The following is a 144179-nucleotide window of genomic DNA, read 5'->3' on the forward strand; positions in this document are numbered from 1 at the left end:
CCACCTGATCCTGTTTTAGGTTAACTGACTTGAGACTTTAATGACATCTGCAAAATTCCTTCACAGTCCCTAGATGAACATTTGAGTTAATAACCAAGGGTCAGGATCTTGGGGGTGTCATTTTTAGAATTCTACCCACTGCAGCTACCTTCTTCTGAAATGACGACATCTTTCTGGTCATACGTGGTCAGCCTAGGGATAAACACCTGACTCAAATCTGGGCCAATTTGTTTTTTTCCTGAAAGATTTAAAAGTAAGTCACTCTGGGCCGGATGCAGTGACTCACACCTGTAATCCCAGGCCTTTGGGAGGCTGAGGCGGGCGGATCACGAGGTTGGGAGATTGAGACCATCCTGGCTAACACAGTGAAACCCCGTCTCTACTAAAAATACAAAAAAAAAAAAAAAAAAAAAAAATTAGCCGGGCGTGGTAGTGGGCGCCTGTAGTCCCAGCTACTCGGGAGGCTGAGGCAGGAGAATAGCGTGAGTCCAGGAGGCGGAGCTTGCAGTGAGCCGAGATCCCACCACTGCGCTGCTCCAATCTTGCGACACAGCGAGACTCTGTCTCAAAAAAAAAAAAAAAAAAAAAAAAAGGCAAGTCACTCTAGCCGGGTGTGGTGGCTCATGCCTGTAATCCCAGCACTTTGGGAATTTGAGGTGGGTGGATCACGAGGTCAAGAGATTGAGACCAGCCTGGTCAACATGGTGAAACCCTGTCTCCACTAAAAATACAAAAATTATCTGGGCGTGGTGGTGGGCGCTTGTCATCCCAGCTACTTGGGAGGCTGAGGCAGGAGAATGGCTTGAACCTGAGAGGCAGAGGTTGCAGTGAGCCGAGATCGCACCACTGTACTCCAGCCCGGTGACAGAGCAAGACTCTGTTTCAAAAAAAATAAAATAACATTTAAAAAAAAGTAAGTCACTCTGCCTTAGGAACTTGTGAGAGGTTCCCCATCTTCCCTTCCTTTCCCTTCCCTTCCCTTCCCTTCCCTTCCCTTCCCTTCCCTTCCCTTCCCTTCCCTTCCCTTCCCTCCCCTCCCCTCCCCTCCCCTCCCCTGCCCTCCCTCCCATCTAAGTATGTTCTTAGATATCTTCAAATATGAGACTTAGGGTAATATCTGCTTGATAATCCTGTTCACAAATTTTCCCTAGAACTTACTGTTTCTTCTTTCAGAAGGTTCTTTAAGAGGCAAGATATATTTGGGGAGAGCATGAGTTCCTCATGGGACATGTAGGGGCAAGTTTCCACGGGACAGGTGAAAAATGGGTCTGACACTTAGGGGAAAGGAGGAATCTGGACATCTGCTTTGGGGCTTCCTAGGAACTAGGGAATGGTGGACAAATTTGTCATCTTGGTGACAAATGACATTCAAGGTGGGGGAGGGGATTAGAGCAGACATCACCTGAGCTCTGGAGGACCCCAGCATGATGTCTGCATGCCTGGAGTGAGCAGGGTAGAGGGAGGAAGGAAGGGACTGAGAAAGCAGAGGGAAGAAAAGAGAAGATACTTCTGTACTGAGGTCTGAAAAATAGTTGCGTAATGTATTTTGCCTTGACCAGTCCTTTGCCTCTTTTCTGCAGACCCATAGATGCATTTTTTTTTCTCCTTTAAATTTGGTAAAATACACATAAAACTTACCATCTTTTATTTTTATTTGTTTTAGAGACAGGGTCTGGTGCTGTTGCCCAGACTGCAGTGCAGTGGCGTGATCATGGCTCGCTGCATCCTCAAACTCTGGGGCTCAAGTGATCCTTCCACCTCAGCCTCCTGAAGCACTGGGACTATAGGCAAAGGCCACTACACCTGGCTAATTTAATTTTTTGTTGTAGGGATGGAGTCTTGCTATGTTGCCCAGGCTAGTCTTGAACTCCTGGCCTCAGGAGGATCCCAAAGCACTGGGATTACAGACATGAGCCACCACTACCTGGCTAAAATATGCCATCTTAATTTTTTTTTGGTTTTGGAGGTGGAGTCTCGCTCTGTCACCCAGACTGGAGTGCAGTGGCATGATCTCGGCTCACTGCAACCTCTGCCTCCCGGTTCAAGCTATCCTCCTGCTTCAGCCTCTTGAGTAGCTGGGATTACAGGCACTCACCACCGCACCTGGCTAATTTTTGTATTTTTAGTAGAGTCGAGATTTCACCATGTTGGCCAGGTTGGTTTTGAACTTCTGACCTCAGGTGATCTGCCGGCTTCGGCCTCCCAAAGTGCTGGGATTGCAGACATGAGCCACTGTGCTCCCCCGCCATCTTAATTTTTAAGCATGCAGTGCAGAGATGTTAAGTACATTTACATTGTTGTGCATCCATCCCCACCATCCATCTCTAGAAGTGCTTGCATCATGCAAAGCTAAACTACTCATTAAATAATAACTCCCCATTCCATTTTCTCCCCCGTCCCTGGCAGTCACCATTCCACTTTCTGTTTCTGTGTACCCTATGAACTCTGTGTACTCTGGGTACTCTATGTACTACTCTAAGAACCCCATATTAGTGGAATCATATAGTTAAGATTTACATTTTTCTCATAACTGGCTTATTCCAGTTAGTATAATATCTTCGAGGCTCACACATGTCTCAGAATTTCCCTCATTGTTAAGACTAACAATATTCCATTGTCTGTTACATTTTGTTTAATCCATTCATCCATTGATGGACCCTTGAGTGCTTCTACCTTTTCCACCTTGGCTCTCGTGAATCATGCTGCTGCAAACGTGGTCATGTAAATGGGTATATAAAGGTCTCTTTGGCCCGGCGCCGTGGCTCACGCTTGTAATCCCAGCACTGTGGGAGGCCGAGGTGGGTGGATCACTTGAGGTCAGGAGTTCGAGACCAGCCTGGCTAACATGGTGAAACCCCGTCTCCACTAAAAATACAAAGATTAGCCAGGTGCAGTCATGGGTGCCTATAATCTCAGCTACTCGGGAGACTGAGGCAGGAGAATTGCTTGAACCCAGGAGGCAGTGGTTGCAGTGAACTGAGATAGGCCACTGCTCCAGCCTGGGCGATAGAGTGAGACTTAGTCCCAAAACAAAACAAAACAAAACAAAAAAAACAGCCCGGGCGCGGTGGCTCATACCTGTAATCCCAGCACTATGGGAGGCCAAGGCGGGCGGATCACGAGGTCAGCAGATTAAGACCATCCTGGCTAACACGGTGAAACCTCATCCCTATTAAAAATACAAAAAATTAGCTGGCGTGGTGGTGGGCACCGGTAGTCCCAGCTACTCGGGAGGCTGAGGCAGGAGAAGGTTCACGCTGAGGCGTGAACCCGGGAGGCGGAGGTTGCAGTGAGCCGAGATCGCGCCATTGCATTCCAGCCTGGGCGACAAAGCAAGACTCCATCTCCAAAAAAAAAAGAAAAAAATTCTCTTTGACCCCCTGCTCTCAGTTCTTTTGGGTAAATACCCAGAAGTGGAATAATTGCTGGATCACATGATAATTCTATTTTTAAGTTTTGGAGGATCCACCATATTGTTTTCCATAGCAGCTGCACTGTTTTACATTCCCATCAACAGTGCACAAGTGTTGCAATTTCTCCAAATCCTTGTTATTTTACTTATTGTTTTGTTAGAAGCCATCCTAATGGGTGTGAGGTGGTTCGGAGATGCTTTGTGAGTGAGCGTTAGTTTGTGCTACTGTTTTGCATGATCATGCGTTGTGTGTCCTGGCCCTGGGTAACAAGAAGTCACTAGAAATTCTGTAGGGGCATCTCAGAGACCCAAGTCCCAAGGGTGGTAATGAACATGTTTGATCACAGTGAGAAGGAAGGTGAGGCTTTGGTGAATGTTCTTTGATATCTGCAAATATGAGACTTAGGACAACATCTGCTTGATAATCCTGTTCACAAATTTTCCCTGGAATTTATCTTTTCTTCTTTCAGAAGGTTAAGATGGAAGATGAAAAGGGAATAAACCTGTAATTGACGATTCAGCGTAAATATAAACCCTGACTATGCTAGACATATGGTACATTATTTCCTTTGCTGAATTCATTCCCACCAGGACAACTGCAATACCTGGAAAAACAAAAATCTACTTCTCATGGGGCTCTGACAGCTTAGTGAGGGTTTTTATAGACTAACAAGGTATTGATGATTCAAGTTCGATGTGTTATCTATCCGCTTAACTTTTTTTCTGCATTTACAGCATTTCCAAAAATATATTTCCTAAATTATCCACCCGTACTTTCAGTAAAAGACTATAAGATCATTTAAAATTCCAGGATGCAGGTTGTCTCACATCTGTCCCAGATACCATTTCTGATGGAGAATAATTGCTCACATCTTTGAGCAGAGTGGGGAGGTAGGGATGGTTCAATAACAGTTTCTAGTTCTTTTCAGAAGAACTTAAAAAAGAAAGGCAGAGATGGGAAATGGGCAAAAATTCCCCCATCCTAACATTTAACCATTGAAACGTGGGATGGGAGGGCTCAAATGCAATTAATTGAAAAGTTCATGCATTCATGTATTCCCACATTTAGAATGCAAGGATCGCCAGCAATGCCATTCTGATTTGTCAATTTCCCAGTTCCTGACAAAAGGTAGGCTTGTTGGAAACCACTGAGATCCTAAGGAGATGGTCTGAGAAACACTGTACTAACTACACATTTTTTGATGCTCCATTCCAGTATCAAGTGAGGTCCCCAGCAATCTGTACACTTGGCTTGTCTTCCTCTGGATTCATGCAGAGATGCCAGCAATTTAACATTACGTTTTTGGCTTTTATTGGGGGCATGAAATAAGAACTGGCCAGAAGGAGAACATTACTGCTTTTATTTTTTTATTTTTTTATTTTTTTGCAAAGCAATGTTCTTTTCAGTTCAGGACACCATTATTTTTTGCTTATACTATTTCAATAGGCTCCTGATTGGTCCCTGTGCTGTGATTCCTGTCCCCTCCTCCGCCATCCATTTATTACACTGAGTAATCATCTAATCATTCTAAAAGGTGTGTTTCATCATGTCTCTCCTCATGGTTACACAAGGCTCTGGGCAGCGGCTCTCCCATGGTTACAGGATACATTCCAGACTCTGCACTGTATCCCAGGAGCCTCTCCATTACCTGATCATGGGCCATTTCTTCAGTGCCATCTTGCACTAAGTTCTCTCCCACTAAGGGCTCGAGGAAGCCCTGCAGTGTAACCCGCGTTTGCCCTGACGTGCTCTGCTCCTCCTCCCTTCCATTACTTACTGTCTTCTCTTCCCTCTGCTTCCCTTCAGCTTTGCTTAACTCCTATTCTGCTTCAAAGTTTAACTCAGGTACATCCATTCCAGGAAATTACCCCTATTCCTCCTCTCCACTCCCCAAGACCTCCCAGTCTGCCATATGCACCCCTTATGTGTTCCTGCAAACCTCCACCTATACCTCTACCTTGGTGTGTATCACACCCTTGTCTATCAACGTATACAGCTCCCTCTAGGCTGTAAGTATCCTACAGGGCAGGTAACTGTGCATCCTTGTGTCCCTAGTATCTAGGCGCCCACTGCAGAGCTTAGAGCCCTTAGTGGGAGGAAAGAGGGCGAGATGGTGCTGGAGAAACGATCTAGCATGTAGTAGATTTGCAAATACATGTTGAATGAAACAGTCCCAAATCCTCTTCTGTGCCACAAATCTGTGCCATATTGTCCCATTGCTAGGGTCACACCATGACAAAAGTGTCGTTTGTCCCTATTTGACCATCAAAGATCCTGGAACTCTTAATTGCACCTGCACTGATTTCTGCTTCTGCCAGGGATCCAGAAGTGACAAGCTGATGAACAGGAGAATGAGAAATGGGAGTTTGTTTTGTTTGTGTGTTTTGTTTTGTTTCGGTTTTTGTTTTTTGTTTTTTTGAGATGGAGTCTCGCACCGTCGCCAGGCTGGAGTGCAGTGGTGCGATCTTGGCTCACTGCAACCTCAGCCTCTCCAGTTCAAGTGATTCTCCTGCCTCAGCCTCCCGAGTAGCTGGGACTACAGGTGTGCACCACCAAACCCAACTAATTTTTGTATTTTTAGTAGAGACGGGGTTTCATCATTGTGGCCAGGATGGTCTTGATCTCTTGACCTTGTGATCCACTTGCCTCAGCCTCTCAAAGTGTTGGAACTATAGGTGTGAGCCACAGCGCCTGGCCTGTTTGTTTGTGTGCTTGTTTTTTTTGAGATGGAGTTTCCCTCTTGTATCCCAGGCTGGAGTGCAGTGGCACGAACTCAGCTCACTGAAACGTCCACTTCCTGGGTTCATGCGATTCTCCTGCCTCACCCTCCCGAGCAGCTGGGATTATAGGCGCCTGCCACCATTCAGCTAATTTTTGTATTTTTAGTAGAGATGGGTTTTCATCATGTTGGCCAGGCTGGTCTCAAAGTCCTAATCTCAGGTGATCCACCCACCTTGGCCTCCCAAAGCGCTGGGATTATAGGCATGAGCCACTGCACCCGGTCAGAAAAGGGAGTTTTTTATAGTGCACCTGTGTCAGCAGCACCCTAGTTTCCCTTTGGGATTCTACCTTTCACATCCCAGAAGTGTGGTTGGTGCAGGAGTCTCTGGGGATGCCGTCCTCCAGATTCGATGTCCCTTATTCCTGGCAGAGCCTGGGTAGGCACCTGATCTAAGCTCAATTATCTGGAATATCTACACTGAAATTTTGAATCTTGAGTTAAGTGAAGGAGGAGGAGAAGAAATGGCCAGAGTTTATTTAAGCCAGCCAGCCCTTGACCTGACTGTGGTGGAGGGGACTAGACAAACCAGGTGAATGAGTTAAAATGTATCTGTTCCCAACAGGTACCCCCAAACGACTTAATGGTTGAAGTGAAATAAAAATATATTTGTCCCTCATGTAAAAGAAGTCCATGGGGGTCAGGTGCAGTGGCTCATGCCTGTAATCCCAGCAGTTTGGGAGGCCGAGGCAGGTGGATCACCTGAGGTCAGGAGTTCGAGACCAGCCTGCCCAACATGGTGAAATCCTATCTCTACTGAAAATACAAAAATTAGCCGGGTGTGGTGGCACACACCTGTAGTCCCAGCTCCTCAGGAGGGTGAGACAGGAGAATCACTTAAATCCAGGAGGTGGAGGTTGCAGTGAGCTGAGATCATGCCACTGCACTCCAGCCTGGGTAACAGAGTGAGACTCTGTCTCAAAAAAAAAAAAAAAAAAAGTCCAGGAATAAGCAGCCCACGAATGGTGAACATCTTCCTCTGTATCCCTAGGCTGTGAATCTGTTCTCAAAACCCAAAATGGCTGCTACAGCACCAGTCTTCACATCAGTGTTTCAGGCAACAAGATGGAGGAAGCCAAACGAAAGAGAGAATGAGTCCACCTTTTAAAGATACTTCCAGGAAATTTCACACTACTTTCATGTATATCGCCTTAGCCAGAACTTTGTCAGGTGTTCATCTAACTGCAGGGGCAGCTGTGGCATATGCCCTTTCAAGCGGGGGACAATATTTTTAGTGGAAAATCATGATTATGATACTAAAGAAGGGGGTAATATTTGTTGGAAATTGGCCGGACACGGTGGTTCACACCTGTAATTCTAGCACTTTGGGAGGCTGAGGTGCGCAGATCACCTGAGGTCGGAAGTTCAAGACCAGCCTGGCCAACACGGTGAAACCCCCATCTCTCCTAAAAACACAATAATTAGCTGGGCATGGTGGCAGGCACCTGTAATCCCAGCTACTTGGGAGGCTGAGCAGGAGAATCACTTGAACCTGAGAGGCAGAGGTTGCATTGAGCCAAGATTGCACCACTGCACTCCACACTGAGCAAACAAACAAACAAACAAACAAACAAAATATATATATATATGTATGGCAACACATATATATTTGTTGAAAATTAACTAGTAGACTTTCTATACTATTTTGCTGTTGTTGTTTTGAGAGGGATTAGGAGTTGAAGGATTATTTCATGGTAAGCTTGAAGTGTTATTGTCTCTATACTTGGTTAATGGCTAAGCTCGTGCAGTAATATTAGCAGCAGCAGGAACGGCACACGTCTTTGAGGAACTTCTAAATAACAGGCTCAATACTGGGGCTTTACATCTGTGCATCGTTACCATAAACCTTACTGTCCTTCCGAGCCTCATCCCCCTTACCCAGATGACGAGATGTGTCTAAGATCACAGAGTCCTAGAGCTGGATTTGGATGCCTATCTGGCTTGCAAGTTTACATTCTTTCCCTTTCCATGTCTTCGTGAGCTGCCTGTAATCCCACAGAAAAAAACAACTTTAGTTAGTGCAATACTTTTAGCATCGGTTAAATGCTAAAAGCATCACTTCAGTTCGTGCAATCACTTCAGTCAGTGCAATGCTCAGAAATGCTGTTTTTCCCGGAGATCAGCAGGCAAGAGCCCTATAAAGGAAGGGGACAGTGGGGGATCCCTAATCATGATGTGTGCGGATAGACAATTTCATGATCACATTCTCATGAGATGTGTAATGTTCCATTTCATTTCTGGGATTATGATGAAATAAGAAGTGGATTTTCTGTGAGAAACTTTTTTTGTTTTTTTGGACTGTTTGGCCTCATTTCTTTTTTTTTTTTTTTTTTTTTTGAGACGGAGTCTCACTCTGTCGCCCAGGCTGGAGTGCAGTGGCCCGATCTCAGCTCACTGCAAGCTCCGCCTCCCGGGTTCACGCCATTCTCCTGCCTCAGCCTCCTAAGTAGCAGGGACTACAGGCGCTCACCACCACGCCCGGCTAGTTTTTTGTATTTTTTTAGTAGAGATGGGGTTTCACCGTGTTAGCCAGGATGGTCTCGATCTCCTGACCTCGTGATCCACCCGTCTCGGCCTCCCAAAGTGCTGGGATTACAGGCTTGAGCCACCGCGCCCGGCCACTGGCCTCATTTCTTAAAACAAAGTCCAATATTCCAGGAACTCATAAGTTCTGGTTTGGGGCTCTTAAGGCTCGGTGTTGGACAGGCAATACTTTATTTATTAAACATTTTCAAGAATTTATGGCCCAGTGTGGTAGCTCATGCCTGTAATCCCAGCACTTTGGGAGGTCAAGGTGGGAGGACTCTTTGAGGCCAGGAGTTTGAGACCAGCCTGAGCAATATAGCAAGACCTTGTTTCTGCAAAAAAAAAAAAAAAAAAAAAAAAAAAAAATTCCAGGCACAGGTGGTGCAAGCCAGTAGGACCACTACTTGGGAGGCTGAGGCAGGAGGCAGGAAGATGACTTGAACCTAGGAATTTGAAGTTGCAGTGAGCTGTGATTGCACCACTGCACTCCAGCCTGGGCAACAGAAAGAGATCCTATCTTTTAAAAGAAAATTCACTTGAGCTTTCATTATGACAGGAGTAAGAAAAAATTGTGTGTGGAAAATCATATATAAACAAATCAAAGTGAGTACACACATGTGTTCTCTGCTGAGAAGAAATAACCAGTTCTAATTGATGTTGGCTGAGTATATGTATGTGTGTGTATGTGTGCTTTTGAGGGAGACGCTGGACAGAATAGAGTAGAAATCTTACGGATAGAACTTACGGAGCTTAGACAGTTTAGAAACATAGTGACTCAAGCTGGTTGGAATTGATAGTAATAATTAAAGGAACCCAGCAGCTAAAAGCAAGGTTATGGCTTAGATTTGCCAAGCCAGGCAGAAATTCATTGAAAATCCATATGACAAGAAAGGCACGTGATAGGGATGAAATGATTCTGATATTGGCAGGCTTCCATTTCTCAGTCTAAGTCACCCAGCTGAGACATGTGGCCGCCGCATAGTGACAGCTGACAAAATAAATGTATTGATGGAATGATCAGCAAGTTCCCTGCTGAGTGACAGAGGAGGCCAGCGAGATTAGAGGTCTATGGCCAATTATCTGAATTGGTCATCATCCAAGCTAGTCATCATTTTCACCATTGAAATTGGCTTTCATTGACTGCAGCTTTTTAAGAGAAGTTCTTTGAGAGCTGAACGCACATTTCTAGTCCATTAATTTTTACAGTGTTAAGGTAAGGCCAGAAATGCACTCTGAGAAGAGCACACTGTAATATAAGGATGTCAGACCACAGGACGTAGGATTCAGAGGACTGAGCAGGAAGAGATGTCTTTGTGGGACTCAAAGCGGGACAAGGAAGAGTGCTCTGACTAAGGCAAGAAATGCAGAATGCCAGACAGCCAAGAAACCGAACAGTGAAGGCTTTCTTTGTTGCTGAGATGCAGAGATAGGATTTTACCAATGGCAGAGTGAGCAGGTAACATTTAGCATGTGATTATAACTTTCTGGCCTGGCATGGTGGCTCACGCCTGTAATCTCAACACTTTGGGAGGCTGAGGTGAGCAGATCACCCGAGATCAGGAGTTCGAGACCAACCTGGCCAACACAGTAAAACCCTGTCTCTACTAAAAATACAAAAATTAGCTGGGTGTGGTGTCTCAGCACTTTGGGAGACCGAGACAGGCAAATCATCTGAGGTTGGGAGTTTGAGACCAGTCTGGCCAACACGGTGAAACCCCGTCTCTACTAAAAATACAAAAAATTAGCTGGGTGTGGTGTTGCACAACTGTAATCCCAGCTACTTGGGAGGCTGAGGCAGGAGAATTGCTTGAACCTGAGAGGCGCAGGTTGCAGCGAGCCGAGATCATGCCACTGCACTCCAGCCTGGGTGACAGAGCAAGACTCGGTCTCAAAAACAAACGAACAAACAAAAACTTTCCACAAAGTGGGACGCAAAGAGACTGAAACCACTTAGTACCGATGGCATCTGGGCAAATCATTCATCCTATATGAAATCCAGTTTCCTAATGTGTAAAAGTACCTCCGTTGCAGAAGAGTCTAGTACAGATTAAATTAGATAATGTGTTATGAGGCACATAGCACCCAATAAATTAAGATGGTAACTGAAGGGCTGGATTTATTATGGATGGAAGAAGAGATCGCAGCTTTACCCTAAGAGAAGCTGGTAGGGTTTTCCTTCCAGCCTGCAGAGCTCGGGGCACGTAGTGAGGGCAGAAACCCAGGACAGCTGTGAGACTGAACGCAGGAGCGAGTGCGCCTCCACATCTTGACTGCTTGCCTAGTCAGTTCTCTGTGCCCGTATGTATTTGACTCACTCGATGCTCAATTAACAGAAACACTATTTAACATGTGTCACGCTTCTTAATAAAACTTTGCAGTAGGAGTGATTTTTCAATAATTCAGTTACCCTTAATAGTACCAATAAAGATTTATGTTGCCTGGTGAGAGTCTGTGAAGCTAATTATATGGGGAAATTTAAAAACATCACATAGACTTGGTGCTGTAAGAATACAGCCATGTCTTCATTGCACCTGGCATCATTCCTTCCTTTTCTCCTTCCTTCATTCATTCCTTCAACAAATAGCTTTTGGATAATGTTAGCCTCAGTATGGGCATGTGGAAAATTCATCTGAGCAGATTTAAAAAGAAAATCTCAGTGTGTTCTGGACTTAGGAATCATATTGGGTCTAAAATTTTGTTTGGCTTTACCCAAGGATTTGCTGTATGATTTCTTCATGTTAGAAACTTCTTTGGTGAATTTGGTTGTCCTGTATGACTGCACAGTACTTTACAGTTTACAAATAACTTTTAAGAATATTCACTTGGGTTGCACAGTAGTTCTGATCGTAGGAAAGGCAAGGATTATTGCTTCTACTTGCCAGATGGAAAAACGCTCCTTCTGCCTTGTTAAGATACGTGTCCGGCCTTGGAAATAATATGCAATGTATTAGGTTGGTGCAAAAGTAATTGTGGCTTTTGCCATTACTTTTAAATAAATGGCAAAAACCGCAGTTATTTTGCACCAACATAATCGCTCCTAGTCCAGTGTTTGCTCTATTTTATCATACAGTCTGTTGGATAATCGACTTCACTCAATTTGGCACTTTACAGTTTATATTTTCATGTGCATTACTTTGCTTATCTTCACAGCAATCTTATGAAACAGGCCAGTAATCATGATCATCATCGTCATTGATATCATCCTCCTCAATAATTATCCCCATTTTTTAGGGGAGATAATTGATGCTCACAGAGGAAAGCTCTTCCTGCAAGTGGAGCCAGTATGAATCAACACATAATGGATGGAATTAGTCAGCTGCAGATGTAATCTATTCTAAGAGCTTTTATAAACGTGTTGCTAAGGGGATTTGGGGACCTGTAGACAATCCCATCAGACCAGCTCATCTTTTGGTCTAATCGGGGTGGCCAGAGTGTGCTCAGGACAAACATGTGAAGAAAAGACAGCCTCACCCTCACAAATCACTCCTCGTTTGTCCAAACAAAGCCTCTAATAATAGAAAGACATTTGCGTCCAGTCTAGAAAAAGGAAGTCTGCGAGCCAGAGCTTGTCAGAACTCATGAAAAAATATGCTCTGTCTAGGAAGAAGAATTCTGTGGGCTGCTTGATCAATTTCTTCTTAAAGTGAGAGACCTTAGGTCACCAAAGTAGGTAACTGTGACCTGAAGATCCCCCGGGTCTCTGACTGGTTCTAGGTGCCCCATGTGGTCACAAAGGGGAGAATGGCTTTGTAGATCTGCCTCTGGGAGTGAGAATGGGATGACCACTGACTCTGAAAATTTGATCAGCAGGTGTCATGACCTTTGGAAATGAAGTTACTTGTATTTAAGTTGAGCTGGGCTCTAGATACTGTCAGCCTTGCTGCAGGCTGTCCTGGGATGAGGTGGTAGGTCTCTACTATCAGCTGGCCCCCATCCAGATGTCTTTTGTGCGGAGTGGTTAAGAGCACAGGTTTTAGATGAGAAAAATCTGGGTTTAAATATCCTTCATGCCATTTGGTACGAGTGGCACCTGGGCAAATCGTTGATCATATATGAAATTCAGTTTTCTAATATACGAAACAGAAATAAAAATAATACCTACCTTCTAGAAGGTGTTGTGAGGGTTAAATGAGATAAGAAAGCAGAAAATTTTCCTTGACCCCTTCATGGGAGGGAACTAGAGTGTGGGCGCTGGAGCTAACCAGCTGCTAGGGTTTCCACTCACTGGAACCCTTTGTGCTCCATCCCTCAAAGAAGGCAGCACATAGGTGAGTGGGGGTAAGAGCTCAGGGGAGTGCATTTGGGCCCTGACAGGAGCAAAACTCCACGCAGGCCCCACAGCAGCATCTGGGGTGTAGTACCCATGACCCCCGAGGCCCCAGAGGGTGTGTGCTATGGTGCTCTTTTAGCTTTTCCATCCACTGATGGCTTAAGTGTTAAACAGCTCATTTGCATGAGGCAGTTGCTCTCCACCAACGAGGGCAGAGTGTCAGTGTGACAGCCTTTAGTATCTGCACCTGTGGCACCTGAGCTCTTGCTGCATGAATGAATTGAAGGGTGGTGAATGCTGAGGATTTTATTGCTGATGAAAGTGGATCTCAGCGGGAAGGGGAGCTGGAAAGGGGATGGAGAGGGAAGGTGATCTTCCCCTGGAGCAACGCCATCAAGCCATGCCTCTGCAGTCAAGCTGCCTCTCTCTCTGACATCATACTGTAGTCTCCAACATTCAGCTGTTTCTTCTCTTTTTTCCTCTCTGTTGGCAGAGCCTGGAGTTTTTATGGGCACAGGATGGTGGGGCAGGGAGGTAGGGCCATGGGTGATTTTGGAAAAGGCAACATTCAAGTGGGATATCAGGGATGTAAAGTTCTCACTTTGGGTTGCAGTTCCAGGCTTGAGGGTGGGACCCTTGCTGGGGACTCACTCTCTTCTGCCCAGAATTTCCCTGCCTCCTGTCCCTATCAGTAATGCCCTGTCTTTAGCACATCACACTCAACAAATTAGGATTATAATTTCAATAGGCGAAGCAACCTACTTTTCATGTGACTTTCAAAGAAAGGGGTGCATCAAAAGTCATGTGACTTTCAAAGAAAGGGATCTAATTAAAATGGATGCATCTATGTTAAAATGTCCATTTATGTTTTTTGTTAAACTTGATGAGTGGAATTGGTGGTTGTGTGTTGGTGAACCTCAGTTAGCATACATAGCAAAAATGCTTGATTGGGGAAGATTTATCAAGTGAGACATGCTTCTATGGAGATTCAGGTATCCTTGGAGTTTGCTTCTCTTTTGCTCCCCAATCATTTCAATGAATGACTGTGTGAATGAGAACTGTTATTAATGAAATGTGCATGGTGTCTACCCTCAATGGGTTGGGAATTCCTGGTAGTGTTATCCCATGTCTTACATGGATGAGTAGTCCTGGGAGTACATCTACTTATCAACAGCCACCAGACCAATGAATGGAGTATTTCTTTGAGAACCAATCAGGTTAAATAAATGTGTCCAAATGGTTGAACACAAAGAGGGGCTATTGGGAGATGAAGGCAAAAGTGCCTGCATGGAATGGTTCTGAGCTTCCTCTTTTTTCCTCTGTCCATTCTTTGGAGGAGAAGCTACTCACGGTTAGCAAGAGGACTTGGATTTGGCTGAAGTATGATCCTGAAACCAGGGGCCAAATGTCAGTATAAGCAAAGTCTAGCCCTATGCCATGCCTAGGGGACCACTGAAGTATTTGTGGAATGGACAAAAGAAGCAGACTCCTGGGAAGGAAGGAGAAGCCAGAGCCCATGGTGGTGCTCGGAGAAGGTTTTGGGTAAGAATAAATCCAGGAGTTAGGACAAAATTAGATCAGAACTAAAAGGAAATTCACATGGAATCAAAGAACGAGAGTTGGAAGCCCAGAGACCAAGCTGGCTCATGCCAGGAGTGGGCTGCCTGTGAAACAAAATTCCAGAGAAATGGGAGGGAGAGTACTAAGAAGGAATAAAGACAAGGAAGTCCAAAAATCACAGACAGTTGCCAGGAAAGGACATGTGTGAACCAGGCAGAGTTTTACTGGAGGCTCCAGCCTGCTCCATATGATCATTCCTGTTCAGCTCTTGGTGACTGGTTGCTGCCCTCCAAACACCATGGGGACACCCACCATCTTCTGGCAAGAGAAATGTCACGGGGAAAGCTAGCTCTGATGTTCCATCCATCAGTTTTCCCACCACTTCTACGATGGTAGCATGAAATGAGCATTGTCCCAGAAGTCAGAAAAACCTGGATTTTTAAAATAGTTCTCCTTCGAACCCTTATCTTGAACAAGGTTCTGCTCTTATAAAATGGAAATAGCAAGGCCGGCTAAAATTCCTTGCAGCAAAGTCTGTTGCAGTATTTCAAATTTATTCGATTTTAGAAAGGTGATGGTGCACAGGCTGTGTTCTGCACATACCTCCTGATATGGTTTGGATCTGTGTCCCTACTGAAATCTCAGCAAGTGGGCCCTGGTGGGAGGTGATTGGATCATAGGGGCGGTTTCTCATGTTTAACACCACGCCCACCTTGGTGCTGTCTTTGCAATAGTGAGTTCTCAAGAGATCTGGTTGTTTAAAAGTGTGTAGCACCTCCTGCCTCTCTCTGTTCCCCTGCTCCAGGCAAACGAAGTGCCAGCTTCCCCCTCACTTCTGCCGTGACTGTAAGCTTCCTGTGGCCTCACCAGAAGCCAATCAGAAGCCACTATGCTTTCTGTACAGCCTGCAGAACTGTTAGCCAAGTAAACCTCTTTTCTTTATAAATTACCCAGTCTCAAGTATTTCTTTATAGCAATGTGAGAACTGCCTAACACACCTCTAATGGGGTCTGTGCAATGCCCAATAATCAAACACCCCTGTACATGTCTCCAGTCTCCCCCTTTGTCCTCAGAACCCCGTCTGCAGATCCATTCCTTAGAGTCTTTCCTTGACCCTTCATAGCTGTGTGGCGTCCAATGAAAGACCAGAATCCAGAACCTTCCCTGTCGCTGTGATAGATATAAAAGGGTGTTGACAAAGCAAATCCATTGGAAGGTCAGATCACTCAAGAGGGTTGCTCCCTGCCTGGGTAGAGTCACAGGCTAGGGAAAGAAGGCAGTGTGCATGTGTTTGCTGCCAGGAATTATTATGGGGAGAAGGTGCTAGAAATTATTATGGGAGAAGGTGCTAAGTGCAGGACCAGAAGGATGGAAAATTAGAAAATAACAAACTAAATGTGGCATCAATATGCAAAAATGGGAGTGTGCCTGATGGAGGAAGTTACAGGTCTATCAGTTTAATATTCATCGCATACAGGAGAATGCAAGCTTCCTATTGTACGCAGGAGTGTAATTAAATCAAGGAGTTGGACTAAAATTGGCTGCTAGAGAGGCCGAGGAATTAGCGGCAGCTCCTGTGTTGCCTCCTGCCCAAGCCTTGCACCTGGGATGCTGTGCAGAAACCATGTCACCCCTTATGGGAGGGTTAAGGGAGCCACCCAGTAAATATAGATTTTATTTTGCTCTTCCTGTTTTATTTAACACACAAGCCCAGTTGTCCCTAGGCCATTTGAGGACAGAAATACATGAAAAGCACAGATTTAGGCTTCCAGGAAAAAAAAAACAAAAAAAACAAAAAAAAACGTTTTTTGTCACTCAAAATAGAGAAATCCCATGAATGAGGCATGAGCTGAATTCTAACTCCTCATGGCGCATCTCTGTCTGGGCAGTGATGTGAGGCTGGAGGGAGTCACGTTCTGCAGACCCAGAGAAAGAAGAGAGCATTTCCAGGCTCTGGCTTTTCTTGTTTTATGGACAACAGTGACCCCAGAAACTGGGCAAATCATACCTCTTTCCTGGATCCTTGAAGGGCCCTGCAGCCTCGGTTAACACAGAGTCCTTCAGGCTAGTGTCTATTTCTGGTGGTTCTTCCACGTCCCTGGCTATGTGTCTTCTGCCTCTAAGATTAAGGTCCAGAGATGCCTGACCCAACTCTCACCTTTAGAGAGATTTAGGGTGTTCTCAATGGAACACCCGAGGACTTGCACCATTAAGGCTTAGAGTTACAAATCTACCTGGGTCCCCTATTCAACAACCCTTCCCTAAAACCTTACTTCATGCCAAGTCCTAATCAAGGGTCTGGAGGCTTCGGGTGAAATAAGACAAGCCCCTGCCCCTCAGGTAACGGGACAGACAGATAACCATGGAGTTAGGTGCTATGGGCAGGAGCCCTGGTGTAGCAGACCCTCTGAGGAGTCACTGCCCGCCAACACACATTTCATCTTCTTGTTTTATGGACAGCAGTGACCTGGAATACTGGGCAAATCATACCTCTTTCCTGGATCCTTGAAGGGCCCTGCAGGCTGGGTAAACACGGAGACATTTGAGCAAACCCTTATAAATCAAGGATTCGCCATGCAGCTATCTGGAAGAGCATCTGTTTGGGACACTGGAAACAGCCAACAGACAGGCCCTAAGATAAAATCAGCACCTGCAGAATTTGACATATGATGAGGAAGAGAGGAGGATACAGCAAAGCCAGTGAGATGGGAAAAAAAGGAACAGATGGAATCCTAGAATCCACGTGATGGGGTTCAAGTCAAAATTCCCACACATTCTGAACAAGTTCTTTTAATTTGTAGTTGTTTATTTTTAGAGATGGGGTGTCACTCTGTCGACCAGAAGTGCAGTGGGGGGATCATAGCTCACTGTAGTCTCAAACTCGTGAGTTCAAGCGATCCTCCTGCCTTGGCCTCTTGAGTAGCTGGGACTACAGGTGCATGTCACCATGCTTGGCTAATCTTTGTATTTTGGGTAGAGATGGAGTAAAGCACTTTATACATATTGATACATTCAGTCTTCACAAGAACCTGTGAGCCACCACAATTATCAGTCTCATTTTGTTATTGAAATGACAGGGGCTCAGTCTAGGTTCCGTTGCTCACTATGTAGAAAGCCAATCACTGAGATGACAATTATTGTCAAAGAAGAAGGCTTTAATTGGGTGTTGCAGCTGAGGATATGGGAGATCAGTTTCAAATCCATCTCTCTGACCAACTGGAATTAAGAGTTTATATAGCAGGGAAGAAATGTAACCATGTGTGGGAAACCAGAACTATGGAGGGGTAAGGAAGTGGAGCTGGTCAACAGGAAGCAGGTGGTTTGTTAGGAAAACAAGTATTAGGGAGGGATAAGGAACCAATCATGATGAGTGAGAGGTCTGGTATCTCTTTTTCTGGATGCGGTGATGTGAGTTTCAGTTCTTTGATACTTTTTGAGAGGCCTGAGGGTCATTTCCTGAGGAAGGAACTCAAATAAAACAACTGTAAGGTTCAAGATTTAAGACCAGAAGGTCAATTTCTCTGTTTATTAAAAACAAACAAACAAACAAACAAAAACAGCAACAAAAAAACTGTCTATGGGACTACTTGGTTGGTTTCAATTTGACTGACAAAGAAAGCAAGACTCAGAAAGTTTGTAATCACAGCACTTTGGGAGGCTGAAGCAGGAGGCTCACTGGAGCCCAGGAGTTCAAGACCAGCCTGGGCAACACAACCAAACTCAGTCTCTGCCAAAAATACAAAGATTAGCTGGGCATGGTGGTGTGTACCTGCAGTCCCAGCTACTCAAGAGGCCAAGGCAGGAGGATCCCATGAACCCAGGAGTTTGAGACTGCAGTGAGCTATGGTCCTGCTGATGCACTTCTGGGTGACAGAGCAAGACCCTGTCTCTACAAATAAAAATAAATTTAAAAATAAATACACATTTAAAAATAGCTTGTTCAGAACGTGGGGGAGCTTTGAGTTGAACCCCATCATGTGGGTTCTAGGATTCTACACTCTGTTCCTTTTCTGTTCCTTTTTTTCCTATCTCACTGACTTTGCTATACCCTTCTCTCTTCCCCATCATATGTCAAACTCTGCAGATACTGATTTTCCTTAGGACCTGTCAGTTGGCTGTATCCAGTGTCCAGAACAGATGCTCTTCTAGGTAGCTGCATGGCCAACTCTTGACTTATAAGGGTTTGTTCAAATAATGTCACTTTTTCCTTGGAGACCTGCCCCTCCCCACAGCATTCTTAACCCACCTGTCCCTATACTATTTTGTGTAACATATATCTCTTTCAAAAATGGTTTACCTATTTATTTATTTATTTTTACAGATAGGGTCTTGTGCTGTTACCCAGGCTGGAGAGCAGTGGTGTGCTGACTGCAGCCTTGAACTCCTGAGCTGAAGCAATCCTCCCAGCTCAGCCTCCCAAATAGCTAGGACTACAGACACACACCAACATGCCCAGCTAATTTGAAAATAGTTTTTTTGTAGAGATGGGGTCTCACTATGTTGTATAAGCTGGTGTTTTATTTTATTTTATTTTATTTTATTTTATTTTATTTTATTTTATTTTATTTTATTTTATTTTTAGATGGAGTTTCTCTCTTGTTGCCCAGACTGGAGTGCAATGGTGTAATCTCGGCTCGCTGCAACCTCAGCTTCCCGGGTTCAAGTGATTCTCCTGCCTCAGCCTCTCAAGTAGCTGGGATTACAGGTGCGTGCCACCACACCCAGCTAATTTTTTGTATTTTTAATAGAGACAGGGTTTCACCATGTAGGCCAGGCTGGTCTTGAACTCCTGACCTCAGGTGATACACCCACCTCAGCCTCCCAAAGTGCTGAGATTACAAGTGTGAGTCACCACACCCGGCCCAGGCTGGTTTTGAACTCCTAGCCTCAAGCAATCCTCCTACCTCAGCCTCTCAAAGTGTTGAGACTATAGATATGAACCACTGTGGCTGGCCAGATTAGATATTTATTACTCTTCTTGTTAATGCTTTTTTCTCTTTGTTAGAATGTAAACTCCATGAGGGCAGGGGTTTTTGTCTCTTTTTGTTCACGATTGTATTCTGGGCACTTACAGCATTGCCTGGAATGCAGGCAGTACTCAATACATGCTTACCGATTGAATGGAGGAGTTAATGAGTACACCTAAATAAAATAAAGCCAAGTAGAGACGCTCAGTCTTTATTTAGTTCTTGTTCGAAATTCATTTCAAGAAACTAGATCTTTATTGTGCTACTGTCAAGGAGTCTGAGCTTCACTCCAAAGTACTTGGCACGATGCTGGCTGCCTGCTCATAATGGGGCAGATGTTCAGCTGATAAACACAGACCAATCACAGTGGGTACCCATGACTAGCATTCAGGCTGGCGGGCCAGTGCTGGTTCCATACTGATTGTTCAGTGTTTTGAATATGACCCTTATTAACCACTGTGGGAATGCGCTCTTTTCTTTACTAGCCCTGCTTTCCTTCTAATTTGGTCACTTTATATCTTGTATTTTGCAGGATTCCAACTCAGCTGCTGGGTAAACTGGTCAAGTTACTTCAATTCCTGTGTATCCTTCTTTTCATCTGTAAAATGGAGATAGCGTTTTCACCCCCTCATGAGGATCAAACGAAATAGTGAATGCACCGTGCTCAGGTCCATGCCAGGTGGGTAGCACACATTCCATAAATGCCAACCATAAGAATTACCACCTCCGTTCTGCCCAGATGGACTGTGGGAGTCATGCTTTATTCCATTCGGCTGACTGTGGAACTTCCTGGTTGATGTCCTAAGTGAAAATGGATTTCCTCGCTGGGCAGAAACAAAACTGCCATGATTCTTCCTGGGTAGTGCCATTAAACAACCCTCTTGATAGCATTAGCTCAGGGGTTGTTAATGTTCAATCCATTTCATATAGGCTTTCAATGAACCCAACTCCATCTCAAGCATATAATATGTCCTGATAAATGTTCATTGTTTTCCATTTCTCCCCGCTTCTCTTCCTGCCAGTCTCAACTGCTGCTCCTGTCTCCAGAGGCTCTGCCCTTAAGGAATACACATTTTCAGCCCTGGTTGTAGTGGTTTTAAATAGCAGGAAGCAGGTGGCAGTGGGCTTCCTCCCTTCCCCCTGTGGATACCACTCTGCATTGGCAGCCTCTACACGGTTTAATGTGAAACATAAAAATCCTGCTCTGGAAGTTTTCCCATGTGATGTTGTCATTGATTAAATGAGCTAATGCATGTCAGACACTTAGAACAGTGCCTGGCTATTGAGGAAACTTACTAAGAATGTTTATGATGAATAGTGTCATTTACAAAAATGTTGCAAGATGATTGTCTTAGTCTTGTTTTGTGTTGCCATAAAAGAACACCCGAGGCTGGGTGATTTATAAAGGAAAGAGGTTTCTTTGGCTCATAGGTCTGCAGGCTGTACAAGAAGCATGGCCCCAGCATCTGCTTCTGGTCTGGACCTCAGGAAGCTTTTACTCATGTTGGAAGTTGAAGGGGAGCAGATGTGTCTCATGGTGAGAGAGGGAACAAGGGAGACGCTAGGCTCTTTTTAAACAACTAGCTCTCCTGTGAACTCACAAGGTAAGAACTCACTCATTAGCATGGGGAAGGCATCAAGGGTTTCATGAGGGATCCACCCCCAAGACCCCAACACCTCCCACCAGATCCCACCTCTAACACTGGGATTTGGAGAGGACAAACATTCAAACTACATCAGTGATTTATCTTGAGAAGGCAAAAGACAAAAGTTCTGGTTTCTACTGAGAGAAATTTTCCAGCAGTTCTATTTTTGGCAAAGCCTATGACTGCCTGTACCATATTGACATGATCCATTTACCTGGGTCCTTCCCCTAGGTGTTCCCAGGGTTAGGAGAGAATATTCCTGGTCAGTATGTTTGTGATCTCTGGGTCCTTGGTGTTAGCATCTAACATTGCAAAGACCCCCAGTAACTCTTATCCAGTTGGAGGAAGACAGTACCTTTTTATTATTACAGGGTTGAGGGATATATAGCAGTGTGGTGCTCCAGATGGACACAGTCTTGGAAATCAGACCTTGTGTCTGTAATTAGAAAATTTGGGCAATTGATTAAACTCCCAATACTTCTCTTCATTCTAAAATCTCGATATAATACCTAATCTGGTGCAGTGTAGACAGATTAAATAAAATAGCATATGCACAGGGCTTGAAATGCAAATGTTATTTCTCCCCCACATACTATAAAAACTGCTCATTAGCCCTAGGGCTTACATTGTTGTGGATAATTATAAAATTATATTTCAACAAATCATCCTAGACCTACTTTCCTAATGCCTCTTCCTTTTCTTGCACGTGTTTCAGTGACAACTAGTTAGCTTTTTAACTTGTCACATCACTCACCTACTTTAAGCCTTCATTGGTTTCCTAATATAACTTTTGAAACTGCTTATAATCCAGCATCTGCTATTCTCCCATTCTCACATCTCATCATATCCGCACCTTCTCTTTCCCCAACTCACACTTCCGTCTTATTGAACCACTGCGATCTCCTGGCGTGCTTTGCATTTTTATGCCACTAAGCCTTTGCATGGGCTGGTGCTTGAGTATAATATGCTTTTCTCCTCTTTGACCCTCTAGAGGTCTCCTGTGCTTCCACTGATACTTGATCTAAATGTCATTCCAGTCCAGGCATGGTGGCTCACACCTGTAATCCCAGCACTTTGGGAAGCCAAGGCAGGTAAATCACTGAGGTCAGGAGTTCAAGACCAGCCTGGCCAACATGGTGAAACCCCATCTCTACTAAAAATACAAATATTAGCCGGGCATGATGGCAGGTGCCTGTAATCCCAGCTACTGAGGAGACTTAGGCAGGAGAATCGCTTGAACCTGGGAGGCAGAGGTTGCAGTGAGCCAGGACCATGCCATTGTACTCCAGCCTGGGCAACAAGAGTGAAACTCCATCCCAAAAATAAATAAACAAATAAACAAATAAAAATTAAACATAAATGTCATTTCATGGAAGAAGCATATCCTCACAATGACCTTCCTTAACTTTTCCTAACCCAAGAATGGTTACCCACACCTTCCTATGCAACCTAGATACATCCTTCGTTAGCTCTTATGTCAGTATGTGTTACAAATATGCATGACCATACAAGTAATAGAAAACTGGATAAGGAATAACTTAAATAAAAAGATTTTTTCCCTTCATTTAACAAAAACATGCAGGCTTTGGTAGTAACTGACATTGACTCAGCTTCTCATGCTCTCATCAGGGAGCTGGGCCCTTTTTGTCCTTGTGCTTTGTCATTATTTGCATGTTAGCTGTCATTCCAGTGTTTGTCACCTCATCATTGCACAATGGCTGCCTCTGCACCAGGCATCACATCTGTGTTCAATGCAAAAGGTAGAAGGTAGGGCAGCCTTGGCCATGCCTGTCCTTTTTCAAGAGCTCAAAAGCTATCTCAGAATCCTCCAGTATCCTTCTGCATATGTTTTATTGTCCAAAATTCTATCATTAGCCTACACCTAGGTGCAAGGGAAGCTGATGAAGTAAGGACAGAGCTGGACACATCACCAGCCCAAGCACAGTTGGCATCTGTTAGCAAAAAAAAAAAAAAAAAACAAAAATAATGGAGGATGGGATTTAATATTGGAAAAATGATAACAGCAACAGCATCTGCCACATACAATTTTTTGTTTGTTTGTTTGTTTTTGTTTTTGTTTTGAGACAGGGTCTTGCTCTGCTGACCAGGCTGGAGTGCAGTGGCATGATCTCAGCTTACAGCAACCTCCACCTCCCCGGTTCAAGCGATTGTCCTGTCTCAGCCTCCCAGGTAGCTGGGACTACAGGCACATGCCACCATGCCCAACTAATCATTCTATTTTTAGTAGAGATGAGGTCTTGCCATGTTGGCCAGGCTGGTCTTGAATTCCTGAGCTCAAGTGATCCATCCCACCTGGGCCTCCCAAAGTGCTGGGATTACAGGTGTGAGCCACCACACCCAGCATGCCACATAGAGTACTATAACTCTTTTGTTACTTGTCTTCCCCACCAACCAGAACAGTGAGCTTCTTGAAGACCACATTGCATCTCATTTCCTTCTGCCTGGGACCTACAGTGCCTGTCATAGTGGGCACGCATCAAACATTTATTGAGCAAATAAACGGAAACTATATAAATCTCCCAATCCCATCGGTTTATACACAATGTAATTCTAGTTTTATTCTTGCCCAGGAAATAGCCGGGTATTTGACTCCATTCATAGAATCACTTGTTGCTTTGGCATCAGGTGGTTGTAGCCAAAGCTTCACCTTGGACTTTGACAATTTACCCCGGGAAACGCACATCGTATAAAATCTCCAAGTTGACAATTCCCAGAAGCCAGAATTTGGTTCTGGTAATAAAAAACTGCAGGGTCTTGGCCGGGCGCGTGGCTCATACCTGTAATCCCAACACTTTGGGAGGCCAAGGCGGGCAGATCACGAGGTCAGGAGACCGAGACCATCCTGGCTAACACGTTGAAACCCCATCTCTACTAAAAATACAAAAAAAAAAAAAAAAGAAAAAAAATTAGCCACGTGTGGTAGTGGGCACCTGTAGTCCCAGCTACTTGGGAGGCTGAGGCAGGAGAACGGCATGAACCCGGGAGGCGGAGCTTGCAAGTGAGCCGAGATCCTGCCACTGCACTCCAGCCTGGGCGACAGAGTGAGACTCCATCTCAAAAAACAAAAAACCGCAGGGTCTTTAACTCTCAAGAAGCTGCCAGCTGACACAATAGCATTATATTAATTTTCTGTTTAATAAAGCGTATTGGAGCCCTCAACATGGGCTGAGCAGGCTGCCTGGGGACCGAAGAAACACGAGGCAGCGTTTCACTTAAGGCAAGGGGAAGTGTTAGATAAAGGGAGTCTAATTGAAGTGTACAATATGCTTACCCACGTAGCTGCTGATAAAACATTACTCCTTTTTTTCTTTACACAGTACAAAAGATAAAATCAGAGCCACTAAGTCAAAATCATATTGAAAGCTATCCTTTAGTTCAGGTCTGTGTGCTTCTGTGTTTTGTAAGGGATCACCCTTTGAAAGGGAAGCTTTACAGAGATTGTTACTGTAGGGGCTGCAGAGAGGGTATAACTGTGGGCTCATAGGAGGCAGAAGTATTTAAATATAACTCCCGGCGAGAGAGAGGTAAGAATCTCTCATTTGCATGAAGGCTGAAGTTCAAAGCTATTCTACTTGCTATAACTTCAAGTAACCTTTTAATTTGGGTTAAAGAGTGCATATAATTTCCACTTAATACAAGCAAGCTAAAACAGAAAATGGTGAGGTTATATATCCAGATCCTCCCTATTTGAGTCTTTGGTCGCTAGACTAAAAGCTTGCTTTTTTTTTTTTTTTTTTTTTTTTTTTTTAAATAATAGTCCTAAACGGTACCTAACCTGAGAGAGATGCAGTGATTGGAATGAGTCTTTTATTCTTGACGTCATTGTTCCTACCTGTTCCCAATTCTCTCACTCTCTCTTTTATTTTTTTAATACAGAGTCTCACTCAGTTGCCCAGGCTGGAGTGCAATGGTGTGATCTCAGCTCACTGCAACCTCTGCCTCCTGGGTTCAAGTGATTCTCTCACCTCAGCCTCCCAAGTAGCTGGGACTACAGGCATGTGCCACCACAGCGGCTAATTTTTGTATTTTTACTAGAGAGAGTTTTACCATATTGGCCAGGCTGGTCTCGAACTCCTGACCTCAAGTGATCCACCTGTCTTGGCCTCCCAAAGTGCTGGGATTGCAGGCGAGAGACACTGTGCCCCACCTGACTGTTCCCACCTGTTCCCAATTCTGATGGAACATGAGAAAAAGGAAAGCTGTGTCCATCCGTCCAAGACCAATGGGATGAAGGTGACCTCTCAAACCCCGCCCCCCACCCCACCCATGCGCTTTCCCCATATGTTAGGCAACCTAGCCTGGGTCCAGACACAGCCCATCACAGTCTCCCCAAGACCCCTGGAAACAGAGATGGTCGAGGCCAGATGATGTGTTTAAAGTGACAGCAGGAGATTTTAACATGTCCTGGAAGCTTGTCTCAAGGTGTTCATCAACCATATCTGTTTGAGAAAATTAATATCCTGTCCCCTCTCCTGAATGTTTGAGCAGAACTGTTCAACACCTCCAACATAGCCTTTGTACTGACAAACAGAAAATGTAATACCAGCAAAGATTCAGGGATTTTATAAGAGTATGTATTGGGAATTGTTTATTTTTTAGTTATCTTTGCTTGTACGTGGCCCAAGAAATCAGAGGAGAAGGAAATTGTTAATTTCTAAAAATTATTTAACCTTCCAACAAACAAAGAGTGACTCCAAATCCTGATGGCTTAAATTTTTTTTTTTTGTTTTTTTTTTTTTTTGAGACACAGTCTTGCTGTGTTGCCTAGGCTGGAGTGCTGTGACACAATCTTAGCTCACTACAACTTTCGACTCCTTGGTTCAAGCAGTTCTCCTGCCTCAGCCTCCTGAGTACCTGGGATTACAGGCATGTGCCACCAGGTCCGACTGATTTTTGTATTTTTAGTAGAGATGGAGTTTCACTATGTTGACCAGGCTGGTCTCGAACTCCTGACCTCGAGTGATCCACCCAGCTCAGCCTCCCAAAGTGCTGGGATTACAGGCATAAGCCACCATGCCCGGCCAAGTTTGTCATAAATTCTTGATGACTTACGAGGAAGAGCAGAATGAGGAGAGGGTTGGGGAGCCATTTAACATTGTTTTCATCCCTACACGGAAAACATTCCGCGACCACAGGCAAAATTTAACTTCTGCTCCTCCTCTCCTTCCTACTCAAAAAAAAGTCTCAGAATGGCTGGCTACTCTTTACTGTGAATGAAGATTGGTCTAGAGAGCACCAATTTTTACCAGCTTCCCTGAATTAGCAGTTTTCAATAGCAGCTGTGATTTCAGAGTTAGAGCCAGTTTATTTATTTGGAGGTACAGTACAGTTTTTTTGCTAGGATCCATGAATAGCTACTGTCATTTAGAATCAGGTTACGACTCTGTTCTAAGCACTTGATGGCAGGGACCACTACTTGATAAGCTTTCCAACAACATTTTTTTTTTTTTTAATTTAGTGAACAAACTAATATATACAGATAATGGATTAGCTTATTCAATCTTTTTTAATAACCCAATGAGGCTGGTGCCATTACTATCTCCAAATCATAGACAGGCAATTTGAGGTACAGAGAGGTTGAGTAACTTGTGCAAAGTCACAGGACTAGTAACTAGGGACACTGGAATTTGGACCTATGTACCGGAAACTGTGCTATACAGCCTTGACTTATGGCCCACCACAGTGTCTTGCAATGCATAAGTACTGAGATGAGCTCACCTAGGGTTTGCTGTCTGGAGTTCACAGCTATCTCTAAAACCTGCCTTTGACCATTCAGGGAAGTTGCATTCACAAAAGATGTTTGTATACAGTGTAGGACATAGTATGTGCTCACTAAGTGCTTACTAAATGTACTGTTTTCAGAATTAAAGTCTTTGTCTTTTTTTTCTTTTTAACCCTGCACTTTGGGAGGCCACGGTGGGCAGATCACTTGAGACCAGGGGTTCAAGACCAGCCTGGCCAAAATGGTGAAACCCCGTCTCTACTAAAAATACAAAAATTAGCCAGGTGTGGTGGCGCATGGCTGTAGTCCCAGCTACTTGGGAGGCTGAGGTTGGAAAATCACTTGAACCAAGGAGGCGGAGAATACAGTGAGCAGAGATCACACCACTGCACGCCAGCCTGGGCAACACAGAGGTATTCTATAACAAACAAACAAACACCCTCTTGTTTCTTTCCTTCTTCTAGTTCCATTGCCTTTTGTTCTTGGAGGTATATGTGTTTCCCCCAGGTATGGCAGCCTCTGATATAATATGTCCAATTGCACAGTCTTCCTTTGGCTTGAACGTCTCTATAACTACATTGTTTGCCCAGAGACTCCAACTCATCCTGCAGAACACAACTCAGAGTTAATGCCTCTGCCCTTGTGTTTGTATGGCTGTGTGATCCTATCTCTGCATTGATTGTTAGCTCTGAATACCCATCTTTTTTGTGATGGGTACGTTATTTGAATACAGAGACTTGGCCCCATTTTATCTTAATAAACCTTGTACACTGCATCCAGTACAATAAGTGGATGCACAGTGACTGGGTGAATTAAAGGAAAAAGACGAAACCAGAAGGAGCACCTCTGACATTTCTCTATGATTCTTGGAAGTTCTCAGGAATTTAGGACACTTCACAGTGGACAAATATCAATAAAGAAAACATCAGAGGTCTCTGAAGTCAGTAAAAAATGTTGCAGCTGGATGGAATTTGCAGGGTCAATGTATTTTGTAGGAAATGATCACATTTCCATTTCAAACAAATAAACCACTGTCAAATTAGTCTCCCTGTTCCCACCTTCTATCCAAGGACACCCTTTTCCTCCTCAGCTTCTAGTGAGTATCTTTTCTCCTAAATCGCACCAAAGAAAAGATTATGCAAAGCAAGACCATTTATAACATATTTTCTCCCCTGCAAGATACAATCTAAAAACTGCTTGCTATTATGGCTTGGAATAAGATACGTTATTAAGTGAATGACAGAAAAATAAGAAGACATCCATCAAAGTGTCTATTTCATTCCTATATTCAGAGCTTTCCTATATCCAGAGGGTGTCAATGCACAAATCGTGGGTAACAACGTCTTAAGTAGAAAGAACTAGAAGTACAAAAGGAAAGACTTATAAATGTGTCTTCCTGCTCTTAACCTAATTGTCTCTCTTTCGGCATTGTCTTTCAAAGGGGAAAATGGATGGTTGCTAGTTGCGGGGAAAAAATGAGGCATTTGGAGACCAAGGCTTAGTATCGTGTAGATGAGTGTGTTACTGAACTGAAATTGAGTGTGCCTGCCCAGCACAGCAAAGTCAAACACTGACTAGGATTGCAGCAAGAGAAAGTGAGGGATTTATTGCAGGGCGCCAAGCAAGGAGAACTGAGCACTCATGTTGAAGACTCAGACTCTCTGATGGCCTATAGGTAAGGGTTTTGTTGTTCTTGCTGTTGAGACAGAGTCTCACTTGGTCACCCAGGCTGAAGTGCAGTGGTGCGATCTCGGCGCACCACAACCCCTGCCTCCCAGGTTCAAACAATTCTCATGCCTCTGCCTCCTAAGTAGCTGGAATTACAGGCATGCACTACTATGCCCGGCTAATATTTGTATTTTTAGTAGAGATGGGGTTTCACCATGTTGACCAGGCTGGTCTCGAACCCCTGACCTCAAGTGATCCGTCCACCTCGGCCTCTCAAAATGCTGGGATTACCGGCATGAACCACCACACCCAGCCTAATTTAGGATTCTGATTGCTCAGAAAATCTAACTCCCACAAGCCATTGGCTTACTTACACTGTTTCTGTTAAGAAAATGAATTTTTTGACCACTTTTCGTTTAGAATTCCCTTGAACTCATTGGGGGGGTCTATTGTGCCTGTATTTCAGATGCTCCTGGGATGGTGGGAATGGATGACAGGGATGAAGGATCTATGCAGCGGGCAGGGGTGCTCAGCGAAAGCAAATTCCTTGGGCTGTGTGTGGTGGCTCATGCCTATTATCCCAACAGTTTCGGATGCTGAGGTGGGCAGGTCACCTGAGGTCAGGAGTTTGAGACCAGCCTGGCCAACATGGTGAAGCCCCGTCTCTATAAAAATACAAAAATTAGCTGGGCATGGTGGGACACATCTATAATCCCAGTTACGCAGGAGGCTGAGACAGGAGAATCGCTTGATCCCAGGAGGCAGAAGTTGTAGTGAGCCAAGATGGTGCCACTGCACTCCAGCCTAGGTGACAAAGTGAGACTCTCTCCGAAAAAAAGAAAGTTCAAAAGAGACAGGGAAGTTGAGAGGTGAGGGCAGTGTGAGCTCATATCAGCCTGGATATGAGCTCCACATGAAGTTTGATTAGCACATGGTTGAAAAATCTTATCATAGAAAGGTGTTAAGTTAGAGATTTCAGGTGATTGAAGCCAGGGTGTTGGAAAGAATCTCAACAGGGGTTTTGAAATTGTCCAGTATGCGCTGGGTGCAGTGACTCATGCCTGTAATCCCGGCACTTTGGGAGGCCGAGGCAGGTGGATCACCTGAGGTCAGGAGTTCTAGACCAGCCTGGCCAACATGGTGAAACCCAGTCTCTACTAAAAATGCAAAAATTAGCAGGGCATGGTGGCAGGCACCTGTAATCCCAGCTACTTGAGAGACTGAGGTAGGAGAATCACTCAAACCCGGGAGGCAGAGGTTACAGTGAGCTGAGATTGCACTACTGCACTCCAGTCTGGGTGACAAGAGTGAAATCCTATCTCCAAAAAAAAAAAAAAAAAAAAAGAGGAAGAAGAAGAAAAGAAATTGTCCAGTGTGATGAGAGATGAGAGTGAGGAGAGATAGGGAAGTTGTGAGTCAGCCCTCCAGAAACATAGCAGAGAATGCTGTAAGCTTTCACATGCTGAAGAAACATCTTGAGGATGGTAAAAAAAAAAAAAAAAAAAGAAACAAGCAAACAACAACAACAACAACAAAAACAGAGAGTTAGAGCTGCAATGCACAGGAATTTGCTGTTCTGGAATAATTGTTTGGACATGGTAGAGATGGGTTGGTGGATTGTCACTCTTCTTCCTCCCCAGAGATAGAGTGTGTGGGGCAACGAGCGTGCACCTCTGATATGGTTTGGATGTGGCCCCGCTAGTCTCTTGTTGAACTGTAATCCCCAGTGTTGGAGGTGGGGCCTAGTGGGAGGTGTTCGAGTCATGGGGATGAATCCCTCGTGGCTTTGATGCTGTCCTTGTGATAGTGAGTTCTCGTGAGAGTTGGTTGTTTAAAAGTGTGTGACACCTCCTCCCCACCTTGCTTCTGCTCTCACCATGTGACCTATCTGCTGCACCAATGCCTTCTGCCATGAGCAAAAACTTCCTAAGGCATCCCCAGAAGTCAAGCAGATGCCAGCGCCAAGCTTGTACAGCCTGCAGAACCAGGAGCCAATTAAGCCTCCTTATAAGTTACCCAGTCTCAAGTATTCTTTTACAGCAATTGCAAGAATGGCCTAATGCACCCTCACTCAAGAAGGCTGGCGCAAGAATGAATCCTCTACTCTCCAATAAAGGCAAATACACTATTGGAACAATCTAAGAAAACATGACTCATATCACACCTCTCTTGACAATAGAATGAGGGTGTTAGAGGTAGAATGAGGGCTGAAGGTGGGGAGTAGCTGATGAGGGGAAGGATCAAGCTGATTGCATTTCAAGTGGGCCTTCCCACTGACTAGAAGGTTCCTATAAACAGGAAAACATAGAATCCAAGCATAGAGCTGGGTGTCTCTAGATGCTTGTAGATTGTGTGTCAATGAAGCACTCCATAGAAGTAGAAAGGGCTTGGTCGGGCACCGTGGCTCATGCCTGTAATCCCAGCACTTTGGGAGGCTGAGGCAGCTGGATCACTTGAGGTCAGGAGTTTGAGACCAGCCTGACCAACATGACGAAACCCCATCTCTACTAAAAACACAAAAATTAGCTGGGTGTGGTGGCATGTGCCTGTAATTCCAGCTACTTGGGAGACAGAGCCATGAGAATCACTTGAACCTAGGAGGTGAAGGTTGCAGTGGGCCAAGATGCACCACTACACTCTAGCCTGTGCACCACTACACTCCAGCCTGTGCAACACAGTGAGACTCCATCTCAAAAAAAGTTTTTTGAAAGTAGAATGGTCTTAAAAGGAAAATTCCTGGCATTTTAGTCATTCAGGGCAAGGGAATCACAAGACTGGCCATTTGATTGTGAACTGAACTGAAGGAGCCCTTTCAACTTCCTACATCATTAAAATGTAACTCTGCATTGAGGTTGTGTTATATTTTGGATGTTTGTCCTCTCCAAATATCCTGTTGAAATGCGGCCCCCAGTGTTGGAGGTGGGGCCTAGTGGGAGGTATTTGGGTCGTGGGAATGGTCCTGTCATGAATGGCTTGGTGCCATCCTCAAGAGATTGAGTGAGTTCTCACTCTTGGTTTTCAAGAGATCTGGTTGTTAAAATAGTCTGGCAGCTCCATTTCTTCTCCTCCTCCCTCTCTTGCCATGTAACATGCCAGCTCCCTCTTCACCTTCCATTATAACTTGAAGCTTCCTGAGGCCCTCACCAGCAGCAGATGCTGGTACCATATTTCTTGTACAGCCTGCAGAACCATGAGCCAAATAAACCCCTTTCCTTTATAAACTACCCAGTCTCAGATATTCCTTTACAGCAATGGAGATGGACTAAGATAGATTGCATTCAAGATATGATGCCTGGTTTAGTAACAGATATTCTGAAATGTCTCATATTCTGAAATGTCTCGTAACCAAATAGCATATTCAGGAAAGTCATAGCCTTGGCCCTGTGAGGCACTGGGATTGAGCATAGAGTAAGGTTAGAGAATCACCATGTGTGGGGGGATGAAGAATGTGCGTGAGCTCCCAAGACATGGTCAGTTTGTGCAAGAAGAGAAGACAGAGGATGATGCTGATGACTTAGGTGTCAGAGGACAGAAGGAACTAGCCAGGTAAATGAGGATATTGTGGGAAAAGGCAATCAGGAAATGGGGCTAAATGTGTAACTACAGGTAGAGTAGTGTGGGAACAGTCCAGTTCCAGTTCTCTTTTCTGGGGCATGGGGTTATGTGATGCTCACTGTGATGACCTGGATGTCTCATTTTCCTGTGTAGGGTGGGATGGGGTGTACCTGACTGTTAGTGTATTAGTCCGTTTTCACATTGCTGATAAAAACATACCCAAGACTGGGAATAAAAAGAGGTTTAATTGGACTTACAGTTCCGTATGACTGGGGAGGCCTCAGAATCACGGCAGGAGGTGAAAGGCACTTCTTTTTTTTTTTTTTTTTTTTTTTGAGACGGAGTCTCGCTTCGTCACCCAGGCTGGAGTGCAGTGGCGCAATCTCGGCTCACTGCAAGCTCCGCCTCCCGGGTTCACACCATTCTCCTGCCTCAGCCTCCCGAGTAGCTGGGACTACAGGCGCCCACCCCTGCGCCCGGCTAATTTTTTCTATTTTTAGTAGAGACAGGCTTTCACCATGGTCTCGATCTCCTGACCTTGTGATCCGCCCGCCTCGGCCTCCCAAAGTGCTGGGATTACAGGCGTGAGCCACGAAAGGCACTTCTTACATGGCGGCGGCAAGAGAAAATGAGGACAATGCTAAAGCAGAAACCCCTGATAAAACCATCAGATTTTGTGAGGCTTATTCACTACCATGAGAACAGTATGGGGGAACCACCCTCATGATTCAAATTATATCCCACTGGGTGCTTCCCACAACATATGGGAATTATGGGAATACAATTCAAGATGAGATTTGGGTGGGGACACAGAGCCAAACCATATCATTTCACTCATGGCCCCTCCAAATCTCATGTCCTCACATTTCAAAACCAATCATGCCTTCCCAACAGTCCCCCAAAGTCTTAACTCATTTCAGCACTAACCCAAATGTCCACAGTCAAAAGTCTTATCTGAGACAAGGCAAATCCCTTCCACCTATGAGCCTGTAAAATCAAAAGCAAACTAGTTACTTCCTACATACAATGGGGATACAGGTATTGGATAAATACAGCCATTCCAAATGGGATAAATTGGCCAAAACAAAGGGGTTACAGGGCTTATGCAAGTCCGAAATCCAGAGGGGCAGTCAAATCTTAACGCTCCAAAATGATCTCCTTTGACTCCAGGTCTCACTTCCAGGTCATGCAAATGCAAGAGGTGGGTTCCCATGGTCTTGGGCAGCTCAGTCCCTGTGGCTTTGCAGGGTACAGTCACCCTCCCAGCTGCTTTCACAGGCTGGCCATTAAGTGTCTGTGGCTTTTGGCTCGTGGAGGAAGGTGTTGTTGGATCTACCATTCTGGGGTCTGGAGGACGGTGGCCCTCTTCTCATAGCTCCACTAGGCAGTGCCCCCGTGTGTGGAGGCTTGGACCTCACATTTCCCTTCTGCACTGCCCTAGCAGAGGTTCTCCATGAGCGTCCCACCACGTGGAAGCTGCCAAGGCTGGGGGCTTGCACCCTCTGAAGCCATGGCTCAAGCTCTACATTGGCCCCTTTCAGCCATGGCTGGAGCAGTTGAGATGCAATATACCAAATCCCTAGGCTGCACACAACACAGGGACCCTGGACTGGGCCTAAAAATCCATTTTCTCCTGGGCATCCAGGCCTGCAATGGGAGGGACTGCCTGAAGACCTCTGACATGTCCTGGAGACATTTTCCCCCTTGTCTTGGGGATTAACATTGGGCTCCTCCTCACTTAGGCAAATTTCTGCAGGCATCTTAAATTTCTCCTCAGAAAATGGATTTTTCTTTTCTGTCCCATTGTCAGGCTGCAAATTCTCTGAACTTTTATGCTCCGCTTCCCTTATAAAACTGAATGCCTTTAACAGTACCCAAGTCACCTCTTGAATGCTTTGCTGCTTAGAAATTGCTTCCACCAGATCCCTAAATCACCTCTTTCAAGTTCAAAGTTCCACAAATCTCTAGGGCAGGGGCAAAATGCCGCCAGTTTCTTTGCTAAAACATAACAAGAATCACATTTGCTCCAGTTCCCAACAAGTTCCTCTTCAATTTTGAGACCACCTCAGCCTGGACCTTATTGTCCATATCGCTATCAGGATTTCAGTCAAAGTCATTAGGAAGTTCGAAACTTTCCCACATTTTCCTGCCTTCTTCTGAGCCCTCCAAAGGATTCCAACCTCTGCCTGTTACCCAGTTCCAAAGTTGCCTCACTCTACTGGTATCAATGTATTGTATTGGTCCATTTTTATGCTGTAACCCCTTTGTTTTGGCCAATTTCTCCCATTTGGAATGGCTGTATTTATCCAATACCTGTACCCCCCATTGTATCTAGGAAGTAACTAGCTTGCTTTTGAAAGGCATACCTGAGACTGGGAAGAAAAAGAGGTTTAATTGGGCTTATAGTTCCACATGGCTGAGGAGGCCTCCGAATCACTGTGGGAGGTGAAAGGCACTTCTTACTTCTTACATGGTGGCAGCAAGAGAAAATGAGGAAGATGCTAAAGCCAAAACCCTTGATAAAACCATCAGATGCTGTGAGACATTCACTCTCATGGGGGAAACCGCCCCCATGAGTCAAATTATCTCTCACTAGGTCCCTTTCAAAACATGTTGGAATTATGGGAGTACAATTGAAGATGAGATTTGGGTGGGGGCAAAGAGCTAAACCGTATCAGTCAGATTTGCATGGCTGTCTCCTTTAGTTTTTGCTTTTGATTTCATGCTGCATTGTCAGAGAAGTTTTTTAACACTCTAATTTTTTTTTTTTTTAGTTTTTGTGCATTTGCGTAGGGGTGAGTGTGTGTGTGTGTGTGTGTGTGTGTGTGTGTGTGGAGCAATCAAAGGAAAAGCTGAAAGAAGCCCCACAGCTAAAAACTCGGGGAGAAGAGGAAGTAGGCTTTCCTGTGGGACTTGTTTTGAATGCAATACAATACTAAAAAGAAGAGGGCTAAAGGAATTCATTTTGTAAAGCTTCTAAGTCCACACCCTTGCAGATCTGTGAGCTCACAGGAACCAAAATCTTTATCTGAATTTCCATCAGAGGAGGCACGCTTTTGAGCACTCACTGCCTCAGAGCACTAGTCGAATGAGTCCAGTAGGAAGTGGGCTTTTGGTGTCTGGGAAAAGTAAGCCAGTGGGGGAAGCCAGCGTGACTGAGACCACTTCGAATTCCACCAACTAAGAAGGGGGCAGCTGGCTGCCGTTTTCCACCTAGAAGAAGCCAAATCACCCATCTAGCTTTTTCACATTTCAAAAGTGAAATTTGGGGGTTTCATTTTTCAGCTAGAACTTTTGGCATCTTAGTCATAACCTAGAATGAGGTTTTTTTTGGTTTTGTTTTTGTTGAAACAGGGTTTCACTCGAGTGCACTGATGCGATCTTGGCTCACTGCAAGCTCCGCCTCCCCAGTTCAAGTGATTCCCCTGCCTCAGCCTCCCCAGGAACTGGGATTACAGACAGGAGCCAACATGTCCAGCTAATTTTTATAGTTTTTAGTAGAGACAGAGTTTCACCATGTTGGCCAGGCTGGTCTCGAACTCCTGACCTCAAGTGATCCACCCTCCTTGGCCTCCCAAAGTACTGGGATTACAGGCGTGAGCTACCATGCCCAGCCTAGAATGAATTTTCACACTGAATTTTTTATAAATTATATCTTTGGTGGAAAATAAGCATGTATTTATTGACTAGTTTTGTGTCAGATATCGATATATGCCTGCATAAAGTTAGAAATGTTTAATCTTGGCCGGGTGCCGTGGCTCACACTTATAATACTAGCACTTTGGGAGGCTGAGGTGGGTGGATCACGAGGTCAGGAGATCGAGACCATCCTGGATAACACGGTGAAACGCCATCTCTACTAAAAATACAAAAAATTAGCCGGGCGTGGCGGCGGGCACCTGTAGTACCAGCTACCCAGGAGGCTGAGGCAGGAGAATGGCGTGAACCTGGGAGGCGGAGCTTGCAGTGAGCTGAGATTTTGGCACTGCACTCCAGCCTGGGTGACAGAGCGAGACTCCGTCTCAAAAAAAAAAAAAAAAAAAAAAAAGGAAAAAGAAACGTTTAATCTTTACGTAATATGTAATATAAGAAACATTATCCCCATTGCACAGACAAGGAGATGAAAAATATGCATGAAGAGATGAAGAAATATGCACAAGATAGCACCTGGAAGCTGGAGCCTACCTCCAAACCCACGCACCTTCTCTTCCTTTCCAGTAATAGCAACTAAAACTCCAACAGCAAGTAGTACACCCAACACACGCAGCCTTTTCCCCTAAGCACTGTGTTTATTATGCTTGTGTTTCTGAATTAGAATGACTGGGGCGCAGGGAAGGCGATGGTAACAGGGGAGTTTGTTTTTTTCCCAGGAGGCTATGAATAATGGATGGGCATTCACGCTTCTCTGGCTGCGTCATCATTTCCCTTCCTTTATAACATGGGATATTGGCACCCCGGCTCACTCAGTGTGCTTAGTTGGAGACACAGTGTGACTGCTGCTGGGTAGAACCAGCATGGCGGCCGTCTGTGGGCACGATGATACTTTAGTGGGGAAAGGATCCCAGGTGTAGACTGTCACACAGAGACAGTGCATGGTGACGTGCGAGCCAACGACTCTCTATGCATTTCCAGTTAGAAGTTCTAAATTGGGCGGGCGTGGTGGCTCACGCCTGTAATTCCAGCACTTTGGGAGGTCGAGGTGGGCGGATCAGGAGGTCAGGGGACCGAGACCATCCTGGCTAACACAGTGAAACCCCGTCTCTACTAAAAATACAAAAAATTAGCCGGGCGTGATGGCGGGCGCCTGTAGTCCCAGCCACTTGGGAGACTGAGTCAGGAGAATGGCGTGAACTCAGGAGGCGGAGTTTGCAGTGAGCCAAGATCACGCCACTGCACTCCAGCCTGGGTGATGAGCGAGACTCCGTCTCAAAAAAAAAGTTCTAAATTGTTTTGGGTTGCTTTCCCCTGCCCCTTTCAATGTTTAGAGGAACAAACTCTTTTTTGTTTTGACAGAGAGTCTGGCTCTGTCATCCAGGCTGGAGTGCAATGGCACTATCTCGGCTCACCATAACCTCTGCCTCCTGGGTTTAAGCAGTTCTGTGCCTCAGCCTCCCGAGTAGCTGGGATTACAGACACTCACCAACAGGCCTGGCTAATCTTTGTATTTTTAGTAGAGATGGGGTTTCACCGTCTTGGGCAGGCTGGTCTTGAACTCCTGACCTCGTGATCCACCCGCCTCGGCCTCCCAAAGTGCTGGGATTACAGCCATGAGCCATCAGGCCCGGCCCAAAGTAGTCTTATGTTGAAGTTAATTTTATTTTATTTTTTTGAGACAGGGTCTCACTTTGTCACCCAGGCTGGAGTGAAGTGGCACGATCACAGCTCACCGCAGCATACAATTCCTGGGCTCAAGTGACCCTCATGCCTCAGCCTCCTGAATAGCTGGGACTACATGTACGCTCCAACATATCTGGCTAATTTTTACATTTTTTAAGTAGACACAAGGTCTCGCTATGTTGCTCAGACTGCTATAGATCTCCTGGACTCAAGCAGTTCTTGTGCCTCGGCCTCTCACAGCCTTGGGATTATAGGCATGAGCCACTGTGCCCAGACAAAGTTAATTTTTATTGTCAAAAATTTCGTATCTGTGTCTACTGTCCCCTGTTATGATCAGGAAGGGAGTTTGCAAAAAGGTGGCACCGGCTGCATGCAGGAATTAATCCCACCTTAGCAAATTCCCCGGTTGGTCACCTGTGGTTAGTGCCACACGTCGCACCAGCATTAGCCTGTTCCAAAACGCTTCACTAAAGGCCGCTTCTCGTGATCTGAGGAGGCTGAAAAATGATTCTCACCTACTCAGAAATGAAAATGCAGACACTTGAATAAATAGTTGAGGTTTTCTTGTGATAGCTAGAACTCCTCAATGTATACTTGACAATGCTTCATTACCTTCTTTAGCTATTCTTGGGTGAAGTAACGAATGCAAGCAAAAGATGATCACATCTTCAGCACAAGTACAATGGAAGGCTTTCAAATAAATTCCAATGTGTTAGAGACCATTTATATCTATCTGAGATTGTAAATGATTTCTAGCATGTTAGAATATGTATATTTTATTTATATTTATATATAATATGTATTTTATTTATACATTTATTTATCGTATATTTTATTATATTATTTATTTATTTTTTAGAAGGAGAGTCTTGCTCTGCCACCCATGCTAGAGTGCAGTGTCATGATCATAGCTTACTGCAGCCTCCAACTCCTGGGCTCAAGTGATCCTCCTGCCTCAGCCTCCCCATTAGCTGGGATTACAGGTGAGTGCCATCACATCTATTTTTTTTTTTTTGAAGTTTTTTGAAGTTTTTGGCATCTCACTATGTTGCCCAGACTGATCTCGAACTCCTCTTGGCTTCAAGTGATCCTCCCACCTCAGCCTCCCAAAGTGCTGGGATTAGAGATGTGGGCTGAGCCACCCGACTGGCCAACATAGATTTCACTCTCAAGACATCAACGGTTAATTATCCCTTTTGTAAAACTTTGTGAAGAGGACAATTACTAATGAATTAATTTTTTTTAGAACTCTGTATGCATATTCTTGATGCTTAGTTTTAAATTTTTCAATTTTATTTACGTATTTATTTTTTGAGACCATGTCTCACTCTGTCGCCCAGGCTGGGTGCAATGGCAGGATCTTGGCTCACTGCAACCTCCACCTCCTGGGTTCAAGTGATTCCCCTGCCTCAGCCCCACAAGTAACTGGGATTACAGGTGTGCGCCACCATGTCTGGCTAATTTTGTATTTTTAGTAGAGGTGGGGTTTCACCATGTTGGCCAGGTTGGTCTCAAACTCCTGTCCTCAGGTGATCCGCAAGCTTTGGCCTTCCAAATGCTGGGATTACAGGCGTGAGCCACCGCGCCCGACCTTGACACTTCATTTAATAATGTGTTTTAGACACTTACCAGGGTCCATGACACCATGCCAGGCAATTAGAGTGATAGTAGACCCTTGGCAGTTGAGGGCTTTGACATTTGTGACTTTGCACACTTTCCACCGAACCTGAGGCTCCCTGGAATGTAATACAGAGGCCTGGATTTGTGTGTTGCATTCTCTAAGTGTGACAGGAGCAGTTCACCAGCTAGCGAGTCGCCCTTGTCCACTGACGGCAGCACTCCCCTGGGGCTCTGCTGTTCTCTCCTCCCCTGACTTTCTGCCGGTCACTCTCATGAAATCTGAAAAATTTTACCACTTCGCAAAACAAAATATGGATCCGAAAAGACACATTATCTCGTTTCATAGGACAAACAATATGCCATTGATAAATCGAGTGACATTGATAAATTGAGGGATTAGTAAAGAGCTTTATGAGTAGTCATCCACTCAAATGTTTGAGGATTTGCATTTTAAAAATATGTCCAGTGTCCGGGTGTGATGGCTCATGCCTGTAATCCCAGTGCTTTGGGAGGCCAAGGGTGGCAGATCATTTGAGGTCAGGAGTTCGAGACCAGGCTGGCCAATATGGTGAAACCCTGTCTCTACTAAAAATACAAAAATTAACTGGGCGTGGTGGTGCACACCTGCAATCCTAGCTACTTATGAAGCTGAGACAGGGGAATTGCTTGAACCTGGTAGGCAGAGGTTGCAGTGAACCGAGATCCCTCCACTGCACTCCAGTCTAAGCAACAGAGCGAGACCCTGTCTCAAAAAAAAAAAAAAAAAAAAGTCAAGTGTAAAAAAATAAACTGTATACACATATCCACATATCCATCCTAAGATTTCCAAGCTGAGAGCAGTGTATTCACTATTTTCACTCCATGCATTCACCTACCTATTTCTTCATTCCACAAATACTTTTCAGCTTAGCAGGGAAATGGAGATCAGGGCAAAATTACAGTAGTGGTGATTATTTATGATTATTAAAAATTAAAGTGGCCTATAATCCCAGCACTTTGGGAGGCTAAGGTGGGCGGATCACGAGGTCAGGAGTTCAAGACCAGCCTGACCGATATGGTGAAACCCCATCTCTACTAAAAATACAAAAACTAGCCGGGTGTGGTGGTGGGCACCTGAAGTCCCAGCTACTCAGGAGGCTGAGGCAGAAGAATCACTTGAATCCAGGAGACGGAGGTTGCAGTGAGCTGAGATCACACCACTGTACTCCAGCCTGGGTGACAGAGCACGACTCCATCTCAAAACCTAATAATAATAATAGTAATGAAAGCGGTCTTATATTAATATTACAAATGCATCATCTCTGTATGAACCAGCCAATCAGCACGTGCCATAAAGTGGTGCTTCAGGACTTCAGAAGAGAGAAAGGTTATTGGGCAATGTGGTTAGGTCAGTTTCTGGAGGACTGGTACTGTAGTGATGCATTGAAGGACAGCTACTCATATTCCGCAGCAGCTAAGCTGTAAGGCCTGTTGGAACTTCAGTAGCAGAGTGGGGAGAGTAGTGGAAATTAGGAACCTGGAATTAGGGCTGCTCTCAGTAGGAGGTGACTCACTGTCATCTTAAGGGAGCTTTGGGTAAATTCCTGTTCTACCTGATTGGTTACGGAAGGAAGTCACTGACAGGTAAGAGAAGAATACGTAGAGAAGGAAGAACAGTTATTCTAGGCAGAGGAAAATGCACAAGGAATAGCTTGGATATGAGTAGGTACAAAGAATATTTATGGAACGGAATACCACCAATTTATTTGGAATGCATGGTTCACGCAAGAAAATGGGAGTGTTGATTCAAATTGTAGAGGGTGGCTTGATTTCTGGCAAAGCAGATTTATTTATTTATTTTTATTTTATATTTATTTATTTACTTATTAATTTATTTTTTGAGATGGAGTCTTGCTTCTTTGCCCAGGCTGGAGTGCAATGGCGCAATCTTGGCTCACTGCAATTTCTGCTACCCGGGTTCAAGCAATTCTCCTGCCTCAGCCTCCCGAGTAGCTGGGACTACAGGCACCCGCCACCACTCCCAGCTAATTTTTGTATTTTTAGTAGAGACAGGGTTTCTCCATATTGGCCAGGCTGGTCTCAAACTTCTGACCTTGTGATCCGTCTGCTTCTGCAGCCCAAAGTGCTGGGCTTACAGGCGTGAGCCAATGCACCTGGCCTTATTTTTTATTTATTTGTTTATTTTTTTAGATAGATCATGGGGATCTCATTGAAAACTTTTGAGAAGAGAAATGATAGGATCATATACCTTTTCCTACTAAACTGAGACTAGTAATTTTGCCCAGGATTGAAAAGTAATAGTTTCACCATTAATCATGGGAATGAGTGTTTTTGTTTGGTCAACTAGGACAGTGCCTCTTTTGTTTTTTATTTTTGAAGAGCATACCTGTGATTTTTTTGGTGGGGAGGTAGGGTGCTAATTACAAACATTGTCTCTTCTTGTTTTGTGGTGAGTTGTGTATATGACCCACATTGGGTCAATCCTAATATTTTATCCCTCTTGTCACAGTCATTAGTTCAAGTTGAGAGCACATGATTCAGATCAGACTGACTCAAAACATTCCCTGGGGGAAGAAAACCGTCCTGGGACATGAAGCTCCAGGGCTTTTCGGGCACAAAGCTGCAATGATACGGTAGACAGTTACTGGGACCATATGAGGGTAGTGAGGAGACATAGGGAGAGGGGAAGAAGAAAGGAGAAAGAAGGAGGGGAGGGAAGGAGGAGAGAGGGAGAGGGAGAGAGAGTGGAAGATACAGAGAGACAGAGATGGAGAAAGAGAGGAAGGGAGAGAGGGAGAGGGAGATAAGAAGACAAAGCCTGGTGTCTTAGACCATTTGAGCTGCTGTAACAAAATACTATTGCGTGAGTCACTTAATGTACTTCTCACAGATTTGGGGGCTGGAAATTCAAGATCAAGGCGCTGGCGGATTTGGTGTCTGCTTCCTCACAGATGGCTGTCTTTCTGCCATATGCTGTGTCCTCACAGGGAGGAAGAGGGAGGTTCATTTGAGTCTCTTTTATACGAGTAGATTACTACTCCCATTCATAAGGGCTCTGCTCTCATGACCTTATCAGTTTCCAAAGACCCCCCCTTCCTAAGACCGTCATCTTGCAGGGTGGAATTTCAGTGTATGAATTTTGTAGGGAGACACAAACATTTCAGATCATAGCATCTGATGTGGGTGGTGCCTGGGATATCCTGAGGGCACATCTGGTGCTGAGGACAAATCAGAGAAGCAGAGAACAGGAAAAGAAGGTGGAGGACTGGGCGCGATGGCTCACGCCTGTAATCCCAGCACTTTGGGAGGCTTAAGCGGGTGGATCACCTGAGGTCAGGAGTTTCAGACCAGCCTGACCAACATGGTGAAACCTTGTCTCTACTAAATACAAAAAATTAGCCAGGTGTGGTGGCTTACACCTGCAATCCCAGCTACTTGGGAGGCTGAGGCAATAGAATCACTTGAACCCAGGAGGCAGAGGTTGCAGTGAGCTGTGATTGTGCCATTGCACTCCAGCCTGGGCAACAAGAGCAAAACTCCATCTCAAAAGAAAAAAAAAAAAAACAGGTGGAGCTGAAAGTAGCCAAGAGGTGAGAGAAATGCACAAATGTCATTCTTTCTGGGTTTTGGAAAAAACTTTGCTGTTGCTTTATCGGGGTAGTTTCCAGAATGAAGTTCATGAGCAGTTGAAAGGTATGAGGTGATGATTAGTTAAATACTAGAAACTCCCTAGGGTCCCTTAAGGGAAGCATATAGAAACTGGAATCTAATTAATACCTTGAGCGGCTGGACTGCATCTCTTTGAACAGGATTGCATGGAGAAGCTGGTCATGGGATTTACTGGGTTACCTGCTAGTTGGAACATAAATGATTCTGATGAACAGAATGACAGAATACAATGAATGCAACTACCTGAAATTGTTGGCTTTGGGGTGGCTTCAAATGGATCTTTACCATTTTAATTTATTAGACATGACCCTTCTCTGTGCTGTCCCTGAGTTCAGTAGAAGACAAATAGCAGGAGGACATAGAGACAATTGCAATGTAATTGTCTCTCGGGCAGTGTGATCCTTTCCAAGCCTGCATTTTGCACTTCTTCTGCTTGTTCATTCACAACCTGTGGTCACTGCCAAGGACAGCATCTGTTTAAGCCATTTCAGCACCGCTTATGACTGAAGGTCTAAAGCTGGTGTCAGTTCCCCTTTCGTTTAGCTTTCTAACCTCTTCCTGCCATCTCTTGTTTCCCAAATTCTTGCTTTATCTCTTGCCTTCAGCCTCCTTGCCCTCACTCCTGGGACAAGGTAGTGGAGCAAAGATCACTAAGAGGTCACATGGTATCACAGAATGAGCATGAATTTGAAGTAGCACAGATTCACTGAACAATAATTTAACATTGAACACACTAGGCATGGCATTAGGAGAAGTCCAAATTTCAGTGTTGCACTTTTAGGCCTGTGGAATTGCTGAAGTTATTTAAGCCCCCTGGGTCTCAGTTTACTCATCTGTAAAACGGGGTGATCATAACTACCCTGTAGAGATAATTGTAAAATTTAATGTCAAGTACCTGATACAGAATATTAAACAAGGGGCCAAGTGCAGTGGCTCATGCCTCTAATCCCAGCACTCTGGGAGGCCAAGGCAGGCAGATCACCTGAAGTCATGAGTTCAAGACCAGCCTGGTCAACACGGCGAAATCCCGTCTCTACTAAAAATACAAAAATTAGCTAGTGTGGTGGCTCACCCGTGTAATCCCAGCTACTCGGGAGGCTGAGGCAGGAGAATCACTTGAATCCAGGAGGCAGAGGTTGCGGTGAGTTGAGATCATGCCACTGCACTCCAGCCTGGGCAACAAGAGTGAAACTCCATCTAAAAAAAAAAAAAAAGAATATTAAACAAGGAGTAGGTTTTATAATTAGCCTGTTTTGAACATTGCCTGTTTTCTTTTGGGTTTTGGACATGTTTCTGCCCCTGTTCTTATCTTTGTAGTGCTTCCCACTTCTCTAGATAATCAAACAGCCTGATTCCCTCTGTTTTTCTCATGGGATATGGAGTCAGTTTGAACCATGAGGGACTTCTGAGGTTGACTTAGCTCTTACGGAAGGAGACCAGTCAAAGGAGCTGGGCTTCCAATTTGTCATTGTTGTTGAGAAGTCATCACCATGGGACAGGAGAGGGCTGTGAAAAAAAAAGGACAGATCTCCCTTTAGAGCCTTCACTGAGAGGAGAACAAAGATCAGACACATGCATGAAAGGTAATGTGCTCTTTCAAAGGGATCCTAAGGCACAGTCAACTGGGTGGAACTGAAAATGGCTATGACTCACTCACTTGCAACTTTGATTACCTTGATGAGCCACTGTCCAGAAGCACAGCACAGGCAGCAGCTCTTAACCAGTGGGGTATGTGTGGGATTCAGTATCCTTGGTGGGATGAAGAACTGTTTAGTCTCAAGATAAGGTTTTGTCACAGTTACAAAGTATTGGCTTCCTCATTTCCCACAGTTAAGTTTGGATGTGTGTCCCCACCAAATCTCATGTCAAAATTTGGTTCCCAGTGGAGGTAGGGCTTGGTGGGAGGTGTTTGAGTCATGGGGATCAGACCTTTCATAAATGGCTTGGTGCCTTCGTGCCATCCTCATGGTAATAAGTGAGGTCTTGCTCTATTAGTTCACAACAGAGCTTGTTGTTTAATTTTTAATTTTTTTTTTGAGACAGAGTCTTGTTCTGTCACCCAGGCTGGAGTGCAGTGGTGCAATCATAGCTCATGGCAGCCTCAACCTCCTGGGCTCAACCATCCTCCCACTTTAGCCTCCTGAGTAGCTGAGACTACAGGTGCATGCCACCATGCCTGGCTAATTAAAAAAACATATTTTGTAGAGACAAGCATCTCACTATGTTGCCCAGGATTATCTTGAACTCCTGGCCTCAAGTGATCCTCCTACCTTGACCTGGTTACAGGTGTGAGCCACCACACCTGGCTGAGAACTTGCTTAAAAGGTCCTGGCGCCCCTCTCTCATTCTTGCTCCTTCTCTTTTCATGTGATGTTTTTTTCCCCCTTCACCTTCTGTCATGGGTTAAAGTTTCCATAGGTCCTTGCCAGCAGCAGATCCTAGTGCTATGCTTCTTGTACAGCCTGCAGAACCGTGAACCAAAGAAACCTCTTTTCTTTATAAATTACCCAGCCTTAGGTATTCCTTTATAGCAACACAAAACAGACTAAGACATTTATTGTAAATGTGATGTGCTGACTCCTGTTGATGCTTCTTTCTAGATTATTCTGCTGTGATCTATTGGCAGCAAGTAGCAAACCTAAAACAATGAGTATTTCTCCAGGTGATCCATTCTAGACAGTAATGGTTTTAGATATGCTCTTTCCTGCAGGCCTTACCTGCTGGGGACTGGTTGTTGCATTTCTGGCCCTCTCCATGTCTGCTTCTCCCCAGCTTGGTGCAAGAGGATGATTGGGAAGGAGGAAAGACTGTGACTCCATCATAAAGCTCACTTGGAGAAACCTGGAGTCCCAGCAAGACAAACACCAACCAGTAGACACATCCTTGGGAGTTTTGAGCTGTCCTGGTTCTTAGACCTTATGTGTAGGCTACACAAATTAATTTTTTTGATTAATTTATTTATTTAGATAAATAAATTTACATCTTGCTCTGTCACCTAGGCTAGAGTGCAGTGGCATGACTATAGCTCACTGCAACCTCTAACTCCTGGGCTTAAGTGATCCTCCCAACTGAGCTTCCTCAGTAACTGGGACTACAGGCATGCACCATCATATCCAGCTAACTTAAATATTTTTTGTAGAGGTAAGGTCTTGCTATGTTTGCCAGGCTGGTCTTGAACTCCTGGCCTCAAGTGATCCTCCCACCTCAGCCTTCCAAAGTACTAGGATTACAGGTGTAAGCCGATGTATCCAGACTCCAAAAATAATTTTAACAGTTTATTTTGTTTCTGTCCCAACCACAACTAATACATAATTTAAACAATTGCTTGTTGAGACTTCAGGTGGCATGTCGAGAACTGCTGGTCTAAGAATCAGTGCCATGACAAGGAGTCCCGAGGGGTGGAGGCAATTCCAAAGATGCTGCCATGGAGTGGCACCTTGCCTTGACAATGTCATTAGAAGTTAGCATCTGGATGGTTCTAAGATTTTCCCTCCTGTTGCATAGATGACTACATTTGAATTAACTAACGAATGCATTAGCAAACATTTACGGAGCAATTATGTTCTGCAAAGCTCTGTCAGATACTTCCTCAAATGTTACTTAATCTTTGCAATAATGGTGCAAGGTAAGCGTTATTTTTATTAAGAAAGATAGTTTGGGCCAGATGTGGTGGCTCACGCCCATAATCCCAGCACTTTGGAAGGCCAAGGAGAGAGGATGGCTTGAGGCCAGGAGTTTGAGACAAGCCTGGGCAACACAGCACAATCCCATCTCCACAAAACATTTAAAACATAAGCTGAAAGTGGTGGTACATGCCTGTAGTCCCAGATACTCAGGAAGTGAAGGTGGAAAGAAGGCTGAGCCCAGTAGTTGGAGGCTGCAGTGAGCTATAATCACTCCACTGCACTCCAGCCTGGGCAACAGAGTGAGACAACATCTCCAAAATAAATAAATAAAATAAACAAATAAAAAAAAGAAAGGTAGTTCAGCATAGTGTTAAGCTTAGTATAAGACTGTCCACTGGGCACGCCATGTGTCAATGAATAGGTATGGATAGGAGAAATTGTTCATAACCATCAGTGTTTCAGTTTTTTAATCATAATATGTGGAACAAACTTTATGCCAACCACCTCATGGGGCTGGGTGAGGATTAAACAAATGAATGCATGCTAATATTTACTGTGTTTGCTAGCTGGGTGTGGTGGTGGGCCCCTGTAGTCTCAGCTACTCTGGAGGCTGAGGCTGGAGAATGGTGTGAACCCGAGAGGTGGAGCTTGTAGTGAGCCGAGATTGCACCACTGCACTCCAGCCTGGGCAACAGAGCGAGACTCCGTCTCAAAAAAAAAAAAAAAAATTTACTGTGTTAGCTATTACCATTAATATTTTACAGATGGCCAAGGCATAGCTCAGAGAAGTTAGTTGACTTCTCCAAGATCACACAGCTTGCATGAAGCAGAATCAGAATTCAACCTGATCCATGTGAACCTAAGGCAGGCTGCTCAGGGAATGTTGGGAACTTGGAAAAGGAAGATCTTTTGGCGGGGCGGGCTGGAGATGGTGTGTGCTGGCAAAAACGGGGCACTCCAGGTTCCCTAACAGAGTACTTCTGAAGCTGCCCTACAGTCTGTCAAGATGTTCGTCCCTCAGTTTCAGAGCACATCTCCTCGGAAGAGAGCTTGTGCAGAATGGAACAGTTCGTGCAATGCCTCACAGCTCTGTGGTTACAATAATAATGATGCAATATGTCTGCCGAGAGCCAGGGAAAGCCAATTCCGCAGGGCAGCCCATTAAGCAGTTGCGACAGGGAGCAAACTGCTTCAGTCTACAAGCTGAACCCTGTTTCCTGCCCCGCTGATGGCTCGGGTAATTGCTAATGGCATCTGCAGGTAATTAGCTTGAGACACAACAGAGGAGCTGGTCTTTCTATTCTCAGGGAGCAGAGAGCCCTGTTTCTTCCTCCAGGCTGGGCTCAGCAGGGCAGGCTACTCTGGCTGGGCTTCTCCTCCTCTTTGTTTCTTGCACTTTATATCTATTTTGTTGAAATGTGGCCAGCAAAGGGTGGCATCATTCATCATTAATCAGCACTTGTAAAACCTTCAACTCCAGGCCACTCTACGTTCCCTGCCCAATTCTAAAACCACAGGCAGAGGAATTTGTCCTTGGAGAGTTGTGGCAATGAACATTTTCCTTGAAACAATCAACAATGAATATTTCCTTTCCAATGAAAAGCCCAGAGCAGTGTCTTTAAAGGTAACTTTTAAAAATTACTATTCATAAGTAGAAATATTTTTATTAAAAAAGTATACATTGCAGATAAACCAAAGAAGAAAACTTTCATTAGTTGTAGTCTCATGATCCAAAGATAACCACATTTATGTTTTGATATCAATTCAGACCTTTTTCTGTACCTACATAGCATTTAAAAATATAGTCACACTTTACTTATTTGTAAATGGCTTATTTCACTTAATGGTATACATGGATAACTTTTCATATCCTTAGATATTATTCCCAATTGTTATGTAAAGTAAGGGAAAAATACTTTATTGTATGGCTGTTATCTGATTTGCCTGCCTGGTCCTCTGTTGTAGGGCATTTAGTTTGTTTCCAGAGTTTCAAATTTTGCTGCAGAATAAAAGAACATCTGGCTGTTTTCCTCCCAAACTGAATTGTAGACTCCCGGAGAGATTCACTTTGTCAGGAGAGATTTGTTCTTTATTGGAAAGAACTTACACGTTGAAGTCAGTCTGATGAGGCCACATTTCTATCCAATGTTGGGTCACCCTTATAAAATCTATCATTCCTGATAGCAGGTGACCTCCTGCCCACATGTTAGCTGACTGTAGACTGCTAGTGTTTTCCCAGATTGGAAAGACTTACTAGTGTGCAACAAGCCACACCTGCCCTCTTGGTGTGGCAGGTCAAGCTGACATTACTCTTTCCTTCACCAATAAATTTAGCAAACATTTATTGAGAGCCCATACTATGCTAGCCCCTGGGGATGTAGAGAGATAAGACGAGTCTTTTCAGTTCAACAGGATCTCAAGGATGCATTCTGGATAACTAATTCCTTTTCCCGTGGCAGTTGCTTTCTGCTGGTTCATCTCAGTGGAACATCTAGTGTTAAAATGTGGCCTGGCCCAACTTTCATGTTCTGTTAGAATGAAGAAGCTTATATCAGACCACTTCTCCTGCCAAAAATAACTATAACATCCCCAAAGAAACAAACAAACAAAAGCCCCAAAGATATTATAACTATAATATCCCCAAAGAAACAAACAAACAAAAGCCCCAAAAGCTGTTTGAAGGCATTGGAGAAAACCAAGAAAAAGCCATGATTGTAAGGGTCAAGACCCCAAAGTGGGTGGGGGAAATCAGACACAACTAGACAAGCCAGTCATTTCCTGCTGTTTCTATCTTTGAGGCATTTTCCAATTTGTGAGTGGCTGGAAATTGATAACAAAAAGAGAGCTAGATAAGAATCATGTTTGGAAAATTAGCAATGTAATTTATAAATAACCCATGCATCAAAGCACACACACGATGTATTAGTTCCTCCTCATGCTGCTAATAAAGACATACCTGAGACTGGGTAATTTATAAAGGAAGGACTCACAGTTCCACATGACTGGGGAAGCCTCACAATCATGGCAGAAGGTGAATGAGGAGCAAAGTCACATCTTATATGGCAACAGGCAGGAGAGCTTGTGCAGGGGAACTCCCATTTATAAAACCATCAGATCTCGTGAGACTTACTCACTGTCACGAGAATGCATGGAAAAGACCTGCCCCTGTGATTCAATTACCTCTCATGGGGTCCCTCCCACAACACGTGACAATTGTGGGAGCTGCAAGTCAAGATGAGATTTGGGTGGGTACACAGCCAAACCATATCATACAATGAAAAATAGAAGGTAATTTTTAATTTTGAATAAAGAATCAAACCTAGAGAAAAGTTGCAAGAGTGATGCAATGGACTCTCACAGACTCTTCACCTACATTCACCGATTGTAAAGATTTTGCTACATGTGATGGTCAATTTTATACATCCACTTGGTGGGTGTTTTGGGATGAGATTAACATTCAAACAAGCCAATTTAGTAAAGCAGATTGCCCTCCATAATGTGGATGAGGCTTACCAATTAGTTGAAAGCCTGCACAGAACAAAAAGTCTAACCTCCGCATGCAAGAGGGTATTTTCTAGCAGCCTGACTGAACTTCATGTATAATAATTGGCTCTCCATAATGCAATAATAGCCTGCCAACCCATATTGCAGATTTTGGACTTATCAGCCTCCATAATTGCGTGAGCCAATTCCTTGTAATAAATCTCTCTCTCGCTCTCTGTATGTGTGTACATGTATATCTGTATCTCTGTGTATATGTATTTACACATGCACACATCCTACCGGTTCTGTTTCTCTGTTCACAGTGTATGACTAATGCATTACATTTCTTTTATTTTTCTATTACAATTCTCATTTTTGCAGCAACATTTACGGATAAATTGAAGATATCATGACCTGTCATCCCTGCATAATCCAGGATTCATCCCTTAAGAGTAAGGTCATTATTTTGAATAACTGTGATAAAATCTAGAAAATTTATCATTGATTCAACATTATTTTGAAACATATAGTCCATATGTGAATTTACCAATTGTGCCAATGTTGTCCTTTATAGCAGTTTTCTTTTTTCTCAAGCAAGGATCAATTTGGGATCATGTACTATATTTAGTTGTCCATTCCTTTAATTTCCTTTAGTCTGGAACAATCTTTCTGTTTTTCCTTGTCTTTTTGACATTATCATTTTGAAGCATACAGGCCAGTTGCTTGTAGAGTCTTTCTCAATTTAAGTTTAATCAGAGTGTTTCCCCAGGAGTTCTTGGCAGGCATACCACACCATTGATCTTATTTTCAATATCACATCAGGAGCCATGTGATGTCAGCTTGTGCCTTATTGGTGATATAACTTTTATCACTTTGTTAAGTTGGCATCTGCCAGATTTCTCCACTGTAAAAATACTCCTTTTTCTTTTGTAGTTAAATAATCTGCTGGGAGATAATTTGAGACTATGTGAATAAATGCCTTGTTCCTTCACATACTTTTACCCAATGTGAATCCATTGATAATTCTGAATCCATTGATGATGATTTTGCCTGAACCTGTTATTTCAATGACGGTTGCAAAACAGTGATTTTTCTATTATCCCTTTTACATTTATTAGTTGGTATACTATAGTTAAGCTTTTTATTCTTTCCTTTTATTCATCCTATTATGCATTTTTTACATTTATATTTTTAGTCTCAGTATAGATTCATAAACTCCTTTTTATTCATTATGTTATCATCTATTATTTCCACTATTTATTGAGGTGTGTTGGCCTCTGTATCCCTTTGACATGTGACTTCACTTAGGGAGTGCATTTAATTATTTTCTGGTACACATGCATAACACAAATTCCAGGCACATCTTGGACTTTGCATGGTTCCAGCCCTAGAATCAACCAGTTTATTCAGAAATCCCTGGTTTCTTCTTTGGGGGAAAGGCATTTAGAAACCAAAATCTGGATGCCATGTGGGCTTATTGTTACTGCAATATTATAGATTCTGGGACCTTTGATGATTTCATACTGATATCTTTCATTCTAACCTACCCAAAGGATTGCCTTTCTGCATTCCATGTTTGTACCTTTCTTCTCTATCAGTGAAAACCCCAGCTCCCAACAGCATCGATGTATTTATTCAAAGGCTCAATCCTAAAATGCATAAAAAATAATTTCAGAACTGAGGCATTGAAACCCAACCCAACAATAAACCTGCAAAGCAGAGATCCTGATTTTTTTGTAGTTCTTGTTTTCATTAGCCTGACGGTATAAAGTTCTCTACTGTTTTCAAAAGTTTTTATATTTGCTGTGAACTGAATTGTATCCTCCTAAAATCCACATGTTGAATCCCTAATCCCCAACATGACTGTACTTGAAGATAGGGCCTTTAGGATATAATTAGAGTTAAATGAAGTCATAAGGGTGGGTCCCTGATACAATAGAGTTAGTGTCCCTATAAGAAGAGATGCCATAGAACTCACTGTAAGTGCGCACAAAGTAGAGATCCTGTGGGCACACAGTGAGAAGGCAATGGTCTGCAAGCCAAGAAAAGAGGGCTGAGAATGAAATAGACAGAGCTAGCAGATTGATCTTGGACTTTCCGGCCTCCAGAGCTGTAAGCCATACATTTCTGTTGTTTAAGACACCTAGTCTGTGGGTATTTTGTTAGGGAAGCTCAAGTAGACTAATACAACATTAGTCCTTTTTCCCTTCAGTATGGTTAACAAATAGTTCTGTTGAAGGATGTTTACTTTTCCACTCTTGTTGGCTTAAGGTTATTTTTAAATATTTAAAACATTACCATGTTTCCAAAAGCAAAATCTATTAACAAAAGTACACTTAAAGAAGGCTTACTTCTTCCTCTGTCACGTTCACAGCATATCAATCCATCTTCTGTACATAAGAAATTTTGTTAGCTTTTGTTTGCCCTGAGTTGTTTCTTTTGTAAAAATAATATACACATCTATGACTAGGTTTACATTTGCTCTTCTTTCTCATATCAAAAGTATCACTGTATATTCTCCTTTACATTTTGCTTTTGTAGCTTGCCAATATATACTGCAAATTATATCATGTAACTTCATAAAGACTATTTCTATTCTGTGTTATATCTACTTGGTTAGAAGAATTTTGGGCTTAGTATGGTGGCTTATGCCTATGATCCCAACATTTTGGGAGGCCAAGGCAGGAAGATGCCTTGAGCCCAAGAGTTTGAGACCAGCCTCAATAAACAAAATTAGCCAGGCATTGATGGTGTTTACATTAGTTGATATGCTATTTTTGAGCTTTTTATTTCTTCCTTTTATTCATTCAATTGTGCATTCATGTATTCATTCATTCCTCTATTTATATTTTTAGTCTCAGTATAGATTAATAAATTCCTTTGTATTCATTGTGTTACAATCTATTATTCCTATTATTTAATGAGATCTGTTGGCTTCCATATCCCTTTGACATGTGATATCACTTTGGGTCCCACCTATTCAGGAGGCTGAGGTGGGAAGATTGCTTGAACTGGGGAGGTTGAGGGTACAGTTACCCAAGACCACACCATTGCACTCCAGTCTGGGTAACATAGTGAGACCCTGTCTCAAAAAATATATATATTTTGGATGAAAAAATACTGAATGTGAAATATCACAAAATTGTGGAATGTAGCTAAAATCATGCTTAGAGGGAAATCAAATCTTTGCTTGCATATGTTAGAAAACAAGAAATACTGAAAATAAATCATTCTTGTATGCATCTAGAAAAGTAGCAAATTAAAGCCACAAAAGTAGAAGAAAGGAAATAATAAAGATAAAAAACAAAAGTCAATTAAAAATGTAGAGAAAATAAGCATCTCCAGAAGTGTATTTTTGAAAAAGATAGATAAAATGGGTAAACCCCCACATAGTAAATTCCCTATTATTCATGAATCAAAGACAGATGACAAAAATTATTAATATTAGGAATGAAAAAATCTTTTAGACATTAAATATTAGTTAGAAAATATACTGGACAATTTGCAAATAAATTTGACAACTTTGATGGAAGGGACAGTTTTCTTAAAGCAACTTACAAAAGCTAAAACCAAATAGAAATGTGAAGATACCCAGATCTAATAAACAAGTACTATTTTCAAATAAAAATATCCCCACAAAGAAAATTCCTGGTTTATATGATGTCACCAGTGAAGTCTTCCAAATATTTGAGAAAGAAACAATGCCATTATTAAACTAACTTTTTCAGGAAATAGAAAAACTGAGAACACATCCTAATTTATTATGAGGTCAGCAGTATCTTACTAATGAAACAAAGGCAAACCAGTGTCAGTCACTTTAGTATATTAAAAGAAAAGAGTAGTGTACAGTCATTTTACTGAACATAAAATTTAAAAGCTTTTAAAAAAACCCAGGAAATCAAATAAAACAATCTATTAAAAAAGATAGTACAACAGCCCAAATTGGGATTATTTGCAGGAATGCAAGGTTAGTTTAATATTGGAAAATTGATCAATTCACCACATTAACAGAGTAAATGAGGAAAATCTGATTATTTTCAATGGACATAGAAAAAGCATTTGATGTAATTTAGTAATTGATAAAATTTAGCACCTGCCATGAAAAGAAAAATTCCTTAATAAATAAGAAGTAGAAAGAAGATATTAGAAATGGAAGTTAGAATTTCTTAACAAATAAGAAATGTAAGTGTATTCTGAAAAAGGGCATGACAAAAAAGCTATAATGAATACAATACTTGATGTGGAACTGAAGCAGCATTGTTTTCTGGGGTAAATACCCAAATTTGTTGTCTCATGGCCATGGAAAACTAGGATGCGGACCCACAAAGATTAAGGTTCAGAGCAGAAGTTTAATAGGGAAAAGAAAGAGAAGAGCACTCTCTGCTGAAGACTGAGGGGTCCTGGAGAAATGGGTTGCCAGTTCCACAGTGAAATGCAAAGAGTTTTATAGATGAGCTTGAGGAGGTAGTGTCTGATTTACCTAAGGGACAAAAGATTGGTTGAACCATGTATGCCATTTGCATAAGGCATGAAAAACTGGTTAGGACTAGGTGTGTCATTTGTGAAAAAGCTGGCTGCCACACCCTAATCTTTTATTATGGAGATGGGCTCTCTGTCTAACTGGTGCCATGTTGCCTGTTCCTTTACTGCACACGTGGTGATTAAGAAAAGGAAAGATGGAGCCTCCATGTTGAACATGCCTGACTTCCAGGTAGTCTTTTTCTATTGGCACAGCTGCCGGCTTTCACCTGTTCAAGTTTCCAATTTGCTTATCTATGTCTGCAGATTGATTTTTCAGGCTGCTCTTTGTTAGAAAGGAAATGATTTTTGTTAAAAGGGAAATTCTGCTTTTAGTTAAAAGGGAAATTCCACTGAGGACTCTGTTGCCCTTACTATCTGCCTAAATAATTTCTTTCTATCTCCTGTATCAGAACTATTAAAAATGTTCCTCCTGAGATCAGGAAGGAGGTAAGACTATGTATTATCTCTATTTTTATTCAATGCTGTACTGTGGTTCCTAGCCATTGTAATATGGCAAGAAAAATAAGTAATAAAGACCAGAAAGAAAGAATGAAATGACATTGTTTATGAACAACCTAATTGGTTTTAAATCCAAAAGCCTATGAAGATAAATAAAATTAGTAAATGAATTTAGCAAGGTCACTAGATATAAGAACACTGTGTAAAAAGCATTTTTTTTTTGTACTAACAGCAAACAACAAGAAAATAAAATTTAAAATAATGATCACAATAGCATAAAAAATATAAAATGATTGGAGAAAAAATCTGACAAAAAGTAATGCAGGACTGCTACGTAGAAAAATACTAAATATCACTGAAAGAAATTAAAGAAGACTTAAGTAAACTGAGGGATATATCATGTTTATTTATTGAAACAGTAAAGGTATAGATCCTCCTAAATTTTTTTTTTTTTTTTTTTGAGACATGTTCTAGCTCTATTGGCTATACCGTAATGCAGTGGCATGATCTCGGCTCACTGCAGCCTCAGGTCCCTGGATTCAAGTGATTCTCGTGCCTCAGCCTCCTGAATAGCTGGGATTATAAGTGGGCACCACCATGCCCAGCTAATGTTTGTATTTTTTGTAGAGACGGGGTTTCATCGTGTTGGCCAGTCTTGTCTCAAACTCTTGACCTCAAGTGTTCTGCCTGCTTTGGCCTCCCAAAGTGCTGGGATTGCAGGTGTGAGCCACTGTGCATGGTCAAGATTCTCCTAAAATTTATCTACATTTCACTACTATTTCAATCAAAATCTCAAGAGGCCTATTATATGGAATTTGAAAAGTTTTCTATAATAGTTATATAAGATGCATAGGGCCGAGAATAGCAAAACTGATGTTAAAGAGCAAATTAGAAAGACAACAGCACTAGGTACTAATGCCTGTTACAAAGCTCCTGTAATGAACACAATATGGTTTTGGTCCAGGGCAAAATAAATAGAAGAAAGGAAAGAAAGGCAAAAGAAACCAGAAAAAAAGCTTGCACATAAGTAGACATCTGATCTGTGAAAAAGGTGACTCTGCAGTGATTAATATGGAGAAAACAAGGTCTTTTTATCTCTTGGGACTCAGTCAACTGTTTATCTATGTGGAAAAACAAAAGTAATCTTGACACCACCTCACATCATACTAAAAACTTTCAAAGAGAATTTCGACTCAATGGTAAAGGCAAACAGAAAAGCTGTTAGGAGAATACCTTCATGGTATTCTGAGGAGTATATCATGTTTATTTATTAAAATAGTAAAGGTATAGATTAAAATAAAGGTATAGCCAGACTCTGTCTCTTACCTAGATATAGGTAAAGGTTTTTTTTTTAAGCCAAAAACATACCAAGTGTAATGGGTAAATGGATACAAGAATTATATAACATTATGAACTTCTCTTTATCAAGAGACATCATTGAGTCTGTGCAAAGGCAAGGCACAGAGTGCGAGAAGACTTTTGTAACACCCATAGTTGACAAAGGATTCATGTGCAGAATATATAAAGAGTGCCTATGAATCAATCAAATGAAACCTCACAAAAATGGGCAGAAGCCTTGAACAGGTAAGTTGAATTGTGCACTTTTTATATGTTTATTGGCCATTTGTATGCACTATGTTGCATGCACATGTACACGTTTATTGGCCATTTGTATTCACTTTGTTGTATGTTTGTGTGCATATAATGAAGTGCATACAAATGACTAATAAATGTATTAAAAATGCTCAAATTTATGGATCATCAGTAAAATGCAAACTGTAACTAAAATGAGATGTCCATAAGCCCATGAGAGTGACAGAAATTATATATATGCATATATAACATATATAACACATTTATAACACACACATATTTATAACACACACATATTTATATATTTTATTTATATTATACATATAATTATTACTATACATAAATAAAATAGTATACAAACACACACACATACACATGCACCACAAATCAACAAACTAATAACACACTAATAACCAACAGCCCCAAGTATTGGTATTGTGGAAAGTAAATTCACACATTCAAAAGTGTAAATTGTTAATCCCACTGGAAAACTCTTTGACAAACCTGTTAAAGCTGAAAACGGTAACCCTATGGCCCAGCAATGCCAATCCTAAATGCATACTCAAGAGAAATGTGTACTCAGTACCCCAAAAGGAAAAGCATGTCCATAGTAGCATTTTTCAAAATAGCCAAAACTAGAAACACCCTACATGTTCATCAAGAGAATTAACAAATCGGTCATGACATATGGTATTAGTCGGGGAACTTATTAGGTATTAACTCACACTATCACAAGGTCCCACAATAGGCTGCTTGCAAGCTGAGGAGCAAGGAGAGCCAGTCCAAGTTTCAAAACTGAAGAACGTGGAGTTCGATGTTCAAGGGCAGGAAGCATCCAGCACAGGAGAAGGATGTAAGCTGGGAAGCTTGGCCAGTCTCTCTTTTCATTTTCTGCCTGCTTATATTTTAGCCACACTGGCAGCTAATTAGATTGTGCCCACCCAGCTTAAGGGGATCTGCCTTTCCCAATTCCTCTGACTCAAATGTTAATCTTCTTTGTCTGCATCCTTGCAGACACACCCAGGATCAATACTCTGTATCCTTCAATCCAATCAAGTAGACACTCAGTATTAACCATCACAAGTCTACCCCTTGTCAACTTGAACCCATACACATCTCCTAAGATCATACATAATCTTCAAATAAAGACAATAATAAGGTCATAATTACATCTAACATAATACAACTATCCTTTGTACAACCAGAAACGCGCCAATCCCCAACCCAAATTCTATTACATAAAGTTAACAATACTTAAATGTTGATGTGAAGTCAATAAATCTTATGCCACATGATAAAAGAGAAAGGAAATAAACTGAAGATGTTTTCTAAGTACAAGTGTATACATGCACAAACATGTTTTTAGCAAAAGAAGGAGGAAATACTTATTACCATTACAGTCCTCGTTTTTGCAGCTGGTCACGTGGTTGTAACTGATATTGATGACTACCTTCTTCTACTACCCACTCTGCATTTCTTTTGTCTTTAGCAAGCACCTCAGCAGGTCGTGGTTTCTTTCTTGTTGGAGTGACCCAATAACAAATCAGTCGTGACATACTGATGTAATAAAATATTCCAGCCAATGAGAATGAACTATTGCCACATACGATCAAATGGATTAATCTCACACATCTAATGTAGAGCAGAAGAAGCCAGATGCAGAAGTGTAGGCATTGTATGAGGTTCAAAAATGGCCAAGACAGACTTTATGTGATAAAAGCCAGTATACGGGCTACCTTTGAGGACGCAGCCTGTATGAAAGCTTTCTGGGGGGTCTATGGCTGTTTCTTTCTTGATATGCTTGATGGTTGCAGGGTGCATTTTCTTTCTAAATGATCATCCATTAAAATGAGTGATGTGTGCACTTATCTGGCAATAAGACATTTATTAAACAAAAAAATGAAGCCTGGGTTTTACTTCTCCCAGATGTCAATTGAATTTTTGAAGTGGAGAGAGAGGCAGGGGACTAAGAATAATGACATTATATTTATTGAAGATTATTGAGTGCCAGGTCTGTATTTATTCTATTTCATGCCATTTTATAATTTAATCAAGGTAGCTGTTCTAACTCCCATTTTACATGTGGAAATTGGGATCTAGAGAAATTAAATAACTTGCCTAGATTACACCCCTAGTAAAAACCAGTCCCAGGGTGTGCCCAGGCTTTAACCCAAAGTATAAGTGAGATTTTCAGGATCTGCAGCTGTTTTGAAAAGGAAAAAAGGGGCCACGCACGGTGGTTCACACCTGTAATCCCAGCACTTTGGGAGGCCAAGCCGGGCGGATCACCTGAGGTCAGGAGTTTGAGACCAGCCTGACTAACATGGCAAAACCCTGTCTCTACTAAAACTACAAAAATTAGCCGGGCATGGTGGCAGGCACCTGTAATCCCAGCTACTTGGGAGGCTGAGGCAGGAGAATCACTTGAACCCAGGAGACAGAGGTTGCAATTTCACCACTGCACTCCAGCTTGGGTGACAGAGTGAGACTGTCTCAAAAAAAAAAAAAAAAAAAAAAAAAAAAAGTGAAGAAGGGAGAAGGAAGGGATTTTTTAGGAGTGAGATGGGGGTAGTGGCTTTGTGGCCCCTTAATGACACATATGGATGCTGATGTATTAGATTTAATTAAATATTTAGGTAAGTTTGATGCAGTCTGTCCTTCCTTCCTTCCTTCCTTCCTTCCTTCCTTCCTTCCTTCCTTCCTTCCTTCCTTCCTTCCCTCCCTCCCTCCCTCCCGCCTTTCTTTCTTTCTTTCTTTCTTTCTTTCTTTCTTTCTTTCTTTCTTTCTTTCTTTCTTTCTTTCTTTCTTTCTTTCTTTCTTTCCTTCCTTCCTTCCTTCCTTCCTTCCTTCCTTCCTTCCTTCCTTCCTTCCTTCCTTCCTTCCTTTCTTTCTTTCTTTCTTTCCTTCTTTCTTTCTTTCTTTTCTTTCTTTCTTTCGACGGAGTCTCACTCTGTCACCCATGTTGGAGTGCAGTGTTCACACCATTCTCCTGCCTCAGCCTCCCGAGTAGCTGGGACTACAGGCCCCCGCCACCATGCCCAGCTAACTTTTTTTTGTATTTTTAGTAGAGTAGAGACCGGGTTTCACTGTGTTAGCCAGGATGGTCTCAATCTCCTGACCTCATGATCCGCCCGCCTTGGCCTCCCAAAGTGCTGGGATTACAGGCATGAGCCACTGCGCTGGCCAATGCAGTGTATCTTTCAAATATTTATCTAATGTAGATGACGAGTTGATGGGTGCAGTAAACCAATATGGCACATGTATACCTATGTAACAAACCTGCAGGTTGTGCACATGTACCCTAGAACTTAAAGTATATTAAAAAAATCACATCGTACATGAATTCATTCATATGAAAGTCCAGAACAGGGAAATCTATAGAGACAGAAAGCAAACTTAGGAGTGAAATGACGGCCGGGCGCAGTGGCTCACGCCTGTAATCCCACCACTTTGGGAAGCTGAGGCGGGCAGATCACAAGGTCAGGAGATCGAGACCATCCTGGCTAACACGGTGAAATCCCGTCTCTACTAAAAATAAAAAAAATTAGCTGGGCGTATTGGCGCGTGCCTGTAGTCCCAGCTACTCGGGAGGTTGAGGCAGGAGAATGGCATGAACCCGGGAGGCGCAGCTTGCAGTGAGCTGAGATCGCGCCACTGCACTCCAGCCTGGGCAACAGAGGTAGACTGTCTCAAACAACAAAACAAAACAAAAAAGGGCAGAAGTGACGATGTTGGGGGTAAGAGGGTGAGAGCTAGAGTATGGGGTTTCTTTTGAGGTTTATTTTGGTGAAAATAACCTAAAATTGACTGTGGTAATGGATGCACACATCTGTGAATATACTAAAAATCATTGAATTATACACTTTAAATAGGTGAATTATAATGTATATAAATTATATCATAAAGTTATGCTCAATGCAAAAAAAAGAAAAAAATTCTGCTGCTTAATCAAAATGTCCCAAGCCCATTTGCAAAACCAGAGCTGCTAAGCCATGTTTCTTTCCACGTTATCTTTATAGACATCCCTGACTGGTGTCAGTTTTGGAAACGTGTAGAGAATATCATGGAACACATGTTTTAATGCCTCTCACAATTTGGACCAATTCACTGGCAACTTTCAAAATATGGCTTGCAAAGTATTTCTGTTAGCTGTAGTGGGCATTAAGCATTTAGAATCAATCTCTGATCATTTTCATCCTTTTTGTTTTTTTGTGAAGAAAAATTATTGATCAAAGGTTTTAGCCTCATTTAATATAGTTGAGCAGCTTTTAAATTTCCTTTATAAGCCACAGCAGGAATGGGCATTTCCTCCCAGCATAACACAACACAAATCAATCTGTCTCATGGTACTGTCTTACTGCATATCAAACTGGCCGAGGCAGGTATTTCTTCTTCTTGCCGTAAACTTTCTAGGATACCAGAAATGTAGGTTTTTGACTGATATTTTAAGTTGCAGGAAAACAAAAAATAAATTCTGTTTCAGTGTGAAATTCTGTATCTCAACCACATCAAAAAATTAATCACTTCCCATTTTATCTTATTCCCCCAAAATGAGCTATTCCGTGGCATTAAAATGTTTTCTGTTTTTTGTTTGTTTTTTTTTTTGTTTGTTTGTTTGTTTTTTTTGAGACAGAGTCTCACTCTGTCACCCAGGCTGGAGTGCAGTGGCACGATCTCCACTCACTGCAACCTCCGCCTCCCCGGTTCAAGTGATTCTCTTGCCTCAGCCTCCTGAGTAGGTGGGATTACAGGCGTGCACCACCACGCCTGGCTAATTTTTGTATTTTTAGTAGAGACGGGGTTTCACCATGTTGATCAAGCTGGTCTTGAACTCCTGACCTCAAGTGTTCCACCCACCTACGTGGCATTAAAATTTTGACTTCTGACACCTTATCTCCATGTTCCTAATAACCTAATTTTTGGACTTGTGCAAATCACCGTCATAACTAGGGCATATGAATGTCCTGAAATCTTGGGTTATCTCTACTTTATGCCCTTTTTCCTGGAACAATTATTAATATTGCCCCTTTTAGCTCTCAAAATGTCTTATACCATGGAAAATTATATGAACACAGTTATAATGAGAACATCGTCTCTTCTTTAAAAGAGGAAACGTTGGGATGAAGATTTGCATCATGTTGTTGGGAATCAATGGGAAATCCACAGACAGCATCCAATGTCTTTCACTAGCTCCTCATGTGTTTAAACAACTTTATTGGATTTAATTTTTTTACTTTGCAATTTGGTAATTCTTTGTGTGCTGGTTTGGTTAATGTTAATCTCTCCTACTGGACCAGAGGCTCTAGGAGGTCAAGGACCATGTCTATTTTTGAACACTATCTCTAGCGTTAACCCAGTGCTGACAAATAGGAGGTGCTCAGTGTTTAATCATTTAATGAATAAATAGATGAATATTTTACTGGGTTTTCAATTTTTCAAAAAGACCAAACATTATCCCATTTGAGTCTCTCTCTCTACATTGTAACTCCAGGGCCAGTAGTATCTGTTTTGTTTACCTAATATTGAAGCCATGTTTTGTAGTAAAGATTTATCTATTATTATCTATAAAGCTGGAGGCAGAGCTGATACTCTATTTTAGGACTTCATTTATTTTTTCTGAGGACAGGGTCTTGCTTTGTCCTCCAGGCTGGAGTGCAGTGGTGCCATAATAGCTCATGGCAGCCTTGAACTCTCGGGATCAAGCGATCCTCCCACATCAGCCACCTGAGTAGCAAGGACAACAGGCATGTGCCAATGTACTTGGCTAATTTTTATTTTATTTTATTTTACTGTTGGTAGAGATGGGATCTTCCCAGTCTGGTCTCAAACTCCTGGCCTCAAGCAATTCTCCTGCTTTGACCTCCCAACGTGTTGGGATTACAGGCATGAGCCACTGCACCCAGCCTGATCTTAATTTTTATATGAGTTCGTATGCAGAACTCACGTGGACTGGGCTGCAAGTAACAAAAACTTCATCTAATTGTGGCTTAAACTGTAAGAATATTGTTGACTTAACAAGACGTTTTAACCCAAGTAAACTGTATTGGTCACTTAACCCAAGTAAACCCTATTGTTTACTTAACCCAAGGAAATCCTATTGGTTACTTAACAAGATGTTTGAAGGCAGGCAGTTCCAAAGTCTCCTAAGTCGCCCTCTTGGTTTCTCTTTGATTTTTGGTCTCCCCACTCATGGTTGCAAGATGGCTGCCTTAGCTTCTTATAGCATATTATCACACCAATGAGCCACACCTATGAGAAAATAGCGACACAAGACAAAATATAGTGTTTGAATTGTGTCTCTGCCACAAAATATGTTGTAATCCTAAACCTAGTACTCAGAATGTCACCTTACTTGGAGATGGGGCATTTACAGAGATGAACAAGTCAAAACAGCATCATTTGGATGGGCCCTAATCCACTTTGACAGATGTCCTTATAAAAAGGGGGAGAATTTGGACACAGAGACAGACATACATAGAGAGAAGATGATTTCAAGATGTACAGGAGGAAGACAGTCATCGATAAGCAAAGGAGAGAGGTCTGGAAGAGAGCTCTGAGGTCTTTGTTCATAGACCTCAGAAGGAATTGACTTTGTCAGCACCTTGATGTTGAACTTGTAGCCTCCAGAATTGTGAGATCATACATTTTTCTGTTGTTTAAGCTGCCTGGGTTGTGGTACTTTGTTACGGCAGCCCTAGAAAACTAATACACGCCCCTCATGCAGATTTTTCTTTGTTTTCTTAGCCAAAAGACCTCCAATGGAGTCTGATAAAGTGAGTGTCTACCAGAATGAAACTGTGAAATCGACCCCTAGGATTGGACATCCCCTGGGTTTGTTGAGAGTGAAGAAAGGGATGCTGACTCTTCAATTGCCTAATCATCCTGTCACAACCTGATCCACTTATTTTGTTATTATTATTATTCCTTTTTGAGATGGAGTCTCACTCTGTTGCCCAGGTTAGAGTGCAATGGTGTGATCTCAGCTTACTGCAACTTCTGCCTCCTGGGTTCAAACCCTGCCTCAGCCTCCCAAGTAACTGGGATTACAGGTGCCTGCCACCACACCCAGCTAATTGTTAATATTTTTAGTAGAGACGGGGTTTCACCATGTCAGCCAGGATGGTCTCAAACTCCTGACCTCGAGTGATCCGCCTGCCTCGGCCTCCCAAAGTGCTGGGATTACAGGCCTGAGCCACTGTGCTCGGCCCTCCATCATTACTGAGCACAATCTATGTCTTCTCTGCAGATGTACATCTGTGGTATTGAGAGCCACATCCGACTAGCCAGACGTGCAGTCACCAGTCAGAGAAGTTAGGGAACAAAGATAGGACTTGGTTTGCAGCAGTGCACAGAGGCATCCGTGAGAGACTTTCTTTTTTTTTTTTCATGTTCCTTCAGTAATAATAGTAATAAAATGATATGCTAGCAAAGTCCTGCAAGCTACTCTTATCTATTAATATATCTCTAATCGAAACATGTATCGCATCACGTTCTGAATGTCAGCATATGAATAACAAAGCATTTTCTGTAAGATGTGAATTCCTGACCCTCATATTGAAGCCTCTGGGCTGATGCCTATTCTGATCTAAATTTGATAATGGCATTGGAGTCACACATTTATTTCGCCATTATGCAGAGTGTCTTTGGCTGGATGAATGAGCCAAACTCGATTTATATTTAAAACAATGGTAGAAGAGATTTTTTTTTTTTTTAACCCCTCGTCAAATCTGAAACATCTGGAATTCTAGCCGCCACGCAAGGATTTTCATGTTTAGTCTGTAAAGCAACATGAGAACTCTGATTAAAGCCAAAACATTAACTTTTAATCAGTAGGTTTAATTGAAAAGACTCTTTATCTGTGGCTTATGTAATATTATTGCGTATTGTGTATTTAACTTTTTTAAAAGCCAATTTTATGTGCTTCAATTTAATGTAGCATAACCAATCTACATCGCGACACTTTTCTCTGTAACTTGTACACACAATTTAACTCAATCCTCATCAATATCATTGTATCAGGAGTCATCCGAGCTTGAGCTCACTGAAGGCTTTTCTGGTCACGCCTAAGGGCACATCAGAGATGCAGGCTGTGGAGTATGATCAGATCTGTGTTTCCAAAAGATCACTAACTTTTGCGTGGAGAATAAATTGGAAGGAAACAAGAGAGAAACAGGTCCCCAAAGCAACAACAGCAACAACAAAGTAGGCGTGACGAGCAGAGATGTGGGAGGACAAGGCTCACTGTCGAGCCCAGATTGTGGGTGCATGGCTTGCTGCTAACTGAAATTCTTTCCATTTGTTTGTACATTTAAACATTACAAGACTTTTCTTTTAACAGGTGGATACGGGTAGACCAGTCAGGAAGGCATTGCAGTAACCTGGGCAAGAAATTAAAGGCTTAGTTTATGTTTAAGAAAAAAAAAAGAAAAAGGTTGGAATTTGAACCAAAAGGTTAACAAGCCTGGCAAGAGACAAATGGATTGAACTAAATTAACTCTTGTAACATAGCTGCAGATTGTTTCTGTTTTGGCCAGGTAGCTTGGCATTTGTTTATAACTCCTTGATTATTGACTCTGTTCCAACCTCAATCTCAATCTACATTCTCTCTTTCACTTTTCTTTTTTTTTTTCTTTTTGGCTGTTAGATTGCCTTTCCCAAGGGCTCTCAGGGAATTAAAAAAAAAAAAATCTTGATAAATTAGATGCTTTTCCCTTTAGGCCAGTAGCTTGATTATTTGAGAAAAAAGATCAACTTGGCTCAGTGGCTCATGGCTATAATCGCAAAACTTTAGGAGGCCACGACAGGAGGACTGCCTGAAACCAGGAGTTTGAGACAAGCTTGGGCAACATAGCAACATCCCATCTCTACAAAAATATAAATTAAAAATTGGTCAGGCATGGTGGTGTGCGCATGTAGTCCCAACTACTTGGGAGGCTGAGGTGGGAGGATTACTTGAGCCCAGGAGTTTCAGGCTTCTGCACCGCAGCCTAGATGACACAGTGAGACCCTGTCTCAAAGAAAATAAAGTAAGATATTGGGCTTCTTTGAAAAGCCAAGGAAAGCTCTGGTCCCAGATAAATGTCTATATGTCCACATAAGGACATTTGCACACCCTGGGGAGCAGAGAAGCGTTCAGGACCCTTAAGGTCCCAGGTCCAGGGTCACAGGTCAGGAACTTCATTCTGGATCTGATGGAATGTGGAACTCATCATTCAGCATCAGGCATCGTTGTGGTTCCTCTCTGCCTAGGGTATCTGTGCAGGCTGATGCCTGGTACCGAATGTTCTCAGAGCAAGAGTAAATAGAGCACAGCAAGCGAGGACTTCTGTCATTTCATCTCAGGGAAATGGCACTGTCCCGCAAGCCTGAAGGTGGTCCAATTAGCATACGGTAATTAAAACTCCTGCAATAATGTTGCCTCCTTATTTTCTTTTGTGGGCACCATGGAGGTGGCGGCGTGGCAGACGGGGGCTGTCAGAGCACCAGATAAAGCTGTCTGTCTGTACCGCTTGTCCTGTGGATGCATGAAGAAGGGAGGACACAGCTTTTGCAAGGACAGAGTGAGAGAGAAGGATAGAAAACTGGAGGAAAGGCAAGAAGCAAATCACGACAGCAGAGAACCATGCCCAGTGCTCAGGGATCTCTGCCATGCTGTCCCCTGGGAGTGTCATTTTGCTCCCTTGTTTATCACCTAAACAGAGTGACAAATAGCCCTAGATCTCTTCCCTTGGCGAAGTGGCACAGTCTCCGAGAGAAGGGAGCACAGAGCCAAGCAGTGCACGGAGCAGGGCCAGGGGTGGGGGGATTCAGGGGGTTGTTGGGGGGAGCCACATGCATGAGGAGTTGTGCAGATGGAGCCTTGGGTTTCTCCATTCTGGAAAGGGCACCTCACTTTGGGGTTTCTTACCCAGAATAGGAGCAGGCAAGCAGCTGTCCCCCAAGGTAGACACAGAATCTAAACATGAAAGTGACATTGAAATGAGGAAAGACAGCTGGGGGTCAGGGAGGGGATGGGGTGAGTGATAGAGAGCAAGATTTCGAATGCCAGCACAGCCCAGAGGGAATGGGAGAATGTTTCTGAAAATCGATGCTGGTTACACAAACTTTGAGTGGATAGATGGTGGGTAGATGAATGGGTGAATGGGTGGATGGGTGGATGGATGGATGAATGGTTGGAAGGGGAAGAAGTGCAGAGAGAGGAGGGAGGGATAAATGGATAGATGGTAGGTGGATGGATGAGTGAGTAGATAGATGGATGGAGGGATGGTTGGAAGGGAGGGAATAAGTTGGGATGGAGGAAGGATGGATGGATGGATAGATGGATGATGCATGATTGATGTCGCATTCATAGGTACAGAGAACATGGCCAAGATTGCCTGAGATGGTTCCCATTGGCCAGACTGGGCTGATATTTTGTTATCCAAATGGCATGACTTACCTTGCATTCTGCACCTGACTTTTCCAGGGTCGTATGCTTGGGCTATGGTTTGGAAAAGCCTTTAGGTCAGAGCTTGACAAGCTGCCACCCCAGTGAAGCTCTTGTGAGGCTCACCTGGGCTACCCTCTCTTCCATCCTCTTTATGCAACCTCCTTTAATCACCAGCCTTCCAAATGCTCATGAGCTGGACTCCACCCACCGTCTGAGGCCCTCATGCTGCCCCTCGAGCCCCGAGTGGCCTTTTCCCGTCCTCATCCGCACCCCCCCCCACACATTACCCGCAACCAGCAAGCAGCACTCCATGATTCAGGCTTCACTTTCTCATCTCTACCTTGGGAGCTTATAAACTTTGCTTTCATCTCCTCCTTGGTGGCACAGCAGGTTTGGTAAATTGCTGGTTCTGAGCTGATAATGGACTAGCTATAGCTGTGGTGCTTCTAATATGTGTGCTATTCATTTATGTATATATTCATTTTTTATTTCTGTTTTTTAGAGACAGGGTCTTGCGGTGTCATCCAGGTTGGAGTACAGTGGCATGATCATAGCTCACTGTAGCCTCAAACTCCTGGGTTCAAGTGATTCTCCTGCCTCAGCCTTCCAAGTGGCTGCAACTACAAACATGTACCACCATGTGTGGATAATTCTTTTATTTTTATTTTCCTTTGTAGAGATGGGATCTTGCTATGTTGCCCAGGCTGATCTCAAACTCCTGGGCTCAAACGATGTTCTTGCCTCAGCCTCCGAAGTTGCTGGCATTACAGGCAGGAGCCACTGGGCCTGGCCACACATGTGTTTTAAGAGAAGACTTAATGTCTTAACCCTGAAAACACAATGCTTTGAAAATGTATCTGTGCTAAGAAGCAAGGTTTTCCATGGGTGTCTCCTATTGGTTTGTATGTGATAAATTCCAACTTCCTTAACAGGGCGTTCAGGCCCCAGTGTAATAGGTTCCTGGCACCTACATTTCCTGACTAACCCCCTCTGTGATCTCTCCTGTGTGTTATGCTCTAGCTGCTGAGGACTCCTCACTGCTCTGGGTTCCTCTCATTGCATCTTTCCTCATCCACGTCTCCTGTTTCTGTACCTTTTCTACCTGCTGAGGTTTCGTCTTTACTTAAAGGTTCAACTCGGGCAGCACTTCCTGCATGACACTTTCTGGATGTCCTACACATCATCCTGTGTATCAGTGGTGGGTTTTCTTTCTTTCACTTTTGTTAGTCCCATTGTTATAATGCCTCCTTTTATCCATCCATCTATCCATCTGTCATCCATTGATCCATCTATCCATCCATCCATCATCCATCTATCCATCCATCCATCATCCATCTATCCACCCATCCATCATCCATCCATTCATCCATTCATCCATCTGTCATCCATCTATCCATCCAGTCATCCATCATCCATCCATCTTTCCATCCATCCATCCATCCACCAATTATCTATACATTTTTCCATCCAGTCTTCATCCTTCTATTCATCCATTCATCATCCATCCATCATCCATTCATCCATCCATCATCCATCTATCCATCCATCCCTCCTCCATCTCAACTTCTTCCCTTTTAACCATCCCTCCACCCATCTATCTACTCACTCATCCACCTACCCACCATCTATCCATTCATCCATCCCTCCTTACCCCCTCCCCACCTCTTCCTTTCCTTTCAACCACCCATCCATTTATCTATCTACCCACCATCCATCCATTTATCCTTCCCTCCTTCTCCCTCTTCTTTTCTGCCATCCTCTTCCAGTCACACAAGCATTTCCCTACCCATCTACTCACCCTTCCATTCATTCATACAGTCACTTAAAAAAAGTAAATTTCATGTACTACTCTGGGTCTTGGAGAACAAGCAGAGAACCAGACAGACACAGCTCCTGCCTACATACAGTTTATAGTCTCCTGGTGGTGAGGACAAAGGAAAAATAAAAGTAACCAGATTATCACACAATATTAACACTTAAAATTGAAGATGCTGAGACAACTAAGCCATGTCTGTAACCTCCAGGAGATGTAGGTCTGATAGAAGAGACAGACACATAGATAATTATCTCTAAGACAATATTTTTAGTGCCATCAGATAAAGTACAGACAAAATGTCATGGAATTGCAGATGATGAAATGTATTATTTCTGTTTGGGGATGGAAGAAATTCTTACAAAGGAGAAGAGCTATGTGCATGACTTAGCAGGAAGAGCAGCAATTTTCCTAGTGGTCAGGCTGGGAAAGGAACATGGTGCTCTATACAGAGGCAATCAAAAGGCCAATGAGTTTGGGGAACAAGTGGAAGGTTTGTTGTGGCTGGAGGGTGGGAGGTGTGAGCACAGATGCCTTTTTCTCAGGCTGACCATCAGCCAGCATCCCTCCCTCAGTCCATGCCCCAGTTTGTCCTGGCATCCATCCGTGCTGCCCTGTCATGGGGTGGAAGCCAACAGCGTCTGGCAACCCTGTGCTGGAGGCTCTCTGTGGCCAGGGACACAGTCCTCTGCTGAGGCTGTAATTCTAGAGGCTGCCCAGGCCTTCCCTACACATGCGAGACACCGAGTGCTGCAGCCACTAGAGCTGTCACCCAACACTGTCGTCTTGATGTCCTTCCTGAGGAGACAAGCATTGCATGCAATGGAAATAGCTTTTGATCAGCACAGAGCATCTATTGATTGCTTTTCTCCATTGCCTCTTTTTGAGGATTGGAGCGAAGACAGGGAAACAAGGATTCCTGAGACTCAGAAAGTGGGATCAAGAAAGCTGGAGGGATTCTGGTCAGTGCACCTCTGAGGTCTGATCTGGCCACTGGGTTCTTGCAGTTGCCAGAGTCCCTCACTGAATAGGCTGCTCCCATCCTAATTGGCCCATGTTAGGCAGAAAGCTTTTGGCTACAAGACAAAGTGATTTTCGAACAAATGATTCTGTATTCTGGGGAATGTGCAATTACTTAAAGGGTGAGAGTGAAACAGCCTTTGCAAAAATTGTAACAGTGAGAAAATGATGACACTGAAAGAGATCTGATGTAACCAGCCTCCACTTTGCCTTTCCAAACTGCTCTGAATCATTCCTGAGCTTGCACCAAGCTAACTTTGGGAGACATTTAGTTTATAGTTTAAATGATAATAGCCCTTCCCCAAAACTCGATTGCCTCTATAGAGCTAACGGGAGTGTAAATTAGTTCAACCATTGTGGAAAGCAGAGTAGCAATTTCTCAAAGAGCTAAAAACAGAAGTACCATTCAACCCAGCAATCCCATTACTGGTTACATACCCAGAGGAATATAAATCATTCAATGATAAAGACATAGGCATGTGAATGTCCATTGCAGCATTATTCGCAGTAGAAAAACATGGAATCAACCTAAATACCCATCAAGGACAGATTGGATAAAGAAAGTGTGGTACATATACACCATGGAATACTATGCAGCCACAGAAAAAGAATGAGACTATGTCTTTTGTGGGAGAATAGATGGAGCTGGAGGTCATTATCTTTAGCAAACTAATGCAGGAACACAGACCCGAAACTCCATGTTCTCAGGCTGCATGGTGTGAATTCATGAACAAAAAGAAGGGAACAACAGAGACTGGAGCCTATTTAAAAGTGGAAGGTAGGAGCTAGGAGAGAAGCAGAAAAAAGAACGATTGGGTACTAGGCTTAGTACCTGGGTGATGAAATAATCTGGACAACAGTTCCCCATTACACGAGTTTACCTATGTAACAAACCTGCACATATACCCCTGAACTGCCGAGGCAGGCGGATCATGAGGTCAGGAGGTCGAGACCATCCTGGCTAACACGGTGAAACCCCGTCTCTACTAAAAATACAAAAAAGTAGCTGGACATGGTGGCAGGTGCCTGTAGTCACAGCTACTCGGGAGGCTGAGGCAGGAGAATGTCATGAACCCGGGAGGCGGAGCTTGCAGTGAGCCGAGATCGCTCCACTGCTCTCCAGCCTGGGTGACAGAGAGAGACTCCATCTCAAAAAAAAAAAAAAAAAAAAAAGAAAAAGAAAAGAAAGAAAGACCACCAGATTAGGAGGATGAGAGGAGCCTGAATTTTGCTAAGGTGTAGACATAAATGATTACTAGCCATTATTCCAGAGGTAACAAGATTTGCAACTCTCCCAATGATTCCTGCAGATAACATCACCACTGTAGAACCTGAGACCAGCTTTTTGAGGTATCTTTTCAGAGTTTTGCATTTCTGACAACCAACGTCTCCACCTGGACCTACCCAGAAGTAGACTCCCTGGCCCAAGAAACTACCCTTGAAAAATCCTAACCTCTGAATTTTCAGTGAGATTGGTTTGCTTCCCTCGTGTCAATTAAAGTCTATCTTTACGGCAATGCCGTGGTCTCAGCGAATTGGTTTTTTGCCATTAGTCAGGAAGAACCCGTCAGGTAATTACAAGAGGCACAAAATTTCTTTTTCTTTCTTTTTTTTTTTTTTTTTTTTTCGAGACAGAGTTTTGCTCTCGTTACCCAGGCTGGAGTGCAATGGTGTGATCTTAGCTCACCACAACCTCTGCCTCCTGGGTCAAGCTATTCTCCTGCCTCAGCCTCCTGAGTAGCTGGGATTACAGGCCCATGCCACCACACTTGGATAATCTTGTATTTTTAGTAGAGACAGGGTTTCGCCATGTTGGGCAAGCTGGTCTTGAACTCCTGACCTCAGACGATCCATCCCCCTTGGCCCCCTAAAGTGCTGGGATTATAGGCGTGAGCCACCGCGCCCGGCTGAGGCACAGAATTTCTTTAGTCATATAAGTGTCAATGAAGAGTTGAACTCTGTAAAATATTTGAAGAGATTTATTCTGAGCCAAATATGAATGACCATGGCCGGTGACATAGCCCTCAGGACATCCTGAGGTGGTCAGAGTGCAGCTTGGTTTTATACATTTTAGGGAGGCATGAGACATCAATCAAATACATTTAAGAAATACATTGGTTTGGTCCAGAAAGCCTGGACAACTCAAAGCAGAGGGTGGCGTGGGGTGGGGGCGGGGAAGTAGGCTTCCAGGCTATAGGAAAATTTAAAAGTTTTCGGGTTGACAATCAGTTGAGTTTGTCTAAAGATCTGGGATCAACAGAAGGGAAGTGTTCAGGTTGAGATAAAAGACTGAGGAGACCAAGGTTCTTCTGAAGTCTCACAGTGGCTGCCCTTCGAGACAACAGATGACAAATGATTCCTATTCAGATCATTAAAAGATGGTAGACTCTCAGTTAATCTCTTCAGGATTGGGAGGGCCTGGAAGAAAAAGATCTAGTTATGTCAGAGATTCTTTACAGATGCAAATTTTCCCCCACAAAGGGCAGCTTTGCAGGGCCATGTCGAGATATGGCAAAGAAACATGTTCTGGGTAAAATATTTTGACTTTCTTCTTTGTCTCATGATGTTATGCCAGAGTCAGATTGGAAAGTAAGTCACGATATATAGGGTTAAATAAAACCCATCTGATGAGAATTTATGGTTTGCAGGGCCTGACTCCCCAGACCCCTTAGATAGGAGTTTGGGTAAGACAAAATAATTAGAGCTTAGTCCTCATAAGCCTGTGGTAGGAAACTAGAATAAAGAAGAAGGACATATTCCTTACTCGTGTTGGAAACATCGGGGGCTAGTTCCCCAATTCCATTGGCAGAGCGGGCAGAAAAGGAACCAAATGCATTAAGGAATCAAATGCATTGAGCTCACAGCTCTGCTGCCTGCTTTTGTTTCTGTTTTTCAAAACACCTGGCCTGAATTAGCCCTGAGGAAGAAATCCCATTTTCCACCATTGCCCCTTTCTCCCCACTTGAAGACAGACAATCCTGCCTTGTAACAATACCAAAATGATTAGTGTTTCAGACGCTGGGCTTTGCATTTACATACTTTATCTCATTCAGTCTTCACAGCCATGCTAGCAAGTACAGGCTAATATTATCCCATTAATAGCAGCTGGTCCAAGAGGTTACACTGCCTGCAGGGATTTGAACCAGCTTGCCTGTAATTTCCAACTCAGCTCTATTCTTTGGCACATATAGAATGAGGCTGCTTTATTCTCTCCCTAAGGTATCCCATCAAGTAGTTGAAGACAGACATCACAGGCCTGCCTAAATTCCTTTTACAGCACATTTTGGTCTTTGCCCCTTGTATCAAATGGTTCACATTTGGTTGGGTTAGTCCCTTCCCTCTGGATATGTTCCAACAGATTACTATGCCTAGTTATTTCTTTCTTTCTTTTCCTTCCTTCCTTCCTTTTCTTCCTTCCTTCCTTTCCTTCCTTCCTTCCTTCCTTCCTTCCTTCCTTCCTCCTTCCTTCTCTCTCTTTCTTTCTCCTCTCTCTCTCTTTCTTTCTTCTTTCTTCTTTCTTTCTTCTTCTTTCTTCTTTCTTTCTTTCTTTCTTTCTTTCTTTCTTCTTTCTTTCTCTCTCTCTCTCTCCTCTCTCTCTCTTTCTTTCTTTCTCTTTCTTTCTTTTCTTTCTTTCTTTCTTTCTTTCTTTCTTTCTCTCTCTCTCCCTCTCTTTCTTTCTTTCTTTCTTTCTCTCTCTCTCTCTCTCTCTCTCTCTCTTCTTTTTTTTTTTTTTGAGATAGTCTCACTTTGTCACCCAGGATGGAGTGTAGTGGCACGATCTCAGCTCAGTGCAATCTCCACCTTCCGGGTTCAAGCGATTCTCCTGCCTCAGCCTCCTGAGTAGCTGGGACTACAGGTGTGTGCCACCATGCCCAGCTATTTTGTTGTTGTTGTATTTTTTTGTTTTTTTTTTTTAGTAGAAATGAAGTTTTGCCATATTGGCCAGGCTGATCTTGAACTCTTGGCCTCAAGTTGGGAAATGCACCCACCTCAGTCTCCCAAAGTGCTGAGATTACAGGCATGAGTCACTATGCCCAGCCCTTTTTTTTTTTTTTTTTTTTTTGAGACAGGGTATTGCTCTATCACCCAGGCTGGAGTGCAGTGGCAGGATGCCTGCTCTTAGGTAGGTATTGTTAGTAGTGGGAACCCACAGGGCCTGCAGCAAACTCAATTCTTGTCTCCTTGGAGGAAAGAAATTCGACTAAGGGGTATAAGGTACAGGGAGAAACCAAGGCAAGTTTTAGATTAGGAGTGAAAGCTTATTTAAAAGCTTTAGGCCAGGAACAGTGGCTCACACCTATAATCCCAGCACTTTGGAAGGCCAAGGCAGACAGATGACTTGAGCCCAGGAGTTCCAGACCAGCCTGGGCAACATAGTGAAACCCCATCACTACAAAAAATACACAAAATTAGGGGAATGTGGTGGCGTGCACCTGTGGTCCCAGGTACTTGGGAGGCTGAGACGGGAGGATCGTTTGAGCCCAGGAGGCAGAGGCTGCAGTGAGCCTGAGAGAAGAGAGAAAGAGACCTTCATATTTTATATTGTTTTATACTCAGTACCTGTTTTAAGAAGAAACAAGGAAGCAAAACCAAAGGCAGGCAGCCCGGCGCCAGGCACCAAAACCCAAAACCAGACCCAAAACCAGGCCTGGGCCTGCCTGACCTAAGCCTAGTAGTTAAAAATCAACCCATGACTTATCAACCGATGTTATCCATAGATTCCAGACATTGTATGGAAGAACATTGTGAAACTTCCGTTCTGTTCTGCCCCGTCACGTACCCCCTAGATTGCTCAATCAATCACATTCCTTTCATGTGAAACCTTCAGCGTTGCGAGCCCTTAAAAGGGACAGAAACTGTACACTCAAGAAGCTCGGCTTTTGAGATGCTAGTCTGCCGATGCTTCCAGCTGATTAAAGCCACTCCTTCACTACCCTCGGTGTCTGTGGGGTTTTGTCCGCAGCTCGTCCTGCTACAAGCCAAGATCGCACCACTGTACGTCAACCTGGATGATGGCTTGAGACTCTACCTCTAAAACAACAACAAAAAAAGTTTTAGAGCAGGAACGAAAGGAAGTAAAGTCCACTTAGAAGAGGGGCCAAGCAGGAAACTTGAGAGATTTAAGTGCCCCGTCCAACTCTTGACTTGGGGTTTTGTATGTTGGCATGATTCCAGGGTTTGCATTTCCTCTATCCTGATTCTTCCCTTGGGGTGGGCCCTCCACATGCACAGTGGCCTGCAAGCACTTGGGAGGGGCCGCATGCACAGCGTGTTACTGAAGTCGTGTGCATGCTCATTGGAAGCGTTTTCCCCCTTCCAGCCAAGTGCTCCTAGAGGAAGGTCATGTGTCAGTTAAACTGTGCCATTTTGCCTCTTAGTGCCCATGCTTGAGCCTGCTGGCCCAACTCCAGAGATCTGATCAGGAAGCTACTGATCATCAGCTTCAGGTGTTTTCTTATCAGGAGACTGCCTTTCCCTGGCACTGGCTACAATCAATTATTATTTTAGAAGACGGTTTAACAACCACCTGCCCATCACCGGATTGCCCCATTCCTAATGGGGTCAGAATAGGAGTGGGGTCCCCTGCCCTGCTTATGTCTGCCTAGCTATTTCAAGTATGTTCAGAAGAGCGGGACTTACAGAGTAACCAGCTTCTCTTATTCTGGATATCTTGCTCCTGTGAATGCAGCCATATCGTCATTGAAAAGTCTATCACTAACAGTGTCAGAGGTGTTCGATCGGAGTGACTCCATGTTGAACAGGGACCAGGTAAAATGAGGCTGAGACCTGCTGGGCTGCATTCCCGGGGCTTAGGCATTCCTAGTCACAGGATGAGACAAGAGTTTGGCAGGAATGGTATCAGAAGATACAGGTCACAAAGACCCCGCTGATAAAACAGGATGTGGTAAAGAAGCCAGCCAAAACCCACCAAAACCAAGATGGTGACAAAAGTGACCTCTGGTCATCCTCACTGTTCATTATACACTAATTATAATGCATTAGCATGCTAAGAGGCACTCCCACTAGCACTATGACAGTTTACAAATGCCATGGTAATGCTTGGTAGTTACCCTATACGGTCTAAAAGGGGGAGGAACCCTCAGTTCTGGGGAAATCCCTACTCCTTTCTTAGAAAACTCATGAAGAACCTACCCTTGGTTTAGCAAATAATCAAGAAATAACCATAAAAATAGCCAACCAGGCATCCCGAGGGGCTGCCTATGGAGTAACCATTCTTTTGTTTCTTTAATTCTCTCATAAACTTGCTTTCACTTTACTCTATGGACTAAGTCCTGAATTTGTTCTTGCACGAGATCCAAGAACCCTCTCTTGGATGTCTAGATTGTGACCCCTTTCTTGTAACAAAAGACTAGGACTTCAACAAAGGCACCACCAACAGAAAGGAAGAACATGGGTCCAGGAGCACTTATCCAGGAGTATGGCTGGCTGAGTGATGTCTGTCTGTATCTACTAGGCTGTTTTCCCTCAAATATATAGTTTCTGATGTCCTCATTTTCCCCAGGGGAATTACGTGGGTTATAGATGGGGAAAGATCTGAATGACTCCCCCTCTTTACTCAATTATGAACCTGGCAAGGTTAAGCCTCAGCTATTTCCTTTATTTGGCCCATCTGGGGTAAAGATTATGGCTAATGTGTATGAAGCCCTGGCAATTTGCCTTCTACATAGTAAGTTGGACCAAAGTGATACAGGTGTTAAAAAGAAATTATTTAAGCAGATAGGGAGAGTAAAGAAGTCCTTGGTAAGGTCTTCCTTCTAATGAAAAGCAACCCCCAAATCAATTTCCTTTTCTAACAAACAGCAGCCTGTAAAATCAAGCTGCAGACGTAGATAAGCACACAGGTGAATGCCAGCCACTGTGCCAATAGGAAAAGGCTACCTGGGACTAGGCATGTTCAAAATGGCGGCTCCATCTTCCCTTCTCTTTGCCAGCCATGTGTACAGTAAGGAGCAGACAACATGGCTGCCGACCAAGTGAAAGCCAATTTACATAATAACTTTGGGGTGGGATGGCCAGTCTTCCCCACAAATTATGTAAATGTCACACCTGGTCCAACCAATCTGTAGGCCCTATGTAAATCAGACACCGCCTCCTCAAGCCTGCCTGTAAAATCGGGTACTCAGGTTTGGGCTGGAATTCCAGTGCCCCTCTCTCTCTGGCAAGAGAGAGAGAGAGCTGTTCTTCTTTCTCTTTCTTTTGCCTATTAAACCTCCACTCCTAAACTCATTCCTTGTGGGCCCGTGACCTTAATCTTCTTGGCACAAGACAAAGAGCCCCAGATATTTACCCCAGACAACGACACCACTTCAAAATCATGATTATTATTATTAATTCTTTTCTTGGTTTGGGATGAAGGAGAAATATCTGATATTTTATTGAAGGTCCAGTGGTGTGGCTAGTGGTGACTTAGTAACTGACTCAGGCAAAGCCAGTCCTCTCTGCAGAGTCCAGGCTGCTGCAGGGATGCAAGTTTAGCATGGTGAGGGTGGCTAAGCATGCGTTTTACCTGAAGGGAATGTGAACAGTAACTTCGACTCTAACCAGGAGGGCAAAGCACATAACGTCATGTAAGGGATACTTATGTCAATGAGGTAACAGAAGCAAAAGTAAGCTGTAAACTTCAAGTGTGGGACACAGGCTTATTGTTATTGTGTTGTGTTGTGTTGTATTGTATTGTATTGTATTGTATTGTATTGTGTTTTTGAGACAGAGTTTCGTTCTTGTTGCCCAAGCTGGAGTGCAATGGCATGATCTCGGCTCACTGCAACCGCCACCTCCCAGGTTCAATTGATTCTCCTGCCTCAGTTTCCCCAGTAGCTGGGATTACAGGCATGCGCCACCACACCCGGCTAATTCTGTATATTTTTTAGAAGAGACTGGGTTTCTCTATGTTGATCAGGCTGCTCTAGAACTCCCGACCTCAGGTGATCCACCCACGTCAGCCTCCCAAAGTGCTGGGATTATAGGCGTGAGCCACCATGCCTGGCCTATTGTTATTTTTAGACGGTTCATTCTGTCTCTGTAATGCATGAACCTGTTAGCTAAACATTTAAGACTTTCTTGTAGAAGGCTGACCTTATGCCAGCCAGGCTGCCGGAAACAACAGAAGCATTTTTCTCAGGAAGAAATGGCTGAAAGCCCACGGTCTTTATTGATTTACATTTGCAGGCCATAACTCCTTATCTCTTTTCTGCTCTTGATAGCATGATGTTCGCCCCCGTAATATATGAGTCTGACCAGCATTGCCAAGTCTTGAGCAACTGGAGAGGGAGTGGGGATTTGTGTTGAAAAGTCATTTGGGAACCCAGGTTATTGGGTTCAAGCTACCCTTCTCTCCGTCCCTATGGAGAAGCAGGGGCCGGTATTGCTTCTCTGTAGGGTCCCAAAGATGAATCATTTATATTTTCAAAGTTCTTGGAGATCCTTGGATGTTATATAAACACGAAGCGTAATCATTATGAATTATAAGTGAAGCAGACGGAGGTTTTAAATTAAGTAGCACCATTGTGTTATTTTCCATCAGGACTCAGAGCAGCCAACCTTCCCAGCAGAAGTAACTTAGATAATTTGATTCTTTCACTTAACCAGGACTGATCACTGCAGGGCTAGAAATTAATTTCTTGAAAAACAGCTGCCGATTTTCTTCCCCACCAGCCTCTCTCCAAGCTTTGCAAATGTGGTCATCATGAAACTGGCGGAGGTTCCTCTGGGGTTACTTGTTAATTCAACAGGGGCCCAGTACGTGGTTCTCCAACTTTCGGTTTATCTGAAAAGTGTTTGGGTGAACGCCAGCAGCTGTGCCAGTGTCCTCTGAGCATATGAATGTCATCTGCGCACCAGCCGTCGTGGTCAGGTCCGCCTACACCAGATCAAATGCCTAAAGGGACCGGGTGTGCATGGACTAAATGATTCGGAGCTTGAATGAAATGAGGCTCAATCTGGCTGGTAATTTGTCTGAATTAAATCCTTCCAAACAACCCCAGTAAGGGACAGAGTTGGCACTGTCAGGATCCACTGTTTGCCCCCTTGCCAGGAAATCAACAGGAAGGTGGTGTGTGAGTTGAGTTGAATGCTTACACCCCTCCTCCTCCTCCTCCTCCTCCTCCTCCTCCTCCTCCTCCTCCTCCTCCTCCTCCTCCTCCTCCTCCTCCTCCTCCTCCTCCTCCTCCTTCTTCTTCTTCTTCTTCTTCTTCTTCTTCTTCTTCTTCTTCTTCTTCTTCTTCTTCTTCTTCTTCTTCTTCTTCTTCTTCTTCGACAGAGCCTTGCTCTGTCACCCAGGCTGGAGTACAGTGGTGTGATCTGTGATCTCGGCTCACTGCATCCTCCACCTCCTGGGTTCAAGAGATCCTCCTGCCTCAGTCTCCTGAGTAGCTGGGATTGCAGGTGCCCACCACCATACCCAGTTAATTTTTGTCTTTTTAGTAGAGACAGGGTTTCACCATGTTGGCCAGACTGGTCTCCAACTCCTGACCTCAAGTGATCCATCCATCTTGGCCTCCCAAAGCGCTGGGATTACAGGCATAAGCCACCGCACCTGGCCTGAACCCTTACACTTCTGCTCACAGATTCTGTGACATGCAGCAGAGGGACAGTTTGGTGCAGCTGAGTTGGTCATAGGCTATCAACTTGGTTACAAAGCTGGAAATATGAGTTAAGGCATGGAGAAGGTTGGATAGGCCTGGGAAAGACAGAAACTAATATTTACTTGAGTGCACACCCCATTGCCAGTAACACCCACTATTTGCTCATCCTTGGATTCTGCCATTTGATGACTGTATGATCTCAAGGAATTCATTGAACTCCTCTAAGCCTCAGTTTTCTCATCTATCAGATAAAGGCACTGGGGCCAGGCATGGTGGCTCACACCTGTAATCCCAGCACTTTGGGAGACCAAGGTAGGTGGATCCCTTGAGCTCAGGACTTTGAGACTAGCATGGGTAACATGGTGAAACCCTATCTCTACAAAAAATACCAAAAAATTAGCTGGGCATGCTGGTGCATGCCTGTAGTCCCAGCTACTTGGGAGGCTGAGGTGGGAGGATCCCTTAAGCCCTGGAGGCAGAGGCTGCAGTGAGCCGAGATCATGCTACTGCACTCCAGGCTGAGTGACAGTGAAACCCTGTCTCAAAGCAAAAACAAAACAAAACAGATGAAGGCATTTGAATAGGTGGTTGCCAAGATCCTCTATGACCCTGAAATTGCCATACTGCAATTGCAAAGAGCCATATTAAAGAAGGAAGGGAAAACTAAATTTCCTACAAAGAGGTTATGCTGGGGGGGCATTAGTCAAGCCAGTTAGGATTCTGCCATGTTAAAACAAGTTCCCCCTGCACAATCCCTTAATGGTATTCTATCTTGGTTCCTAGAGCTTCTCTCTTCAAGTAGTCAGCTGGAACCCAGATGTTTTCCATCAGGTGTGAGTCGGACTTCCTAGGGGCAAAGTGACTGGAAAACAGCATTTGTGGGCAGGTGAATGGAGAGTTTGCCCCAAACTTCAAAATTTAAGTCTATCTTTGCTGCTGGCATTTGAGGAGCATATGAGGGAGGCTGCAGATGAGAAACACGACTCTATCTACAGCAGACTTGAGGAATAATCACACAAAAACAACTGAACATTAAGGTTAATAAATTCCCATTCCTGTAAACTGCATTCAGCTACCCTGCACCAATAATGCTATTTCTGTGACTTCTTCCCCGCATCTGAGGTTGCCTTGAAGTTAGTGTTCCTTGGGTTTTGATTTTGTTTGAATATAATGTTTATAATATTGTTTTGCAGAGTAGAGGATGGGCGGAGTATGTGGCAGAGATGAATGATTTTTTTCAGTAACATTTATGTTTCCTCTTCCATAGCCTGGGCGTCCCAGCCTGACGGTCTGCATGCAGTCATGTGCTGAGTTCTTATAAGTAGAATGTGAGCAGAGGTGATTAATATCATTTAAGAAGCAGATAAGCCTTCTCTAATGCACTCTATCCTTTTCTGCCAGCTGGGTGCAGATAAGACAAGAACTCAGGACTGGCTGAGCCATAGGTTAGAAGGAGCTTGGATCCCTGAATCACTGCATGGAGGAAAGCCAATGACCAACCAGGAACATCCATAAAAAATAAACTTTCTGCTGACTCTTACAACTTGACAAAGACTTTCTAATAATCTTCCTTTGTGTTCTGGATCTGCTTCACTTCTCCTGTGAAGATGCTTTGGAGTCAGCTTTACTAAAACTACGGCTTACTAAAGGAGAGAGCTATCCTACCTGGAGCTAAGAAATGGGACTGGGCTTATGCTACACGGAAAAGATTAGTGAGGTGTGAGGTGGGGATGTGATGAAACCATAGAAGGACACCAAAGCCCACTCAGGTGGATACCAGAGGGACTGGAGACCATACACAGCAGAATGTACTGAGGTTGAAGAGAAAGAATAGAAAAGTCAACTGGGAAGAATGCAGAACATAGTGAGAAATAAAAGCATCCAGTGGAAGTTGATGCTTTGTGAAAGCCCTTTTCCTTACCTCTCCACTTGTAATCCATGCACACCTTGCCCTCCATTCCAGTCTGCAAAGGGATGTCCCAAATAGGCTGCAAATTTTTGACACTCCTCCTGTTTAGAAATAGGGTCTAAGAACCTCCCTTTGAGGCTAGACAGGCTGACTCATCTAAGACTCCTTCAACCAAGAGAATGCAATGTTAGTGTTTAACTTCCAAGGCTCTATTACAAATACCATAAAGTTTCTGCCTTGTTCTCTTGGGATGCTTATTCTGTTACCTGGGAAAAGTCATCTGTTACCTAAGAAGTCTGACTGCACCGAGACTTTCATGCTGGTGAGGCCATGTGTAGGTGTTTTGGTCAACAGCCTCCACGGTGCACCCAGGTGGCTGTTGGTTTCAGCCATCAGCCACGTGCATGTGCCATCTTTGATGTCCAGCCCGACTGAGCCTTCCAATGACTGCAGCCCCAAGTGGCATCTAAATGTAACCTCATGAGAGATCCCAAGCAAGAACTTTCTAGTTGAACCTTTCACAAATTTCTGATCCACAAAATTGTGAGCAAAATAAAATGGCTGCTTTAAGCTGCTAAGGTTTATGTTTGTTTTCTTTTAGAGATAGAGTCTCACTCTGTTGCTCAGACTGGAGTGCAGTGGTGTGATCATAGCTCACTGCAAACTGAAACTCCTGGTCTCTAGCACTCCACCAGTCTCAGCCTCCTGAGTAACTGGGACTATAGGCACATACCACCAGGCCAAGCTATTTAAATTTTTTTTTTTTTTTTTTTTTAGAGATGCGGTCTCACTATATCTCCCAGACTGGTCTCAAACTCCTGGCCTCAAGCCAGCTTCCTGCCTCAGCTTCCCAAAGCACTAGGATTACAGGTGTGAACCATTATGCTCAGCCCCTGAGCTGCTAAGTTTTGGAGTATTTTGTTACTAAGCAAGTGTTATACAAACCAACTATGTCAGGTATTGTAGTGGTGGGGAAAAGCCCTTAGGTGGAATGGGAGTCCTAAGAGGTCCCACAGAACAGACGTTCTCACGACAATGGGGCATTGTGGTGTGTGTGTGTTTGTTTGTTTGTTTTGAGACAGAGTCTCGCTCTGTTGCTCAGGCTGGAGTGCAGTGGCGTGATCTCGGCTCACTGCAACCTCTGCCTCCTGGGTTCCAGCGATTCTCCTGCCTCAGCCTCCCACATAGCTGGGATTACAGGCATGCACCACCACGCCTGGCTATTTTTTGTATTTTTATTAGAGATAGGGTTTTGTCATGTTAGCCAGGCTGGTCTCAAACTCCTGACTTCAAGTGATTTGCCTGCCTCGGCCTCCCAAAGTGCTGGGATTACAGGAGTGAGCCACCATGCCCAGCTACAATGGGGCATTCTGAACCCCATGCCTTCTGTGTTTCTTGCCTTCCATGCCTAGCCAATGTGCAAGGCTTTGTCCTCTCCCATCAGGGTGACTTTGGCAGTTGTGACTTAGATTGTTCCAGTATTGGTATCTGCACTTACTTGAGGTTAGGTTCTGGGGGGCGTTGAATGACATCTTGTTTCTTTCCCCTACAAAATAAGCTAATTTCTTTAGTCTCACACATGATTTCTCTAAGAAAAAAGTTATTGATTGTCACAATTCTCTAGACTGGGCAATCGATGGACACCAGTTTAAAGGAAAAGGGATGATGGATGGGAATACCATTGAGTGCTATTCTACTTGATGGTATGCTGTGATAATTCAGCTTTTAGAAAGTGGTACTTTTCTAAGAAACCACACGTAAAAGCATTACAGGATTTAGAGTCAAGGTGAGTGGTAGTGTGTTTGTGGGTTGACATTTGAAGCTTCTTATTACAAGAGGAATTGGCTCATGCAACACCTACTTGTCAGAGGGAACCAAGGTTCTGCTCTTTGGTCATTTTGGTCAAGACACTTAACTGTTCTGAGCTTACATTTATCTGATGGTTGATGATGAGTGAAGGATAATATAAGGAAAGGCACATGGGAATTTGAGAATATCAAGCTGGAAGGCACACTTGAAGTCATCTGCTTTATCAGTTAAGATTAGAGTTGATTGCATATGACAGAAAAGTCCAACATATCAGTGGCATACATAAGCTAGGATATCCTTTCTCTTTCAAGGTAAAGACAGTCCAGACCTGGTAGTCCAGAGCTGCAGTGGCAGGTTCTCCAAGCCATCAAGCTCCAGACTCCTTCTAGCCCAAATCTCTGTTACCTCTATTATGTGACCCTTTCCCTCATGTTACAATATGGTAGCTAGAGCTGCAACTATCACATCTGCATTCCACATAATGCGATGAGCCCTGGTAACACATAGGTATGTAGGAAGAAAGAAGGAAAGAAAGGATATTGGGAGGCAACCAACAGTCTCTGCCACTGGGAAGTAACAGAGAGCCAAACATATCCAATTTGATTAACACATTATATCCATGACATTTAAAAACGTTAACTCTCTGGGATTCAGAAAGGGGGTGGGAAAGTTACATTGTATATTAACAGAAATCTGGAAACTTCTAGGTGCTTCTTAAAAATAAGCTGTCTTTAAATACAAGTTCAATTCCATTAAAGTGACAAAACCTAAATTTGTAAGAACAGCAATTGAATGAATTCAGAAGGCTGGCAACCAACTAGGCTCATTTTCAAAAGTAATTTAAGACTATGCAAATTCAACAGTTTCCTTTCCAATTGTTTTGTGCAGATGGATGCAACTCAGATTCCTAAATTTAATTTCCACTTTGACCTTGGCAGAAAGAAAGTGCCAATGCTGTCCTTGTTTGTTAATGACCTTTGACATGATTCTAGAATAATTGACCTGGTAAGCGTATACTTAGGTGTGTGCATGGGGTGGGGGTTGGGGAGGTTGCTGGTAATGTGTCTCAGAATCATCTGGAAGTTTTTACACATTGTAAACATCTCCGTGTCAATCTCCCAAATTGAAGAGATTGGTATTGGAAATAATGAGGGTAGAGAGCACGCATCATTTGATAAAGTTATCGGGAAGAGCTCACGGATTTCTTTGAGCCCCCATCCCCTTATTATCAAATGCAGCATCAAAAGCACGTGAAGAGCTGGGCCCAGCAGCTCACGCCTGTAATCCTAGCACTTTGGGAGGCCGAGGCCGGTGGATCACTTGAGGTCAGGAGTTCAAGACCAGCCTGGCCAACATGCTGAAACCCCATCTCTACTAAAAATACAAAACTTAGCTGGGCGTGATGGCATGTGCCTGTAATCCCAGCTACTAGGGAAGTTGAGATGGGAGAATCATTTGAACCTGGGAGGCAGAGGTTGCACTGAGTCAAGATCGTGCCACTGCACTCCAGCCTGGGCAACAGGGTGAAACTCCGTCTCAAAAAAAAAAGCACCTGAAGGCTTTAACGGTTCCCAGGAGACTGAGATTCCATGATGGATGCTGCCCAAGAACACAGAATAGCCAGCAGAAAAGGAGAGACTTGAGCTCTGTGGCTCTAATGTAACCATACTGGCTTTGTTGCTTGATGCATATGGCAGACCTATAAGCCAAGGCACGACGTTCCAACAGAGAAAGAGGTTTAATTGTAGTGCTGCTGAAGGAAGAGAAAGAATGAAGCCTCAAATCTGCCTTCCTGAGGAGTTTGGGGCTAGGGTTTTTAAGAGTTTTGGAGAGTTCCAAAGCATGGAGATCATGGACTGGTTGAAGAGTACAGGGTGAGGTCATGGGACAGCGAGAAGGAGAAATGTATTGGCATCAGCTTTTCTGCTGGAATTCATGATCTGCTTAAGCAATTCTTAAACAAAAGCCTCCTGAATCTAATGTCAGAAAACCCTATCTATAGGAACAATGAGGGTACAAATAGTATTTTGAGCTACGTGTGGGTTATGAGAAACGAGGTCAAAGTGCAGCTTGATCCATGCTTAATTATAACCATATTTCTGTTCAGAATTCTTGTTCACCCTGTGAGAACAGCTTCATTGGAACCCTGCAGAACAGCCAGGTGTGGTGGCTCATGCCTGTAATCCCGGCAGTTTGGGAGGCTGAGGGGGACAGATTGCTTCAGTCCAGGAGTTCAGGACCAGCCTGGCAATGAAACCTGTCTCTGCAAAAAGAAAAATAAAAAAAAATATGTAAATTAGCCAGATGTGGTAACAGGTGCCTGTAGTTCCAGCTGCTGAGGTAGGAGGATCGCTTGAGACCGTGAGGCAGAGGTTGCAGTGAGCTGAGATGACACCACTGCACTCTAGCCTGGGTGACAGAGTGAGACCCTGTCTCAAAAAACAAGCAAACAAGCAAAAACCCTGCAGAACAAAGTGGGTAGTTGTATCTAGACATGCATTATTACAGTCACTAAAAACAGAAAATGCAGCCATGAAGAGTTTGCAAGAACAATATACTACCAACAACAAATTACTGAGCACCCATCTTCCTGGCACTGAGGAAGATAAAGAAAAAGCAAGACAGCACCTGCCCTCAGGGTCCCCAACCCAGACCCAAGCAGCGGGGAGGTTAACAGGTCAGAGGTCCACTAGTACAGGGCTGTCACTGCACAATGCAGGATTAACCCCTAAATATGTTCTACATATATTGAACATACCTGGATCCTGAAGGATATAACACTGCGGCTTCCGGAGAAAGAATTTGCTAACACATTTCCTTTTGTGCTCCCACCTCTTGTGTGTGGGTGAGGCCCAAACATTATTTCCTGGCAAAAATCCCTGTTCCTTTTTGCTTTCATCGCAGGATGCATGTGGGGTGACACTCACAGCTGGGTTTTGCTAAGAGTGGGTGACCAGATCTTGTTCTTTTCTTGGTGGAAATGTGGGGGCGGAGGGGAGTGGGGAGGAGGAATCTCTCTGATCATTGCATTTGGGTAAATGGCTATGTATGTCACCTCTCCCAATTCCCGGAACTTGTTAGAACACAGTGTGAACTTGTTGGTTTCTGTGAAGAGAAAAAAAATATCCACACTGGAGAAACTGCCATACTCAGTGAATTCAAACCTAACTTCTCCCCTGCTGAGGTCTGGGCTGGGGACTCCCTGAGGGCAGGTGCTATGTCTTGCTTTTTCTTTTTTCTTTCTTAGTTTGAGACGGAGTCTCGCTCTGTCACCCAGGCTGGAGTGCAGTGGTGCGATCTTGGCTCACTGCAAGCTCTGCTTCCCAGGTTCATGCCATTCTCCTGCCTCAGCCTCCTGAATAACTGGGAATACAGGTGCCCGCCACGGCACCCAGCTAATGTTTTGTATTTTTAGTAGAGACAGAGTTTCACCGTGTTTAGCCAGGAAGGTCTTGATCTCCTGACCTTGTGATCTGCCCGCCTCGGCCTCCCAAAGTGCTGGAATTTACAGGCATGAGCCACTGCGCCTGGCCCTTGCTTTTTCTTTATCTTCCTCAGTGCTAGGGAGATGGGTGCTCAGTAAAGATTTGTTGTCAGTAGGATGATATTTTTCTTGGAAACCTTTCATGGCTGCATTCCTTGCTTTTGGTCACTGTAATAATGTAGGTCTAGATACAACTACCCACTTTGTTCTGCAGGATTTTTGTTTGAGAAAACCTTTTAGTGCTCTTTTCCCTGGAAGGTGGCCTTGGCTAGAAGCTGAAATTCTAGTGCCATGATAAGAGTTTGGTTCTTTTTTTTTTTTTTCTTTTTTTTTTTTTGAGACAGAGTCTTGCTCTGTCACCCAGGCTGGAGTGCAGTGGCACAATCTCAGCTCACTGCAACCTCCACTTCCTAGGTTGAAGTGATTCTCCTGTCTCAGTCTTCCGAGAAGCTGGGATTACAGGAGTGCACCACCACGCCTGGCTAACTTTTGTATTTTTAGTAGAGATGGAGTTTCACCATGTTGGCCAGGCTGGTCTCCAGCTCCTGATCTCAAGCGATTTGCCCGCCTTGGCCTCCCACAGTGCTGGGATTACAGGCGTGAGTCATCATGCCTGTCCAGAGCTCGGTTCGTGAATCAAATGACCTGCCATGAAATCCTGGCTCTCACCCATACCTCAGAGCAATTGTGTTACTCAGCCTCCCCATGACTGTGTTTTGTTTTGTTTTTGAGACAGAATCTCACTCTGTCCACCAGGCTGGAGTGTAGTGGTGTGATCTCGGCTCATTGCTACCTCCACCTCTCAGGTTCAAGCGATTCTGCTGCCTCAACCACCTGAGTAGCTGGGATTACAGGCACCTGCCACCACGCCCAGCTAATTTTTGTATTTTAGTAGAGATGAAGTTTCCAACATGTTGGCCAGGCTAGTCTCGAACTCCTGACCTCAAGTGATCTGCCCGCCTTGGCCTCCTAAAGTGCTGTGATTACAGGTGTGAGCCATCGTGCCTGGCCCTGTGTGTTTTATTTAATCTGAAAAGCATGATTAGTAATAATACTCACCTCATAGATTCATGGGGAGGTGTATTTTTTAGACCAGTCCCTAGTTTCAATAAAAGTAAGCTCTTACTATTATTAAGTTTCTAGCTGAGGGCTTGCATAATGTTATGAAGAGAGGTAGAAAACGCAGAGGAAGATTCGGGTGGGAATGGGATTTAAGGCAGGCAGGACACTATTTGAACTCAAAGGTTTTTGTTTGTTTAAGTCTTTTTCTTTTTTTTTTGGTGTGGTTTACCTAAGAAAGGCAACAGAACTGACAAGGTAAGTAAGAGTAGAGAGAAGGCCGGCCAAATCAGTTGCGAATTGGCAGGCAGAATTCTAACATGACCCCTCAAGGGCCCCGCCCTCTGATGCATAATTTTCCCCTCTTAAGTATGAGTGAGACCTGTGAGTGATTTGGGATATCACAGCCATGATTATGTTACTTCACATGGCAAAAGGGATTTTGTAGATGTAATTCAGATTCCTGATCGATGATTGACTTTAATCAGAAGGGAGGTTACTTGCGCGGGCCTGATCTCATCTGCTAAATTGTTTAAAGAATCTAGCCTTTTCTTTCTTTCTTTCTTTTTCTTTTTTTAAAGACAGCGTCTTGCTCTGTAGCCCAGGCTGGAGTGCTGTGGCATGATCTCGGCTCACTACAACCTTCACTTTACAGGCTCAAGGAATCCTCAAGAATACGGGTCTTTCTTAAAGTGAGAGATTCAATGTGTGCAAGGGATTTGATACAAGGCAGCTTCTCTGTTGATGAGAGGAACACATGGAGCTGGGCGTGGTGGCTCACACCTATAATCCCAGCACTTTGGGAGACTGAGGCGAGTGGATCACTTGAGGTCAGGAGTTCGAGACCAGCCTGGCCAACATGGCAAAACCCCATCTCTATTAAAAATACAAAAATTAGCCAGGCGTGGTGGTAGATGTCTGTATCCCAGCTTCTCAGGAGGGGAGGTAGGAGAATTTCTTGAACCCGACAGATAGAGGTTGCAGTGAGTTGAGCTCATGCCACCTCATTCCAGCCTGGGCAACAGAGAGAGATTCTGTCTCCAAAAAAAAAAAAAAAAAAAAAGAACGCGTGGTAAGAAATGCTGGCTGGGCACGGTGCTTCACAGCTATAATCCCAGCACTTTGGGAGGCTGAGGCTGGCAGATCACAAGATCAAGAAATTGAGACCATCCTGGCCAACATGGTGAAACCTCGTCTCTACTAAAAATACAAAAAATTAGCTGGGTGTGGTGGTGCGTGCCTATAGTTCCAGCTACTCGGGAGGCAAAGGCAGGAGAATTGCTTGAACCCGAGAGGCGAAGGTTGCAATGAGCAGACATAGCACCATTGCACTCCAGCCTGGTGACAGAGCGAGATTCCATCTCAAAAAAAAAAAAAAAAAAAAAAGGAAAGAAAAGAAATGCAAGGGGTGTCTGAGAGCTGAGAGGGATCTTTCTCTGGCTGATGACTAGTAAGGGAACCTTAGTCCTACAGCTGCAAGGAACTGAATTCAATCAACAAGTTGAATGAGCTCAAAAGTAGATTCTTCTTCAGAGCTTCCAGAAAGGAGACCAGCCTGGCTGACACCTTGAAAGACCCTGTAAGGGCCTTGTAGGACCCTGAGCCCATGCAGGCTGTGCCCAGACCTCTGACCTAAAAAACTGGTAGCTAATAAATTTGTGCTGTGCTGCCTGGGCACAGTGGCTCACACCTGTAATCCCAGCACTTTGTGAGGCCGAGGTGGGCAGGTCACCTGAGGTCGAGCTCTAGACCAGCCTGGTCAACACGGCAAAACACAAAAATTAGCTGGGTGTGGTGGTGCACACCTGTAATCCCAGCTATTTGGGAGGCTGAGGCAGAAGAATCGCTTGAACCTGGGAGGTGGAGGTTGCAGTGAGTCAAGATGGTGCCGCTGCACTCCAGCCTGGGCAATAAAGCAAGACTTCATCTCAAAAAAAAAAAAAAAAAAAAGAAAGAAAGAAAAACAGAAAGTTGTGCTGTGCTGTTTTTAGGATGCTATATTTGTGGATTATTTGTTATGTAGTAATAGAAAACCAACAGTGTTTTGTTTGTTTGTTTGTTTTTGAGACGGAGTCTTGCTCTGTTGTCAGGCTAGAGTGCAGTGGTGTGATCTCAGCTCACTGCAACCTCTGCCTACCAGGTTCAAGTGATTTTCCCGCTTCACCCTCCTGAGTAGCTGGGACGACAGGCATGCACCACCAAGCCCAGCTAATTTTTGCATTTTTAGTAGAGATGGGGTTTCACCGTGTTGACCAGGATGGTCTTGATCTCTTGACCTTGTAATCAGCCTTGCTCAGCCTCCCAAAGTGCTGGGATTATAGGTGTGAGCCACAACACCCAGCCCAACAGTGGTCTTAACAAACAGAACAAGAACTTGGACTTAGGTAGTTGTATTAATTTCCAGTTGCTGCTGTAACAAATAAGCACAAACTCAATAGCCGTAAACAGCACAAATCTATTACGTTACTGTTCTGGAGGTCAAAAGCCTGAAATGAATGTCACTGGGCTAAAATTAAGGTGTTGACAGGGCTGTGTTGCTTTTCTTGAGATTCAAGGGAAGAATCTATTTTCTAGCTTTTTTCCAGCTTCAGTGAGGCTGCACACACTCTTGGTTCACAGCTCCTTTGTGTCTTCAATGCCAGCAATGGTCAATTGGGTTTCACCTCACATCACTCTGACAATGACACTTCTGCCTTTTTCTTCCACATTAAATGACCCTTGTGATGACATATTGCCCTCCTGGGGTCATCCAGAATAATGCTGCATTTCAAGGTCAGCTGATTAGCAGCCTTAATTCCAACTGCTGCCCTAATTCCCTTTTGCTATGTAATGCAATATATTCACCGGTTCTGGGGACTAAGATATGAACATCTTTGAGGGTCATTATTCTGTCTCCCATTGTATTAGTCTGTTTTCACACTGCTATAAAGAACTAACTGAGACTGGGTAATTTATAAAGAAAATAGGTTTAATTGACTCACAGCTCCACAGGCTTAACAGGAAGCATGACTGGGAGGCCTCAGGAAACTTACAATCAGCCAGGCACGGTGGGTCACGCCTGTAATCCCAGCACCCTGGGAGGCCGAGGCAGGCGGATCATTTGAGGTCAGGAGTTCGAGACCAGCCTGGCAAACATGGCATAACCCCGTCTTTACTAAAAATATAAAAATTAGCCAGGCATGGTGGCACAAACCTATTGTCCCAGCCACTCAGGAGGCTGAGGGAGGAGAATCACTTGAACCTGGGAGGCGGAGGTTGCAGTGAGCTGAGATTGCACCGCTGCACTCCAGCTTGGAGACAGAGTGAGACTCTGTCTCAAAAAAATAAAAGAAAACTTATAATCATGGAGGAAGGTGAAGGGAAAGCAAGGCACATCTTACATGGTGGAAGGAGAGAGAGCGCGAAGGGAGAAGTGCCACACTTTTAAACCATCAGATCTCATGAGAACTCACTTACTATCATGAGAACAGTTTGGGGAAAATTGCCCCCGTGATCCAATCACCTTCCACCAAGTCCCTCCCCGAAAACGTGGAAATTATAATTCAACATGAGATTTGGGTGGGGACACAGAGACAAACCATATCAACCACTGCAGTCATGGGTCCTAAACTCAGTTTGGTCATTTATTGATTGTGCATCCAGAATAGGTTGCTTGACTTCTCTGAACTGACTTTCCACATCTGGCCATTTACTCACTGTGAAATCAAAGGTGGGTTAGTTGACTTCTCTGAACTTGGTTTCCACATCTGGCCATTTACTAACTGTTCAACTGAGGGCAGGTAGCTTGACTTCTCTGAACCCGGCTTCCAAATGTGACCATTTACTGACTGCAATCCAGGGCAGACTGCCTGACTTCCCTGAACCTACTTTCCACATCTGGCCCTTTATTGACTGTGCAATCCAGGGTAGGTTGCTTAACTTCTCTGAACCTGGTTTCCATATCTATAACATTAAAACACTAAAGCTGACTTGTGCGCTTCTTTAGAGAGTTAGAGCTGCAACATGAGCCCAGCCCAGCGCATAATGATTGCTCCCATCCATTGAGTGGCTATTTCATTTGCCACTCAATTTTCTATGACAGTGGTCAATTTTTGATACCCATTTTTCCTTGATTCTACTTGATTCTACTGTTTTACCTAGTTTAGTTATTTTTTATTTTATTTTATTTTATTTTTTGAGACAGAGTCTCGCTCTGTCGCCCAGACTGGAGTGCAGTGGCACGATCTTGACTCACTGCAACCTCCACCTCCCAGGTTCAAGCAATTCTCCTGCCTCAGCCTCCCATGTATTTGGGACTACAGGTGCCAGCCACCATGCATGGCTAATTTTTGTATTGTCAGTAGAGATGGGGTTTCACCATGTTGGTCAGGCTGGTCTTGAACTCCTGACCTCATGATCCACCCGCGTCAGCCTTCCAAAGTGCTGGGATTACAGGCGTGAGCCACCGTGCCTGGCTAGTTTGGTTATTTTTTAAATGAAATGTAGCTCCCCTTGACCACATTATCTTAGGAAGCCCTACTTTCCATCTGGCTATATCAGCATCAGGTTAGTATAACAGCTACATAAAGAGCTAGGTCCCTTTGCCTTTCTATTTTCCTACACAGAATCTTCCCCGAGCCCTCCTTGCTGGTGGGGACACTCCAGTTCAGACCACGGGTGCCCAGGCCAAGTTATGATGGCCTGAACGTTCTGCTGTCTGCGCAGCCTGCCTTGCGTGTTAATTCAGGTTCAGAGTTCCGCACGTGGTTGACGTTGGTAAGGTTAATGACCGAAGGACAAGCATCAGGGAACAGGTTTGCAATAATGGTTGTGCTAATGACCTCAAGATGAATGTGAACAGGTGCCCCAAAGCAATATGTTAAACAGTGCTGAGTGGCTGCCCCACTACTTCCTAACAGTGGGTGCGAGGATTTGGGAAATGCTGGAGGGTTGTTTGCGGAAGAGTGGAAGGATTTTCCTGTAGGTTTGCTTGGTGAAGAGTACAGATACACATCTTGTGAAAACACAACACTTAATGGTTCCAACAGAGGTAACGGGGACAGAGGTAGCACTGTCTTAGTATGGGAGCCACTAGCCACATGTGGCTACTGAGCCTATAAAATGTGGCTCGTCTTAATTGAGATATGCTGTAAACGTAAAACTCCTACTAGATTTTGAAGACAATATAAAAGAAGCAATGTTGGATGAATAGAATGGATATAGACATAAATTATCTTAGTAATTTTTATATTGATTACATACTAAAATGTAAGTGTTTTGGATATATTCGGCTAAATAAAATACATTAGCAAAATTAATTTCACCTGTTTCTTTAATTTTTTTTTTAATGTGGCTATTAGAAAGTTGAAAATTACAGGCTGGGTGTGGTGGCTCATGCCTGTAATCCCAGCATTTTGGGAGGCCGAGGGAGGAGGATTGCTTGAGGTCAGGAGTTTGAGACCACCAGTCTGGGCAAAATAGTAAGACCCAACCTTTAAAAATACAAGATTAGTCAGGCGTGTTGGTGCACGCCTGTAGTCCCGGCTACTTGGGGAGGCTGAGGCAGGAAGACTTCTTGAGTTCAGGAGATCGAGGCTACAGACAGACCACCCCCACGATTCAGTCACAACACTGGAGATTACAATTTGACATGAGATTTGGGTGGGGAGACAGATCCAAACCAAATTACCCCACAAACATATATACCTACTATGTACCAACAAAAATTAAAAAAAAAAATTGAGATTTCTCCAGATAAGTGAGTAGAGAAAACAAGATGAGAAATCCAGTAGTAAGAACCGTTGTGTAATCTAAGCACGGATTCTATTACATCTTATCATCGCATCACACTACACACATGCATATGTCACATCATATTATACCATATATCATATCATATCAATTATGTATCATACATTTAATGTATTCATTTACTCATTTATTAACATTTTCACTTTGTACTTCTGGTTTTCGGAGATGGGACCTCTGCTCCTGGTTAGAGCAAGGCTGGAGCCAGTCCTTGAGGGTGTGAGTTACTGGACTGCTTCCTAAGAGAGAGAATGTGGGCCGGGCGTAGTGGCTCACACCTGTAATCCCAGCACTTTGGGAGGCCGAGGCGGGTGGATCACGAGGTCAGGAGATTGAGACCCTCCTGGCTAACACAGTGAAACCCCGTCTCTACTAAAAATACAAAAAATTAGCCGGGCATGGTTGTGCGTGCCTGTAGTGCCAGCTACGCAGGAGGCTGAGGCAGGAGAATGGCGTGAACCTGGGAGGCGGAGCTTGTAGTGAGCAGAGATCGCACCACTGCACTCCAGCCTGGGAGACAGAGCAAGACTCCGTGTCAAAGAAAAAAAAAAAAAAGAAAACAAAGAGAGAGAGAGAATGTAAGGCAAAGAGGAGTTCTTGAAGTACAATCTGGGGAGGAGCCTTGAGTGACTAGGGAATCCCTAGGATCACTTTTCATGTTGATATAGGAGAGGAGCAGGGAAGTGCTAGGTAGAGAAGGGCGGGTCCCTGGTGGGGGTTCCACCCTTTGGCCTGTGCCCATGGACCTAAATGAAGACAGACACTTCTGTTTTTGCAAATAAAAAGTTGCCTTTTGGCCCACCATGCCCCACCATCCTGTGTCCATAAAAACCCGGGACTAGCCAGGCACGGTGGCTCACTCCTGTAATCCCAGCACTTTGGGAGGCCAAGGCGGGCAGATCACAAGGTCAATAGATCGAGACCATCCTGGCTAACACAGTGAAACCCCGTCTCTACTAAAAATACAAAAAATTAGCCGGGTGTGGTGGCATGTTCCTGTAGTCCCAGCTACTTGGGAGGTTGAGGCAAGAGAATCACTTGAACTCGGGAGAGGTGGAGGTTGCAGTGAGCTGAGATTGTGCCACTGTACTCTAACCTGGGTAACAGAGCCGACTCCGTCTCAAAAATAAACCCAAACCTGGGACCATAGCAGGCACACACACAAGTGGCTGGACGTTGAGAGGAACAGAAGAACACACGGACAGACACCCTCAGGGAATTGATGGTGGAATGACACAGATGCAGAGGGGAATTCCGCCAGGGGCTGTTGGAAGAGATCAGGCCACTGGGGGGCCCAAATCCAGGGGAAGACCACTTTCCCACTCCATCCCCCTTCTGGCTCCCCATCCATCTGCTGAGAGCTACTTCCACCACTCAATAAAACCTTGTACTCATTCTCCAAGCCCACGTGTGATCTGATTTCTCTGGTACACTAGGGCAAGAACCCAGGATACAGAAAGCCCTGGGTCCTTGTGAATAGACAGAGGGTCTGAACTGATTAACAAAAGCCACCTGCAGATGGCAAAGCTGAAAGAGAACACCGTAACACCTGCCCACTGGGTCTTTGGGAGCTGTAAACACTCACCCCCTGGACACTGGAGCCCCAAAATGATCCCCACAACCTCTACACCTGCTTGTCTGCATGCTCCCGCTAGGGGTTTGAGCAGTGGGGCACTGAAGAAGTGAGCCACACCCTTGTCCTGCGGGGGGATAAGGGAACTTCTCCCGTTTCGCTGTTATGTTACACAGAAGATCAGAGACAGTGCGGTGTTGAACTATAATTGCTTGAATCCCTGTGCCTTAGGTCTAGTGTTCTTCCAGAATGTGGGATGCAGTGGGGTCTGTTAATGATGACCACTCGGCCTCTGAGATGTGGATAGTAGGGCTCCAAAGGCTGGAGATTGGGCTGTGCCTGACATAGAGAGAATGAGGCGATAGCCTGTTGGATTGTATTCTTCATGTCACCAACCATGTATTAGAGGAATAACCATTCCGCCTGTTCGGGAATTGCAGTACTCTGTCATTTGATTTGGTGAATGTTTCTCTCTACGAAGAAGTAAAATGACATTAAGTTTCTCTTTATTTTTATTTAATTTAATTAATTAATTTATTTATTTATTTTGAGACAGAGTTTCACTCTTGTTGCCCAGGCTGGCGTGCTGTGGCATGATCTCAGCTCACTGCAACCTCCCCCTCCTGGGTTGAAGCGATTGTCCTGCCTCAGCCTCCTGAGAATCTGGTATTAGAGGTGCCCACCACCACGCCCAGCTAATTTTTTAAAATTTTTAGTAGAGACGGGGTTTCACCGTGTTGCTCAGGCTGGTCTCGAACTCCTGACCTCAGGTTATCAGCCCACCTCGGCCTCCCAAAGTGCTGGGATTACAGGCGTCAGCCACCGCACCCAGCCCTTTAAGTGGGTTTTTGATACGTATCTTAAAAATACAGACTGGGTATAGGGACTTGTGCTTGTAATCCCACCTGCTCTGGAGGCTGAGGTGGGAGGATCACTTGAGGCCAGGAGTTTGAGACCAGCCTGAGCAGATACAGCCACATCCCATTCAAAAAAATAAAGGAAAGAAAGAAGAGGAAGAAAAAATAAAAACATCATAACAACCCTCTACAATGCAGCTCATAATTTCTGCAGGTTTTTTTGTTTGTTTTTTGTTTTGTTTTGTTTTTTAATGTGGATGAGCTATATTCTTTCCAGTCATCTTTAGGTCAAGGTAGGTATTCGGGGAGAAGTGGGATTGGAGGGATGCAATAACCCTGGTGAGGGGTTGCAGCCTTGTAGTTTGATTCTCTGCTTGGAGATGGTGCTAAGGATAGAAATTACAGTGGGGATGATGCCGTTGGTCCCTGAGAGACCCAGTTGGGTTGTACAAAAAGTCAAGTGAAACCACTGTCGTGACAGGGGTCACTACCTTAATCCCACAAGATGTCCACCACATTCACAGAGCACCAAAGCAAACCCTTGAAATGCAAAGATTTTAATCACCCGAGATTTTTTGTTGAGGTATGGAATAAAATGGGTTAAATTGCCAAAAATAAAGAAAGAAAAAGAAAATCCTCTTTGATGAATGAGTTAACATGCATGGCTGTGAGTGTGTGTGTGTGTGTATGTGTGGGTGTGGGTGAGTGGGTGAGAGAGAGAGAGAGAAATTATATCTAGATGAACAACAGATGAAAAGAGAGAAATTGGCTGACACCACTGGTTATCAGGAGATAGACATACCGGAATCATTTATGAGACTTTATAAACTGCATTCTCTCTCTGAGGCATTTGATATATTAACATAAAAAAAAATCACATGTTATAAATTGAGAAAGGAAGAGAATGAGATTCTATTTCTGTTTTTTGAGACAGAGTTTCACTCTTGTTGCCCAGGCTGGAGTGCAACGGCTCAATCTTGGCTCACCGCAACTTCCACCTGCTGGGTTCAAGTAATTCTTCCCTAGCCTCCCGAGTGGCTGGGATTACAGGCATGTGCCACCAAGCCCGGCTAATTTTGTATTTGTAATAGAGACAGGGTTTCTCCATGTTATTCAGGCTGCTCTTGAACTCCCGACCTCAGGTGATCCACCCACCTCGGCCTCCCAAAGTGCTGGGATTACAGGTGTGAGCCACCACACCCGGCCCTCTGTTGCTTATATAAAGGGTCACAGCTTGCACAGTGGCCATCCCACAGGCTGGGAAGCACAGCTGCCAGCCAAGACCAGAGACAGGCATTTCTAAAGAGGAGGGTTTGGGGTAGGGGCTTTATACTGGACAGGTTGGCTAAACATATATATTCAACAAGTTACACAAGGAGCTATGGGTATTCATGAAGGTGGTCCTGGCGCATGCATATTGAACAAACATGCATGTAATACACAGTCCATGTTCATTTTGCGGTGGAGACTTTACATTTAAATGTGTTACAGATAGGTCCTGTGCATCAGAAGGTCTTTTCAGTACACTGAGGCGTGCAAGTACACAATCTCTGTACACCGGCCAGAATTAGTCCTTTGTGGGTGGTCTCTTATCACGAGAAAGTTAAATCGGTCTCTTGTCCAGTCAAAGCTGTAGCTAAGGCTGATGGAACGGGGGTCAGTTAGACAGGGCCTGTGAACTGGATGAGTTGCGATTGTTTTAATATTGCTTATCTGGAGGCCAGAGCTAGAGAAAAAGAAAAACCTTGTGTCAGTTAGAACATAGTTTATGCTTCAAGTAGCGGGGCGGGGGTGTGTGTGACTTAACCCTTGCCTGGCATGGCTGTGGGTCCTGCTGATAATTTGTCATGGAGTTTGTTCTGCCAGTCTAGTGGTCTCTATTTTAACATGAACGCTGGTCAATTGTTGCAAAAGGGCACGGGTATTATGAGGCGAACCTCATCACCCACCTGTCATGGCTGGGAACTCAGTTTTTTTGTTGTTGTTTTGTTTTTTGAGAAGTCTCACTCTGTCGCCCAGGCTGGAGTGCAGTGGAGCTATCTCAGCTCACCGCAACCTCCACCTCCCGGGTTCACGCCCTTCTCCTGCGTCAGCTTCCCGAGTAGCTGGGACTGCAGGTGCCCGCCACTATACCCAGCTACTTTTTGTATTTTTAGCACAGAGGGGGTTTCACCGTGTTGGTAAGGATGGTCTCGATCTCCTGACTTCAGATGATCCTTCCATCTGGGCCTCCCAAAGTGCTGAGATTACACGCGTGAGCCCCTGCGCCTGGCCGGAACTCAGTTTTTAAGGTTTTACTGGGGTCTTCTTGGCCACCAGGGTGTCAGTTCCGTTGATTGGTGGTGGCGGCAGCGGAAGGGTTAGGATTTTATTTTAAGTTTATAGCCAAGAAATTCTGGGATTTAGGGTGGAGATAGCTGGTGGGAGTGGGAAAGGAAAAGTGGGCAGGCAGAGGGAGCGGGGGTCCGGGAGTCAATACGATGTTAACCCCTCACTTTGAAAATCACTGTTCCAAATGACATGAGCGGGACTTTTAATTTTTGTGCAGAATTGACTAAACCATCCCGACGTCTTGCCGCACACAGACAGAGACAGCCTCAGTTTTCTTGCCAAGTGCAGCAAGCAGTTCCGTGTTCACCTCTCAGGGAGTGCGAGGCACCGAGTTAAGAAGTTCTTGGCAACGATTCTGCCATGAATGCTGGAAAACATTATTTACGATTCAGAGCAGGCAGTGAGTATTAGGAACCGACTTCTAAATTTAGAGATGATTCATGCAATTTGGAACGGTATTGTTTTAAGTCACATTTTAAAAAACACAGCAGGTGGCCCTTCATGTTCAAACATTGTTTGCATTTTTCGGGAAGACAGGACTTTGGAACTTAGGTGGCTGCTTATATGGGGCAGTGTGGGGACACAGGGAGTTCGTTGCGATGGTGCAGTTTGGGGTCACTAAGCTAGCTAGCCTTGACCCCCACGTACTTTGTAGTTTCAGTTTATTCAGTTCTCTGTAGATTTATGATGTCTCTGGAGGCCTTACAGGATTCTGTTAATCTGTGCAACATGATTCTGTTAATCTATTGCAGGCAAATGTTATTATAATCAATAAAACTGAAAAAAAAAAAAAAGAGATAGGAATTATAAGACAGGAGGTTCATCTGACCTTTCTCTGGCAAGGGAGATGTTGGTCAAATACAGTCTGTCTTTGGGTCTGTCTTCCTGTTAAGTTTCTGAATCATTTTATGTTTTGTTGAGTAGTATGGGGTTTTTGGATATTTGACATGTTAGAGGTAGGGCAGAGTAAGCAGAGTTGGAACTTAATCCGGGATGAAAGATCTAAAAATGGATCAGCTGCAACTTAGCTTTTGTACCAGTACAGCCTTTACATTTAGCAAAGTTCTGTGTTCTTTTTAAGAAATGTCTGGGCTGGGCGTGGTGGCTCACGCCTGTAATCCCAGCACTTTGGAAGGTGGAGGCAACCTGATCACTTGAGGTCAGGAGATCGAGACCAGCCTGACCAACATGTCAAAATCCCGCCTCTACTAAAAATACAAACACTAACAGGGCATGGTGGCACATGCCTGTAATCCCAGCTACTCGGGAGGCTAAGGCAGGAGAATTGCTGGAACCCAGGAAGTGGAGGTTGCCATGAGCCAAGATCGCACCATTGCACTCCAGCCTGGGTGATAGAATGAGACTCTGTTTAAAAAAATAAAAAGGATCAGCTAGCTGCAACTTAGCTTTTGTTCCAGTACAGAACAGCCTTTATATTTAGCAAATATGTTCCTTTTAAGAAATCTCTGGGCCAGGCACAGTAGCTCTTGCCTGTAATCCCAGCACTTTGGGAGGCTGAGGTGGCCAGATGGCTTGAGCTCAGGAGTTTGAGATCAGCCTGGACAACATGGCAAAACCCCATGTCTACAAAAAATACAAAAATTAGCCTGGTGAGGTAGCATGTGCCTGTAGTTCCAGCGACTTGAGAGGCAGAGGTGGGAGGATGGCTTAAGCCCAGGAGACAGAGGTTTAGTGAGCTGAGATTGTGCCACTGCACTTCAGCCTCGGCAACAGAGCCAGACCCTGTCTCGTGCCTACAGTTCCAGCACTTTGGTAGGCCAAGGCAGGAGAATTACTGGAGGCCAGGGGTTCAAGACCAGCCTGGGCAGTGTAGTGAGACCCTGTCTCTATAAAAAATTAGCTGGGTATGGTGGCACGCTCCTGCCATCCCAGCTACCCAGGAGGCTGAGTCAGGAGGATCACTTGAGCCCAGGAGTTGGAGGCTGCAGCGAGCCTTGATTGTGCCACTGTACTCCAGCCTGGGTGACAGAGTGGGACTCTGTCCCTTAAAAAGAAAAAAAAGAAAAAGAAAAAAGGAAACAATGTCTGATGGTTAGAAACCAGGGACAGCCTCTGTTTTAGGAGCAGTCCTTAATCAGGGACACCTTTAAAAAAACCAGGTGAGCGTTTCTGAAGGCCCAGACCCCCATCATGCCCTTGAAGCTTTTGATTCAGTATGTTTTGAGTAGGGCCTGGGTATATTTATCTTGAAAAACATCCTCTCTAAGCCAAACGATGCTCATCTGCACCCCTGGTTAAAATCCATATCCATAAAGAAACCGTCACTGGAGGCAATTTGCTGTAATCTGTGGTGCTATCATTTCTCTGAATGATGTAGATGGTTCTGGGAGATGGCCTGGTCTAACCCTCTACTTGAAGAGTAAATTATTTCTACAACATCTCCCTGTGTGGTTGTCCGGTCTTTCCATGAATATATGCACTGAAGGGGAACATTTCATCAGAAGGAAATTCAGTCGTTCTTCCGAGAGCTCCATGTGAAAGAATAAAATGTTCTCTGTGTGGATCAGAATTTGCTACATGCAGCTTCCTCCAGCTACGCAATGCGTGGAACCTGGTGCAAAATAAAAACGAGGATCCCTTTTTCAAAAATTTATTAAGAATCTCCAGACAGCAATGGCAGAGCATTAAACCAATTAATCAAATTCAGGGCCCTTCCTGGCTCAGAGCCCCAAGAGACTGCACAGGTTGCAGGGACGTGGAGCCAGCCCTGTCCTCTGATTCTAGTGCTTTTCATCCTCCAGATGCAATTTCTCCTTGTCTTTGAACCTTGCTCATAGACGGCTGCAGATTTATAAAATAATGAGCTGTGTTCACTCCAAGAAGGAGAAGCGGTAACTGGTGGCCAGTGTGAGTGGATAGCTTGAGTTAAGATGTGGGTATTAACTGGGTGACTGTGGTACAATAATTAGCTGGGTGACTGTGGTACAATAATTGTATCTATCTATAGGTTTGTCTTGAGTATTGAATCAGGTGATTTGTGTAAAGCACTGGGAATAATGCAAACTTTAAATCAACATCAGCTGTTTTCATTTGGTGGCCACCGATCCTGTTTTGATCTAGGGCTTCTGACATTCACCACTCTCTTCTTTTAAATAGTGAGTTGGGTTAGTAACTGCTTATTTCTATAACTCTGGTATCTCCACCATGTATTGTGACCTTCCGAGGTGTCCTGATGTCTTGGTGCCCTAGGATCCTCTCTTATTCTGCCCCAATACATTGTCCAGCAGCCACAGTGAATTTTTTTTTTTTTTTTTTTTTTTTTTTTTTAATTTGAAGTCTTACTCTGTAGCCCAGGCTAGAGTGTAGTGGCGCCATCTCGGCTCACTGCAACCTCCATCTCCTGAGTTTAAGTGATTCTCCTGCCTCAGCCTCCTAAGTAGCTAGGATTACAGACATCACTACCATGCCTGGCTAATTTTTGTATTTTTGATAGAGACAGGGTTTCGCCATGTTGGCCAGACTGGTCTCGAACCCCTGACCTCAAGTGATCCACCTGCCTCAGCCTCCCAAAGTGCTGGGATTACAGGCATGAGCCACCGCGCCTGACCCAGAGTGAACTTTTGAAATGAACACCAAAGTGTATCAAATCTTCTACCTGAAGCCCTGCAGTGCCCCTCCCCTGTCACCTGTGGCTACAGCCCACCTTCCCTCTGCTGTCCCTGACCTCCCGGGTGAACCTCAGTACACCCCAACATTGCCTCACCACTCTTGCTATTCAATCTTTGGAATGAGTGAAGAAATAGAAACGAATTCTAATACAAACGAATAAGTACATGCATGAAATATTCATCTAATAAATACGTATTGAGCACTTTCTAGCAGGAACATTATGAAACCGCCAGTACTCAGTGTTCGATTGATGTTAGCTGTTACTATTGTTGATGTTGTTATTCAGCGGCAGCTCATTGCGGGGACTGGGGATTCACAAGTAAACCAGAGGGCCATGGTTCTTGCCCCTATAGTGCTTGCTGCTTAATGAGGGAGACAGGCATTTAATACATAATTACACATCTTCTGAACTGAGTAACTCTGCAAACTCTGCCATGTTAACTGATACTCCTGGTCCCTGATCTCCTAGGCCACACGCTGTTTAATCTGGCAGGAATGCTCTCCTCAGCCTCCCTATTTACCTGCTCAATCTGATTGCTTTCGGCTAGGGTGGAAATCCTCCCCTGACCCCACCAATTCTGGAGGTGCCCCTCCTCTGTGGACCCTGCCACCTGTAACTCTGCTTAATGACACAACTGTCTCTACGCGGAGACTTTAAGTTCCTCAAAGGCAGGCTCGAATATTTGTCGAAGATGTTTTGGGGGCTTGCCCCTCCGATTTCACATCTCCTGTGCTTTGATTCTTCTCTCGTCTTTGTCTGATAATCGTTCTCATTGTTAAATGAATAGTTGTGTGAAATTGGACCTTGTTTCCCTGAGGCCCAGGTTGTTTCATCTGTAAAATGGGTGAGTAACACATCACTGCCCCCTCTCATGAGGCTCCGGTGAGGATGGGATGAAGACATCCCTGGAAAGGGCTTGGTTTGTGGCAGCAGCACTCTCAGGAGACGGAAGACTCTCAGAATTAGTTTCAAGTGTCTTCTGCCTCCATTAGGAGACCTACAACTTCTGTGTTGTTCTTATCCCTTGGATATAGACCCTTTCTGTGCCCATTTAAAATATGAGCTCATCTGGAAGCCTCATATTACCATGCAAACTCACCTTTACTTAATATCTTCTTTTCCTTCTTCACTGGCATCATTCAAAGGTGGATAAATCAAATTTTTAAAATAAAGGTCCCCTGAGGTGAGGCGCAGTGGCTCACGCCTGTAATCCCAGCACTTTGGGACGCCGAGGTGGGTGGGTCACTTGAAGTCAGGAGTTTGAGATCAGCCTGGTCAACATGGTGAAACCCTGTCTCTACTAAAAATACAAAAATTAGCTGAGTGTGATGGCACACACCGGTAATCCCAACTACTTGGGAGGGTGAGGCAGGAGAATCGCTTAAGCCCAGGACATGGAGGCTGCAGTGAGCCGAGACTGTGCCACTGCACTTTAGCCTGGGCAACAGAATAAGACTCCATCTCAAAAAAAAAAAAAAAAAAAAAAAAAAAAAAAAAAAAATTCCCTTGAGTCTCTTGCAACTAATTTTGTTACAAAATCTGAAGATACGCTGCTATTATGGGTTGAGGGTTGAGTATTCCTTATCTGAAATTCGTGGGACCAACAGTGTTTTGGATTTTGAATTTTTTTTTCAGATTTTGAAATATTTGCATGCATACCAGTTGAACATCCCAAATCTGAAAATTCAAACTCCAAAATGCTCCAATGAGCATTTCCTTTGAGCGTCATGCAAGAGCTCAAAAAGGTTTGGGCTTTGGAGCGTTTTTTATTTTTGGATTCAAAAGGCTCAACCTGGATATCTTTTTTTTTTTTCCCCTAAACCTTTTGAAATCCATGTTTTTGGAATCCAAGGTACACATTAGACCCTGCCCAACTCATTTTTCCCTGGTGATTGAGGACGCCTGCATGACTTTAAAACTGTGTGCCATGGGGCCTCTCCTGTGAACACCATAGAATCAGTGTTGGTGAAATTGGTCACCAATTGCGTTCTCTGCGAAAGAGACTATTTTCTTTTCTTCTACCTCCTTTGATCCTACAGACTTAGCTTGTCTCCCAATTAAAGATCAATTGTTTTTGCATTTGTATGCTTTTACATTTAATTGTCACATTTTTATTTATTTTTCCTTTTCTTTGTGAGACAGAGTCTCTGTTGCCCAGGCTGGAGTGCAGTGGTATGATCTCAGCTCACTGAAAACCTCCACCTCCCAGGTTCAAGCAATACTCCTGTCTCAGCCCCTCAAGTAGCTGGGGTTACAGGCTCCCACTATCATGCCCAGCTAATTTTTTTGTATTTTTAGTAGAGATGGGGTTTCACCATGTTGGCCAGGCTGGTCTTGAACTCCCGATCTCAAGTGATCTGCTCACCTTAGCCTCCCAAAGTGCTGGGATTACATGGGTGCCACCGCACCCAGCCAATATTTTTCTTTTAAAGTGTAAATATTTATACCAAGAAGACCACTGGATTAGGAATTGTTAATTAATTTATTCATTCGACCAAAATCTATTGAATGCCTGTGATGTGCCAGGGGGGTTTTGAGTTGATAAAATCATCACAAATGCATTACAGCACTTACTATATGTCATGCTTTTCCCATACCAACTCATTCAATCTTCAAAGCATCCCTAATGAGGCTCCTAGTTTTATCCTCATTTTAGGTAGGAAAACTGAGTCACAAAGAGGCTGAGTAACTTGCCCAAATGGCAGAGCCATTAAATGATAGACCTAGGCCGGGCACAGTGTCTCACACCTGTAATCCTAGCACTTTGGGAGGCTGAGGTGGGCAGATCACTTGAGGTCCGGAATTCTAAACCAGCCTGTCCAACATGGTGAAACCGCATCTCTACTAAAAATACAAGAAAATTAGATGGGCGTGATGGGAGCCTGTAATCCCAGCTACTCGGGAGGCTGAGGCAGGTGAATCACACGAACCTGCAAAAGCAGAGGTTCAGTGGTTGCAGTGAGCCAAGATCGCTTCATTGCACACTCCAGCCTGGGCAACAGAGCCAGACTTGGTCTCAAAAAAAAAAAAAAAAAACAAAAAAAAAAAAAAACAAAAACAAAAACAAAAGAAAGAAAGAAAAGAAAAGAAAAAGACCTAGAATCCTAACTGAAGCAGTTTAACACTAATGCCCAACTCTCAACCACTGCACCATGACACTATGAGACCCATGAAGCATGATAAGACCGAGGAAGTTCTTGCTTTATTGTACCTTTTACTTAAGAGGGGGTAGGAGGGTCACAGAAAATAAGCAGTAAACACACCAACAGATGAGCTCATTTCAACTACAGGTTGAGAATATCTTACTCGAAATACTTGGGACAAAAAGTGTTTTGGATTTCAGATATTTTTTCTCAGATTTCGCAATATTTGCATATACATAATGAGATATCCTGGGGGCGGGACCCAAGTCTAAACATGAAATTCTTGTATGCTTCCTGTGCACCTTAGGTAATTTTATAAAGATATTAAATGATTTTGTGAATGCAACAAAGTTTGTGCACATTAAAACATCAGAAAGCAAAGGTGCCACTATCTCAGCCACCTGTGTGGATGATCTGTGGTTATCTGGCATCTGATTTTATATGCTACTGACATGCAATCATTTTCTTATACTTACACTGCAACCCGCCATGTGAGGTCAGGTATGGAATGTTCCACTTGTGGCATCATGTTGGTGTTCAAAAATTTCAGATTTTGGAGCATTTTGGATTTTGAATTTTCAGATTAGGGATGCTCAACCTGTTATGACAGAGGACTATGGAGACATTTAAGAAAATAAAACACTGGCAGGGCACAGTGGCTGACGCCTGTAATCCCAGCACTTTGGGAGGCCAAGGTGGGTGGATCACCTGAGGTCAGGATTTCAAGACCAGGCTGGCCAACATGATGAAACCCCTTCTTTACTAAAAACACAAAAAATTAGCCTGGTGTGGTGGTGGGCGCCTATAATCCCAGCTACTTGGGAGGCTGAGGCAGGAGAATCGCTTGAATCCTGGAGGCAGAGGTTGCAGTGAGCCAAAATCGCACCATTGCCCTCCAGCCTGGGAAACAAGAGCGAAACTCCAGCTCAAAAAAAAAAAGTACTTATTCATGAGCATGTATTTTGTTATCTTATCACAACACACGATGACTTAATGGAGAAGAGTGATCATAAGGAAAGGAAAGTACGGTTAACTTCCTTCTTCTCATTCACCCTGGGAAGCTGCAGTTCTCATCAAGGAGGCACTGTCATCCATTCCAAATTCCAGGGAAGTGACCCGGACCAAATGCAGATCATCCAAAACTGTTTTGGCAGAAAAATGGACACTGATGGCCAAAACGCTCAGTAATGGAAACTTTAAGACTTAAATAACCAAACAAACTTCTATCTGATAATGAGAGTTTCAGAGTGTCCATCTAGTTAATTTTTAGGAGGCTTTTTGAGAGAATCAGCTTTAAATATAAACTTAGACAACTGGAGGCTCTTTGGAGCATTTGCAGAGCTGCCGAGTTGGGCTCTAGTAGTTTGTATCCCCTTAGAGAGATAAAATCCACTTGCGGTTTTAAAAATATACTCCATTGAAGGCTAAGCAGGATGTGGCCCTGAGAGAAAGGTGACTCCCTAAAAGACAGATAAGAACACCAACCTGCTGGCCAGGCGCAGTAGCTCACGTCTGTAATCCCAGGACTTTGGGAGGCCGAGGCAGGCAGATCACTTGAGATCAGGAGTTCAAGACCAGCCTGGCCAACATGGTGAAACACCGTCTCTATCAAAAGTACAAAACATTTAGCTGGGCGTGGTAGCGGGCGCCTGTAATCCCAGCTACTAGGGATGCTGAGGTAGGAGAATCGCTTGAACCCAGGAGGCGGATGTTGCAAGTGAGCTGAGATCGCAACACTGCACTCCAGCCTGGGCAACAGAGCAAGACTCCATCTCAAAGAAAAAAAAAGAAAGAAAGAAAAAGAATACCAATCTGCTAATGATGACAATTAGGGTAAAGTAGTTATTTAAGGGGAGATGGCGATCAGTTCACTGTAGCTGATGTTGAACTAGGAAGAGGACCTGAACAAGTCTCAGAAAACATTTTGTGATTTGTTCACAAAAACTATCCCTTACAAGTTGAGAAAACAGAATTCTCTCACTCAGTTTTCACTTTTGCTCCATTTTTTATCTTCCTGCGTTTTAATAGCTTACAGGCTGTACAAATACAATACTAAACAGGATAATTTGACACAGGAAGGATTTTTAGTAGAGACGGGGTTTTGCCTTGTTGGCCAGGCTGGTCTAGAACTCCTGACCTCAAGTGATCCGCCTGCCTCGGCCTCCCAAAGTGCTGGGATTACAGGTACAAGTCACCATGCCAGGCCCTAAATATCTAATCTTCATTTTGAGAATTTTTTTTTTTTTTTTGATTGTTGCTGCTCTGCCATTGCTGTAATTTCATAGCAACTTGAGGGTAACTGATTGTCCAGGATGTCTCCACCTGCAGAAGTTTCTGTGCTGTACTTCTCATTGTAATGTGAGAAAAAAACTCCAAACATTTTATTTCACTTCTCACGCATTTTAAGGGCGTGACAGAGTAAGATGCATGCTAAATAAAAATCTATTCTTCTCTTCGGGAGTTAGGAATGTGATTCTGACCAGGCAGGCAGACTGCAACTGGTTACATGCAAAAATAAATACCCCCGGCCAAGGCTGAGTGGAGTGGGAAGAAGAGATTGAGTTATTTATATCAGGGGACTGGGTACCTGTCTGTGACCCATTAGGAAGCAGGCAGCACAGCAGGAGGTGAGTAGTGGGTGAACCAGCAAAGCTTCATCTGTATTTAAAGGCACTCCCCATTGCTCACATTCCTGCCTGAGCTCCACCTCTTGTCAGATCAGCAGTGGCATTAGATTCTAACAGGAGTGTTAACCCTATTGTGAACCGTGCACGCGAGGGATCCAGGCTGTGAGCTCCTTATGAGAATCTAATGCTTGATGATCTGTCACTGTCTCCCATCACCCCTGGATGGGACCATCTAGTTGCAGGAACAAGCTCAGGGCTCCCCCTGATTCTACATGATGGTGAGTTGTAGAATTACTTCATTATATGGTGAGTGATTGCACCACTGCACTCCAGCCTGGACAACCCAGTGAGACTCTGTCTCACCAAAAAAAAAAAAAAAAAAAAAAATGGCAGTATGAGTTAATAAGGGGAACCTCTGAAAGAGGTTTTTGTGAAGTACGTCATGATATAAATAAAGTTCACAATAAATGTAATGTGCTTGAATCATCCTGAAGCCATCCCCCGCTACTTCACTTTGGTCCGTGGAAAAATTGTCTTCCATGAAACCAGTCACTGGTGCCAAAAAGGTTGGGAATCCCTGCTTCAGATGGGCTTGCTTGGCTACTCAAGTTCAGGGGTCATGGCTGATAGAAATGTCCCTTACTGAGACCAGACGTGGTGGCTCACGCCTGTAATCCCAGTACTTTGGGAGGCTAAGTCAGGCGGATTATGAGATCAGGAGATCAAGACCATCCTGGCTAATGGTCACAGTGAAACCCCATCTTTACTAAAAATACAAAAAATTAGCCAGGCATGGTGGCACACGCTTATAGTCCCAGCTACTCAGGAGGCTGAGGCTGGGGAATCACTTGAACCCGGGAGGCAGAGTTTGCAGTGAACTGAGAGCACCACTGCACTCCAGCCTGGGCGACAGAGCGAGACTCCATCTCAAAAAAAAAAAGAAAAAATTAGTACAAGGTTTTACTGAGTGGTAGAAGTAGCTCTCAGTGAGATGAATGGAGAGCCAGAAGGGGGATGGAGTGGGGAACAAAAAAAAAAGAAAAGAAACGTTTCTTACTTTCTCATTTCTACCAGGAGCCCCTGCACGACCCCCTTTCTGCTTGAAGAAGTCCCGTTTCCTGACGCTGGTATCTGGGTCTTTAAATTCATTTCCTTCTTCTCTTCCAAGTTCCCTGCAGGGAAGGACCTGATAAATGTATCTTAACTCCAGGTGGAAATGCATCTGGTCCTAAAAAAAAGCTTAGCATTTAATGAAGATGACCAATTAGGTTGATGAAAGAACTCTCTGGACATCTTTTAGGGATAACCTTGCCAAAGCCTTTTGCTTTTTGTTGATCTGTTTTAATGATGAGGCAGGCAGCAGGCACATTACAAAGAGGGCTGTCTACACATGGGGCTGTCTACACATCTGGCTGCTCTGATGAGGATCCATGTATTGCTCTCTTATCTAATCCCTATTGGAATCACTTCCTTAACACAAATTCCTCAGCTGTGGCCCTTTCATGGACAAATCAAATCCGCCACCAAAGAGGATTGCTGGTTACCTTGCCAATTTTACGTTGGGCTGCCTGGACCATATGACTGATAGGAATTAAAAGGTTTTATACCTTGGAAACTCCCAGAAGCCTGAATCTTTGTCATGAATCCTCAATTTGCCTTGGTGGTGGTTTCAGAGCTCATATGGCGGGGAAGAAAGTGGGGGAGCCACTGTTCTGGACTTAACCGGGATGAATGGGTGTTCATTTAAGGATATGGGAAGGATGGAAACCTGTGGGAGGTGACGGACCCCTGCTAGAGCTGAATGGCTGCCCAGGAAAGCAGACTGCAAGAAACTTTATGAAATGACGATATGAAGCCGGGCCCAGTGGCTCATGCCTGTAATCCCAACATTTTGGGAGGCCAAGGCAGGAGGATCACTTGAGCCCAGGGGTTCAAGACCAACCTGGTTAACATAAGAAGACCACATCTCTATAAGAATATAAAATTGGCTACTGAGGAGGCTGAGGCAGGAAAGATTGCTTGAGCTCGAGAGTTTGAAGCTACAGTGAGCTATGATCACACCACTACACTCCAGCCTGGGCAACACAGTGAGACTCTCTCTCAGAAAAAAAAAAAAAAAAAAAAAAAAAAAAAGTGGTAGTATGAGTTAATGGCAGGAATCTCCGAAAGAGACTTTTGTGAAGTATAGCTATCACAGGGGTGACTTTTGCTGAGAGGGAAGAAGAGGAGACTTTCGATTTTTTTTGTTTGTTTGTTCTTGTTTTTTGAGACGGAGTCTCTCTCTGTCACCCAGACTGGAGCATAGTGGCACAATCTCTGCTCACTGCAACTGGGCCTCCTGGGTTCAAGTGATTCTTGTGCCTCAGCCTCCCAAGTAGCTGAGATTAGAGGTGTGTGTGCCACCACGCCTGGCTAATTTTTGTATTTTTAGTAGAGATGGGGTTTCATCATGTTGGCCAGGCTGGTCTCGAACTCCTGACCTCAAGTGATCCACCCGCCTCGGCCTCCCAAAGTACTGGGATTACAGGCATACGCCACCACGCCTGACCAAGAGGAGTCATTCTGAGACATTAATGGGTTTTCCTGGGCATCCTTTATTGCTCCGTTGTTCATGTATTCATTTCTTCCAAAAAATCTTTGGCTAATGAGCTCGTTGGCATAGATGTAGAATCTGCCTCTTCAAATGCAAGTCTGTTTAGGGCAACCTGGAAATTGTAGGTTCAGAGTCTCCTATGTTATAAGAATAAAAGACTCTAAGATTCTTTCTGTGGTAGGTTTTTACCTTCATTACCTTTTTTTTTTTTTTTTTATTTTAATCCCCCTCCTTTTGGAACAGTGCTGAGATGAGACATGTTTGCCCAACATTTTGTAAATGAAGCTTCCAGGGCTCAAAGCGGATAAGTGGCTTGCCCATAGCAAAATGCTACTGACTTCAAAACCTGTGCCCGAGACACCGGCCTGTCAGTGTCTGTGGGTGAGCTGCGGAGGTGGGCAGCTCTGCTCTCTGCAGCTGAGCACTTCTGGCTGTAAGTCCGGCTGATGTGGCCTCTGTTCCTGGTCACAGCCACTGTGGCTACAGCTTCCTGCTGCTGTCCCAGGCTACTGTTCTCCCTGTCAAATCTAAGCCATCAGTTTCGTCCAAACAGCTTTAGGGACAGTTTTATTTGTATTGATACTACATGCTTGTTAAGAGCACATACGTTGAAATCTGGGAGACCCGAGTTCACATCCCCGTTCTGCCACTACAAGCTGGGTGATCTTGAGCAAGTTAATGAACCTCTCTGAGCCTCCGTTTTTTTGTTTGTTTGTTTGTTTTGTTTTGTTTTGTTTTGTTTTGTTTTGTCTGAGACAGAGTCTCGCTGTATAGCTCAGCCTGGAGTGCAGTGGTGCGATCTCGGCTCACTGCAAGCTCCACCTCCTGGGTTCATGCCATTCTCCTGCCTCAGCCTCCTGAGTAGCTGGGACTACAGGTGACTGCCACCACGCCCAGCAATTTTTTTTTTTTTTTTAGTAGAGATGGGGTTGAGCCTCAGTTTTTAAAATTAATTGTTTTAAATAAGTTTTTGAGACAGAGTCTTGCTGTATCTCCCAAGCTGGAGGACAATAGCATGAACTTGGCTCACTGCAACCTCCACTTCCTGCATGCAGGCAATCCCCTCACCTCAGCCTCCCAAGTAGCTGGGACTACAGGCATGCACCACCACGCCTGGCTAATTTTTGTATTTTTTTTTAGAGACAGGGTTTCTCCGTGTTGTCCAGGCTGGTCTTGAACTCCTGAGGTCAAGTTATCGGCCCACCTCAGACTTCCAAAGTGCTGGGATGACAGGTATGAGCCACCGTGCCTGGCCTTTATTTTTAATGTTCAAAAGGGTTTGACATCAGAATATACCTCATAGAATTTCTGGAAGGATTAAAAAATGTATGTAAAGTTCTTAGTATGGTACCTACCACATGGTAAATACTCAATTGATATAAGTTATCACTATTGTCATTATCAATATCATCCATTTTCTAATATTCTATGCCTGTGTTCTGGACACAAAAGAACAGAGACAAATACCAGGTTTTTGAGAGAAAGGTGAACAGGATGAAGAGATTATGAAGCTTTCACATGGAACATTGGGGATGTTTAAAAGAAATTATTTCAATAAGATTTAAATGTGGTCTTCAGTATCTGACTTTTTCTTGTGGTTACCCAGGACAGGATCAGAAATATGGAGAAGGCATAGAAGGATAACTTTGGATCAATAAGCATTTCAGCTATGGAATGTCTTCTACACTGTTGGTGGTAATTTAAATCAGTGCAACCTTCATGCATGCTTATAGCAGCACAATTTGCAATTGCAAAAATGTGGAACCAAAGCAAATGCCCATCAATCAATGACTGGATAAAGAAACTGTGGTATAGATATACAATGGAATACTACTCAGCCATAAAAAGGAATGAATCAATGGCATTCACAGTGACCTGGATGAGACTGGAGACTATTATTGTAAGTGAAGTAACTCAGGAATGGAAAACCGACATCATACACTCTCACTCGTAAGTGGGAGCTAAACTATGAGGATGCAAAGGCCTAAGAATGACACAGTGGACTCTGGGGACTCAGGGAGGAAGGGTGAGAAGGGGGCGAGGAAAAAAAGACTCCAAGTTGGGTGCAGTGTATACTGCTCAGGTGATGGGTGCACTAAAATTTCACAAATCGCCACTAAGGAACTTACTCATGGGCTGGGTGTGGTGGTTCACGCCTGTAATCCCAAAACTTTGGGAGGCCAAGGTGGGTGGATCACCTGAGGTCAGGAGTTCGAGACTAGCCTGGCCCATATGGTGAACTCCCATCTCTACTAAAAATACAAGAAATTAGCCGGGTATGGTGGCTCATGCCTGTACCCCAGCTACTCAGGAGGCTGAGGCAGGAGAATCACTTGAACCCGGGAGGTGGAGGTTGCAGTGAGCCGAGGTCCCACCATTGCACTCCAACCTGGGCAACAAGAGTGAAACTCCATCTCAAAAAAAAAAAAAGAAAAGAAAAGAAAGAAAAAACTTACTCATGTAACCAAACACCACCTGTTCCACAGTAACCCATAAAAATAAAAACATTTTAAAAAGTAAAATAAATTAGTGAAACCTTTATTGAAAACATTATGGAAGTTTCTCAGGGAATTAAGAATAAAACTACCATTCCATGGGTGGGCACGGTGGCTCACACCTGTAATCCCAACACTTTGGGAGGTCAGTAAGGGTGGATCACCTGAGGTCAGGAGTTCAAGACCAGCCTGGTCAACATGGTGAAACCCTGCCTCTAGTAAAAATACAAGAATTAGCCCTGTGTGGTGGTGGGCACCTGTAATCCCAGCTACTCGGTTGAGACAGGAGAATTGTTTGATCCTGGGAGGCGGAGGTTGCAGTGAACTGAGATCAAGCCACTGTACTCCAGCCTGGGCGGCAGAGTGAGACTGTGTCCGCCCCTCCCGCCCAAAAAAAAAAGAACTACCATTTCACCCAGCCAATCCCACTACTCCACTACTGGGTATCTACCCAAAGGAAAAGAAATTGTTATATAAAAAAGACACCTGCAAGTGCATGTTCATCACAGCACTACTCATAATAGAAAAGATACGGTATCAACCTAAGTGTCCATCAAGGAATGATTGGATAAAGAAAATGTGGCACAATAGAATACTATTCAGCCATACAGAGAGTGAAATCTTATCTCTTGAAGCAACATGAATGGAACTGGAGGCCATTCTCTGAAGTGAAACAACTGAGAATGAGAAAGTCAAATACTGCATGTTCTCACTGATAAGTGGGAGCTAAATCATGTGTATACGAGGACACAGAGTATGGAATAGTAGATGTTGGAGATTTGGAAGGGTGGGAGACTAGTAGGGGGTGGGGGATGAGAAATTACTAAATGGGTACAATGTGCATTATTCGGGTGGTGGTTACCCTAAAAGTCCAGGCTTCACCACTGCTTAATATATTCATGTAACAAAACTGCACATGTACCTCTTTAATTTATACAAACAATTAAAAAACAGTTTGGGAAGCTAAGGAGGTAGAGGTGGATCACTTGAGCCCAGGAGTTCAAGACCAGCCTGGGCCACGTAACGAGACCCCATCTCTACAAAAAATAAAACATTAGCTAGGCATGATGGTGTGTGCCTCTTGTCGCAGCTACTCAGAGGGCTGAGGTAGGAGGATCACTTTAGCCCAGGGAGTTGAGGCTGCAGTGAGCTATGATCACACTACTGTACTCCAGCCTAGGTAACAGAGTGAGACCCTGTCCCAAAAAATAGAAAAATAAATTAACTTTTCCCCCATAAAAAAATAGTTGACATTGGCTGGGTGTGGTGGCTTACGCCTGTAATCCCAGCACTTTGTGAGGCTGAGGTGGGCAGATCACGAGGTCAGAAGACTGAGACTATCCTGGCTAATACAGTGAAACCCTGTCTCTACTAAAAATACAGAAAATTAGCCGGGCATGGTGGTGGGCGCTTGTAGTCCCAGCTACTTGGGAGGCTGAGGCAAGATAATGGCGTGAACCCGGGAGGCGGAGCTTGCAGTGAGCAGAGATCACGCCACTGCACTCCAGCCTGGGCAACAGAGCGAGATTCTGTCCCAAACAAACAAACAAAAAATAGTTGACATTTAGAATAAATATTATAGGATGGTCCCAGCTTATTTTTATCAGGGATTTAGTGGGTAATGAATACAAAGCTCCTGGAACTTGGTTACAGCTCAGGAAATGTTAACTGCTGTGACAATTATGCACTGTGCTTTAAAGTTTACAAAACGCCTTCACATCCCGAAGTGAGGGGCTAGGCCACCCAGGCAAAAGACACTGAGGGGTTGTGAAGATGGAAGGTCCAAAATCCCTCTGGAGAGTATGCAATAAAGGCATTGAAGCAGAAGCAGGAGCCCTTGGGAGAAACCTATTGGAATGTCATGGTATTTTTCATTTCTTCTTCATTGTGTTAGTCCTTTTTGCATTGCTCTACAGGAATGCCTGAGGCTGGGGAATTAATAAAGAAAAGAGGTTTATTTGGCTCACAGTTCTGCAGGCTGAATAAGAACCATGAAGTCAGCATCTGCTTCTGGTGAGGCCTTGGGAGGCTTCCAATCATGGCAAAGAGGGAGCAGGCATATCACATGGTGGGAGTGGGAGCAAAAGAGAAAGGAGAAAGTGCCAGATTCTTTTTAACAACCAGATCTTGTGTGAACAACTAGAGCGAGAACTCACTACTGCAAGGATGGTGGAACAGGAATTAAAAGAAATTAAAGAGTGTGTAAGCAGAAATTCAGTTATATGTAAGAAGACCCAACTCCCCCTGAGAAAGAGAAAGAGCTAGAGCTCTTTAAAATTCACTGCCTGTTCTTCTGTGGCTAGTGAGCCTTATCTCTCTTGCCTTCTCAGGCATGGTAAAGACCCTGTTTCCCTAGCTGTGCAGCTGCAAGGTCACTAGACAGGTAAAGTCAAGTTGCAAAACATGTTTTTCCTTGAAAAGTAAGAAATTATGTAATGCATGTCTCAATTGAATAACTGTCTTTTTTACTCACTTCTGTAGTATGCTTCCCCCTGCACAGATCTGCTCCCCACAGTCCCACGAAATGCTTAAAAGGTAACTTAACTCTTTGTTCAGGGCTCAGTCCTTTGGATGTCAATCCGACTGGACTGGTGCACGTAAATAATTTGTAAATATCCTCCTGAACCCCATCGGTCTCTCTGATTCCTTAAAAATCCTGCAACAATGGCACCCAGCCATTCATGAGGGATCCACCCCTGTGACAAAACACTAACCACAAGGCCCCATCTCCAACATTGTGAATCAATTTCCACATGAGGTTTGGAGGGGACAAATATCCAAACCATATCACTCATGACAGCCATGTGAGAGGATCCTTGCTCTTGGAGAAGGTGACCAATTTTCAGTGACATCAGGAAACACACAAACTGGTATGTGGTTTCTACCCTGAGAGCCTGAAGGTGCCATGCTGTGGTTGGTGCTGCCTATATTGCAATACCCTCTGGAAGTCAGGGAAAAAAATGGGTGTATTCTAAAGACATGAGAGAACTTGATGTGTGTGTGGCTTGGACCTGGTTGAAAGGGATCCTGCTCAGGAGGCCTGCCTGGAGGAGCGAAGGAATCCTAGCAGTAAGAATTTGTGAGAGGTGGCATCTGGAAGTTGAGGAATTGGAGAACTTGGAAGCTTCCATAAAGAAAGATCTCTTTTTTCATAGAGGGAACTGAGATCCTCATGGGGGAGCAGCTCTGAAAAAAGGACTAAGGTACCCTGCAAGATAAGAGTCACCTCTGGACCCTCCACCTCCAGAAAGCCAACATCATGTCACGACTAGTCTCACCCACTCAAGTGGTTCCAATTTCTCCTCTTCCTGGGCTGGACATCTGAAGGGTCAGAAGTAGGCTGCCAGGTGCAGTCATTCATGCCACTAATCCCCACATTTTGGGAGGCTGAGGCAGGAGGATTGCTTGAACCCTGGAGTTCAAGACCAGCCTGGGCAGCATAACACAACCCTATCTCTACAAAAAATTTAAAAATTAGAGCTGAGTGTGGTGGCTCACACCTGTAATCCCAGCACTTTGGGAGCCTGAGGTGGGTGGATCATGAGGTCAGGAGTTCAAGACCAGCCTGGCCAAGATGGTGAAACCTTGTCTCTACTAAAAATACAAAAATTAGCCAGGCATGATGGTGCATGCTTGTAATCCCAGCTACTCGGGAGGCTGAGGCAAGAGAATCGCTTGAACCCGGGAAGCAGAGGTTGTAGTGAGCTGAAATTGTGCCTCTGCACTCTAGCCTGGGCAACAGAGCAAGACTCTATCTCAAAAAAATCCCAAAAATTAGATGGACATGGTAGTATGCACCTGTAGTTGCGGCTACTCAGGAGACTGAGGTGGGAGGATCACTTGAGCGTGGGACTGTGAGGCTATGGTGATTGCCTGAGAAATAGAGTGAGAAATAGAGCGAGACCCCATGTCCACAACAGTTTAAAAAACTTAGCCAGGTGTGTTGATGCACATGCCTGTGGTCCCAGCTACTTGGGAGGCTGAGGTGGGAGGATGGCTGGAGCCCAAGTGTTTGAGGCTGCAGTGAGCTATGATCATGACACTGCAGTCCAGCCTGGGTGACAGAGCTAGACTCTGACTCCAAAAAGAAGAGAAAAGTGTTGCCAAATAATGCATTGTTGTCCAAATGGGGGCATTATGTGAGTGAAAAGGATCCACTCTCAGTATTCACATCTGGGCAACCAGTACACACTGGGACTTTCCCAGGCAAACTGGTTTGTGCAACCACTCTGGTCAGCCAACACTAGACAGGGAGGAAGAAGGATAATTTATGAGCAAGTTGGAAGCCTCTTCCTCTGCCCAGGCCACTCTTCTGCCACAGACATCTGAGTTTCCGACAGGCCCTTGCCCTTTCTCTGGAGAAGAGGAGACACTGAGGGTGAATGAAATGTGGAATGTTATTACTCTGAAACGATACTGTTCTTACGACTAAGGTTGGCCAGTCCAGAAAAGCTTTGGAACCTCCTAAAATATCATCCAGCCACAGGAATGAATAACCCTGACATGAGAAGGGGAGGTTGCAGGGCAGTGTAGCGAGAAAGCAAAGTTGCTTTATGGGTCCACCTTATCAACCATAGCACTTTCAGTAAAACATTCCAGTATCTGATTACACTAATCACGGTCCTCATTTAGAGACCAGGAGGCTATAGGGAGTGAAGGCAGAGAGTTTCTCGCGCCTGCGTCCTTCCTGCCACACAGACAGCTTCAAGGGTGCCCATCCATCCATCCATCCTGCTACTGAACACACATTTCTGTGCACTGGCACTCTCCAGGGTAGACATCAGGGTCTGCTTGGAAGGAAGGTCACAGAGACAAGCCCATCCTCGGGTGGAAAGTCAGCTTAGATAACATGAATGCTGCTGTCTGTGAAGTGGTTATCACTGGACTGGGACTTTCATCATCCCTAGTTCTCACGAGGCCCTGAGAAGCGGAGATTATGATCTGCTACTTGTAGATAAAATAAAGAGTCTGACTGTGGCCAAGAGATTCGACTTGATTATTCACAACATGGCTTCCATGGTAGGAGGGGTCAGGAAGTGAATCCACATCTGATAATTTTGAAAGTCATAGATTTCACTCTTCTGTAAGGCCTCTCTAGACAAACCTATAGAGTGTCTTCTAGTTCTATGTTAATGTGGTTTTGAAGGGTTTTTTTTTGTGGTTTTTTTTTGTTGTTTTGTTTTTTGAGATGGAGTCTTGCTCTGTCACCCAGGCTGGAGTGTGGTGGCGCAATCTCGGCTCACTGCAACCTCTGTCTCCCGCGTTCAAGTGATTCTCCTGCCTCAGCCTCCCGAGTAGCTGGGACTACAGGTACATGTCCCCACTCCCGGATAATTTCTTTCTTTCTTTCTTTCTTTCTTTCTTTCTTTCTTTCTTTCTTTCTTTCTTTCTTTCTTTCTTTCTTTCTTTCTTTCTTTCTTTCTTCCTTCCTTCCTTCCTTCCTTCCTTCCTTCCTTCCTTCCTTCCTTCCTTCCTTCCTTCCTTCCTTCCTTTTATTTAGTAGACACAGGTTTTAGTAGACACAGGGGATATTTTGAGGGTAGCCAATGTTCTACTGTCCCTGCGCCGTTTGTGTGCACCCTTTAGCACACGTTACCTTTCTCACCAAGAGAAACCAGGCAACTGAGAGCGCTTGCAGGGTTGCACGTATGTGTGTCATTTGCTTTGCTGATAATGCTGGTGTATTTATTCTAGGTGCTGCTTCCCCCTGAAATAATAGGAGAGAGATTAAAATTGATTTCTCACATAACGCTGTCAGGGAACATCTCTGAACTGCCTTTTAGGATCTAATCACTCTGCCCACTTCTGCAGAGAGGTTGGATGCCATTTAAAAAGATGCCAACATATTTGTCCTTGACGGATGAGCTGACTTCACAAAGCCTCAAACTCAATATTGGCCACAGGGTCATCAGCCCCTGAAGAAACCTGTGCCACTCTGACTGCATTAAGAGGAGCAGGGTGCCAGTCCGGGGAGGTGATGGTCTACCACAGGGGTTCCTAAACCCCAGGCCACGGTGGTCCTTGGCCTGTTAGGAACCGGGCCACACAGCAGGAGGTGAGCATCAGGTAAGACAGCAAAGCTTCATCCGGATTTACAGCCACTCCCCATGGCTTGTGTTACTGCCTGAGCTCCACCTCCTGTCAGATAAGCTGCGGCATTAGATTCTCATAGGAACATGAACCCTATTATGAAAGGTGCATGAGAGGGATCTAGGTGGCACACGCCTTATGAGAACCAGTTCTCATAGGAGAATTAGTTCTCAAAGAACTAACCAGGCTCATGCCTGTAAACCCAACACTTTGGGAGGTCAATGCGGTGGATCACCTGAGGTCAAGAGCTCAAGACCAGCCTGGCTGATATGGTGAAATCCTGTCTCTACTAAAAAGACAAAAAGGCATGGTGGTGCGCACCTGTAATCCCAACTACTCAGGAGCTTGAGGCAGGAGAATTGTTTGAACCCAGGAGGCAAGGTTGCAGTGAGCCAAGATTGCACTATTGCACTCCAGCCTGGGAGACAGAGTAAGACTCCATCTCAAAAAAAAAAAAAAAAAAAAAAAAAAAGATTTCTAATGATCAGGGCTGCCTAACATTGAAGTATTTGGCTCATGGGGACCTGAACCCCTCATTTCTGGGGTCTACCTGTAGTCCCAGCTACTTGGGAGGCTGAGGCAGGAGAATCACTTGAACCCGGGAGGCAGAGCTTGCAGTGATTGCGCCACCACACTCCAGCCTGGGTGACAGAGCAAGACTCCATCTCAAAAAAAAAAAAAAAAACAACAAAAAACACACAAAAAAAAAACCCCTTCAAAAGTATTACCTTTTGCCCAAACTGAAGCCTGGTTGTCATGGAGATGCTTCCTCCCTCTTTCCAGCACTCAATCACCAAGTCCTAGTCCTAGATGCAACCTGGAATGGACTTACTTCTTTTTTTCTTTCTTTCTTTTTTTTTTTTTTGAGACGGAGTTTTGCTCTTGTTGCCTAGACTGGAGTGCAGTGGCACGATCTCGGCTCACTGCCACCTCTGCCCCCTGGGTTCAAGCGATTCTCCTGTCTCAGCCTCCCAAGTAGCTGGGATTACAGGCATGCACCACCATGCCCTGTTCATTTTGTATTTTTAGTAGAGATGGGGTTTCTCCATGTTGGTCAGGCTGGTCCCAAACTCCGGACCTCAGGTGAGTTGCCCGCCTCGGCCTCCCAAAGTGCTGGGATTACAGACTAGTCCCAAACTCCCGACCTCAGGTGATCCACCCGCCTCGGCCTCCCGTAGTGCTGGGATTACAGGCGCGGGCCACCGCGCCCAGCCAATTTACTTATTTCTATCGCTTCTGCCTCTATCCTAATTGCACCACCATCATCTCTGGTTTTGGATTCCTCGGCGGGTGGGGGGGGGGGGGGGGGGCGGGGGGAAGAAACTGATCCTGAACATTTCCTTCTTAAACAGAGAACAATATCATCCCTTTGTGCTTAAAACAAGATCCTCTCTCATTGACTCACCCTGCTATGCCTCTGAAGATGTCCTGTCCATCCAAATAGCCTTCACTGTCTGCTGTCATCTCTTCAGCTGCCTCCTTTAAACCTTTGCTTCCTCTTGTCTCTGAACATCATCTCTTGTTTTTTCTTTCCTCTCTTTGCCTAACTCACGCCTACTACTCATTCTGCAGGTCTTCCTCTAAAAGTCACTTTCTATTTTTTCCTAAGCTAAGCATTTACTGAGGTGTGTACTATACGCATGGCAGAGTGCTTAGCCATTGATATGGATGATCTCATTTCATTCTTCTCCAGGACTCCAGGATATAAGAACTGTTACTACTCTTACTTTACATATTTGGGGACTTGAGGTATAGGTTATACAGTCAGCGGCACCTCCAGAATGAAAAACTCAGGATTTTTTTTTGACAGAGTCTTTCTCTGTCGCCCAGGCTGGAGTGCAATGGTGAGATCTTGGCTCACTGCAACCTCCACCTCCCCGGTTCAAGCAATTCTGTTTCAACCTGAGTAGCTGGGACTACAGGCACCTGCCACCACACCTGACTAATTTTTATATTTGTAGTAGTGATGGAGTTTCACCATGTTGGCCAGGTGAGTCTCGAAGTCCTGACCTCAGGTGATCCACCCACCTTGGCCTCCCAAAGTGCTGGAATTACAGGCTTGAGCCACGGCACTCGGCCAAAACTCAGGAGTTTAACATTCTGACAGACTGATGTGCCTCCCAGGAAGCCTTTTGCTACTTTTCCTGCTGTAGACTCCGTGAGAGGCTTGCAAACTGATCCCAAGGTACCTTCATAGACACATTTGGGATGCTTTGAGAATCTAGAACTCATTGCACAGTTACTGAGCTGGCTGGCTTTTGGAATTAGCCCAAGTCTTTATTCTTTGCCATCTTCTCCTTCCTGCTGCCTGGGATGCAGATGTGATGGGTGGAACCCCAAGTATCCGTATTGGACCATGAGGCGGAAGTCAGTCACAATTACAGAGCCGGCTTTGGGAATTAGACAGCCTGGGTTCTGACGGTGTTATGAACTAGGATAGAGGCAGAAGAGATGGAAAGAAGTGGATGGATTCCAGGGTACATTTATGAACTGGTGATTGAGCACTGGGGAGAGTGAGGAAGCAACTCCATTACAACCATTTATTGTGACCTTGGGAAATGAGTGAACCTTTTTGTGTCCATATAAAAATATAGGAAAACTGTAAAATACAGGCATAATGGTAACTTTTGCATAGGGTTGTTACGAAGAATGAATTAGTTAATATGTGTAAAGCAGGTTGGAAATTGTAACATTTGGAAATCGTAACTTGTTAAGGCATCTGATCCTTGGTAAGCTTTCTAAGTTTAGCTGCTGTTATTCCCCTTGTTATTATTCTAATACACTGACCACAGCACCTCTAAATGCTCTACTGGGATTTCTTGAGGGCAGTCATCATGTTGAACCATCTCTGGATGTCCAGCACCTCATTAATTGCCCATAAAGTAGCACAGTGTAGGGTAGTTTAATATCTACTGATGCAAGGGCACCATACCCAGAGCCCCTTCTATAGGAGAAGTATTAGAAAGTAGGATTGTTGAGTGGATGTTGGTGATGCAGATTGGTTTGCCTTGGGAAAGATCACAGCTAGAAAACCCAGCCACTTGGGCCTTTCCTGTCTGCTGCTGGCTCTGTGTTTGCCCAGATTTCCAGAATGACAGATGAGCAATTCTTTCTGGAAAAAGGTCTCGGAGGTGTGCAGGCGGTTACACTGAGAGGCAGAGATGAAGGAGATGAAGGTGTAAATTGCATTTCCTGTGTTTCAGGCTTCTTTCCCTCCCTCCCTCCTTTTATCCCTTCCTTCCTTCCTTCCTTCCTTCCTTCCTTCCTTCCTTCCTTCCTTCCTTCCTTCCTTCCTTCCTTCCTTTCCTTCTTTCTTTCTTTCCTTTCTTTCTTTCCTTCTTTCTTTTTCTTTCTTTCTCTTTCCTTTCTTTCCTTCCTTCCTTCCTTCCCTCCCTCCCTCCCCCTCCCTCCCTCCCTCTCTCTCTCTCTCTCTCTCTCTCTCTCTCTTTCTTTCTTTCTTCTTTCTTTCTTTCTTTTCTTTCTTTCTTTCTTTCTTTCTTTCTTTCTTTCTTTCTTTCTTTCTTTCTTTCTCTCTTTCTCTCTTTCTCTCTCTCTTTCTCTCTTTCTCCCTCCCTCTCTCTCCTTCCTTCCTTCCTTCCTTCCTTCCTTCCTTCCTTCCTTCCTTCTTTTGAGATGGAGTCTCACTTTGTCTCCCAGGGTGGGGTACAGTGGCATGATCTCAGCTTACTGCAACCTCCACCTCCCAGGTTCAAGCGATTCCCCTAATTCAGCCTTCCATGTAGCCGGGATTACAGGCACCCACCACCACACCCAGCTAATTTTTGTATTTTTCATAGAGACAGGATTTTTCCACATTGGCCAGGCTGCTCTTGAACTCTTGACCTCAGGTGATCCATCTGTCTTGGCCTCCCAAAGTGCTGAGATTACAGGTGTGAGCCACTGTGCCCGACCTCAGCCATCTTTCAATTGTCTTCAAGAAGGCTTAGAATGTAGTGGTTAACAGCTGGTACTGCAGAAACAGATAGCTCTGGATTCAATCTAAGTTCCATTACGTACTACCCATGTGACCTAGAGCAAGTGATTTAACAATGCTCAACCTCAGTTTCCTTCATTAAATGGGCCTAATTGTTATTTTTGGGGTAATTATAATTATTATAGAACTAACTTCATAGAGATATTATGAGAATTAAAATAAATGCACAAAAAAACATTTGGCCCAGTTTTTAGTTGGTAACACTCATTAAATGACTGTTAATTGCTTTTCATTATCATTAACTTCTGCTTCAAAGGCTTTGCAAGAGTATATCTGAGGGCACAAGCCAAGAGATTAGCTTCAGGCTAATCATTAATTCATCTTGTTTTGTTTTGTTTTGTTTTGTTTTGTTTTTGAGATGGAATCTCACTCTGTCACCCAGGCTGGAGTGCAGTAGTGTGATCTTGGCTCACTGCAACCTCTGCCTCCCGGGTTCAAGCAATTCTGCCTCAGCCTCCTGAGTAGCTGGGATTACAGGAGAGTACCACCACGCTCAGTTAGTTTTTGTATTTTTAGTAGAGATGGGGTTTTACCATGTTGGCCAGGCTGGTCTCGAACTCCTGACCTCAAATGATCCACCTGACTAGATCTCCCAAAGTGCTGGGATTATAGATGTGAGCCACTGCGCCTGGCCTTTATTTATTTTTGTTTTGTTTTGTTTTGTTTTGTTTTTTAGAGAGACAGGGTCTTGCTCTCTCACCCAAGCTAGAGTGTAGTAGTGAGATAGCTCACTGCAGCCTCAAACTCCTGGGTCCAAGCAATTCTCCTTCCTCAGCCTCCCAAGTAGCTAGGACCACAGGTGCATGCCCCCATGCCTGGCTAATTTAAAAGAAAATTAATGGGGTCTTGTTATGTTGCCCAGACTGATTTTGAACTCCTGGCCTCAAGCAATTCTCCTACCTCAGCCTCCCAACGTACTAGGATTACAGGTGTGAGTCACTTAACATTTACCAACTATTCAATAATTGGTAGACTTTGTGCTAAATTCTATAGGGATATGAATCAAATCAGTGAGCTCTGATTTTTACCTAAGAAGATAGGATAGTTTCACAAATTAGAACAAGTGACCAAACCTCTCTGGGCCTCATTAGTCTCATGTACGAGAAGAAAGATTATAGGTGAAGAACTAAGACTCACTGAACAACACTGAGCAACAGTGTTTTAAAGATGCAGGTAACAGAGGATGGATGGATGGATGGATGGATGGATGGATGGATGGATGGATGGAATGGGGATGGCTTGAAGCAAATGATGCAGAATTTGAAAGAGCAGAGATTGTTGGAAGATGGCAGAGCGCTCTCCAACCACATCATGCTCTGAGCCTTGGCATGTGCTGTGCCCTCCCACACTGTAATGAAGTTTCCTTTGTTCTTCTGCTTCTCTCCACATTATAACTTTTATTTACTCTACAGGATGCAAAGTATTACTCCTACTGGGGAGGCCTTTCCTGACCTATCTTTATTTCCTTAGCTCCCTGGGGATACACCTATTATTGAAGTTACTAGTCAGTGCTCCAGTGGTCTGCTGGTAACTGAAGTTGGAATCTTTCAAGGGCCGGGAATATCTTATTCACCAATTCTTCCCCAACATCTAGTAGGTGTTTGACACACAGGTATTTAATATTTGGATGCATGACTAAATGTCACGTACATGAATGAATAAAAGAGGTTGGGTGCGGGGCTCACGTCTGTAATTCTAGCACTTTGGGAGGCCGATGCGGGTGGATCGTAAATTCAGGAATTCGAGACCAGCCTGGCCAACATGGTGAAATCCCATTGCTACTAAAAATACAAAAAGTTATTCAGGCATCATGGCGCATGCCCGTAATCCCAGCTACTTGGGAGGCTGAGGCAGGAGAATCGCGTGAACCCAGGAGGCAGAGGTTGCAGTGAACTGAGATGGTACCATTGCGCTTCAGCCTAGGCAACAAGAGTGGAACTTCATCTCAAAAAAAAAAAAGAAAAAAAAAAAAGAATGAGTGAAGTACACCTGCCCCACAGTTAACTGCCCCTTTATTTGAGGCATGGATATTTGCCATTTGGGGCTGCCAGATGTCAATCTCCCCTTCTTTTCATAATAGCATGCCATTTTCATTTGGGGATCCACCATTCTCTGAGGTGGCCCATTCCATCCAAGAGAAAATGACACCACTGTCCTTTTCCTCCATGACTCACTCACTGGCTCCTCTGACCAGTGGATTGGTTCAAGGAAAGACAGGTGACTTGGGTTGGCCAATCAGACTGAAGCCCAGGACATGGGCTCTAAGATTGAAGGAGGAAATGCTCTTCACGGTGGGCTTTATAAGCCATGGGAAAGGCAAGGATGAAGTTCAAGTTCAGCGACAACTATCGCCCGGAATGCAGATTATTTCAGAATTTTTCCTGCCTGTCATCTCAGTTTCTCTGTGCATACTGACTTCAATCTTTTAGGTCAACTTTCTTTGTACATCGGGAAACATGGCGGCCACAGATCCTGGGTTTCACAACTGAAGGAAGGAATCAAAATACTGGCCTATAATCTTGAAGTGGCAGGAGGATATTGGTCAGAATGAAGTGTTCCAAGGCCATCTTATCCTTGAAGAGATGGGTAGCGATATTGATTGAACTTTGGTCTTATTTAGCCAAGTAGGCATGTTAAAATTTGAAGGATGACCATTTCATGAACAGAATCTGAATACGTAATTCCTAAGTAGCAGAGGGAAATAAAGGAATAATGGGAAATTGATTAATCCAAGGAGGCAGGAAAGGAAATACAAAGAAGCATACAAAATCATGATAAAGAACAAAATAGAATGTAAAAATGGATACATAAAATCAGTAGGTTTTTTTTTTTTGCAGTTTTTTCCATATAGAATTATCCAATGTCAAAAAATACTTTTCTGCAACAATAATCTTTCCCTTCTATAACGTTAGATATTCTTCCAGCATCAACTTTTTCATGATAAATTTCAATTTACATTTTGTAAATAAAGTCCATGTTGATGGTAAAAAAAAAACAAACAAACAAAAAAAAAAAAACAACAGGCACACTCAGTGTAAATGGACTTGACTTGAAAGTTAAAAGACAGACATTGAGAGATTGAACCAAAAAAAAGGGAAATCCACCTCAGAGTAACATACAAGTAATACATCCCACACCCAAAGTTGCAGAGAGGCTGGAGCATTAGGATGAAAAAGATAGAAAAGCCATATACTCACCGAGACAAAACTGTTTGATCTGTATTAAGATTGGACAAATGCACTTTAAGGCAAAGAGAATAATTAGGCATAAATATGAAAAGTACATGACGTTAAAAGTAACAGTTCTTCAAAAACATGTAACAATTTTGAACTTTATTCCTATATTTTTCTTTGAGACAGAGTTTCACTCTTATTATCAAGGCTGGAGTACAATGACGTGATCTCGGCTCACTGCAACCTTCACCTCTCGAGTTCAAGTGATTCTCCTACCTCAGACTCCCAAGTAGATGGGATTACAGGTGCCTGCCACCACACCTGGCTAGTTTTGTATTTTTAGTAGAGATGGGGTTTCACCATGTTGGCCAGACTGGTCTCGAACCCCTGACTTCAGGTGATCTGCCCACTGCGGCATCTCAAAGTGCTGGGATTACAGGCGTGAGCCACTGCACCTGGCCAACAATTTTGAACTTTAAATAATAATGTAGTCTCAAAAATGACTGAATTAGAAGGAGAATTGGATAAACCCATAATGATTATGAGAGATTTTACATCACTATCAGTAACCCTGCTTTTGTCAAGTGGACAAAAATTTGTAAGGACATACATTATTTAAATATATTCTGAAATTCCAATAGACAAGGTATACTCTGTACCTCATAATTAGTGAATATATATATACATGTTTGTGCGTGTGTGTATGTATGATTCCAAGCAACATTTGCAGAAACTGACTAGCTACTAGGCTGTAAATCTCAGAAAACATCAAAGAATAATATATAGGCAATATTTTCTGTCTATCATAAATAATTAAATTAGGTATCAGTAACAAAAATATAAATTTAGGAAATTCCGTATATTTGAAAGTTTTAAAATGCACTTTAAAATGGAACAAATAAGAAATCCTAGTGAAAATTAGAATATGTTTAGCAGAATTACTACATATAAAACTTCCAGACTGGGCACGGTGGCTCACATCTGTAATCCCAGCACTTTGGGAGGCCTAGGTGGGCAGGTCACTTGAGGCCAGAAATTCAAGACCAGCTGGCTAACATGGCGAAACCCCATCTCTACCAAAAATAAAAAAAATTAGCCAGGTGGGGTGGTGAGCACCTGTAATCCTAGCTACTTGGGAGGCTGAGGTAGGAGAATCACTTGAACCCAAACAAAAACATAAAAAACCATTATAGGTTCAACTGGGAGAAAACTGGGTGTAGGGTTCAGGGGACCACTCTGTGTTATCTTTACAACTTCCTATGAGCCTATAATTACTTAAAAATACAAAGTTGATGAGTGAGCTTTCTTGAATGTCCTCCATGTGTCTACAGCTTTCCATTGAGACACTTTTATGGGATGTTAAATGTATATTTCTTTTTCTAAATTGTATTGTATTGTATTTACTTATGTATTCATTTATTTATTTCATAGAAAAGAGTTTTGCCCTGTCACACAGGCTGGGGTGCAGTGGTGCAATCATAGCTCACTGCAGCTTAAAATTCCTAGGCTCAAGCGATCCTCCTACCTCATTCTCCCGAGTAGCTGGGACTACAGGCATGCACCATCACACCTGGCTACTTTTTCTATTTTCTGTAGAGATGGGGTCTCACTATGTTGCCCAGGCTGGTGGAGAATACTGGGCTCAAGTGATCCTCCCACCTCAGTCTCCCAAGTAGCTGGGACGACAGGCATGCACCGTCACTCCCTAATTTTATTTTTTTTTTGAATTGACAAATAATAATTGCACACATTCCTGGGGTACGTTGTGATGCTTCGATACACAGAATGTGTAGTGATCAGATCAGGGTAATTAGCATATCAACTATCTCAAAATCTTTCATTTTCTAACCAGAATGGGAGGCGCGTTGGGTTCGTGACTTGACGGGTGCAAGAGGGATGACCACACACAGTGAAGTGGAGGAGAGGAGCTGTGACTCTCACCTTAGAAAAATAGATACAGCTGGGCACGGTGGCACACGCCTGTAATCCCAGCACTTTGGGAGGCCAAGGCGGTTGGATCACCTGAGGTCAGGAGTTTGAGACCAGCCTAGCCAACATCATGAAACCCCGATTCTACTAAAAATACAAAAAACTAGCTGGGCGTGGTGGCAGGCATCTGTAATCCCAGCTACTAGGGAGGCTGAGGCAGGAGAATCACTTGAACCCGGGAGGCGGAGGTTGCAGTGAGCCGAGATCGCACCACTGCACTCCAGTCTGGGCAATAAGAGCAAAACTCCACCTCAAAAAAAAAAAAAAAAAGAAAAGAAAAGAAAAATTGATACATATAAAGCCCACCAAACAATTTGACCACATATTTTTGCCTTGTTATCAAGCTTATCTAGCATCGTTTGCAAGAACTCAGAATAGGGTGCAGGGCGTGAGATGCTGCTTAGGAAGCACGACAGGGCTCCCGTAACTGCCAAAGGTGTCACAGGAAAGCCAGTGTTAGTTTCCTTTTGGGGAAGGGACAGCTAAATACTGTCCCAACTACCGCCAGGTTTGGAACTCGGGACTTTCTGGAAAACACTGTAAACTTAAAATAAAATCCTAGCCAGGTGCAGTGGCTCACTCCTACAATCCCAACACTTTAGGAGGCCAAGACGGGTGGATCACTTGAAGTCAGGAGTTTGAGACCAGCCTGGCCAACATGAGGAAACCCCGTCTCTACTAAAAATACAAAAATTAACCGGGAGTGGTGGCGCGCATCTGTAATCCCAGCTACATAGGAGGCAGAGGAAGGAGAATCGCTTGAACCCAGAGGCGGAGGTTGCAGTGAGCCGAGATCACTCCACTGCACCCCAGCCTGGGTGACAGAGCGAGACTCCGTCTCAGAAAAACAAGCAAAATCTCCAATAATTATGGGAAAGAGGTTTTGAAAACTAAACCTCATTTTAACTCATCATGCAAAGATATTTTATTCCCGTGCGTAATATTACCTATTCCTATGTACAAGTTCACATGCTCTGAGAAGGTATGTTGTTGGAACAGTGAAGTTTTGAAATCCCTGTCATAATTTTTGTGTGTGTAAAAATGGACTTTCTTTAGACTTTCTGTACACATTTGCATTTCCTTTAAACAGGGTGTGCCTTTTGTGCACAAATCTCTGCTTCTGGGCAGGTCCAGGAGCTTTGCTGGGTTTTCCTAGAGCTCAGGGAAAGGAAAAATGATTTATTTGATCATGGATGAAGCCAAATATTTGCACACCTTGCCGTTCACCTCTTGCTCACCTGGTGGTTTGGCCATAACTGAGGAAGCCAGAAGTCCTTAGGGAGTAGATTAGCTGAGCCGGCCTAGTAAGCAAGTTCAACCTCCCCCACTGTTTAAACATCTCTGACCTCTGAGGGCCCTGAAGAGATTAATGAAAGTCAGAGAAGATTATTTCACCATGCACAATGCTTATGTGGTTGCCGCTGTTCTGAGCCCAGCAGACGACTGCTTCCCGTTCTTCCCTGACCGCTCTGCCAGGGCGCAGGTAATTGCTTGCTGCAGTCAGCCCAAGGTAAAGAAAGTATGGCAGCTTGAGCCACCCTCAGAGGAGGTGGGGTTGGCATTTGCTACTGGGTAACCCCTGAAACAAAAGAAGCCCTGTGCTTCCCGCAGGATGCTCTACACCTGCTATGTTTCAATACTACGTGTGGTTGGGAAAATGGCCAACTGCAAATGGTGTTTCTCTTTTGCAAGTGTCAAAAAAAAGGGGGGGTTGGGGGGCGAGCGCGGTGGCTCATGCCTGTAATCCCAGCACTTTGGGAGGCTGAGCTGGGTGGTTCACAAGGTCAGGAGTTCGAGACAAGCCTGGCCAATATGGTGGCACCCCGTCTCTACTAAAAATACAAAAATTATCCAGGCGTGGTGCCATGCACCTCTAGTCCCAGCTACTCGGGAGGCTAAGGCAGGAGAATTGCTTGAACCCGGGAGGGGAAGGTTGCAGTGAGCTGAGATCTCACTATTGCACTCTAGCCTGGGCAGCAGAGTGAGTTGCCACCTCAAAACAACAACAACAACAACAACAACAACAACAAAAAAGTGGAATCCCTGCTTTAGAAACAGACTTTTAGAGCAGAAAGGACCATGACATCCAAGCCCTTGGTCAAGGTCAAAGCCAGTGTTGGGAACAGGCCCCCAAAATCTGGCCATAAACTGGCCCCAAAACTGGCCATAAACTAACTATCTGAAGCACTGTGACATGTTCATGATGGCCATGATGCCCACGCTGGAAGGTTGTGAGTTTACCGGAATGAGGGCAAGGAATACCTGGCCCACCCAGGGCAGAAAACCGCTTAAAGGCGTTCTTAAACCACAAAAAATAGCATGAGCGATCTGTGCCTTAAGGACATGCTCCTGCTGCAGATAAGTAGCCAGACCCATCCCTTTATTTCAGCCCATCCCTTTGTTTCCCGCAAGGAATACTTTTAGCTATTCTATGATCTATAGAAACAATGCTTATCACTGGCTTGCTGTCAGTAAAGACATGGGTAAATCTCTGTTCGAGGCTTTCAGCTCTGAAGGCTGTGAGACCCCTGATTTCCCACTTCTTGCCTCTATATTTCTGTGTATGTGTCTTTAATTCCTCTAGCTCCACTGGGTTAGGGTTTCCCCAACTGAGCTGGTCTTGGCAGCCAGTGTTCATGCAGGAGCTTGGACTGGAGACCATATCTGTCCATTTCTAGTTCATGCAGTGCCCTTTTCCTGACTCTGATCTGTTCTCCAGAATGACTGTGATTGCAAAGCATGGCTGCGATTAACCATGACAATCTGAAGCCTTCCAACGTCACTGGGCTGTCAGTGTGGCCTCTTTGATCACTGAGGTCTGGAGAGGGGTGCCTCACACTCCCACTTCCAGTCTGGAGCAAACCAAAGCTTCCCCTCAATTTCTGTAACTTCTCTAAGACTCAGACTCTCCTGGTCCTTTGGGTCTCTGCATTCTGGGCCTGTGAGGATTCTCTTTCTACTTAAAATTTAGCCTTTCCATTAATTTGTCTCTCCCTCTCTCTCCTCTCTCTCTCTCTCTCTCTCTCTCACACACACACACACACACACACTCAATGTATGCCAAAGACATTTTGACTTCAGTACACTTTGATAAACTCTTAGCAGAAACAGATTCCCCCATCTATTTTTGCTAAGAGTTTATCAAAGTGTACAGGAGTCAAAAGGGAAGAGAGAAGAGAGGTTTACAGGGAAGCAATGTAAACAAGTATTTAAAGGAAGAAAGATCAATATTAATTCTTCTTTTGCTCCTTTAAATAGACTTTCTTTTTTGGAGCACTTTTGGGTGTACAGCAATATCGAGCAGAAAGTATTGTCTTGTCATATACTCTCTGCATTCACCTACCTGACCCCCAAAGTCTCCCATGCTATAAACATCTTGGTCCAGAGTGGTATATTTATTGCAGTTGACAAACCTACTTTGACACGTGGTTATCGCCTGGAGTCCATAGTTTGCCTTAGGGTTCACTCCTGGTGGTGTACGTTCCATGGGTTTTGATAAATGCATAATGACATGTATCCACCATTACAGTATCATACAGAGTATTTTCACTGCCCTAAAATTCCTCTGTGTTCCACCTATTCATCCTCCCCTCCCCACTAATCCCAGGAAACCACTGATATTTTTATTGTCTCTATAGGTTTGCCTTTTCCAGAATGTCACTTAGTTGGAATCATACAGTAGATATCATTCCCTGGTTGGCTTATTTCATTGAGTAATACGCATTTAAGTTTCTTCTAGGTAACATTAATTCTTCTTCTTCTTCTTCTTTTTTTTTTTTTTTTTTTTTTTTGAGACTGAGTTTTGCTCTGTCGCCCAGGCTGGAGTGCAATGGTGCGATCTCGGCTCTCTGTAACCTCCACCTCCCTGGTTCAAGTGATTCTCCTGCCTCAGCCTCTGGAGTAGCTGGATTACAGGTGTGTGCCACCACTCCCAGCTAATTTTTGTATTTTTAGTAGAGATGGGGTTTCACCACCTTGGTCAGGCTGGTCTCAAACTCCTGACCTCGTGATCTGCCCCCTGTGGCCTCCCAAAGTGCTGGGATTACAGGTGTGAACCACCGTGCCTGGCCAGTAACATCAATTCTTAATTCTTTGCCCCACTGCTTGTCCCCAGGTTCAGCCGTATTCTAGCTTGCAAATTTCCCTTCCTCACTCCCATGCCCATCTCTATCCTTCAGTCTCTCAGTTCCAACTTGACTTCAGAAATTCCTCTGTCTCCTTCTGTGGTGCAGAGCAGCTTCTATTCCCCTCTGATATCTTGGTATCTGTTCATGCATATTCTCTGTACCACTCACCTACTCCCTCTAGACTCTACATCTTCTCTCTCTCTCTCTCTCTCTCTCTCTTTCTTTCTTTTTTGAGACCAAGTCTCACTCTGTAGCCCAGGCTAGAGTGCAGTGGTGTGATCTTGGCTCACTGTAACCTCCACCTCCCGGGTTCAAGCGATTATTGTGACTCAGCATCCTGAGTAGCTGGGGTGACAGGCACGTGCCACCACACCCGGCTAATTTTTGTATTTTTAGTAGAGACGGGATTTCACCATGTTGGCCAAGCTGGTCCCAAACTCCTGACCTCAGGTGATCCACCTGCCTCAGCCCCCTCAAAGTGCTAGGATTACAGGCGTGAGCCACCATGTCCTGCCAACTCTATGTCTTTCTATAGACAAAGTTATGTCCTCCAAAGAGGGATTCTGTTGGGAAACAAAAATCTCAGATTTCACCATCTCTTTGCACCCATGAAAACTGTCCTATGAGAGGCTGACAAAGCTGCTGGGAAAATCTGAGACTCCTGCTTGTGCTAGAGCAGAGCTGAGCCTCTCAAAAGGGGAGGGATAGACAGGGCTCTCCATCCTGAAATTACTCCCCACCATCCCCTACCAGACTGGCCCAGGAGCTTCAGGATAAGGCACTAGTTCTGGATTAAAATGAAAGACTAAGCTGGTAGAAGTCCTCTCCTTCCCGCCAGCCCCGTCATGACCTCTCCTGGAATCTCCACTTTCATGACTTCCAAGATGTCAATGGTTCCAGCTATGGGCTCCACCCTCCTCAAATTCGTTTTCCTAAATCAGCTGCATCCGTGTCACTCTCCCCAAGGTTTCATCCTTGGCATCCATCCCTTCTCTCTCAACACTCATTTTCTGCCTTTTTTTTTGTTTTGTTTGTTTTGTTTTTTGGAGACAGAGTCTAGCTCTGTCGCCCAGGCTGGAGTGCAGTGACGCCATCTCAGCTCACTGCAACCTCCGCCTCCTGGGTTCAAGCAATTTGCCTGCCTCAGCCTCCTGACTAGCTGGGATTACAGGCGTATGCCACCACACCTGGCTAATTTTTATATTTTTAGTAGAGATGAGGTTTCACCATGTGGGTCAGGCTGGTCTCAAACTCCTGACCTCATGATCCGCCCGCCTCGACCTCCCAAAGTGCTGGGATTATGGGCATGAGCCAATGCACCCATCCTCTCAACACTTACTTTCTTACACACTTATTCAATCCCCTGGCTTCTGATGCCACTTAATTGGGTTCAACTCACTCTCTAGTCTGAGCCCTTAGCCACATTTCTGTCCCGAAATCTGGCCCAGTCGTCTCTCTTGGGGTCACCTCAAAGGCATCCAAAACTCATCGTCTGGAAAACCAAATTGGTGGTCTTCCCACCCCAGCCTAGTCTTGTCTTCTTCCTAACTTCCTCTTTGGTGGAAGTTAGGATGTTTGGTGCCATCAAGATTTGATTTTTTGTGTGTTTTTTTTTGTTTTTTTGTTTTTGTTTTTGTTTTTTTGCACTTCTTTCCCTTCTCTCTCATCATAGTCCTGTTCTGTTGATAGGTCTCCCTCTTGAGTTTCAGTTTCCATTTCTGGGCTGCTACCTGATTCTCACATCCCATCATCGTTCACCAAATCACTTAGGAGGGTCTTCCACCCCGCTACCTACTGTCCTTGTCTCTGTTTCAATCCTCCCAAACACAGCTCTTTGATTATGCTTCTTCTTCTTCTGTTTGTTGTAGTTGTTGTTTGTTTGTTTGTTTGAGATAGAGTCTCAATCTCTTGCCCAGGCTGGAGTGTAGTGGCATGACCTCAGCTCACTGCAACCTCCACCTCCCTGGGTTCAATCAGTTCTCCCGCCTCAGCCTCCCAAGTGGCTGGGATTACAGGTGCCCACCACCATGGCCAGCTAATTTTTTTTGTATTTTTAGTAGAGATGGGGTTTTGCCACACTGGCCAGGCTGGTCTTGAACTCCTGACCTCAGGGGATCCACCCAGCTTGGTGTCCCAAAGTGTTGGGATTACTGCGCCCAGCCCTTTATGCTTCTTACAGAGATTGTCTGATCTGTCACCCTTCTATGCTCCATGACCTTCAATGACTCCTTATTGTCTATGGAAAAAAATCCTTAACTAAATTTTCCAGGCATTTTGTGATTTCCACCAAACTTGCTAACTTCATCTCATTGCTCCTTTTCACGTCACCTAGCCAGATCAGATTATTATCTGTTGCCAAAATTCATTGTGCATGTTATCACTCAATATTTTTGTTTATATTTTCCGTTTGTCCACGATACTCTTTTTCTCCATCCTTGCCTATCAGATCTGACCTATACCTGTTGTACAGCTCCAATTGCTACCTTTCTGCAAAGCCTTCCTTTTTTGCTTCAGGGGGCAACTTTCTCCTTTTTTCCCCTAAGAGAATGTTAATTGATTTCTATTTTAGCGCTAAACGTTGTCCAGTTTATCATCGTGTGTTAGGGTCTCTCTACCTTTCAGATTAAAGGCTCCTCAAAGGGAAGCTCTCTGTTTTGTTCACCTTTGTATCTTTTTTTTTTTTTTTGATAGAGTCTCGCTCTGCTGCCCAGGCTGGAGTGCAGTGGCATGATCTCGGCTCACTGCAAACTCTGCCTCCTGGGTTTCAACAATTCTCCTGCCTCAGCCTCCTGAGTCGCTGGAATTACAGGTGTGCACCACCACACCTGGCTACTTTGTGTATTTTTAGTAAAGACAGGGTTTCACCATGTTGGTCAGGCTGGTCTCTAACTCCTGACCTCAAATGATCCACCCACCTCGGCCTCCCAAAGTGCTGGGATTACAGGCATGAGCCACTGCGTCTGGCCACATCTTTCTATCCTCAAAGCAAGTCATATGTGCTTAAATAAATCATTTCATAAGATTGACAGAAGGCACATCGGGTGTCAATGAATGGAATGAAAGGAGGGTGAATTTTGAGGCTGTCGTGGAAGCTAAAAGTAATTAGAGTATGCAGTATTGACCCTGGTAGTTGAAGCTGAGTTAAGTGGACAGGGGCCATTGCTACGAGAAGAAGGTTGTTGACAGCATGTTTCTCTAGCTTTACAGTGTTACCTCTGGCTGGCCCCAAGTGTGAGATCCCATGGACACGAGCAGGGCACAGACAGAGCATGTGTTGTATTGGATTATTCATGACACTCAGAATAACAGGGAATTCTGCTGGGGAGAGCGGGAGAGTTTGCTGGAAGCCTATGTTACAGCTCATAATATTACATCCAAGTCTTTTGTGTAAAGTAACCCATTACCATATCCCTTGGGTGGCTCAAAGTCATGGAATGTTAGAGTTGGAAGGAAATTCAAAAAGGATCTTGTCAAATCCCCTAGTTTTATGGGTAGAGAAATTCAGCCCCAGAAAGGTTACATAATTCTCCCAAGGTTACACAGAGATACGTAACAGAGTCAGGGTGAGAACTCAAGCAAAAAAGAAATAAAACGTTTGTCAAGTGCCTGTGCTGTGCTGGGGCTGTGTGTCAACTAAGTGAGATGAACCCTGCATTTCTCATTGCTAGGAAGGGAGTTGCAGCTCAGAAAGGTGAAATGTCTTGGGAAGTCATAGGTAAGTGACAGATCCGTGATTTAGTCTTAGAAGTTGACTGACTTCTAAGAGACGGTCTTTCTGCTGCTTGGTATGCCTCGTTAAAAGTGAGCAGGTGGGGAGGGAACTGTCTTTGCAAGTATCTCCTGCATGCAGAGAGAGCTCTTGAGAGACCCTTCACTTGGGTAGAGAAGGACAGATTCTTCTGTGTACAATGACCCTACCAGGCAATTGTTGCTTTTCTCATTTTGCTGATGAGTAAGTAAAGAGAGGGAGGCTACAGCTGCCCTCCTGTGATGGCCCAGATTGTAACTGATGTAAGTAGGATGCACACCATGCCTGTTTTGTACCTATGTACTTATCTATTTTTTTTTGAGATGGAGTCTTGCTCTGTTACCCAGGCTGGAGTGCAATGGTATGATCTCGGCTCACTGCAACCTCTGCCTCCTGGGTTCAAGCAATTCTCCTGCCTTATTAGCCTCCTGAGTAGCTGGCATTACAGGCACCCACCATCATGCCCGGCAGTTTTCTGTATTTTTGTAGAGATGGGTTTTCACCTTGTTGGCCAGGTTGGTCTTAAACTCCTGACCTTAGGTGATCCACCCACTCGGCCTCCCAAAGCATTGGGATTACAGGCGTTAGCCACCACGCCTGGTCTGTACCTCTTTAGACTTTAGTCTCCTCGTCTATGAAAATAAGGAACCTGGACATTTCCCACCTTCATGTTCCACCAAATTGTACTCTTCGAGGCTCGGTATCAGTCACTTCTCCATCTCTAAGCTTTTGCTGAATGTTGGAGTTAACCAAGATGGCTTCACCCACTGACATTCTTAGAGCTTGATTATTCTTGCCACTCAATGACATCTACTGTCTTGCACTATGAGCATTGCTTCTTAAAATCTGTGCTGGAAGAGGGCAGAAGCGTTGTTAGAAACCCTGATGTCTGGCTGGGCATGGCAGCTCACGCCTGTGATCCCAGCACTTTGGGAGGCCGAGGCAGGCAGATGACTTCAGCTCAGGAGTTCAAGACCAGCCTGAGCAACAATGCAAAACCCTGTCTCTACTAAAAATACAAAAATTAGCCAGGTGTGGTGGCACACATCTGTAGTCCCAGCTACTTGAGAGGCAGGAGGATCGCTTGAGCTGGAGAGATGGAGGTTGCAGTGAGCAGGGAGGTCACCACACTGCACTCCAGCCTGGATGACAGAGCAAGACCTTGTCTCAAAACAAACAAACACATCAACCAACCATGATGTCCTTCTCAGGTGGAAATCTGAGGGCCAAGAGGTGGAGTTTTCAAGGGTTCTTTTGCAGATAATTGAGCCCTGGGGAACAAAGAGGCTACGGGTACTACCTAGGCATATGGTGGCCATGAGTATGATTTGGGCTTATGGCCCATTCTGAGGGCCTCTTGGTTTGGCACGGAGAGCATTCCATAAAGATGGGAATGCCCAGGCCTGGCATGGTGGCTCACACCTGTAATTCCAGCACTTTGGAAGGCCAAGGTGGGTAGATCACAAGGTCAGGAGATCAAGACCATCCTGTGAATGGTGAAACCCTGTCTCTACTAAAAATACAAAAAATTAGCCGGGCGTGGTGGCGGCTGCCTCTAGTCCCAGCTATTCAGGAGGCTGAGGCAGGAGAATGGCGTGAACCCAGGAGGTGGAGCTTGCAGTGAGCCGAGATCGCACCACTGCACTCCAGCCTGGGACACAGAGCGAGACTCCATCACAAAAAAAAAAAAAAAAAAAAGGGAATGCCCAGGAGAGCTGATGAAGGTGGCATTAAAATAAACATGGAGGGGGATGGAAAAGACACAGCGAATCTTATTCCCATGGAAACAGTAATTGTGGGCTTAGATCTTGAGCACAGTGTAGGTAATTAAGTGAATCAGAGATTAAAATACAACTTCGCGTGTATCAATGGAATAGGTGGGAAGGGGCTCAAAATTAAGATGTGGTCATAGCAGTAGATGCCCATGATTAAAAAGACAGTGAGACAAGTACAAGGGCGGGGTTCAAGGGCAGGCCTTAAGTTTTAAGGCCACTTTGAGAGTCAGGGACTCACTGGGTGACATGGTTCATGCCTGTAATCCCAGTACTTTGGGAGGCTGAGGTGGGTGGATCATCACCTGAGGTGAGGAGATCGAGACTAGCCTGGCCAACATGTCGAAAACACGTCTCTGACAAAAATACAAAAATTAGTTGGGCATGGTGGCACAGGCCTGTAATCACAGCTACTTGGGAGGCTGAGACAGGAGAATTGCTTGAACCCAGGAGGTGGAGGTTGCAGTGAGCTAAGATCATGCCACTGTGCTCCAGCCTAGGCAACAGAGCAAGATTCCATCTTAAAAAAAAAAAAAAACACAGTCATGGATTCTTGGAACCTGCCCTTGGATGTCTCATCTCTTAGCACAACACACAACCTAAGTGTGTTTGTGATGACGAACTGGTTGAGTTTGGACAAACTCATGGTTCTGCCAAGAGGTAATGAGTATAATTGTTCACAATGCAACGTTCCCATAGTAGCTGGAGGACAGATCATTTGCAATCTCCTCAAGCTAATGGGTACTAGGTATTTAGAACCTTTGGCTTGGTTTACAAAGAACTCCCTGGTTAGAGTTCAGGACATTGTTCTTTGTGTCTGCTTTCAGTCCCACTTCTGAAAGAAATCGAGGCCCCAAGAGAAAGTCCTAAGATGTATGCCTCCATCTTCAAACCAAGCTGATAACTAAAAACATAAAACACCTGTAATCCCAGCACTTTGGGAGACTGAGGCGAGTAGATCACAAGGTCAGGAGATCGAGACCATCCTAGCAAACACGGTGAAACCCCTTCTCTACTAGAAATACAAAAAATTAGCTGGGCGTGGTGGTGGGTGCCTGTAGTCCCAGCTACTTGGGAGGGTGAGGCAGGAGAACGGTGCGAACCTGGGAGGCAGAGATTGCAGTGAGCCGAGATGGCGCCACTGCACTCCAGCCTGGGTGACAGAGTGAGACTCAGTCTTAAAAATAAATAAATAAATAAATAAATAAATAAATAAATAAATAAAGCAAACAAAATGTAAAATCCTTGCTCTAAAACAACCCCCCTTATTTTTTTTAATTTTTTTTATTTTTACTTTTATATATATTTTTTGAAACAGAGTCTCACTCTGTCACCCAGGCTGCAGTACAGTGGCGTGATCTCGGTTCACTGCAACTTCTGCCTCCCAGGTTCCAGCGATTTGTCTACCTCAACCTCCCGAGGAGCTGGGATTACAGGCATGCACCACACATCTGGCGAGTTTTTGTATTTTTAGTAGACATGGGGTTTAACCATGTTGGCCAGGCTGGTCTTGAACTCCTAGCCTCAAGTGATCTGCCCGCCTCAGACACCCAACGTGCTGGGATTACAGCCATGAGCCACCGCATCTGGACCCTCTCCCCCCCATTTAAAAATATATAGTTTGGACTATGAATTTATTTGGTTTAGGATTAATTTCAATCAAATTGTTCAACTAGAATGATAAGTAGAAATCATGGATTCTAGTCTTAATGACCAAAATTACGCAAATTTGACTGGGCGCGGTGACTCATGCCTGTAATCCCAGCACTTTGGGAGACCAAGGTGGGAGGATCACCTGAGGTCAGAAGTTAGAGACCAGTCTAGCCAACATGGTGAAAACCCGTCTCTACTAAAAATACAAAAATTAGCTGAGTGTGGTGGTGCATGCCTGTAATCCCAGCTTCTTGGGAGGTTGAGGCACAAGAATCACTTGAACCCGGGAGGTGGAGGTTGCAATGAGTTGAGATCGCGCCACTGCACTCTAGCCTGGGAGACAGAGTGAGACTCTAAGAACATAAATAAATTAAAATAAATAAATATTATGCAAATTAAAAAAACACATAATAGAGATCTTTACCTATCTGAATAAATGTATTAGTAACGTGAACAAATTCTCCTTACTGAACATTCATTTTGAAAAAAATATTAAGTTTTATGTCTGGTGTGAAAACCACAATGACCTTGATTTTCATAAGGGTAATAATTCTCATGAAAACACGGGACAATTAGATGATCATTTTAAAAGCCTTGTTATGTCGGCTTGATAAAAAGATTCCAGTGGAAATCAAATGTGTACTCCCTATTTAATTACTATTACAAATAATTAGAGAATTTCATCTGCAAATGTTATCCATGGAAACACGTACAGATGAAAAACAGCTTCAGGATTTCCAGGGACTGTTTTTGAGACTCTCATATTATCTGGTTTTCAGAAAGTCTTTTTGAGAAAGGAAAAAAAGAAGAAAAGAAATTAAATTTTATTTTATTTTAATGCAACTTAACTCCTTAACATGGGTGTCCCAGATACTCACATCTGAAAGCTAACAGGTGTGTTATGGTTGGAGATGCCAACCCACTTCGCCCAATCCCTTTTTCTCTCTGAATGATCTCTGGCTCCCCACCCTCCTTCTTTTTCTTTTTATTAAAATGTTACCTACAGCTTTAAGGAACCCACCCCCCTCACATCGCATTTACATACTGATTTTAAGAGAGTAGCTTCTAAATTCAGTCAAAAACACAAGCTGTTCTCCTTTTCTAACATTACAACAGCAGCAAAGCACATGCGTCCTAAAAATGGTCAGCCTCCCCCACTTACCCTCTCTTTCACCTGGTTTTCACCCTGTTCCTACCTTGCAGTCATGGCCATGGCTGTGTCATCGTCTACCCTGGCCTGGTGCCTTTTAGGAGGCTGCTCAGACCATGTTGCTGTACCAGGAGACACACAAGGGCAGCCGGGTTCGGTTTGGGCTGTGCAGTGGCACAGACATCAAGGTATTTCACATCGAGTTCCAAATTGAAGACCTCTCTTCCCATGACTGAGTATATACCCAGAGGCATATAAATCATTCTTCCATAAGGACACATGCACATGAATGTTCATTGCAGCACTACTCACAATAGCAAAGACATAGAATCAATCTAACTGCCCACCAATGACAGATTGGACAAAGAAAATGTGGTACATATACACCATGGAATATTATGCAGCCATAAAAAAGAATGAAATAATGTATTTTGTGGGAACATGGATGGAGCTGGAAGCTATTATCCTTAGCAAACTAATGCAGGAACTGACACCCAAATACCACACGTTTTCACTTAAAAGTGGGAGCTAAACGATGAGAACTCACGAACACAAAGAAGAAAACAACAGACACTGGGGTCTACCTGCGGGTGGATAGAGGGTAAAGGGGGGAGAGGAGCAGAAAAATAACTATTGGGTACTGGGCTTGATACCTGGGTGATGAAATAATCTGTACCATAAATCCCTGTGACATGAGTTTACTTATAAACCTTCACATGTACTCCGGAACCTAAAACAAAAGTTAAGGGGAAAAAAAGGCTTTTTCTTTTAAACATCTGAAGATTTGGTGGCTCAGAGGCCACGTTCCCCTGTGGTGACATCCAATTCGCTACCAATTCTACCTTTCCCTGCTATTCTAGGCCAGTGTTTTTTTGTTTTGTTTGGCTTTGTTTTTGAGACAGGGTCTTGCTCTGTTGCCCAGGCTGGAGTGCAGTGCAACCGTCATAGCTCACTGCCTCCTTGAACTCCTGGGCTCAAGCAATCCTTCTGCCTTAGCCTCCTCGGTAGCTGGGGCTGGTACAGGTGTGCACCACCATGCCTGGTTACTTTTTAATTTTCTCACCCAGGCTGCTCCCAAACTCCTGGGCTCAAGTGATCCTCCCGTCTCAGCTTCCTGAGGTGCTGGGATTACAGACATGAGCCACCACGCCTGGGCTAGGTCAGTGGTTTTTGAAGTGTGTTCAGGAGACCAACAGCATGGGGCATCAATGGGTAATTGTTAGATGTACTTATTCCAAGGCCTCAGTTATTGAATCAGAATCTCTGGGAGGTGGGAGTTGGGGGCAGTCAAAATGTTTTAACAGGCTCTCCAGGGCTGCTGTTGCATATTCAAGTTTGAGAATAGCGGTTCCATATGGTTGCCTGCCGGGCCCCTGAAGTTATCTGTGTTTGTCACCACAGCCTACATCTAATCCTTACAACTCCCCAGGGTATGTGTTTTTTTCCATTTGATCACTTTGTTCCTAATGTGTTAGGACTTTAACACATACAGGGAAAAGTAGATCCATGTTGCTCCTTCTGCATTTGAGACAGCACTGGCTGGTGGGCTTGTATTCTCTCTAGTCAAGCGCCTCCCTCCCTCCCTCCCTCCCTCCCTGCTTTCTTTCTTTTCTTTTCTTTTCTTTTTCTTTCTTTCTTTCTTTCTTTCTTTTCTTTCTTTCTTTCTTTCTTTCTTTCTTTCTTTCTTTCTTTCTTTCTTTCTTTCTTTCTTTCTTTCTTCCTTTCTTTCTTTCTTTCCTTCTTTCTTTCCTTCCTTCCTTCCTTCCTTCCTTCCTTCCTTCCTTCCTTCCTTCCTTCCTTCCTTCCTTCCTTCCTTCCTTCCTCTCTCTCTCTCTCTCTCTCTCTCTCTCTTTCTTTCTTTCTTTCTTTCTTTCTTTCTTTCTTTCTTTCTTTCTTTCTTTCTTTCTTTCTTTCTTTCTTTCTTATTTTTGAGACAGTCTCACTCTGTCACCCAGGCTGGAGTACAGTGGCACGATCTCAACTCACTGCAGCCTCTACCTCTTGGGTTCAAGAGTTGCTCCTGTCTCAGCCCCTCAAGTAGCTGGGACTACAGTCATGCACCACCATGCCTGGCTAATTTTTGTATTTTTAGTAGAGACGGGGTGTCGCGATGTTGGCCAGGCTGGTCTCGAACTCCCGGACTCAAGTGATCTGCCTGCCTCGGCCTCCCAAAGTGCTGGGATTACAGGCGTGAGCCATCGTGTCCGACTCAGTGTGTATCTTTCCTCATCTGTTCTTTCTATGTTCATTTAGAGCTTGCTATGAACCGGGCATAAACCTAACGAAGCCTGCCTTGTGTTAACTCATTCAATCTTCACAACTGCCCTATATTAGCAATGAAGAAAGTAAGATGCAAAAAAATATGAAGCATTTCTTTTTTTTTTCCTGGGGCTCTGTAATTAGGGAATGATGGAGTTAAAAGCAAGCTCCGGCTAGAATACTCTGGAGCCTGTGTCCCCAACACCTAGGCTGGACTGCCACTTTGATAGGCAGGTTCTTTATTTTGGCTTGCTGTTTGCCCTGTAAAAGTGGATATAGTATTTGGCTTTGAGACAGAGCAAGGACTCCCTTTGAGGGAGCTGCTGGAGACCCCCAAGCATGGAAATAAAAATCCTGACTTCCTTCAAGGGAAATTCCAGGCACCCAGCTTGCCCTGAGAAGTAAACAAGCAACTTGATGAGCAAGAAGCTAATAGTAGCTTAAAACAATCTGGCCGGGTGCAGTGACTCATGCCTGGAATCCCAGCACTTTGGCAGGCTGAGGTGGGCAGATTGCTTGAGCCCAGGAGTTCGAGACCAGCCTGACCAACATGGTGAAACCCTCATCTCTACTAAAAAAATACATTACTAGGTGCAGTGGCTCATGCCTGTAATCACAGAACTTTGGGAGGCTGAGGTGGGCCAATCACTACGTCAGGACTTCAAGATCAGCTTGGCCAACATGGTGAAACTCCATCTCTACTAAAAATACAAAAATTAGCCAGGTGCAGTGGCACGTGCCTGTAATCTCAGCTACTCAGGAGGCTGAGGCAGGAGAATCTCCTGAACTCAGAAGGTGGAGGTTGCAGTGAGCAGAGATTGCACCACTGCACTCCAGCCTGGGCAAAAGAGCAATACTCCGTCTAAAAAAAAAAAAAAAAAAAAAAATAGCTGGGCACGGTGGTAGGCACCTGTAATGCCAGCTCTATGGGAGGGTGAGGCAGAAGAATCACTTGAACCTGGGAGGTGGAGGTTGCAGTGAACCGAGATTGCACCCCTGCACTACAACCTGGGTGACAGAGCGAGACCTGTCTCAAAAACAAACAAACAAAAAAACAATAGCCAAAAAAGTTAGAGTCAGGAGATGTTTGATTCCCTGTAGAAACTAAACATGACATCTTAGCACATGTCCCTGAGTTGGTTTTCAGAAACCTGGACCCCCAACCAATGGATTCCCTGGCACATAGACCTCAGAAGAAGGGGAGCTGACGACTGAACTCTGAGCTTAGTTCTTTGTTCTAAACTTCTCCCTGAGGGGCCTGGAGGAGGTCATGCTCACAGGCTAGAGCTAACATTTTCTGCTGACCCCACCTTTTTTTTTTTTTATTTGTTTTATTTATTTATTTATTTTTTTGAGGCAGAGGCTCACTCTGTCACCCAGGCTGGAGTGCAGTGGTGCGATCTCGGCTCACTGCAACCTCCACCTTCCAGGTTCAAGCGATTCTCCTGCCTCAGCCTCCCAGGTAGCTGGGATTACAGGCCCTTGCCACCACGCCCGGCTAATTTTTGTATTTTTTAGTAGAGACGGAGTTTCGCCATGTTGGCCAGGCTGGTCTCAAACTCCTGACCTCGTGATCCACCCGCCTTGGCCTCCCAAAGTGCTGGGATTACAGGCATGAGCCACT

The sequence above is a fragment of the Chlorocebus sabaeus genome, chromosome 28, assembly GCF_047675955.1.
Source record: "Chlorocebus sabaeus isolate Y175 chromosome 28, mChlSab1.0.hap1, whole genome shotgun sequence".
In the NCBI taxonomy this organism is placed as follows: domain Eukaryota; kingdom Metazoa; phylum Chordata; class Mammalia; order Primates; family Cercopithecidae; genus Chlorocebus; species Chlorocebus sabaeus.